The sequence below is a fragment of the Copadichromis virginalis genome, linkage group LG6, assembly GCF_057382275.1.
Source record: "Copadichromis virginalis isolate Kocher_CV1m ecotype Utaka linkage group LG6, C_Virginalis_male_GT1.1, whole genome shotgun sequence".
Lineage (NCBI taxonomy): Eukaryota > Metazoa > Chordata > Actinopteri > Cichliformes > Cichlidae > Copadichromis > Copadichromis virginalis.
In genome coordinates, this window is record NC_140623.1 from 21,332,018 (window position 1) to 21,453,913 (window position 121,896).

At 38.3% G+C, this 121,896-nt stretch overlaps 7 protein-coding genes and 1 long non-coding RNA gene across 15 annotated transcripts; 4 read left to right on the forward strand and 4 right to left on the reverse strand.

The window, feature by feature from the left end:
• Window positions 1-21,721: 21,721 nt before the first annotated feature.
• Window positions 21,722-23,946, forward strand: slc25a4 (solute carrier family 25 member 4). Its single transcript, XM_085459228.1, has 4 exons — window positions 21,722-21,939; window positions 22,601-23,087; window positions 23,172-23,312; window positions 23,429-23,946. The coding sequence occupies exons 1-4, from the start codon at window positions 21,829-21,831 to the stop codon at window positions 23,587-23,589; spliced, it is 900 nt and encodes a 299-aa protein (XP_085315354.1). The 5' UTR covers window positions 21,722-21,828; the 3' UTR covers window positions 23,590-23,946.
• A 341-nt stretch (window positions 23,947-24,287) lies between these two features.
• On the reverse strand, window positions 24,288-33,803 carry cfap97 (cilia and flagella associated protein 97). Of its 3 annotated transcripts, none has more exons than XM_085459224.1 (5): window positions 33,618-33,803; window positions 30,678-31,611; window positions 29,336-29,616; window positions 25,525-25,687; window positions 24,288-24,799 (listed from the first exon to the last, which is right to left on the reverse strand). In XM_085459224.1, exons 2-5 carry the CDS (start codon window positions 31,588-31,590, stop codon window positions 24,693-24,695), a joined length of 1,464 nt encoding a protein of 487 aa, XP_085315350.1. In that variant the 5' UTR covers window positions 31,591-31,611; window positions 33,618-33,803; the 3' UTR covers window positions 24,288-24,692. The 3 variants fall into 3 exon arrangements, with proteins under 3 accessions (XP_085315350.1, XP_085315349.1, XP_085315351.1); XM_085459223.1 differs by having other exon boundaries at window positions 24,288-24,802; window positions 33,618-33,802; XM_085459225.1 differs by lacking the exon at window positions 24,288-24,799 and adding an exon at window positions 29,114-29,186 and having other exon boundaries at window positions 25,622-25,687.
• Window positions 33,804-35,102: 1,299 nt separating this feature from the next.
• Window positions 35,103-42,075, reverse strand: ufsp2 (ufm1-specific peptidase 2). Of its 2 annotated transcripts, XM_085459226.1 has the most exons (12): window positions 41,958-42,074; window positions 41,677-41,758; window positions 40,119-40,302; window positions 39,267-39,333; window positions 38,678-38,832; window positions 38,386-38,578; window positions 37,988-38,134; window positions 37,729-37,893; window positions 37,497-37,621; window positions 37,339-37,415; window positions 36,604-36,728; window positions 35,103-36,508 (listed from the first exon to the last, which is right to left on the reverse strand). In XM_085459226.1, exons 1-12 carry the CDS (start codon window positions 41,958-41,960, stop codon window positions 36,422-36,424), a joined length of 1,410 nt encoding a protein of 469 aa, XP_085315352.1. In that variant the 5' UTR covers window positions 41,961-42,074; the 3' UTR covers window positions 35,103-36,421. The 2 variants fall into 2 exon arrangements, with proteins under 2 accessions (XP_085315352.1, XP_085315353.1); XM_085459227.1 differs by lacking the exon at window positions 35,103-36,508 and having other exon boundaries at window positions 36,664-36,728; window positions 37,339-37,411; window positions 41,958-42,075.
• An 8,146-nt stretch (window positions 42,076-50,221) lies between these two features.
• gucy1a1 (guanylate cyclase 1 soluble subunit alpha 1) lies at window positions 50,222-62,220 on the forward strand. 2 transcript variants are annotated; one of them, XM_085459229.1, is made up of 8 exons: window positions 50,222-50,694; window positions 50,967-51,034; window positions 51,808-51,896; window positions 52,002-52,717; window positions 55,716-56,201; window positions 58,004-58,147; window positions 59,748-59,902; window positions 60,545-62,220. In XM_085459229.1, exons 1-8 carry the CDS (start codon window positions 50,455-50,457, stop codon window positions 60,681-60,683), a joined length of 2,037 nt encoding a protein of 678 aa, XP_085315355.1. In that variant the 5' UTR covers window positions 50,222-50,454; the 3' UTR covers window positions 60,684-62,220. The 2 variants fall into 2 exon arrangements, with proteins under 2 accessions (XP_085315355.1, XP_085315356.1); XM_085459230.1 differs by lacking the exons at window positions 50,222-50,694; window positions 50,967-51,034 and having other exon boundaries at window positions 51,845-51,896; window positions 51,974-52,717.
• Window positions 62,221-63,813: 1,593 nt separating this feature from the next.
• gucy1b1 (guanylate cyclase 1 soluble subunit beta 1) lies at window positions 63,814-82,713 on the forward strand. The gene is made up of 13 exons (XM_085459231.1): window positions 63,814-63,944; window positions 64,272-64,345; window positions 66,787-66,887; window positions 67,009-67,127; window positions 70,438-70,635; window positions 71,708-71,938; window positions 72,102-72,218; window positions 74,342-74,475; window positions 76,191-76,388; window positions 77,550-77,787; window positions 78,447-78,587; window positions 80,958-81,112; window positions 81,306-82,713. The coding sequence occupies exons 1-13, from the start codon at window positions 63,942-63,944 to the stop codon at window positions 81,430-81,432; spliced, it is 1,836 nt and encodes a 611-aa protein (XP_085315357.1). The 5' UTR covers window positions 63,814-63,941; the 3' UTR covers window positions 81,433-82,713.
• A 2,713-nt stretch (window positions 82,714-85,426) lies between these two features.
• On the reverse strand, window positions 85,427-88,753 carry LOC146707719 (uncharacterized). The gene is made up of 4 exons (XR_014920873.1): window positions 88,074-88,753; window positions 87,240-87,392; window positions 86,783-86,873; window positions 85,427-86,177 (listed from the first exon to the last, which is right to left on the reverse strand). It is a non-coding gene; the product is annotated as an uncharacterized LOC146707719 (long non-coding RNA).
• A 4,382-nt stretch (window positions 88,754-93,135) lies between these two features.
• Window positions 93,136-94,290, forward strand: fabp2 (fatty acid binding protein 2, intestinal). Its single transcript, XM_085459237.1, has 4 exons — window positions 93,136-93,264; window positions 93,479-93,651; window positions 93,877-93,984; window positions 94,111-94,290. The coding sequence occupies exons 1-4, from the start codon at window positions 93,198-93,200 to the stop codon at window positions 94,159-94,161; spliced, it is 399 nt and encodes a 132-aa protein (XP_085315363.1). The 5' UTR covers window positions 93,136-93,197; the 3' UTR covers window positions 94,162-94,290.
• A 103-nt stretch (window positions 94,291-94,393) lies between these two features.
• On the reverse strand, window positions 94,394-121,294 carry usp53b (ubiquitin specific peptidase 53b). 4 transcript variants are annotated; one of them, XM_085459234.1, is made up of 18 exons: window positions 121,233-121,294; window positions 120,082-120,271; window positions 119,379-119,539; window positions 119,178-119,270; window positions 118,901-119,035; window positions 118,473-118,586; window positions 118,164-118,246; window positions 114,885-114,990; window positions 113,570-113,716; window positions 113,120-113,269; window positions 112,850-113,018; window positions 105,427-105,549; window positions 104,563-105,286; window positions 102,256-102,317; window positions 100,931-101,009; window positions 99,320-100,161; window positions 99,107-99,193; window positions 94,394-98,900 (listed from the first exon to the last, which is right to left on the reverse strand). In XM_085459234.1, exons 2-17 carry the CDS (start codon window positions 120,173-120,175, stop codon window positions 99,117-99,119), a joined length of 3,159 nt encoding a protein of 1,052 aa, XP_085315360.1. In that variant the 5' UTR covers window positions 120,176-120,271; window positions 121,233-121,294; the 3' UTR covers window positions 94,394-98,900; window positions 99,107-99,116. The 4 variants fall into 4 exon arrangements, with proteins under 4 accessions (XP_085315360.1, XP_085315361.1, XP_085315359.1 ...); XM_085459235.1 differs by having other exon boundaries at window positions 94,394-99,193; window positions 99,341-100,161; XM_085459233.1 differs by having other exon boundaries at window positions 94,394-99,193.
• Between the last annotated feature and the right edge of the window lie 602 nt (window positions 121,295-121,896).

Here is a 121,896-nt window from a genome sequence, read left to right on the forward strand (position 1 = left end):
TTAAAGTCTGAGAAAGAAAATGAAAATGAAATTTCATGACTCATGATTAGAGATCAGTTCATCTTAAGGGAAAAATTTTGGAAAATTTTGGAAAATGTCTTTATTCACATCCGTAAGACGAACCAGATGAAAAGATGCAAACAGCCTGCTTATTTGAGCCTTGCAATTGTTTTAGATTAACAGAGGAAAAGTATTACATGCAAATGTTAAAAAAGCCCTTGACCACCTCTAAAGTTCAGAAATGAAAACAGTGGGCTTTGGTATTGTGCCTTTTCTATTATTTCCCAGCAGTATAGTCTACAATGGATGGCTGAAACAGAGCAGCACACACTGTGTTTGGTTGTTACTACAGAACAAACACGGTGAGAATGCATAAACGCCTCAGCTGGTAGAAATGGATGAAGATCAAAAAAATAAATTTTTCAAAGGATTTCTGATCCCAGGTAAAAATGATCAAATGAATTCTGCTATAATGTGTGCGCTTTAACAATTGACTGCTCACTGGGCACAGTTTGTGCTGGAAGGACCTTGTTTTGTTGGTGTGCGTGTTTCAATTATTGTTTTGTTAAGATGTTCTTTGTCTCTGTGCTGAGCTGTTGCAGTGTCACAGTGCGAAGAATAGCTACTGCTTTGCTGCGTGTCTATGTGTGAATGCACACAAATACATGTGTCTGTGTATATGAATCTATGCACATATTAAACCTTTTTACTTGTCATGTATGGGTCCATATATGTCTGTAAATTCCATTTAAATATTGTATTTTGTCATTATATTTGTGGTGTTTATGGTGGGTTTTTTGCACCATGTGAGGGAGTATTGCCTTAATTTCATTACACTTGCACAATGGCAATAGAGCCTTGCATAATGTTTTCTTTTTCCAGGCTGGAAGCAGAAACAAGTGGGGGAGTAATTTACTGCTCTCAGCGAATAAATCTTCTCCCAATGTAAATAGCATGAACCTGTGATTTTCTTCTTTCTTTGTTTTTATAGTTCAGTTTCAGATCAAAGAGATCATGGACAGCATGATACTTTCAGAAAGAAACAGGCACTGTTTAACCCTCTTTCCCATCGTAATATCAGGCTAAAATAAGCCACTTGTATTTATTTTACAGACACAGAAAATGTGCATTTACATAACTTTTCATTTAAGAGGCCATAAACTGGTAAGGTTGGAAATTCTAAATGCTGATTCGCTCAATATGTGTCTCAAAGCTCCTGTTTGATCTTTGCACTAAAGTCAAGCTTAGCTAAGCTTCTCAGGGCACAACATCTCCTGTTGTACTGCATTTGCATTGCGTCTTTGTATGTGTGTGTGTGTGTGAGTGTGTGTGTGCTTGAAGGAGGGTTACAGTCATACTTTGGGAGTGAAGCCAAAGAAGTACCCAAGCTGTGAGAAATCCAACAGTCAGTGCTGGTTGATAATCAAAGTGCTCCAGTGGCATCGGATCTTTGCCAGCTCACCTCAGGATGGTTGTCTGATCTACAGCATGAAAAGACAGACTGGGGAGGGAGAGGGGGAGGGGTTCAGGAGGGGGGTGAAATGGGGAGACAGAAGAAGAGAGTGAGTGCGAGAAACAGAAACAGCAAGAGATAGAGAGGGAGAGAGCAAGAGCCCTAAGTCTCAGAAAAGGGGGGAAAGGGATGAAGATCATTCCCACAACAGATAGCACTATCTCACAGGGTTTAAAGGGCCCCCTTTCTGTACTCCCCCCACTCCCTACCCTCTCCCTCCCCACCCCTTCCTCACCAATAATGCCAAAACTTGGCAGCCAACACAGCACATGAGCAACAGTTTCCCATCAGAGAGAGGCAGCCATCCCACTGCCTTGGCACCAGTGATGTCTAAAGAATGACAGCCACTGTAAGACGACTGCAGACATGAATGGAGTCTGTTTTTTTTTTTTGGGGGGGGGGGGGGGGGGGGGGCACTTATCAATTGCTTTAGATTGTCTGGGAGTGATTCTGGCGAGAGGACCTTGCTGAGCTTTTAGCCAGTGTGAAAAGTGATAGGATTTGATTTGATCATGTGGGTTTTGAGGGTGTGTGTACACATATTAAATAAGTGTCATACTTCTCTATGCAAAGCGTATGTTTTGCACAAGATGGGCAAAAAAATGAGTGCAAGCAGAACAAATAAAACTTGCTATCATCCTGTCGGAGGAGGGTTTTCATAGCTGTTTCTGCCCCCTGCCAAGGGATGAGGGCTTCACCTTTTTGCACTTGGCACAACCCTCTATGTGCACACCAGCAATGCCATCAGATTATGCAAATCCATGGAGATACTCTATTCAACACTACCACCATTTAGAGCAAAGATATTTGAGCCAAAAATGAATAGAGTGATAAAGGAGGCAGTGTTTTAAAGGAGAGGGAGCAACGAAGGGTCAAAGACATCTCCGATATAAATGAAAACATAATGAAGACTGTACAAAATATCCCACTGTGCACCACAGTTTTAGTCACACCCTTGCTTTTCTTGCTGCTTTGTGTCATTCTGTTGTTTGGTAATGTTTTTCTAGTTTACAGCACAGCGCAGTTGCTGCAGTCTGAAACATATCCGGCCACATGGCTGCATGGGAATACCCCAACCTGCATGCAGCAGTACACTGCAATAGAAACAACACAACAAGCAAAAAGAAAGAAAGAAAGAAAGAAAGAAAGAAAGAAAGAAAAAGAAACAAACTTGAATCAAACTCTTTGTTATTCATGGGAGAAAAGGAGCAAGCTTGTTAAGTTGCACAATTAAGGCATCATTTGCCAAGAGAAAGTGCAGTTCTTTGTTTTTGGAGGACAAAAGGTTGAGAAAGTGCGTTTTGGATCGGTGCTGAGTGTTTCACAAGGGAGGGTTTAGTTATCTGGTGTGCCACAACAAGGGGCACTTTTGTCATGAGCACAGACAGTGTGACATTGGAAAGTGCTCAAGATAAATCAGGTAATTTTGCATGGTAGTTGGACAATGAGCACCAGTCATTCTGGTTCCTGGCAAATGTAACACTGTGGGAGTAATTTCACAAGGCGTCCAATGGAGTGGCATAATTTAAAATTTAAGGCCTTTTTGTTAAAGATTAAAGGCATTAAGTTAACAACAATAACAACATCCATAAATTATTCATATTGGAAAAATATGTTAAAGAAATCTTAACCTAAATATTTAAGGCCACAAGTATTTATAATATTATAACACACAGTTTTCTCCTGACTCCTTTATTTCTTTACTTAAACTTGATATTTGAGACTGGCATTGAAAAATATTGGAAATAAAGAAAATAAACAGTCGCATATCAGTTGAAATTAAAGTCAGTGCAAATTATATATGATAGACTCTTAAACATGTTATGGTTGTTGGTGGCATAGGGACTGGTTGGAGTCTGCAGATATACTGGGATTTCCCCATAAAAGCATCAGCTCCCACCAGTCTGGACATTATCTTCTGACCTCTGGCATACTCAAGGCATCTTTACCCACAGAATTGTCATCACTGGATCTTGTTTCTTTTTCAGACCATTCTCTGTAAACACTAGAGATAGAAAGGCAACAGCAACTCAAATAACCACTTGTTACAATTGTTACAGGGTATGCAGAAGAGCATCTCTGAATGCACAAACCATGAAGTAGCAGCTAGAGCAGCTGAAGACCACCTGGATGTCACTCCTGCAAGTTAAGAACAGAAAACTGAGGCTACTATTCACTCAGGCTCACCAAAACTGCACAAAAGAACATTTGAATAATGTTGCCTCGTCTGATGAGTCTCGATTTCTGCTGTGACATTTGAATGGTCGGGTCAGACTTGGATGCTGACCATGTCCATCCCTTTACGACCAGTGTACCTATCTTTTGGTAGCTGCTTCCAGCAGGATAACACAGCATGTCACAAAGCTCAAATCATCAACTGGATTCTTGAATATGACAGCGACCTCCACAGTCACCACATCTCAAACCAATAATCCAGCCCAAGCACTTTTGGGATATGATGAAACAGAAGATTAACATCATGGCTATCATGTCAATATGGACCAAAATCTCTGAGGAATCTTTTCAGCACCTTGTTGAATCAATGCCATATAAATAAAATACAATAAAAACAAACAAATAAACATGTTTACAAACTACATGTGAATGTGCTGGAAACAATAATAACAACACAAAGATTCAAATAACAATCTGAACATAACCACTTAAATATTTTTAAGTTTTGTGTGTTTAAATAGAGCAAAACTAGCAGTGATTTTTTTTGTACTTAAAATCAGAGATTGTCTGTAATTTAAGTAATAAACTTGTACTTTTTATTTCCTTGCTAAGCTATCGTGCTGTCTCTATTCTGAAAGTAGAGCTCAAGATCTCCAGCACCACTGGAATCCCCTTCTTGTGTTTGAAAGGGGAGATCCGTCCTTTCAGCTTCAATCACACCACAGTCGTGAGACCGTATTCACGCCTAGGGTTTCTTCGGGAAAGCCGGCAAGTTGTAACCGGTTCATTTGCCCCAGAAATCTTTCTCAAACATAACGCTTCAGTAGCATGAAGCATGAAACCTGACAGTGTGAATCAGGAGAGTGCAGCATGAGGCTCTTTGGGAATCTGAAGGGCTGTGAGAGAGTGTGATGTGGTCAGACGGTCACAGCTGAGGCACCTGACAAACTTGACGCCTCAGTCGACTCTTTGCAGGAGCAAAAAAAAAGGGTAAATTAAACCCAGAGGTCCTAATGTGCTCCCTGTGCGCTTGGCTGGACTCATGAGGGGTGAGCATGGTATGTTTGCCCTTTTGTCCGGTAAGATGACGGCTGCTCCTCTGTATTTAGCTGCTCCTGGGGGCAAGCACAGGGCCAGCAAGAGGGGACCCCAGGGCTCGGGTCAGGCTCTGAGGTCACGATCTGAGTAACCAATCGAGAAAGAGAAAAAAAAAAAGCAGAAATGAGATTGGCAGCCAGAGAGGGTGGAAAACTTGATCTCAAGTGAGTGCATGTGTTCAAAGTGAATGAGCAAATGAATGTTCTCGTGTGAAAGTTATAGTAGGGACAGAGTGAAAGGTTTTTTTTGGGGGGGGGAGAGCTTGCTTCTGAATACACATCGCAGGGACAGACTTTAACATATTAACAAGATAAGTGTTTGTAAATGTTTTAAATAATAAACAATATTGTGAATGAAAATAATCAGAATTTAACATCTCAACATCTCACTGGTTAAAAATCAGTGGTCATCGTGGCGGCTGGGTGAAACAGTCACAGCCCCAATGACCTCACCCTGACCTTCACAGCAGGACACCCGTGTCCAACACTGGGAACATGATGCAGCACAACACGAACACCCTGCAGAACGAGAAAGACACAATAACAATAATTATTATAATATAGATATATAGAGTATGAGCGGGTGACATGCAATAAAGAACCACATTAAGACCGAGAACGGGAGCTTTGAGGACACTGTGACGACTGTGACGACTGTGACGACGACACTATTTCCACTGGAAAAAAGAAAAGAAATGTTTTCCTTCCGTAAGCGAATTTTTCACAGGATTATCTCAAAATATAATATAAAATGTCAAAATATTTTCTCAGTTAGTACGCTGAAATTCTGCAATACCTTTTTTCAGTGACATAAACAACACATGACACAGATGTCTTTTTAATTTTAACCTCACACAATATTTTTTGACTTTAAAAATAAGACAGTGACATTTTGCTTGTACCTATACTGGCGTTGAATGAATCAAAGTTAGCCAACCTATAATTTCAATCACATGTACTTTATCTCTGTTGGGATGTGTATCAGCAGCTATGCATAAACCTTTCACTGCTTCAGGGAGGCAGTAGAAGACTGCTCTGGTGTCCGTATAATATATGCTGTTATTCCCACATTTTTAACAGTAGAGCTTTTTGTTTTGCATAAAGATTGAATTTCCAGTTTATTACAAGCCACTGATGTTAAAGCTTGATGTCCACATGCGACTTCTGTGAGTTCAGCTTAATGTCAGCGCTCTGAACACCCACTGTCACTGCAGGACTCTGTTACAAAAAAGATTATTTTTATTGCGCAGAATTAATACCCATGAGGAAAACAACAAGGGCTTGAGGGGTATCTACTGCACTTAGACTTGGCAGCTCTTCCTGCCAACACTGGTGAACACTCTGCTTTCTCAAGACGAGCTGGGATTTATTCAGAGTGACAACCAAGCCGCTTGGTTTAATAGTAATACATCTTAAAGATATCAAAAATAATCATAGCAACGTTAAGGATTTATTGTAAATATATGTTACTTTTGTTTTCCAACCACTTTTTAAAATTGCCAGAAAGAAACAGAAAATTTGAATTTGAAGCTTTAAAACATGTGAAGAGACTCCCACAGCATCTCTGTAGGCGGTGCTAACACATAAAGACATATCAGTGTGAAACTTCAAATCTCGCTAAAGTTCAAATGAGTGCTGAGTTGAGATATCTGAGCTGAGAAAACAGAAAATCCAGCGGTCGAATGAAAAACAGGGGGATTAAAATAACGACAGAACAAGCCTCGGTGTGTGAGGAGAGAAAACACCCACAGATAACTTTCTGAATGGCTGCTTACGCTTCGCTCTTTAAGATAGGCGAGGAGAGAAAAAAGACTAACAAGATGCACATTTTACATTGAAAACTGTTATTGTTCCCCTCCTAATCTGGCCCACCATCTGAGAGGAAGGCTGCGCTAAAGAGCGCAGGGCTTTAATGGGAGGATGACAGCCAACTCAGTTACAGGGGAGATGAGGGGAGGAGGGGGAGATGATGGTGCTGGTGGAGGCAGGGGCCTGGTCTTTGGCTTTAAGGAGGGGATCAGTTGGGAAGTGTAGAATGGATGTTTCTTTTTCGCTATGGGGGGAACTTTGTATTTGACTGTTGTTTGTATCTGTCTTTCAGCAGCCTGATCCCCGTGGGCCAAGACAGGGAGATGCCTCTATATGTGTTTGCATGTGTGTGTGTCTATATGTGTGTGTGTGAGGCAGAGAGAGAGAGACTGATGGTGGGATCTACCCCTCTTCTTTCCTACAGCTGCAGCTCAGCGGATTAGCCGTCATCCACAAGGCAACATTACACAAGTAGCCTTTGAACAAAAGTCATGGATACTATTAATGATATGGTAATCCGTAATGGAGCTACCTCCCAGTAGTGATTATACTGACATGGGAAGAATGTCCAAGAGTCCTGGACGCAACTACCCAAACAACACTGTGGCTATTGTTGCCAGGCCTGGTCTGAGGCCTGCACCTATTTCCACTGGCATCGGCCGACGAACAATCCCTTCCTCCTACACACACACACACAGACACAAACTGCCCCCTGCTTTCTTGACACCCTTCCCTCCACCCCGACCACCCTATGAATAAAAATGAAAACCCCAAAAAATGGATGGACAGAAAGAGAGGGAGGGAAGGGGTGGGAGAGGAGGGGAGAAAAACAAAGTGTCTTGGCCAGGATCAGCCAGGGATTTCTTCCTATGTGGTTCCCACACACTGACTGAAGCTCCTCTCTTTCTCTGCCCGGTCCATCCTTTCTCCCCACGTCCCAGAGAAGACCACACAAACACTAAATGATTTCATGATTTAATCTCAGAGAGGATGCTGGAGAGGATGAGAGTTGAATCAGTGCTCCTCTTTTCATTCCTAGGGTGCTACTGTGGTGGGTGTGTTGGGGCTAAGGTGGGGGCTAGGGAGAGGCCACTGTTTGCCTGGGTAAATGTTCTCTGCAGGACAGACTGGGTCACAGCAGGCATGTTTAACCCTAAAAATTTGTTTCTTTTACCAATTACTGAGTCCTCTGTTAACTCCCACCACTAATCCACTCTGAGGTTCATCCATGTTCTAAGGTGAAAACATTCAGGAGAGCTTGGGGCGCGTAAATCAACAAGATGGATGGAAAGAAGGGGTCCAAATTAGCATATTTGCTTATTACCGTCCTGATTGTTCATTTGTTCACTTCATTAGCTTTTTATGAGATTTAATTCAAGTCACTTTTATTTATATAGCACTAAATAACAACAGCAGTCACCTAAAGGCACTTTTTATTGTAAGGTAGAGATGCTATAATAATAGAAAGACATTACAATGATTGCATGTTTCAAAAGTTTGCCCTAAAACTGCTGCATTAGTTCTGTTTTCAATACCTAGCATAGTGAAAAACAAAGGATGTTCATTTGTTATTTGTGCTCTAATTTCCCAAACGGGTTTTACAATGTACTAAACGTGAAAAAAAAATACAGCATGGAGTGTTTCGTTAAAAAAAGAGCTCATTCTGAAATGTCTTGTCAAATTCCAGAAAGGCTGGGACAAGGGTGGCAACAAAAGACTGGATCATTTGTGTAAAGCAACCAAGAGGAAGAAGATGTCAGAACTAATCGGGATAACCGGCTAACATAAAACTGCAAGAATGTGGTGATTTCAACACTGATATAAAATACATAATTCACAGCACAAAGATCCAGAGAATCCAGAGAGAAAGTCAGTGTGTGGCCTCAGGACCGCTCATGAACATTGCTGCTACTTTCAGCCTGTCAATAAAAATGGGGGTTTACATTCAGCAATATTATGTGCACCAAAAGTTGTGAAAGGATGCTGTCATCAAAGCTAAAGGAAAGTGAATAAATGATTATTGGGCGACACTCCAGAACAGTGGTTCAGTGGTTAACAATGTTGCCTCACATCAAGAAGGTTGTGGGTTTGAATCCAGCTGGAGCCTTTCTGTGGGGGGTTTGCACATTCGTATATGTGTCAGTTCTCTCCTGCTACTCTGGCTTCCTCACAAAGTCCAATGACATACATTTAGTAGGGTTAGATTAACCAGTAATTGTCCAAAGGTGTAGTGGGAAACTATACTATGATCTGAACAACCAAATATGGAATTGTACCAAAGCACGAATAAAGCTAAATCATATCTACAGGTTTTAGAGTCACATTTTACTGCCAGGTTTATTTCAGCAACACAATAACAAAGCAGCACAGCTCCAGAGTCACAGACCGAGTACTAAACTACTCCTGAAGTGCAGACCTGCCACCCACTGAATATAATCAATGCATTACAAACTGAAAAATATTTCAGAGGTGGGCCTGAAACATAGAGCAGCCCAACTGGTATATTAAAAAAGAAAGAAGAAAGATGTTACTTCTTGGTTTTCTCAGCTTCCAAAATGCTTAGAGTGCTTTTAAAAAACGATGTGATGCAACAAAGTGAAAAACATGCTACTGTCTCAACTAAAAACAAAATGAGCTTCTTTTTTTTTAATTAAACTTCTCATTTTAACTCTATCTAGGTGCAAAGTTTGATTAAATAATTTTCTACTCGGCATCCTGTCTTATAATAATTATAATAAACACATTTTTTTGTTTTTGGGTGAGGAAATTTACAGGAACTTGTTCATTAAAAGCACGTGCAAAGATGGGAGTTCAAGTTGCCTAAAGTATGACAAGACACAGAGTAAATATAAGTTAAAAGTATCTGTAATCTGTATCTCTTGAGAGGCGACATCGAAAAAATACATGTTTATACATTCGCTGTTAGGTAGCAATAGTATTTTTCAGTTATATTGCCCCTCCTTTTTTTATATGTCCCCAACGAGACTAGACAAACCTCCAGTGCCACAAGCTGAGGTGTAGCTCAGAACGTCTCCTCAATCACATCTTCTGAACCAAAGACTGAGCGGAAAAGTTTCGACTGTAAAGTGAAGACATACTTTGAAATCTCTGACAGTTTCATTGTGAAGATATTCAGTAGCAAACATTTAGTTTAATCCAAAAAATATGAGTTCTATGTAGATATTTTATATTCTAAAGACAGAAAAGAGACAGTATTATGATGATATGCAGATTTCATACTGAAAACTAGACACATATTTTCTGTTTGGAGGTTTTAAAAGTTGTTTTTGATTTTCTGGACGTCTTTCTGCTGTTTTTTTATGTCTCGTTTGTTGCATTGTTCTGTTGCTTTTGTTTGTCGATTGCTTCCTTTGTGAAAGCTTCTTGTTCTCAGATCTTTTTTAAATAAAAAAAAACATGTTTAAAAAAATAATGGCATTTCTGTCTCATTAAGGCTGGCTGACCAAATGAACTATGAATTCAATGTATAGATGCATTTATGGCAAAAAACAAAAAATATTAGATACTGATCCAGTCTCATAGCTTTAATACATAAAAATGCAGTGTTTGAATCTAAAGTGCATGAACTGTTTTGCAGAGAGACAAACTTATTATTATTTATTTCATCAATTCAATTATTCTTTTAGAAAATAACATTTCTAAATATTTATTCCAATTCATTTATTGCTCGTTTTGCATTGTTAAGTTGGTCAACATGACAAGGGTGTCTAAGCATGATGTAAATCACAAAATGTTAGAGGGATTTTGTGTTTTAAGGTTAAGCTACAGGAAGTTTGAGGCAAGTAGCATTATATTAAAAATAAATCTCCAGTTAATGTACTACCCTCCTATGTAATGGCCTCCACGTGTGTGTTTGAGCTTAACAATTTATAAACACCCTTATTATTAAAATGCATGTATTCTGTGTGTAATTAACGCATGCAACAAAATCAAGGCCTTCTTGATTGTGTCTTATTACACATTCTTATACACAATCTGAACTTAATAATGTCATGCACAACTTAACAGCATGTCTGTTTAATGATGAGGAAATTGATCTCACAGCCCATCAGTGGTGCTAGTTTCAGTCAAACCTCAAACCTCAGAGATCAGCAGAGACTGAAGAAGTCACTTGGATGAGTAACGTCCACATGACTGGACAGATGAACAGAACAACTTTCGGGGAGCATGTCTAATGTTGCTTTGTTGGAGTTCTAAAGACAAAGGTGTTTTAAACAGTTTGTTTCAAGAGGACCTAATAAATACATGCAAATTTACAAATAACATTTAAAATGCCACTTCTTAGCCATCAGTCTGCCTTCGGATCAGTGCTCTTTGTGGCAGAGTGTCCTTGCTTGACTGATATGTCAAAGTTGAGGACATGGCGGAAAGAAGAGAATGAGAATACCACACAGGCACTGACACAGGGATCAATCCGATTGGAATGATTTAGCATTTCTACGTTTTGAATAAAAATGAGTGTGCTAGACGGTGGAGGTTTGATTAGTGAGATCCCTAAGTCCCCCGAAGCCTTCAGGGCCCTTTTTCTCTTCCTTCACTGCTAGAAGAAAAGTCTTCTTTCTCTCTTTTCAAAAGTCCCTTGGTACCCCGGCTTTTTGCTCACTGTTGGTATTACAAAATCCCCATTCAAAACAACCCTTGTCACCTGTCAGCTAAGCCAGGCTAATTTGCTAGGTCTTTATCCCCAGCACATACACTCACACGTACACAGAGGCTAACTCCCTACCCCCACCTAACACCCCCACCATTAATGCACATATCCCCCTACATTTATACAGATACATAGACACAGCCACAACTGCAAATCCTAACCGCACACACACACACGCCCACCCACTCACCCATGCTCACACACTAAAACCACATGTCTGAGAGCTGTTACTAGAGCAGTTTAAAATTCATTACCCTGTTCACTTTAACAAACGTCCGCTCTGGGATGGGCTGCTTTCAGCTGTACTTTGGCGTGCTGTGGTTAGGGTCGGAGAAACAAGTCTGCTGCTCCGTGGGTCAAATCTGTTGGACACATAGGACAAATTAAGAGGAGTTAAAGAAAAAGGCAAAGAAACATTTAGCAAGACAATTTAAAAGTTATTGTCCTCACATCCCAACCATCCTAATCCAATAAAAAAAGAAAGACAGTAGTTAATAATTTTGTTTTAACAATGTATAAAATCTATTCATGTCTCAACAGGGTTTACGCAATTAAATATATTACCTGATTAAATCACTGTAATCTATTTGTTTGATGTTTTATTGACTTTTTTAGTTCATGATTCAACTAATAAGGATTTCTGAGGTTACATCAGCAAATAAGAAATCAAGAAAAAATAAATAAATAAATAATAAAACAATAAAGAAAATCACAATTTCATCTTTCCAGTGGGATGTTTGAGTTCGGTAAATCTGTATACATCACTACAGCTCAGTGTCAGTCAGGGTAAATGTGGCAAAACACTCACCTTCACTGTTAGAGCATGTATTTAATAAGGTCTGAGGCACTTTACCTAGATCAGTGGGTCACGTGCAGTAATCTGTGACAGTGTTGTAGTCGATTATTATGAAATTCGAGACAGGTGTTTCAAAAGCTGTTTCATTTTTAGTAGATTGTTACTGTTACAGCAAAGGATGCCAATACTCCTACACCACAGAAGATGGATGGATGGATGGGTGGATGGATGGATAATTGAAACAATTACTACCAGAGGACTAAAATGAACTATTTTTTAGCGTTTGTGTACTTATATGTATATATTGTACTATTCTTAGTTAGTGTATTGTCTGTCTTGTCTTAATGTTGGTTTATAATGGAGCACTGTAACAAAAAATAATTTCCCCCAGGGATCAATAAAGTATTCTGATTCTGATTCTGATTCTGATAACACTTATAAAAGGATTATGTCATTATTCATGTCCGCAAAGCTTACATATTATAATGTATTGTGTTGATAACCGGCTGATAATGAGTAAAACTACATTTACATAGCAGAACAGGATATAGGCATGTACTAGTCTTATAAATAGGCTGTAACATCTTTCAGTGTGAGTGAAATAAGTTTCTACATATGTAAAAATTCTAAAAGCATAAAGCAATGAGTTACATGAATAAACCTATTAAAACATGTTTTAATAGTGCATCAGGATAACATTTATTCTAATGAAATTTATGCTTAAAAGTCAGTTTCAGCTTTCAGGGTTTTTTTTTTTTTTTAATAATAATGCTCCTGTGTTGATAGAGTTGCTGCACAGCTGCCACAGGTTCAGTGATCATTTCCGCTGCTGAGCAGTGAAAGCTTGAGCAGCAGCTGCACAAACCCGAGCTTAAATCCTGAGTCCCAGTTTCTCTCGCAGAGAGGGAGGAAGAGCAGAGGGTATTTAACTGAAGGCCATAGAGAGATGCAAGAGTCGGGGCAGAGGGTGGTCATCCGGTCTGGTCACTTAGCCAGGGCCCAGCATGCCCCGAGCAGCCGTCGCTCATTAACCCACTGACAGGAGCTCCGGACAGCGAAGAGAAGAGCGCCACCCCACACACAAGGGTCACAGGGTCAATCTGCTCTCTCTTCGGCCATCAAATCAAGATGGATGCACAAGCAGAGACTTATCCCCCAATCAATGAATTAGCCATGCATTGTCAGGCACACGCACACACTGACAGAGGAACACACGTGAAAACAAATTGATTTACCAAAGGCTTTGAGTTGCTTTTGAACTAATCTACCTTTAAGATTTTGAAATACTCTAAAACCTGAGACAAAGACAACATGAAGACATTATCCCGGACCAAAGATGTGTGACTGGGTGCTTTGCATGAAAATGATACACTAGTGTTATAGGTGAGTATCAGAAAGCAGACGGAAGCAAACAATGTATGACAACATCTTCGCTCTCCTGGGGTGGAGCAAAAATATCTGAAAAACAAAATCACATTTCAGTTTCAAAAGTTTATTTTTGTGTCTGTCAGATTCTAATCTCTGAACATCTGTAGAGTAGCACCTTTCTGGGTGTGTGAGCACGCAAGGTCCATGTTATTTTTAATAAAGTTTACACACACACATGCACACAAAACCCTAAATAAAGATAATGGAATAAATATGAAAACAAATACACAGAACAATAAAGATTTAACAAAAATATTTAACCTGCTCAAGATAAGAATATAATTACATTTCACATAGTTGTCTTTAAGAAAGAGTTAAAATATTCTTACCTAAGAACATGATTTGATATTAAAATCCAATAAATAAATAAAAAAAATAAAAATTGTGAAGATCACTTTTATCCACTTTTTTAAAAAAAACTTGTTAATTTTAAAGAAGTACAAAAAAAAGAACAATAAGGTTAATCTACACCATAATGAAAGCATATTTGTTTCAACATACAGTACATGAGACTATCATTTGTTTAACGAAGCATCAAATTTATTTGTACAGCATTGCATTTTTTACTTGACTTATTTGAGATTTGATTTTAATTTATAATTAAACATTATTACACTCAAATAAAGACAAATATATATGCATTTTCTCAAATATATTTTCTCACAGCCTTTGAAGTAATCTCTTCTGGTCTTCTTGTTTTCTATCTGCAAATGCAGAAAGATGCCCTCTGTGCAAGAAAGTGGCCGAGCCTTTGTACAACAAATTTCCAAGACAAAACCTGTACTTTTAAGTACATCTACACAATAGAGCCTCTAAAATGTAAACTCAACAAGCTGTGCAACAAAGCCTTCCTCATTGCACACTCTGACCCGGGCAGAGATAATTTCACAGCTATAATGGCAGCACTAATTTGAAAGTAAGAGCTCTTGAGAAGGTTCAGAATCCGTCTTAAACGACCCTAAAGTTTGAAGAGGTTGTTGTCTTTCCGAGCAGCAAGACAAATGAATGAATGCCGTGCATGTGCTTCTATGAGAGGGACCATCATCTCGAGGGTTTTACAAGTATGTGACTACTCCGAACTGATTAGGTTGTCTTCACTGACCACCAGTCCAAGTGAAATACTCCTATTATGGGAAGAGATGAGTGCAACTATTTAAAATTTCCAACGCTGTGGTGCAAAGAAACCATGGCAGTGGAAGGTAAAAGAGACTTTAACGTCAAAGAAAAGAAGAGAGATTTTGTTCATTACTTTGCTTTATGCTGACGAGGTTTGCACACATTTCCTCGGCCAGATGTGTACCTGGATTACACAAGAATGACATCAATTAGCCGATGAATGTGAACGCCAGTGTGCATGAACCTCCACTAGGTTTATGCATATTAGATATTCTGATGCATGAAAACCAGAACAAAGAATGTAAAAGTGCACTTGATCATTCTTAGTAAGTAAAAAAGATCTAAAAGGAGAAGAAGACATGAATGAATGCAGTAAACCTCTTATAAAACACTCTCTCACACAGAGACACAAGCTGGGTGATCCTGTTACTGCTCATTCTGCACCACAGCCACACCAAATCCTGAAAATTTGCCAGTTTACAAATGGCAAATTTATCCAATTTAGGAAACTTAATCTATGAATCCCTGAAATTTTATCATTAAAGACCAGCGCAGAAGGTTCTTAAGTCTCTAATTTTGTATGTGAGTCATTATTAGCGCCAAATGCAATGCTTCTTATTGTTATAGTAATTTATATTTGTTTTGAGGTGCTGGGTGAAAATATGACACCTCAAACAACCCGGAATACGAATCTGGCTGGAAAAGTATAACAAGTTTGGAAAATTAACTGGGACTGTACAAAGGTTTTGGCCCTAATAGTAAAAGTAAAATGCAGTGAATCAATAAATGAACAGTTACTAAAACTGCTTTACCACATTATTAGGACAAGACAAGTAGTATAAATACATAAATTCAGCAGTTTTCTCAGGAGGATTGCTTGCAGTCCTCCTCTGGGACCAGAGGAGCATCTTTTACTACCTCACTTAGCACTTCTTCTTATTGCAGATATTTTGTATTAGTAGTTCTCATATGAGCACTTTGACCTGGTTTTAAGTGCAGCTGATAAAATGCTTTACTGGATATTTCTTCCCTGTGCTCTGTTTACAATATGTCCCTGTTATATTAACATATGTTGATCATTGTCTTACAGTCATTTTCAATATTGTACATTATATATTTATCTGTAGATTATTTACTTGACTAAGCAATTACCATTTTTCTCTTCAAGGTCAGACAATGATGAAAATAGCCATGAAAAATTCCCACAGCTCCAGGTCATGTGTCTGAATTTTTATCCTTAAGTATCCTTTAATGTCAAAAAATATTGTAGCTGTGCCATGACCACCCAGCAGTGAATCATCTTCATAGATATTTTTAATAACATATTTTTAATAACGTAATTGTTGTGCAGACATTATCATAACAAAACACCAACACACAATGAACTTGAGTGCTCAGGTTTATTTGACAGCTGCAATCATCAGACTTCGCTCTTAACTCTCATCTTTTCTTCTTCTTTCCTCAGCAACACGTCTGCTCTCATATTGTCACTCTCCCCCACTTCCTTTTCTCATGTTTTTTCCTGTCACTCAAGTGTCTGTCAATCTGAAGCCCCCACTCCTGCCCGGTCCATCCTTTAGTCCCCCACTGACTGCATGTCTCCAGGTCCTTCTGATTGGTCATGGAGATTTTTACTCCTTCGCAGCTGTGTGTGTGTGTGTGTTCATCCACCTTGCATGCTCTGCCATGGGCACTGCCCTGACTGCGGGTGTTAAATGGCAGCTGCATGATGCGCTCTCCCTCTCACCATGTCTGCATCTTTTTTTATATCCACAGACACACAGACACACACACGCATACGTGCTTTTGACATGTTTAGTCCCCAGTCAGCCCCTTTAACGTTTATGAAGAGGGGCCAACAGCCAATAATGCACCAAAGAGAAGACAGAAAGCACTTAAATAATCTCCTGAGCCCCAAAGAGCACAGTCTCTCTGTCTGCCAGGGAGAACTCATGCTGGATCTGAGGCCAGGGGATTGTGTTAAGATTGTGCCTTTAAACTCACAAAGCTCACGGGACTGAGTATTGTGAGGAAGAAAATAAACAATATGGTTTTCTCTTAAGAGGGAGCCGGGTGTTTGCTGATTCATATGTAGGAGATAGGACAAAGAATTATGAAACATCCTCCAAATGTCTGTATAATTATTGGTTTTTGTGTCGTATCCCCATGCTGCCTTAGGACCAGTTGGAGCTTAGTGCTACAGACAGTGTAGAGAAGTCAGAAAGTGTTAAGAGATGCACAGAAACTCGGTTTGGTTCGGTTCGGTTTATATGAAAGGTTTTTCTTTTTTAACCTGTGTACATGAGAGGTCAAAGTATCTTGGAAAACTAAGCGACTGTGGTTGGTGAATACTGTAAATCAAAATAACACAAACATTAATGTTTACAATGTTTTGGACGAAACACTAATACTGTCAAGGCAGCGCAGGAGGTTTGCAGCAGTTTTTGTTGCATTGTGGCAAAATTAAATTAAATCCTCCAGACAGAAGAAACCTACGCTGCTGAGTTCTGACCTTCATATGAGTGGTTTTAACCCTGTCTGACATTCATAATCTCCATTCTCATCGTGCCTCAAATAGACAATAGGGGCTCAGGGGAATTAAAAAAAAGAAAAGAAAAACATGCCTGCTTCTTAACAGATAAAATCAGTGACTGTATTAGTGTAAGAGTGGTGTGTAACGGCTCTGTGTATGCGTGTTCTCGGAGCGGTGGGAGGGGGTTAACTGTCTGACACCTGCAGCTCTTCATACTCAAAATGCAAATCCAAACTCAACCCCCACCCTGGGTGACCCCTCCCTCAATCTAAAATCCAAGGTTACTGAGCAACGACTTTTGCAAACCTAGATTAGATTTAAATAATAGCACAAAAAGAGGTTTGACAGCAGTAAAGGCAACGTTAAACTGCTTCTCTAGAATTATAATGAGATCACTTCAGATAATATTCACAGCTCATATGAAGACCTGTAGACTTTGAAAATCCTTGAAGATGACGAGTCATAAGAACATTTTTAGAAACAAAAAATCTCTCTTTGAATATTAGGTTATATTAGGTCATCCAAAACTCCCTCAGTGCACATCATCTTCAATTAACAGAAGATGACTGATGCAGTGGATCAAGATATAGTTTCATTTCAAGAATACTTTCCAAAAGTAGCCTTTAATAATCCCATTAAATGAGGCTGTCTGCTGTAACTCAGGATAAAGATGCCTTAGAAGACAATGATGTAAACTAAAAAAGCCAGGTTTGAGTCTGTGCACTTGTAACTGCAAAAACTCCAACATTTGCTCACTCAAAAGCAGGTGCAAGTCCCGGTGCCAGCCAGCATCTGCCTTACCGAAGTGCTCAAGTGAACAAGATGCTGAATCCCTAACTAGAAATAAGGTCACAGGCCTGCAGCTGAGCCTGACCTCTGACCTGGGTGGTGGGAGGGGGGGGCAAATAAAGTGGTGCATTATTTTCATTGTTGTGTGGTAAGTAAATAAGGAAAAGCACCTGTTTTACTGAGCGCACAAGTTGCACTCTGGAGGCGTTAGTGATGCTCTGGTGTGCAATTCAGCTCTCTGGTGCCACCCAGTGACTTCTTTTAATTCAAAAGTCAGCAGCAGGGAAAAGGGGAAGGACCACAACCAGGGGACCCTCCAGATAAACATTTAACACAGTTAAAAAGTTAAAGATGAAAAACATTGTTTCCCCCATTCTATAAATAAGAGCTTCAGCAAATATGGTTTTTGATAATGAACTAAATAGATAAATAATAATAATATTGTCTCCATGGTGTTAGATATACTACCATGAAGAATCTGTTTCTACGTCTAACATACACACATATACATACAGACTGAGTGTAAATGTAGGAATAATGAGTTTTGTAGTCTTACAACGGGGTTACTGATGCTATCCTGACAGGAGACGCCTTGTAGCGTCAAGTTGGCTGTGAATCTAAACAGTCAATAAGCGCCACCAAGTGGCCACAAGGTGGTAGTTAGTTATAGGCATATTCTTAGAGTGTTAACAAGAACAAAGCATTTCAGGACGGGGGGACGGCAACTCAAACATTTATCAGAAATAAAATCTGTGCAGAAACACTAACATTGGGCACGATTTTCAGAATCCTATTCCAAATTTATTATGTGAAAAGTGGAGCTGCATAAGACTTTAAATATAATTTTGTGTTAGATAGTTGCTTTGCAAAGTGGAAAAAAAACAACCTTATTTATGCTTTTAACTTCAGTAAAAGTTACAAACCTACTGAAGTATTATAATAGTGCACAAGTTGCTTCAGCAATCAGTGGTGTATATATGTCGGTGCAGTGGTTTAGGACTGTTACCTCGCAACAAGAAGGTCCTGGGTTTGAACACTGTGCGGAATTTGTATGTCCTTCTTGCTTGAACTTGTCATAAAGGCCTAGTGTAGTTTGTAAATTTTTAAATTAATGTTATTGAACTTCTGTGCAGTGAATCTGGTATTGCCCTGGCTTATTGAACAGAAAGTAAGTCTTTGGGGAAAATATGTGAATGGGGTAATTTTGGAACACTATAGAGAACATGATACTCTGGTTGGTTAACATTTGCTCGGCAACCCCTCAGTGGAACAAATCCAGGTTGGCCAGTTTACCTGTTTTCAGGTAAGTTCATATCATCTCTTATGCAACAAGAAAAAATGACCTAAAACTATATTTTTGCTTTTTGACAAGTGGTATGCATTACTTAGAGAGTTACCCTAACCACAGAGAGTTAGGGTTAGGTGGGGCCATAGAGGTGGAGCAAGATTACATCAGTGGCTCTGCAGTGAATAACCTCTCCTCCCTACTAACAAAGCTGGACAAGTGACATTTTGAAATGACTACAGGGAGTGCAGAATTATTAGGCAAGTTGTATTTTTGAGGAATAATTTCATTATTGAACAACAACCATGTTCTCAATGAACCCAAAAAACTCATTAATATCAAAGCTGAATGTTTTTGGAAGTAGTTTTTAGTTTGTTTTTAGTTTTAGCTATTTTAGGGGGATATCTGTGTGTGCAGGTGACTATTACTGTGCATAATTATTAGGCAACTCAACAAAAAACAAATATATACCCATTTCAATTATTTATTTTTTACCAGTGACGCCAATATAACATCTCCACATTCACAAATATACATTTCTGACATTCAAAAACAAATCAGCGACCAATATAGCCACCTTTCTTTGCAAGGACACTCAAAAGCCTGCCATCCATGGATTCTGTCAGTGTTTTGATCTGTTCACCATCAACATTGCGTGCAGCAGCAACCACAGCCTCCCAGACACTGTTCAGAGAGGTGCACTGTTTTCCCTCCTTGTAAATCTCACATTTGATGATGGACCACAGGTTCTCAATGGGGTTCAGATCAGGTGAACAAGGTGGCCATGTCATTAGTTTTTCTTCTTTTATACCCTTTCTTGCCAGCCACGCTGTGGAGTACTTGGACGCGTGTGATGGAGCATTGTCCTGCATGAAAATCATGTTTTTCTTGAAGGATGCAGACTTCTTCCTGTACCACTGCTTGAAGAAGGTGTCTTCCAGAAACTGGCAGTAGGACTGGGAGTTGAGCTTGACTCCATCCTCAACCCAAAAAGGCCCCACAAGCTCATCTTTGATGATACCAGCCCAAACCAGGACTCCACCTCCACCTTGCTGGCGTCTGAGTCGGACTGGAGCTCTCTGCCCTTTACCAATCCAGCCACGGGCCCATCCATCTGGCCCATCAAGACTCACTCTCATTTCATCAGTCCATAAAACCTTAGAAAAACCAGTCTTGAGATATTTCTTGGCCCAGTCTTGACGTTTCAGCTTGTGTGTCTTGTTCAGTGGTGGTCGTCTTTCAGCCTTTCTTACCTTGGCCATGTCTCTGAGTATTGCACACCTTGTGCTTTTGGGCACTCCAGTGATGTTGCAGCTCTGAAATATGGCCAAACTGGTGGCAAGTGGCATCTTGGCAGCTGCACGCTTGACTTTTCTCAGTTCATGGGCAGTTATTTTGCGCCTTGGTTTTTCCACACGCTTCTTGCGACCCTGTTGACTATTTTGAATGAAACGCTTGATTGTTCGATGATCATGCTTCAGAAGCTTTGCAATTTTGAGACTGCTGCATCCCTCTGCAAGATATCTCACTATTTTTGACTTTTCTGAGCTTGTCAAGTCCTTCTTTTGACCCATTTTGCCAAAGGAAAGGACGTTGCCTAATAATTATGCACACCTGATATAGGGTGTTGATGTCATTAGACCACACCCCTTCTCATTACAGAGATGCACATCACCTAATATGCTTAATTGGTAGTAGGCTTTCGAGCCTATACAGCTTGGAGTAAGACAACATGCATGAAGAGGATGATGTGGACAAAATACTCATTTGCCTAATAATTCTGCACTCCCTGTATTTATCATAAATGAATATGCGACAAAACTGCCAGTGTGATGATACAAAAATCATTCTAATCTTCTTCTTTTTTTCAGTAAATATGTGTTCCATCCACTTGCCCTGTCCTAGAACAGATTGTATTTAGATAGATAGATAGATAGATAGATAGATAGATAGATAGATAGATAGATAGATAGATAGATAGATAGATAGATAGAAATCTCTTTTATGTTCTTTTAGGTTTCCCGAGGCCTTAGCAACTGGAGTCATTGGATAAAAATTACACCATGAGATTTACAGATTTACAGAGTACACAGCTCTCTGTAAATGTCATACTGGGGTTGAAGTCATGATACACATTTAATACGCTATGAAATTTAATTGTTACCTTAATATTATTCTAATAAAGACAGATTTTTTTTTCAGTTTTCTGGAAACTCAATAAACCCCACAAGTGTGTGTAGACAGAATGCAAAAGCTGTTCTCCAGTCGGACTTTAGATAAAGGACTTCTCCATCATAAGGATTAGTGACATCTGACTTTTAATAATTATCAAATTACACACATTGTGTCCTTTAAACGTCCCCGGGTAGGCCGACTCTTGACTTCAGAAACATGGCGCACGAGTTGAACTTTAACCTCGGAAATTTATTCGGCCTCGTTTATCTGTTCGACCAACTGTAAATCCATCACTCAAGATTCTCGCGATAATTGCCCCGCATATATTAAGACACATGGGGGTTGCCTCGTCCACTTGGAGAAGCGTAGGGTTTCCTTGAGGATCTTGGCCACTTTTGGAAAAGTCAGAAGTCTCGGATCTCCACAAGAAACAACCAATCATGTCGGACGCGGTGACTAGTTTTATGAAAGACTTTTTGGCCGGTGGCATCGCCGCTGCCATCTCCAAAACAGCTGTCGCTCCCATTGAGAGAGTCAAGCTGTTGCTGCAGGTAAAATGACTGAACCAACTGCTGCCTCTGGCACGGTCGCATGTCTGCGTAAAGCGTGCGTAATTGTGGGGCTTCTGCGATAACTCAAACACAAAATGCAACACAAGAATTGTTTTTCAAGAAAGAAATGGCCCTTTGGACTCATTTGGTCTCGTGCGTAATGCCAGTGGGCACGTGGTCATGGATTGATGTGGAAATAGTTTTACGCGCCAAGTTACGCAGAATTCTTCTGGTGACAGTAAGGGTGGCAAGCCCTCCTAATAAGCGTTGCAGAAAAACGACCATAAGTAGCTAGTTCATCATGCTGTTTGTGCTTTTATTAAGTTAATTAATCCTTTATTATTACAGATGACCGCTGCAATAGTCAGTGAAAGTGGACTGCTAAATTTAACTTGAAGTGTGTAATCTAATACACAGTGAGGTCTCAAGTGACAGGAGTGTGCCTCTGCTGGGCCTACAACTACATGATGTCTGTCCGGAGAATATTAAACATAGTAGTCTAAGATTATGTAAATACCAAAATGATGTATTTAAAATTAAAATTTTGCTCAAATATTGCATACTATTTAGAAAAAATGGTCCCTGTCGTGTCAAGGTTTACATTTACATGGAACTATGGCACACGTGTGTCCAATACAGAACTTTTATGCTTTGTTTGCAGGTCCAGCATGCCAGCAAGCAGATCACAGCAGAAACACAGTACAAGGGAATCATTGACTGTGTGGTTAGAATCCCCAAGGAACAGGGCTTCATTTCTTTCTGGAGAGGCAACCTGGCCAATGTCATCCGTTACTTCCCAACCCAAGCCCTCAACTTCGCCTTCAAAGACAAGTACAAGAAGATCTTCCTCGGTGGCGTGGATCAAAAAAAACAATTCTGGCGTTACTTCGCTGGCAACCTGGCATCTGGTGGTGCCGCTGGTGCGACTTCGCTCTGTTTCGTGTATCCTCTCGACTTCGCCAGAACGAGGCTGGCTGCAGACATCGGCAAGGGCACAGCAGAGAGAGAGTTCACTGGTCTTGGAAACTGTATTGCCAAGATCTTCAAAACCGATGGGCTCAAGGGTCTTTACCTCGGATTCAACGTGTCAGTGCAGGGTATTATTATCTACAGAGCGGCCTACTTTGGATGCTTCGACACGGCTAAAGGTGCGCACAGCTGTTACACTAGAATGTATTAACAGTGTACATGTGCATTTTACACGTGGGTGACTTAACTTGTGCTTCTTATAGGTATGCTGCCAGATCCCAAGAACACGCACATCATCGTCAGCTGGATGATCGCCCAAACCGTCACTGCTGTAGCTGGTCTCATCTCATACCCCTTCGATACAGTCAGACGTCGTATGATGATGCAGTCTGGACGCAAAGGAGGTGAAACCATGTTCGATTCGTTTGGCCCAGTTATTGCACAGTTATTAAGCATTCATGTGAGGGCATTATGCAACATTATTCATGTCCGTTGTCTTCTTCTCTTTTTATTTCCAAAGCTGACATCATGTACAAGGGCACAATCGACTGCTGGAAGAAAATCATCAAGGACGAGGGACCAAAAGCCTTCTTCAAAGGTGCCTGGTCTAACGTGATCAGAGGCATGGGTGGTGCCTTTGTGCTGGTGCTTTACGATGAGTTCAAGAAGTTTGCATACTAAACTTTCAACCAATCCCCAAGGAAACCCTTTACTTTGTTTAAGTCTTATTTCTGGTGATACAGTGATAACAGCTTGGTGAATTTACAGTGTGGGCGTCTACAGTATGACAGCCCAGGTAAGGAGGGTGGGTGAACCAAAAGTGTATATATCCCATCTAGGACATGCCAACAGGCAGTCGTTCAGTAAAAGTCAAGCAGGTGGAGATTTTGTGATGACGCACATGATGATGTCACTTCAGGTCATGCTTCCCATGTTAGTAAGTTTGTGAAGCAAGTTGAGGAGACCCATGTGTTATGCTGTGACCACTCTGATCCTCATAAATTATTTTATTAAGAATAAAAACGTATTATTCTAACAGTCCAGTCTTTTTGATGAATGCACTGTTGTCACAGTCTTGTTGGTTTTCATATTAGATTTTCTGTTTAACTCCCCACATGGACACCAAGCCAACATACACAATGCTTCAGAAGTGAAGCAGCAAAGTGCGACTTTTCAATGTATTATTTACACCCATTTTTTTCTGCTGTCCCATCGATTGTCTTCCATGATAAAAGCTAATAAATGCATCTTCCAGCAAGAATGATTTGAACAAAACTTGCATCTTTAAAGATGCAAAACAGTACACTGTTAATTGGTGGGAAAACAGCTTTAGTTAACAGGAAACAGAATAAATATAAACAAGTAAACCTTTAAATAACTTAAAAACACAATTTTTTGTGTATCCCATTTAATCAAGCAATGTAAAAAAAAAAGGTTACATTTATAGGAACTGAAATTCAGTCATAATAAACAATAATTTGTACATTTATACCTTCAACAAAACAATATCTTCTGCTTGTGCAGCTAACTTCGGTACTGCGACACTGCTGTGGAAGCCACACATACCATATTTCAGATTCAAAGAAAATGTTTATAATGGATAAGCATGGTTACACGAAAATCACTGAAGAGTTGATTAAGCCAGATGAAAGTATGCTGAACACATTTACGTGACAAGAACCTTTGAGCTTTGTTCCTTTTTTAATATTTTGCGATGCAAAGATATCAACTGAATATGGATAACAGAAACCAGATTTTAGCAGATTAAATGTTAAACAGCGCTCTCAGCACCATGCTGCCCGCGCTACACCTGGTTTTTTTGACCTGGGTGAAGGTCTGCTGCTGGAGTCAGTGGAGGGGAGTGATGCCCTGGAGTTGACTGACCTGGGACCTGCTGAGTGGATAACAGAAACATGCTCTCTGATTACAGGCTTATCATTACAGTTTAATCATAAAATAGCACAACTTTAAAAACCATTATTACACTGCTAAGAAAATATGTACATATTTGAAATTGTATTTAAAAACAATCAGGCAAACACACACACACACACGTGTTTTATGACAGTTGGAATCTGTTATTGGTTAATTATTTCAAATGTTATTTTAACACCAGGAAGCAACAATGAAACACAAACATTAAAAAGACAAAAAGGTGTTAAGAGGAGAAACAGTTTGTCAGTTACTGAGCCATGAAATTCATTTCATAGCAGTGTTAAGAGCTGCTTTTTACAGTCTTCTCGTTCTCTTTAATCCAGTCTTTGCAACCATCTGGAGATAAATTTGCAGCCGTCAGTTTGACATGAGTGCGTACCACATGCTAATGCCTTTTTCTACCTTAATTAATGCAACACAAGCAAATAACAGCAGGCTTCTCCAAATGTCTCCCCACACACACTCCTGCAGGTGGTGTGCTCGTTGAACAAAAACACTGAGGTCTGCATGCAAAGGTTTTTTATTTATTATTAATATTCTGTAGCTGTGCTTTAATTGCAGTATGACAAACTGTAACTGGAGGAGCATATAGCATGTACTAGAAGGTACATATCTGTTATCTAAACCAAAGTACTTAAAATTAAAATTGTTGGAAAACAACCAAAGATGTAAGACACCAACCGGAGGTAGTCCTGCTGCTAGATCGATCTTTCTTTGTGGTGGACCTGCAGATGGGAAATGAAGAACCTCCCAGGTATCCGGCTTGGCGCTGATAGTCTGCCAGTTGCTCTGAGCGCCTCAGGCCAGGTGTGGGCTTCACAGACTCCAGCCTCTTCAGGAAAGCCTGAGAGGAATAGAAAGATTCTTACCTCATTAATACTCCAAAAATACTGTAAAAGTAAACTGTTCCCCCACCACTGTGGGAGGTAACTACATTTCAAACTCAAATTTTGGTACTGGACCTAAGGTACTGACAGAAAAAAATACACACAGTTTGTAATATTGTATGTGATATAGACCAATGATGCCAAATATACGTCCCATCAGGCCCACTGATGTTTAGTGTAATCAACTTGTGAAGGTTTTTGTTTGTTTTTTGTTGTTGTTTTTTTAAACATTAAGTCAGTGAGATTGTTTCTTTGAAGTGCTTAACAAAAGTATTAGACCACCACCCAATGTTAGGGTTATGCCAAAGCTGCCTGAAATTAACTACTGTATTGGCAAAATACTTTTTTTATGTTTAGGTAATGGTTAGATCAACATCAAGCTGGTGTGCAAGCTCTTTAATTAAAATAACATTTTTAAGTCTAAAATATAATAATTATTTTTCATGAACTTTTAAATTTACCATTTTACAAAAAAAGCTGAAACAAATAGTAAAGTACATGATTATTTTTTCATTAACAAGCTAAATTACCATTTGTTTGGGGTTTTTTGCAATACTCAGCAGAAAAAGTTGAATATTAGGCTTGATTCATTTCAGACTTCTTTGAGAAGTCTAGTCTGCTGTTTCTGTATTAAACATTAATTCAGTGAATTGAGCAATTTTAAGTTTTAAACAGGTTTTCGACAGATTTCTAAAATATTTGTGTTCTTTGTTTTTAGGTGGTCAAACAGTTTAAGTGCTGTATGTCCACTTTAGATGAAACCGGGGTGACACTCTTGAGCTAACCCATATGGAAAAGATATATATAAATCTTACAAAGTTTGTATCTGTCTTGTGTGAAACTTGTATGAAAAGCATATAAGTGTGAAAACAGATATAAGATCCCTTGAAAAATTATATAATGAAACTTGTATGTTTTGGATACTTACTAAAACAATGTATGAAAGTAATGCGAAAGTGGCCACTTTCATGAGTAATCACATATAAGTTTTTACTATTTCTTTTCCGTAGTTTAAACTACGCAGCACAGTTACAGTAAATATAGATAAAACAACCTGAAATGAACACCGTGCAAAAGAAATATATGGTAAGAGTTTATTTTTTTAAATATTTTTTTAAATATTACTTTTTTATTATTTGATTTGACTGGTTTGATTATATTCATTCTTGCTCTTGGCTAGAATGAATACATAAAAAAACAGCACATACACTAAGATGTATTTTAAAACAATCTACCTCTTAAAAATAAGTCACTATTTTATTAAATAAGTCAAATTTACCAGTCAACAATTTACCAACTGCTGTGCACCAGGACTTTGCGAAAGGTACACAGCAACCCCAACAAAACAGCATGAAGCAAATCAGTGTAGACAAGTGGCTAAATGTCACGCATGCACTCCCACACGCAGGGTCTGCTGTAATCTCTCAGTGAACAAAAGCTCCATATGAAGCAGTGTGATGAGGAAAAAGCTCAAGCATCACCAGACCTTCGTGCTGAAGATCAAAAGTCTTCCAGAGGGCATGAAAAGGCACTGCAGGCTTCTAAATACAGCCAGAATTACCACCTACTATATTTTTAATGTTTGCATTACAGGAGACATCTTCAATGAAAATGTACCCATTGTATTATCATTATTATTATTATTGTTATTATTAGTGTATATAATTTCTTTGAAAGAATACTATGTGTAGAGGGTAAACTAGCACTTGAAATACACAGAAGTGGTACTACTTGTGGTTGCCAGAGGTGTCTTACATGTGTGATGTGTGGGGTGTATACACTGATCACACGGGCAGATTCAATTACTAATCTCTAAGAATAGAGAAGGCGAAAACCACTCCTGACGCAGAGAGATGGGCTCAAGAGAGAGGACAGTCTGTTCTTAAAACCATAGAAACATTCTGGCTTATAGCAGCAACATTAGGGATCAATTTAAAAAATATATAATCATTATTACAGGAACACATGAGTAGAAAAGAAGTCAGGTTTTCACTTAGTAACACCAGTGCCTTGGCTGGCTACCAATAATTAATATGTCTTTACTTCCCCATCTCCTCTTTTGAAACTGTGCTGCATGTAGACATAAAAAATGTTGCCAAGATAAGTCAATATATGGGATGAGAGACTAAAGCGGCAGAGACTGAACTCTGTCAAATGTCAGTCTGCGGCACTGCTGCTGGCTGCCACCTGCTGCCATCTGTCCAAGTCTTTCCATGTACGTTTGCAGAGGTGGCACTCTTGGACTGACGCTAAACTCAAATCAAAACATCTCTATTCTTTATTCTCTCTATTCTGTTCTCTACTTAAAGTATTTATGAGGAAACTTCTTTTTTTTTTCATAAAATGTTTTCTTTATGTTTCTTCAATAGTTTACTAAAGGCAACGTAAAAAACATAAAAAAAAAGAGTAAATAATTAAAAAGTAGGATGCAATACAGTAACATGTAGACTGGTTTTCAAGGAAGTTACCAACTTGAGTAACAAGTCTAGTGGGAAAAGTCAACTTCTATAGTTACATGTTGTATTTACAGTCTCTTTAAGAATTTAAAATACAGTAAGAAAAGATTGTTTTTAGAACAGGAACCCAAAAAGACTTATTTAGACGTCCCCTAACAAAAAATAATGCCACTCTGACCCTATCTAGCAAACTAAAAGTCATTTTTATTCTATTAATTTCACACCTATAGACGTTTAGATCCAACAAGAAAAGAAATATAATTATTACATTTGAATTATGAAACCTCAAAACCAGTCCTAAGGTTTCTGTTTGGGACTTTTCTGACTTACATCTTAACTTTTGAGTGATTTACATATTATTAACCTACACGATCTCTCGCAGAGTGACAAGCCTGTTCACAGCAACATTAAATCTCTCTGCTCTTTTTGATATCCACTCATGTTAATAATTATCTTTCTTAGTTTTGAGAACTTCTGTTAGGGGTGTTGTTCTTTACAGTATTTCTCCTCAAAACCATATTGAAGAAAGTTGCTTTCAACCATAAGCATTTTGAGATATTTGAAAAACTAGATAAGAAAATACATTTTCTTATCTTTTCTAAAAATTTGTTGAAGAAAAACAAACATGAAAGCAATATAACAATGCTATTATAGCAGCTAATGCTGCTGTGCAATTGAAAGTCAATTCAAAAACATGTTACACTAGCAAAAGTTGATTGAGAGGGAAGAACAGTTAGATGTACCCCGCCTCTTGCCCTATGACAGCTGGGATAGGCCCCAGTGCCCCCGCGACCCCGAAAAGGATAAGCGGAAGAGAATGGATGGATGGATAAATATATTTATATGATTGAAAACTGGAATTTCTTTCTACAGATTATAAGTATACTGCAAGGACACAGGAGTAATTTTTTCCCCAACATTACATACTAGAATTAGTTGGGGGGGAATCATCCAATTCAATACATTAGTGGGTGAAGAGTTGTCGCCTGGTGAAACTCTTCTGTTGTTTGCAAAAGACAAAGAAACACAAAAGCAAATTAATTTCTTACTCAGTTTATCACAAATGTTTCTCTTGCTATTAAGACCGCCTATTATCAAAACAATTAAGCAAATCAAGGATTGAGTTTTGACCCAAGAAGTGAAACTTACCAGGTTCTCCCGCTCAATCCGTTGCTGTTCTCGTTGCCTGTTCACTGCACTGTGAGTGAGGCGAATTCGAGGAGAGTTACTTTTCCCGTGGCTTTTCTTCACTGGTGCGCTTCCCGATCTGGGACCCGGAGAGAGGCGAGACAGCTCGCGAAGTAGTCGCTGATTCTCTAAATCAATGCGCCGAACCTCCTCATTGCTGAAGGAGTAGTTTTTCCTGTTTCTCCCTCCAGGATAGTGGAAGACCAGTTTTCTTCCAAGCTGACTTTCTAAATTGAGAGAGCCTGAAAGGAAAAACAAACAGTTGTATCATAATTTGAGTTTCACATTTTGTGCTAGTGGTGGAAAATGTTCTGTTGTACTGATGCTCAGGTCAAACATCAGTACATCAGAACATCCTCTGCAAACAGCTAAAAACGCATCTTTTTCCAACTTGTTTTTGAGTCTTTGTTTTTTAGGTTTTAGCATTTTTGTTGTGAATTTCTCTGTATAAATAAAATTGTACTTACTTCTGCTGCTTATATAAGTTTGGGTTCTTTGATATGAAAAACTGAATTTTTGAAGAGCCATATTCTTGAGCTACATTTCTGCAACCTCCATCATGTACATTTTGAAAAGTCACAAATAAGTGAAGTGGAATCTTTTTGTGCACTTTATTTCTTCATCAGTGTTCAAAAGAGCTTGCTCTGCAATGTTAACCACACTCTGTGCAAACCCCTTCTGAGCTACATTTTGAAAAACAGCAGTATGTTGAAACTAAAAGAGAAAACCTTGAAAAAGATTTTTATGTGAAGCAGAATTCAACTAAAACTCACAAATCTTTGTGTGGACAACTGTTTTCATACACGTTACAATTACTTTGGGGAAAAAGCTGATTTACTGAACTCACGGAGGAGAAATAAACTTCTGTTTTAGAGAGAGAGAGAAGCTCATATAAAGCTTACACTACACTTACCAGCTAAAATCTTTAATGAAATGCATGTTGATGCAACAGTTCCTATTTTTCAGGTTTGGGACTGAAGTGTTTTTTTATACTTAGACTGCAATTTTAAGTGTAACAAATTTTTTATGTCATTTTCACCACATCAATGGACCTTTTTCATAGCCGCTATTCTGAAATGTGTTTGTAGGTTAATTATGGCCTTGTCCCTAGTAATGCATGCTGTCTCACTGGAATGAGTGTGGCGTAATAAAGGAAATGTTCCCATAATACCTTTAACCAATTAAACATCTATTTACACTTCTACGACATGTCAAAATGACTGCTGTGAAAAGAGGCCTAGGGCATAACTCCATGTGGGCTTAGAAATACAACTATTATAACGTAAAGCTCAACCATACTCACACTCATCCACATCCTGATCTGAGTCATCATCTTGTATGTTTCTAAGACCACTGGAGGGCACACTCTGCCGCGGCTGCTCCTCTTTATGACTTTCTTCTTCGACCTCTGTGACATTCAAGTCCAGTGACTGAAGAGGACTGGTGTCAGGTGAGGAGAGTGGGGTCACATCTGTCACTGAATCATCTGAGTCTGCCGTATGGAGAACAGGAAAATCACGAGGCCTTGCTGAGCCTACTCTGGTCCTTCTTATTCCTGGACATGAAGAAGAAGTTGCACTTGTTTTCGGGAGGGCAGGGGACTCTAAGCTGCTCTGGTGACTGCTACTGCTATAGGAGCCCTCAGAGTCTGCATCTGTGCTGGTCTCAGTCGATGAAAGAGAAGGACTCTCAGACCTGCTTGGAGGAGCTGAAGGACTTTGGTTGTGCAAATTTCTTATTACTTTTTTAGGAGATTGTTTATTTCTCCTTTTAGAGCTGGCACTGAATGGTAATGCTTCTCCTTTGGTCTCTTTTGGACTCTGAATGTAAACATCTGTATTATCTACCTCTTTGGCTTCAACCAGTAAAGCCATGAATGTTCTACTGGACCTTTTAGGTTCTAAATTGGCGCAATCTTCACTATCACTGCTTTCATTGCTGATTTTATCCGATGTAGTGGAAACGGATGATCTACTGCTCCTATTATAGGTCTCCGCTTGCTTTAGATGTTTTCTTGTCTGATCACTCCTTGATGACAGATCGCCACGATAATTCTCTCTGTGTTTTGCATGTAACTTATCATGTGCTTTTGAGATCTTCTTCTCAGCCTTCAAACCTTTCTCCACCTTATGTTCTGCATCTGTGCTGCTTTCAGCACAATCGCTGTCGAAAAACGAGTGATCCACTTCACCTTCCAGTTCACTGGGGTTGAACATGGCAATTTCCCCTCTGCACACCTGTAAGGATGTAATGTGAGATACCTAAATAGTAATTTTTTAACCCATTTATTTAACATAACAGCTAACAACTTAGCAAAACCTGCTAGAGTGACTGCTTTCAAAGACTGAAATGATTGGCCAGGTGTCCCTTTTTATGTTGGGTTGCACAGCATTTTTATCCTTTGTCCACTGTCCCACATATTGAGACAATGTTCCACATTTTATGTGGTTCTAGCTTACAAACATCCTCACAAGAAACGTGGTTTAAACAGACATGTGCAAACAAGGATCCATACTGAAATACAAAATAAAGGTTAAGAATTTTAAAGGTTTTTTGCAATATAAAACAGGTAACACTGCATAAATCCATGAAAACAAGAACAAGAACAATAGGACAGTCCAGTGAACTCAGTGAAAACACACGATGGAGAAATGTTGATATGCACAAGTTACAGAACTTGAATGCATTTCTAAAGAACTGAAGATCATCACTTCAAACTGCTGTATGATCATCAAGTGAAAGGAAATTGTGTGAGGATGTTCATTATCAACCCAGGAAACAGCAAGGCTCGAGCCTGCCATGAACTGGAAACTGTTCGATCACCAGTGCCACTGTCTACAGTGAAGAGAGTTTTACATGACCATGTACCAAATTTCCCCTTTTGAGACAATTAAAGGATTATTAGAGGGCACCAATGAAAAAAGACGCCCCTTTTACAACATCGAAACCTTCAAGTTCAACTATTATTTGCAGCTGCCCACAGGAATAAAATAAATGCCTTCTGGAGAAGAATTTTATGGTCAGATGAGACCAACACTGAGCTAGCTGGCTACAATGACAAGAGGAATGTTTGGTAGCATGAAGGTGAGGCTTTCAAACTGTAGTATCTGTCAAGTACTGTGGTGTTAGCATGATGCTCCGAGGCTGTTGTGCTGCCAGTAGTACTGCCACACTACACAAAGTGGATGGAATACTAAAGACAGAGGACTACCTCCAAATTCTTCAACTTCACCTCAAATCAGCAGCTAGAGGGTTCAAACTTGAACCATCTTGTTCCAGCAAGCTGAGCACACACTGGCTTGGATGAAGCAGGCTAACACTAAGCTTCATGAATGGCCTTCCAATTCAAAATTTGTGGACCATGCTTAAAAGCTGTGGTCTGATAAAGGAAACCAACCGGTTTGAATGAACTCTACTAACTCTGCCAAGAAGAGTGGTCAAATACACACCCAGAATTATGCCAGAAAGTTGCTGATGACTACCAAAGATGTGTGCTCCAGGCGCAACTTGCTAAGGGACAATTAACCAAATATTAGTAGGGGTGCATGTATACACTTGAGACTACATGTATACTTTTGACGATGTGTGGATTAGAGAATCCAAATTAAATTCAAACTTATGGACCCAATACTAAAGTAATTAAAGATGTAGCTGTACAATCATTCTACCCTGGAAAAAGAACAGTCCACAAAAATTAATTAAAAGCCCCAAATTACCAAGATATTCAGGCCAATGATGTGTATGTAATCCTTTGTGTCAGATACAGTAACGGTCAGTCAATAAAAGACATCTGCATAGTTTGTGCGTGTGTGTGTGTTTTTGTTGAGGTTAGATAATACATGTTATACTATCGTGTAGCTTTAGCAAGCTTTGTCACATATAAATAAAATCTTTGCCCCACATTTCGCTTGTTGGTCCCCCTAGAGTGGCCTCTTCAACACTTTTCCTCAGTGCAAAGACCGGGTTTCATTTAGCTTAAAGTGGCATAACAGCAAACTGTTGTGTAATCTATCCATCAGTGTGTAGCAAGCTCCAAAACACTAACACTATTGGTTATCTGTTTACCTACACTTTCAATCTCCATTACTACAATAATATAAAATGCGGTGGGTATAATGCTTTCACGTGTGTTTTAACCCATAAACAACACACGTTAAGCCTGGCAGTTAACTAACGTTAATAGTAACATCCAATTAGTTTAGTTTAGCTAACTTAAGCTCCAAGAATATCTTAGTTCTCTTACCCAACGAAAGAAGGCACGACACACCGTTTTCACGTTAGAATTAAGTTTCTTCTTAAGAAAGAATGTCAGGAATCTGAATAAATACAGAGCAAACCTGCAATAAAAACAAATTTAGCGTTAGCAGGCTAAAGCTGGAGTAACACGGTGCCTGGTAACTACGCAACGTCACTTCCTGGCAACGGTCGCCCTAGGAGATCTCTGCAGTAGTTAAGAGAAGCAGTCGACTCCAGCATTTTATCGCTATGAGGGTTATCAGAGTTTGATTATTTCATAAAAACAATAACAGCGAAAATTCAGCCGCTGATTTGCTAAATCCGATTATTTCAGTCAAAGTAAGTTAAACTGATCAAAAGTAAATTTATTTTTTGGTACTGAATCTAACAATAACTATTTGTGTTATATTTGAAGGTATTTGGGATAAAATTCAGTTAACATACAGTTTACAAAATGGTTTCTTATTGAGTAATATTAGGTAAACTTAATTTATATTGTATTATTTCTTTCTCATGATTTTGAGTGATAGAAAACATGCGCATTAACAAGACAAAACTGATGCAACTGATACACTGGGACAACAGAGTATATGACATATAATATACTTGAATTTGAATCACCTTTATTCCGATTTCTATCCTTTATTTATCGTTTGTTACTCTTCCTGCCCCTTGTATTTGTTTATGCGTGTCTACTTACTAAAATATGACTTAATACAATGATGTCTCTTCATGTTTTATATTTTTCACCTTTTTTTCTTGAGGTTATAAGTTTTGTTCTTTATAGACAATAAAAATTACTTTACTTCCTGCAATCTGGCCACTCAACTTACTGTCTGTTTTATGCAGAAAACAAACAAAAAGAGAGTTGCCCTGTGTTGTGTGTTTTTATCTTTGTGCACAAATTTCTAACCTACTTAAGAAACATGTCAAGAGACAGATACTGGAGACAAACAGATGGGAGGTCATTAAGTTTCTCCTGGGGATCCATTATACGACAGTAACTGCTCCCCCTAGTGCATCTCCATTACCAAGAAGAGGATTATCTGGAGGCGCGTCCCCTGAAATCACAATTTGTCATGGTTTTACTCTTAATAACATAATTAGACCAAGAAGTGACACACACTAATGAAATGCCGATGTCCTGGGACAATAGCACTCGGGGGGATCTGTTGTATAAACCTGTGACTGGTCACTGTCATATAATTTACATGCCAATGCAGGATGGGTAGAAATGAGGATTGAATAGGGGGGGTTTCTTTATTTGTCCCATACTCAGACAATGAAGGCATAAGTAACTGCAAATTTAGTATGAAAAAGATGAAAAAAGTTAATAAATCTCTGTTTTCTTTGAAAGAAAACCATCCATTTGACTGTGACACCTGGCTAATATTGGAACTTCAGTTACGAAGAAGGACCATTTTCCACAAATAACTTTTTCATTAACCATTTTTTTTTAAACACGAATACCTGCATATCCTACAAACTGAGGGTTAGTTTCAGTGAAATGTATTTTATTCATTAAAAACAGAGTTAATTTCTTTCTGTTTCAACTGTAACTTGTTTCCAAATGAATACAGAATACATATTTGTACAATGTGATGTAAGGTTTGTTCTTTAGTCGTCTTATGTAGGACTACACCAACTAATTATTTATCATATAAATAGTAATATTGTAGCACAGATTCAACAAGGTGCTGGCAACATTCCTGAGAGATTTTGGTTCATATCCTGGAAGTATTGATCAGAAGATTACACTGAGGTCATAAAAGGATGGACATGGTCAGCAGCAATGCTCCCCACACCATTACACCACCATCAGCCTGAACTATTGACATAAGGCAGGATGGAGCCATGATTTCATGCTATTTACACCAAATTCTGACCCTACCATCCAGATGTTGCAGCAGACATCAAACTCTTCAAACTTCTTTTTTCCAATTTTGGTGAGCCTGCATGAATTGTAGTTTCCTGTTCTTAATTGACAAAAGTGGCACCCAGTGTGGTCTTCTGCTGCTGCAATCCACCTGTTTCAAAGTTCAACACATAAAAGATGCTCTTCTGCATATCTTGGTTGTCAACGTAAAGCAGTTTGATCATTCTCTTCTGGCATCAGCAACATACTTTCACTCTGAGAACTGCCACTGACTGGATAATTTCTCTTTTTCAGACCGTTCTCTGTACTTGTCTGGCACTAACAATCATGGCATAAAATCACTTTAATCCCCTTTCCTCCCCATGCTGATGCTCAGTTTGAACTTAAACAGGTCGTCCTGTCCATGTCTACTTGCCAAAATACATTGAGTTGTTGCTATGCAACTTGCTGATTAGATATTTGTATTAACAAGTGGTTAAACAGGTATACCTAATAAAGTGACCAATGAGTGGTTTGCCCGTTATGGCATTTTAGCAAGGACTCCATCTTTCATGGTAGGTTCATATGTCCACCAGGAACAAAAGGCAATGAGAAAACTGTTTAACTGTTTGAAATGAAGTAAGATCAACGTATATAACTGAGCATAATTGATATAATTGATGAGCCTTTGTTATATTAAACCATGTCAAACAATGAAAGCACAGTAAACAACTATTTTCTTATTTCAGTACAAACATTACTTCCAACTGTAGCTGCAAGTTAATCATTTATGCAGGACTCAACCAAAACCAAAGCCTTTTACATACAGTAATAACACATTTTACTTCAGTTTGCAAAAGTTGACACGTGTTCATAAAGAAGGCGAGTTAGAGTGCTCCTCCATATTTCTGAACATGATTCACTGAAATGAGATCCATCTGGCAGGCTGAGGGAGCTCAGATGACCTTCGGCCTCTGAGGCAGACAAAGATTATAATACGCAGTTTGATCCCAAAAGTCAGGTCCTTTCCAGCCACACCAGCCCTGGAAATATAACAGCCACACCAAGATCAGCACAGTGTGTGGGAACCTGCTTTTCAGACTGAGAATTGCTGGCGGTGTGAATGCTTTTCCGTTACCTTGTCTGTGATAACCTGCAAGTCCTCTGCTCCAGTGTAATGAGGATCTAGGATGAGGTAGCGGATCTGCCCTGTGGTCTCACTCCAAGCCACACCCAGGATAGTGTGAGCTAAAACGCCTCCTCCTGCAACACAGAGCAAACAGCAATGTAAGTTTGAACAAGCTTTGTCTATGTTAGCTATCAACAGTACAGGCTTCTGAAAATAGTCAGCTCCCTCCTTTTCCAAATCCATAATCAATAGAATACAATAGAATACAATTCATATTTTTGGGCCAATTAGTAAAATTCTTAAGATGACTGTACGCACAAATCCTGGAAATGATAGCAGGCTCTGGTTTTCTTTGAGCTTTTGTGGTGATGTGACTTTAAAAAAAAATGTTTTAATGTTTATATGTGGTGTTTATAGTGAGTTTTATGTTGTCATGCACTGACAGCAAAATTCATGACAAATTTCCACTACTTTGTAATGGAAATGAAGTTTATTGATTATAATGAACTCCCTTCTTTACCAAATCCAAAATCAATAAGCTGCCAATTAAAACAAAACAAACAAAAAAATCCTGGGAATGATAGTGGGCTTCTGCTTCTCTTCGGGTTTTTGCGGTGAGGTAACTTTTCTATATTTGGATAATGAATTATAAAAATAAGGCTTATCATAAAAAATATCAAGAAAACAAAGTTTCTGTGAGGTCATAAAATTAATGTAACTGTAACAGTTTGAAAGTGAGCTCACCAATCATGACTGGAGTTCCTTCAGTGAGGAAGTGGTTGGCCAGTTCTCGGCCTTTGGACGCCAGCTCAGCTCCCTGACTACAGAGAAGGCAGATTAGTTGTCAGATATATTAAAATCATCCACAAACACATAATCATTCACAAGAAATGCAATCCCACCTCACAAACAGGATCTTGGAAGTGAGCCCAAGCAAATGACTCAGAACAGCCTGAACCTCAATGGATCCAATCCACTGACGTGACCCGACGAAGGATGCCTGCTTGTCTCCAACATCCACTAAAGCCTGGAAAGCAGAGAACCAGACAGCTTGGACATGTCTGATAACATTGTAAAAAAAAGAGGAAATGTGGGCATATCTTGTACTCTGATCATATTTTATAGGGCAACTACCTGCTGGATCTCCTTGTGAGTGGGCACAGGCAGCTCTACGTAACCCTGCTGCTGGAACCAAGAGCAGATAGTCTGCAGGGAGCGATAAGCACAGCCCCAGCCATTGTCATCTACACGGTCCTGCATGTAGTGGTGATAGCTGTAGATCCCCTGGACCAAATACACCTTGAGAAAAGAAAAAAAAAATCTTGCTGTGTTCATCTATTTCTGCAAATGAGCAGAATACTGTTAAGGATTTAAAATAAGTAATTAGATATACCTTTCCATTATCTAGGGTAGGGTGCGTGAGAGCCAGATGAGGGTTTCGGAGATAACCGTCTTTGTAGGGCTCATTGGGAAAGTGGTAAGCGTTGGCTCTTCTGAAGTAAGGCCTGTCATCTGGTAGCTCAAACTGCTGATGCAGCTCCTATTCAGACAAAATAAAGTTTCAAGGAAAGGTCATTCATTCTTTTTGTCCTTTCTTTAAACAAGAAAGCACAAGTTGAACTCATTGGGATTAATATGTCTATGATGATAGAAGTTCAGTCTGCGGTTCTTACTTTACTTTCCCAAAAAGTTGATTCTGTTCATCTGGACGGAGCTCTACATCCAGATGAAGTGAATCAACTTCTTGGGATTTCCTTACCTGGATGATTGAGCACATGTTAAGACACTAACCTTACGTTGTGCTACTAGCTGGCTGTCAGGCACTCCTACTGGATAAACCACAGTCACCAGTCCTTTTGGTTCTGGAAGGAGGAAGTGGACCGGTTCAGGAACAAGTAATGTCATTCCCTTCATGTTCTGAAGAGTCACTTTCTCCATCTCACACAACTGATGAGTTAGTGCCTCAATTAGCTGCTCGCAGGCACTGCAATACCAGAATAAAAAAACCCAAAAAGTAATATTACTGTAAGAGACGAGCTTTGGTTAGTGGTATGAAACCAGATGTTTTGTATAAAAGACATACTCCTTGATTGTATCGCTGCGGCCGGTGCAGACAACACAGTCTAGTGGAAGAGTCACACTCACAAAGTGGGATTTCAGAACTGTTTTGGTGAGGATGGGGGCTGAGAGGGGGCCTGGCTTTGTCACCTCCGTCATCAGACGAAGGTTTATGACACTCTGAAAGGGAATAAGAGTGAATTTATATTCACAGGTAAACGCAAACGCCATAAAGACAACTAGACATAAAAAAAACCGTTATGATGAGAGCTGAAACAATCAGCCAGTGGCATAGGTTCAAGTCGCATCTGCAGTGAACAGCAGGTTGACAAAGACAGAGCATGCCTGGCCTGTGGCAGCAGGACTGAGCCTGCTCTACTGTGTCAGCACTTTTATCATGTATTGTCACTGTGATATGGACTATTGTGACTAGACTGGATCAAAGCATCACACTGGGCTCAGGAAACAGTGCTATTTTCTCCTTTCTTTCTTTTATAAACAAAAATTGGTCAGATAATTTAAAAAAAAAAATCACTGTCAAACTGATTATAGTCTTTAATATGGCTCCATATTATTCACAGAACACAAAATATTGCTGATTATTCGATACGTACCGCCACCGAACTTTTTTTGCTTTTCTTTTTTGATGATTTTTTCCCAGAACTCTCTTGTTCGTCTGCCCTGAAATAAAAAACAAAACAACCCCCCCACCACACACACACACACTTTTCAATATAGCCCAATAAAATACAAAGAAACAGCAATGACAATAAAAGAGGTCCAGAACAATATAGGGAAACACACAAACACACATTTAAAACTATAAACCAAAACAGAGACTAAAACAGATGAGCGCAAATCAAAGTGTCAAACACATGAATGCATTTATTCCTATAAAGTTCGTAGTATGGAGTGCATAAAATGTATTACATGACCACAGATGTCTGAAATTTTACATAATATCTGAAATTTGCTGTGGGTGGCTGCAGCTCAGGGATAGTCTACTCTGAAGGTATCTGGTAGTTTGAAACCTGGCTGCTTCAGTCTGCATGCCAAAGTATCCTCGGGCAAGATACTAATACTAAATGTTCTACTTTAGCTTCGCATTTTTTATTTTTTTTACCTTCATCTATTCTGCTTTAGATTTTTTTTTTCATCGTGCCACTAAAAGATGCAGATCAATATGTCACTAAAGACTGTGTTCCTGTTGGTTAGTTGGTAGCAACAGTTTTAGTGTGTGGTAGTCGTCCTAAAATTTCAGACATTTTTTTTATAATTACATCCCAAATTATCTGTGGTCCACAACTCTGAACATCTCTCACTGTGCAACAAGGGACCACTGTTCATGAGCCACAATCAAAGATATTGTCTCAATTCTTGCATGTCAGTCAGCCTTCTTCTTACAAAATAAGATGAAGAATCTATTCAAGAGAGAAATAATGCACTGTAATAATGTCTGTACTTACTGTATCCATTGATGCATATCTTCACATAGTGTACTTGGAGTTATTTCTTCAGGTGTGGCATAAGCATCTTTGTTTGGCCATATAATAACAGGACTGTCGCTCACTGCCAGAACACAGGATTCAGATTTCACCTGGGAGCGAAGAGTCTCAAACGTTCTCGAGATGACATTTCGCACCAGCTGCTCTGTAAGAAGAAAATAGCGTTTCTCTTTAACATTCCTACAGCGTTAGGGTAATAGATTTGTATGGCTTGAGTTCTGGAATTTGCATTTGACCAGTTACTGCCACTCTGTTATAGAATTTACTGTTTCTAGTACACTAAACGGCTACACATGTATACATTTTACTTTAGTTAACTAAATATCTTCTAAATGAGGACATCCAAAGTAATGTTTGGGGGTTTTGTCTTAGAAGGCCATCATTACATCAAGCATGTATATTGAAATTATATTCCTGGTAATGTGGGTAAAGTTTGAAATAGCATTTAGTCTGACTCAATTATAGCAGGAAAAATGAATAGAAAAACTGCATTTTCTATAATCCACACGGGATCAAATATATAGATAGACCCCCACTAATATTTGGTTAAGTGTCACTTAGTGAGTTTCATCGTGGTACCCAACAACAAAATTCTGGCATAATTCTGTCTAGATATTTGACCACTCTTCTTGGCAGAATTGGTAGAGTTCATTTAAACTGGTTGGTTTCCTGGCACGGACGCAGATTTAAAGCATAATCCACAAATTTTCAATAGTCCTTCAGTTGAGCTTGAAGGTACCGATTTTGGAGCAAGGGCTTCTTTCTCAGTCTAAGCTGATGTAAAACTCTCTTCATTGTGGACAGTGACGCTAGTGTTCCAGCAGTTTCTAGTTCATAGGAAGTTTGAGCTTTGGTCGTTCCTGGGTTGTTCCTGAGCATCCTAACCAATTTCCTCTAATCTAAGGGTGATAGTTTGAGTCTTCTACCAGACCATGACAAAGTGGCGACATATGTAAATAACATGTAATTATGTACAGTTGTTTGAAGTGATGATTATGGAATCTGCAGTTGTTTAGAAGTGGCTCCATGAGACCTTCTCAGCTTGTGTAAATCTGTAATTCTCATTCTTAGATTTTCATGGAGCTCCTTTGACTTTCACAACTACAAAAAGAAACTACAATTTATTAATCAATCATGATCTCAAATGAGAAGGTAACAGGTTTTAGCCCCGTCAAGTTAAAATACATTTTAGAACCTTAATCTCCATTTATTTAAAAAAAAAAAAATGAAATGAGTGTATTTATTTATTTGAACTTCACACAGGGTTTGACTCTGTGTTTAGTAGAAAAAAACCCCCAAATAAATATGCGCACACACACAATTATTATTATTTTTAAGTCTTAAAAATGTGTGCTGTGCTCGGAAGACAGCACTTCCAAGAAATCATTAAAAGCCCCAAAATATCATGACATTCATGCGCGAGCTGAATGGATGCAAACCACTTACCACGACTGTGGATGTTTTAACTTTACGTGTGTGTACATTTAGACATATTGTTAAAAATCGTTTCTGAACACACCATCTGTGCTGTCCAGCTGACATCTGAACTCCAGCAGACCTTTGACACGAAGAACGGTCGCAGTCTCGGAGTCAACAACGACCTGATAGCACACAAAACGACAGAAGTCAGCGGCTGGTTGGGGAAATCATCTGACAACGATTGTAATTACTCTTTTAGCGTTACTGGCTAACTGCTAAGCCACGAACTGAAGAACCCACAAGATAGACTTACTCGTGGGTCTGAACACAGAGGAACACAGACACGACCTCGTTTCGATAACTTAATTTCAGCAACCTTACCATTTTGGAGTTCTCAGCCTAGCAAAGGAACTACACTGTTTATTGTCAGTTGTTTCTAAGCACTGGGGGCTGACATGTCTACTAAAGCAAAAGTTCAACGTGTCTCTGGTTGGGGCTTTCTATTGGGCCACACTGGCTCCGCCCATTTATGGTGCATTTATAGTAACTCGTAAGTTCGGGAACGTTTTCTAGATAGTTTGTCATACACGTCTTCACAATATTTCGTTTTCTTTTATCAGTTTTTTTCCCTTTTAAATTTAAAACGCCTATAAATGTATTGTATATTACCACCTATATCCTCCCGAGAACCGAGGAAAAGTGCATCTTCTAGTTGAACTTTTGTTGTGAAATGTGAATCCCCTGAGATTCACATTTACTGCATGGATTTTTGTAGTTCATCAGATAAGCAATCATATACTCAATAGTTTACAAAAAAATAATAATTAAAAAACCAACACCCAACATTAGTCTATCTACATCTGGGGTAAAATTAGCCAATAAGTAAATAAAGGCACTTATAATCCTCCTCAGTCCTCCCTTAGAGAACGCTAAATCTTGTGCTTAGTCTCTAATGCACACTTTACTCCATCTAATTAGTCTTGCTTCACTGCCCATGTTCCCCTTCTTATGCAACATTTGACACAATGTGTCAATATTCTTCTTCTTATTAATTTTGTTGAGATATTTATTTTGTATGGGTGTGTGTGACTGTGTGTGTGTGTGTGTGCAGGGGAGGAGGGTATTAAAAACAACAATAAGTGTTTTGTAACACTGTAAGTGCTCACAGTCAGACACACACAAAAAAAGGTTAAAATGTGTTTCTTGGTGCATTGCCAGTTTATCTCAGGATATTCATAAGAGCTATGTGAGTTAAGCCAGAAGTGTAAGTGTAGACAAGGCTTTTGATATTTTAAGTTGCTGTTATGCAGGCTTAAGTCATAAATTGTTCCAAACATCACTGCCAAAGCTCTTCTAGTCAAAGGCAAATAAATTAAATCAGCATCAAGGCTCGGCTTGCAGATAAATCAGATTTACACCCTCTGATTTATAAAATATAAAGGACAACTCTTCAGCCTAAGAATTATAAATTACAAGAATATCTGTAAAAAGGAGGATCTACTGAAAAAATATTCCCATTACAGACCTTTTCCACCCCATTTTAAATTGTATTAGCTATTCTTAGCTGCTATGTCAAAGTCAAATAGCACAAATACCACATGCCAGGAAGTGGGGTTGAAAATGAGGACAGTTTCAGGTCACTGATGTTTTGTCCTAACAATGCCTCTGGATAAAATCAAGTTTGTTAGGATTACTGGAAAACAGAGATGAAATGGTTCCTCTTGTACACGCATGCAAAGTCAGTTGTCTAAATCTAACAGAGTGTCAGATAAAATAAAATAAACACACCTAACAGGTGCAGTGTAGGGAAAAGGTATTTGCCCCCTAACTTATTTCAATTTCACTAGCAACACTCACGTTACTTTGGTTACTGTTGACTAAAGAAATTACTTAGTTAGAGCCTGTCTGACGGAGTGAAGTCGACTAATAGATCTCTAAAGGCAGCACATCATGACAGAAACAGCTGAGAAGCAAAATCGGTCACATCTATTGGTCTGGGAAGACTTTCAAAGCCATTGTAACTCTTTAGGATTCCAGTGAACTTATGGTGAGAGCTGAAAACTCTGCTGACCAAAAGAAACACAAAGGCTCGACTCACATTTGCCAAAAAACAATATTTTCAGGATCCCCAAGACATTTTGGAAAACAGTCTGTGCACTGACGAGACAGAGGCTGAACTTTTTGGAAGGTTTGAGTTACATGTGCATAAAATTAATAGCATTTCATAAAACGAACATCACACCGACAGTCAAACATGGTGCTGGACCTTAAACAGGCCATTTATGCTTGAAAACCTTCCAGTGTGGTCAAAATAAAACAATTCTGCAAAGAAGAGAGAAAGTAATGACTTTTTTCCACACAGAGCCAGGTAGGTTTGGATAACTTTTTTCTCTAAATGAACAAAGCATTTTGCATTTTGTAAATGTTATCTTTGTCTAATATTAAGATTTCTTTTATCTAAAACATTTATAGAATATTCAATATTTCTTCAATATATACACTAAAGTGCTGGAACACAACATTACCACAGTATTGTACTCCAAGTATCTACATTATTAAACAATTCTTTGTGCCTAAATGTGGCAATCTGCTCCAGGATGTTCCCTCTTATCAAACTGAGTCCGGCAGCAGCAGCATGCATTGTAACAGTGTGAAGTCATGACTCTTGAGTTCCCGTGGACTTAGTGTGCTGAGGAAGATTTGTGATGAGATTAACTATCTCCCTTTGTATCATAAACAGAGCATTAAGATCTTTTCAGTTATATGCTATAAATATTAGAGTGTGAGCGAGGAATGATTATATGGCAAGAACTCACATTACAAATGCACATTCATCATATGTCCATAGGCAGAGTTTATCTTTGGAGCCTTTTATTTATGTGAAAAGTGGCAGATGTGCTGGGATGTAAAAAACAAAACAAAAAACCCCAACTTCAATATATATAAAGAATTTTTGTGCAGCTGTGATGAAACATATAACTATTTTCAGGGTAGCCCATTTTGGCTTTCTAATGAGAGTTATATAAAAGCATTTCAGTATCAGCAGTGTGATTATTTTCTTGCTCCTTTTGCCGAGTGGCTGGTGATTGTAGACAAGCCATGAAGGTTCAAAGCTACATTTTTACAAAATAGAAGCGCAAATCTGTCTTGCACACCTATGTGAGCAACGACAGAGTGGAAAATTGATGTTATATGATAAAAAAACAAAACAAAACAATTGTAAAACATCCACTAGCTTCAGATTAATGTTGGAATCACTTGTACCAAATAGCCACTGAACGTAGATTAGGGAGGTTTTAATGACCACTTTGAACAAGAGGAATGATTACCGCAAGAATCTCATGTTTCAGTGCTTCTATGAGAACTTGGTAGTTATTTTAAGGCCCACTTTAAAAAAAATCCTTTAAGTAATCTTAAAGCCTCACAAGATACTTTTTTTCAAGTAATGTCAAGAAGAGAAACATCTGGATCATGTTATGCTCAGAGGTCTCACAGATGAAAGAAGTAGCTTTTGGCATCTGTGTGCTCTCTCAGAGCTGAAAGATTAATCTAGTTCATGAAAATCTTCTAATTTGTCTATATCAGGCAATGTAAGCAGTATACAGTAAATGCTTTATGTAACTATAATTACATTTTCCTGCCTGCCTTTAGATTATCCAGCCATTAAAGCCACTATTTGAGTTTCTTTCCCAAATGCCATCAGATAATGTCAGAAATAATTTGAGCATTGCAGTTTCACTCTGCTCTCAAACATTTGTCACCTGCATGGAACTAAAGTCCAAACAGTTATAAAGAATATTATATCTTATTGGCTTTCCTACAAATGTTAGGGAATGCCAGGGGTAATTAAAAACAACAAGTAGAAGAGAGCATTGCATGAAAACCTCCTTTTGCTGCAGGATATCAAATGAGCTTAGCTTCACTTGATTGGTTTCCTATTGAGGCATGAGGTCTGCACACTGGTCCTAGTCATTCCTCAACACTAAGAGGCTCACCACAGGGCACCATCTGAGGGACGAATAGAGGCAGGCAACAGACGAGGAAAAGGAAAGCATACTTTTCTGTTCCTTATGCTGCATTAAAAAAAAGTACATATATATAAATAATTTAATCACAAATATTATATTTATGGATTTCCACTTCATGCTGTGTCCCAGAAATTATGATATTTGTTTAACTTGTCAACATAATGAGGCCAATAATAAAATAAAACACAATTTATCAGTAGAATATTCCAGTATATTAGCTTATTCATTCAGTCACATAAATGGATTTCCCTTTACAGATTTCTCTATATTTATGCTTTGCCTGAATGTACTTGGATCAGCTGGATGTTATGTTTATGTCTCCAAACATGGCTGTTCCCAAAAAGGATGCTGCAGAGTGCCCTCTTGTGGACAAACTGTGTAGCATCAACTCTTATAATATGGTTGAAGGGTGTTTCTCCCATCTCTTCTTTACTCTTTAGAATTTTTCATTTATTCCCTGTTATAAATTATACTGATACATGAGCAAATAGCTAATATCTGGTGTAAATACTGGCTTACCAATAATCAGCTGGGCTTCAATATGCAGTAAGGCTGAAATGTAATTATGCTGCCTAATGGCTTTCACATTTGCTGCTATTACAGTTTGCTGATAAAATGTTTCTTATTTCCACTTCTATGACTTCAGGCTTTAACGGTGTAGCCATAGATGGAAATATTGGAGGATTTCATGCACGGAAACCAGATTCCACAGAATGGAGGAGCTGGACTTTCTTCCCTCTTTTTCCAACCTCTTCTAGGTATTTTATTTTATTCTATTAACTGATATCCTAATGACATCATAGAGCTCTGCATGAGCTCTCTCTCCACCTTCCTCAAATTTCTAGCACAGACAACCAGAAGTAGCTGTGAGATCAATCTCGGTTCAGTCCTGTGATCATTGAGAGGATGAATGAGATGTTGAAGATATCATGTCATCTCTTATTAGCACCTCTTCTTTCTCTGAATTTGGATCCTTAATCATAACAACTGCACTTAGACGGAGAACCATTTTCCACTTTCCCCTGTCGCCAAGGTGTTACTTGAGAACAAACAGAGCGAGAAACAGACCTGCCTGCTGTGTCAGTCAGCACTTCTCATTTTATCTGAAAGATGTGTTGAAACCTGGTGGTTACTCCCTCAGTGCAAACATGGCTCCTCTGAAAGAACACACTGATAAGACACAGAGTAAAACAAAGCCGAGATTAACACTGAAACTTTTCAGCCAGTCATGACAAAGATGTTTGTTCATGCCAGCGCAGCTGGTGCTCTCTCCACTGGGTCCTGGTGAGAGGCAGCAGCAGCTGTTACCTCTGAAGTAGCAGATGGGTCACTAAGACCTGGGGGGAAAGATCTGCTTCAAGATGTTGCCCTCCAACCCCATATCAGTGCTCCGAGAGGCAAATGCAAACGAGCAAGTCACTGGCTGGATAGCTGTGATAGAGGCTATATTATTAACTTAAAGTGAATTAGAAGTCGTTGCTCTGGACTTGTTGTAAAGCATGATCTTGTTTCAAGCTAAAAATGTCTGAAAAAAAAATCACACAAACGCTGCTACATGTTAAAAATATTATTCAGTTGGTCTCCATTAGAGCTGCTTTTAAGTAAATTTGCTTGTAAGGGGGGGGGGGGGGGGGGGGGAGTGTTTGAAATGTTAGCTACCTTTTGTGAGCCGGCCTTTGAATGGAGTGGTTTTACTCACCTCAAAGCAGTTTTACACAACAAGCTTTAACAACAGCAACTTTAACAAAAAGTTAATTGTCTTTCCCAAAATATCTTCATCATGAAGATGGAGGAGCTTGGGATAAAACAAACCAAAACAAAATTAGGAAATGAGCCACATCCTGAGTCTTGTGGCTCAGGAGGCTTATTCATCAGAACCCCACAACTGGGTGCAATAATTTTAAGTTAAAAGTCATTGAAAGTCTTTAGAAACTCCAAATGTAATTAAAAGATTTGGTTCTCTTTCTTAAATCATATCTATAGGGGTCGAAAGGGTCAGAAAGCCATCATTCTTAAGAAGTGTACATTACAGCACCAAGAGACCAACGCCTACAGTAGTTTTAAAGATAGTCTGCACAGTTAGGACTGTGTGGTTTCAAAATGTTTTATCTCATTCGTGAATAAATTCACGATCAATGTTTGGGTCTGTGTTAAATGACAGGTTTTGTTGTATTCATGACCAAGATTGGGTGATTTTTTTTTACGACTACAGGAGCACGTTCAGTAAAAGAAATCATTCCCACCTGTGGCCGTCAAACTCGATGGCTCCTCCCCATGACTAATCATGATTACAGACTGAAACCTGGATTATTCCACTTTCCATTTTCTTTTATATGAAGAACATAACTTTAATTAACTTCGGAGTATTGATTTAATATATTTTAATTATTTTTTTTAATAAATATTTATTCTATTTTTCTGCATTTCATATTGTGATTTTGTTTGTGTAAAATAACTAAAGTCAATTGATTTATTTTAAAAAGGCAAATAATGATATTTCTATTCATTAGCACCTTTCTGTATTGACTGGTAGTAGATGCTACAACGTTAAACAGATTGACTTTATTTGGTATTAATATTATTTAACCTTTACACAAGCATGATACTGCGATTCTTGAGATTAAGAGACACCTATACACATAGCAAAAATCCACAAAGTGCATTAAGTATACCAAATATGCAATAGATAAAGAGGAACATACTCAAATCTGTCAACTTCAGTGGCAGTAAAGCCTAAAACATCAGTAAAAGTGATTGTCCAGTGGTATTAATGGCACTGATTTGCACTGAAGCTGCTTTCAGGTTAGTTAAAATCATCTTAAAATTCATTGACTTTCACTGAATTTATTTTTATTTTTATTTATTTTATTTATTTATTTTACTGCATGGCCAGATGTAGCTAATAAGCCACTATCTGCCTGTACCACTAACTTTAGCCTTCCTTCAGAGCATCCATGCTCTTGTCATTTCAGTTAAAGTACCATGAAACTGTCACATGTAACATAACTTGCACATTTTAAATGAGTAGCTTTTTTTTTTTAAATTTCTCCCCCCCCTTAGGTTGAACTGTTAAATTAATTACTCTAGTGGGGCGCCCACCCTGGGGCCTGATGAAAGGGTTCCTCCTTTAATCTCTAACCTATAAACCTTTTGTTTTATATGGTAGCAACATCTTTGGTCTTGACCTTAAAAGAAGCTCAGGGTTATATAAGAGAGAGTCCCTGTGAGAAACAAGAAAAGTCCCATGTGACAATACTATTCATTATTTAAACTCTCGAAATTGATTTATGGTGTTGTAGTGAAATTGCTTGCTTTTCAGACCAAACATGGCCAACAAGCACGAGTTTAGCCTTGTCATAGCCAACAAAATCTATTTTTTTCCACAATTTTTTTTATAAATGATCATCTAACATGTCCAATCCTTTCTGCGCCTTTCCCCGACCTTCAGTAGAACAGACCTAATTCAACTCACACAGGGTAACATCTTCTGTGGAAATGTGATCTCATGTTGCTCAGACTTCATATATTTACAAGACTGAAGCACATTTGTGTTTTTGTAAATGTGCCACTGTTAGACAGCTGCTTCATGAAACCCTTGAGTTATCTGTGGTTGATGTAGCCTCGAGCAGAGATGAGGAGGACTCACTTGTTTTTAACATTAGTCCCTTTCAGCCAAACTGGATGCAATGGCATCAGTTAAGTTATCTGTACAGCTTTATAAAACGTGTATAGGCATGGGTGTGAGTTAAACAAGTTGGGGACCATCTTTAAATCATTGTGCTGCTCATAAAGCATGTAGAAATACTGCTTTTCATACAGTCTTCCGCTTAAATGAACTTTTGGTTCAATAGTTTGTGTAACGATTGCAAGTTGCGGCACCACAAATTGTTTAAGACTTAAGACCCTGTAAGAGTTGCAGTAGTGACATTCACTCTGTCAAAACAGATCAATCGGAAATTTACTGCCCAAAATGTAGAAATGTTTTTAAAGCACTGTTCGTGAATCAAACTTCAATTCCCTTCATGTATCTGACAAGAAAGCTTTGGAAAGTGTTCTCGGTGAGGAAAGCTTTAATGCGCTGATCCTGATCATGACTTATTTATTTATAATTTTATGTTGGATAGAAAGTTATTCAAACAATTAATTTGTCCAACAGCTGTAAGTTACAAAACGCTTAGGAAGGCTTAAGTCGTTGGTTTGAAAAGACAGGACAATTGACTGCATTGGCCTGATCTTTCTCATAATTACAGTACAGCTGATCGTTCGTACAGGAAATACTGGTGAGATTCTGGAATGAATTAAACATGTGCAGATAACATGAGTGACAAATACATTATTAGAGTAAGCCATGCGAGATTTGTAATGCCAAATAAGATAATAAATGTAAAATGAACACCTTTCAGCGCAGAGCGGGGATATAACAGAAGTGTGGTTAACCTTATACGTTACTAGTTTTATTTGATGGTTCCCTGTCGGGCTAAAGTGAAAAAATTTTTTTTGCATGCGACGAGTCGTCTGGAAATAATTTCTCATTGCTGATAGGTTGCTTGGCTACACCATCCCCACTTGCGCATGGATTGGCTTAGTGCTCTTGCCCCCCTCTAGTTCCTCATTGGCTTTTGGTAATGATAGTTCCCTGCCATCATTTGCCCATGCTGTTTTCAATAAATATTGTATGTGGTCTCTGGCTTTGGTGCTGATCATGTGAATCGTCGGGTTGAGAGGAGGAAGGTATCCCGATGAGCACATCAGATGATGGAATTTCCCCCAGAGACCACAACTGCTCGTCCACAACTGTCTCCCTCCGAAATTAGATAAGAGAGAAGCGCCAGGAGGTTACAGCCGGGAAGATGTTCTGCGCCAAGCTGAAAGAGCTGAAGATATCCGGAGAGTGTCCGTTCTCTGCCAGCGCCAAAAATAATGAGCTCGGAGACTTTGAGGAGCGCTCAACTGAGACGGCGGATTTATTGCCTGTTTCCAAGGACGTGCACGGAAAAACAGGTGAGGGTGTACCTCGAAAGAAGACAAGCAGAGCCAAAGTTAACCTGCATACACTTGGGGATAGCATCCGAAAACTGGCATGTCCCGAGGTGAGTTATAAATGCATTTCTTATTCACCTCATGTATCTTCTGCAGTGTTTTACTTAGACCTGTGAAAAAACACAACTATTACTGCATTTATCGCATCTATTTTTATTTATTTATTTATTTTTGCCTTAAAGCACAGACACCATGCCCCTGTGTCCGCTTGAGACAATGAAACAGATAAATCTTATGCTATAAATATTAGAGCCTCTGTAATTGACGTTTAAGTATTCCCAGACGCTGACCTTTAACTTGCTTTGGGCACTCTGTGATACAGTTTCAAAGGCTGCACACTGCCCTCCAACGAATGATGACACTATCAGATCACAGCAGGGACTCTGAAAGGTAACTGGTGTTTTTAATTTCAGCTGCCACCAACACATCAATAAAAACACTGCTCATCCTATCAGCTGCAGTCTGTGAATTATAGGTCTAGCCCACAACTTTCACCACAGCGTGTATTCCTCATGATAAAAATAGTGGGGGTGAGATGTGTGATTTGTTACAAAATATCTTCTGGCACTCTCACTACTAGACTGATACAAGGAGTTGTGACACAGACTCCGGCTGCTATGGATACCTGGAGAAAAAGAGAAAACCCTCCCAAATGAAGGGCACATTAGACTGCTATGGAAAATATCACATGCGCAGTGACATTAATGCGTAGTTTTCACAGTAGGGTCATGGTCTGATGAGGAGCTAAAACGATTAGTGTATTAACCAATTAGCTGAAAATTAATTTGGAACTATTTTTGGTGATGTTTTCCCTCATTTTTGATGCATGTGTACCGATTGTTACCTTGCCGCAGCCTCTCAAATGCAAGGTTTTGCAGTCTTTGTGGTCACATGTCATATATGTGGATATAGAAATATAAATATGGAAAAAAAAATCTTTGGCTGTTTGTTCAGACAAAAAAGCACATAGAAAAATGCCACCTAGGAAGTTATAGCAGACATTTTCCATTTTGTCTGGGATGTTACAGACAGATGAAAAGGAAAATCAATGGTTAAAATGATCTTGTGGACAATTCCAGCCGATGTCTGCTGTATCTCAGTGACTGTCTACTGAAAGTGTGTTTTTAATGTGTGTCTGACTTTGATATTTGTTGACTTTCCAGTCTAGCAATTTCCTGTTCACATCACCAGAGCTGTAGCAGTGAACCAGAGCATTTATTAGAGATGATGAACATTCATTCTGTCAAAACAGGTAAAGACAAATCGGAATCTTATTGGCCAAAACATGCTAATGTTTTAGGGGGGTTTTAAGCACTGATTGTGAATTAGATCCCTATCCTCTTCATGTATCTAACAGGAATCCCGATAGAAGCTTTGAAAATTGCTCTTGGTGAGGAGATTTTTAATATGTGTTACGAAGAGGACAGCCACATTTTGACGGTGGTGGGGGGAGCGCTCCACGACTTCCTCAACAGCTTCAATGTCTTGTTGAAACAGAGCAGCATGCTGCCCAACCCGGATAGACGAGATTGTGTAAACGAACCTTCGGTACTCTGCTTAGACAAAGATCCGGGCCTGCTTACTGTCTATTTCTTCAACCCTTGCACCACCACTGAGCTCTTTTTCCCAGGAGTCATCAAAGCTGCTGCCCGCCTGTTGTACAACACCACTGTGGATGTGGTGATGGACCTCCAACATGGCAGAGACACCATCTTGCAATCCAGTCCACAGCCCAGCCTCCTGTACACAGTTGTAGTTAAAGATACAAAAAATCTGAGCCCCAGTCCGTTGCGGGCTACCTCAGCTGGGACCCTTCCTACCTCTCTCTTTTCCACTATCTTCCCTTTCCATCTGATACTTGACCAGGATCTGGTTCTGGTGCAAGTAGGACACGGGCTCAGGAAAAGACTGATCAGGAAGGATGGACTCAGACGGTTTAGTACCTTCCAAGACCACTTCTCTATTGTGTCCCCCCAGATCAAATGTACCTTTCAGGGTATCCTCACTATGCTAAATGCACAGTTTATCATTCGGATAAAGCATGGAGTTGCCACCACAGATAACACAGGAAAGGTATGTTGATACATCTGTGAAATTCCTTGAAAAGTGACTAGAGAGACTAGAGAGGCTGAAAACATTTTCCCATCATCACCTACATGTTTAAGGAACTTGGGTAGAAGAGGGGGAAAATGGGCTGCTTATAAGCATCGTAGCTTATTAGTGGTGTACTTGGGTGCACTCGGCCTGAGGTAGAGATCAACATTATACCCCCAGTGGAGATCAGAAGGAAATGTCAAACCATTTTATCCATCAAAGCCACAGCCATGCTCATGCTATTTTTGTAAGGGTGCACAGCCATCAGTTGCAATGAGAGGTACTGGCGAGTAAATGTTGCATGCTATAATGAAACTTATTCAAAGATGCTTCCACTTAATACCATGTGGCACTTGTCCTCCAGTGGTAGATTTACAGCTAGTGAACAGGGTCCAATTAAAACAGGTAGAAATCAGCAAATGGGCGAGCCAGCAAGTTTCACAGTCTCTTGCATCTTGGGTCAGCAATTTGATACTTATATTCCAGTCAGCAGAGATAGCACATTAACATAACTTGAATTATCTGATACGTTAAAAAAAGGAAAAACGGCCCACTCCTATGGCTCCACAAATCAAATTTTCATGTTCATTTATTCTAACAAATATTTAATAATTTATAGTAGAGAGCAGAGGTGTGGACTCGAGTCACATGACTTGGACTCGAGTCAGACTCGAGTCATTAATTTTATGACTTTAGACTTGACTTGAAAAAATGTTCTAAGACTTGTGACTTGACTTGGACTTTTACACCAATGACCTGGGACTTGAATTGGACTTGAACCGGTTTACTTGAAAAGACTTGATATTTCACCCCAAATATAAAATTTAACACGCATATTATATAGAGATTGAAAATGTGACGTCATTCACGGGTAGAACCGCAAAGGATTCTGGGAACTCGTGGCAAGAGGTACTAGCGCGTGCAGGCTTTCAATTGAAATCAGTCACACAGCGATAAAAAGAAACACAAAAATGTCAAGAAGCTGTTGTATTATTAACTGCAATAGCCGGTCGCATGACAGCCACGGGAAGCCGACGGGTAAAGAGATCGGTTGTTATCGGATTACGACGTTTAAGAGAAATTGTTCGAGCCATGTTTCCGAAGTGACAAACAGGCGACGGATGGCCTGGATTGCAGCCATTCAAAGATCAAATATAACGTCCCAGAACACTCCAGCTCACAGGTTAGTCTGCTCCAAGCATTTACACGAAGGTCAGTCTGCTGTTGTAGTTAATACGTCATTTTCATAACATAATTAGTGATATAGGTTACAAGCAAGTCTGGCGCTGAACAGAAATTGTCGCGCTATGCTCCTTTATTTATTGTGCATAAATAGTGAATTGTCCTGACACAATATTGCGTTTCGCTTCTGTTATTATGGTACATTGACAAAAACATATACTTTTATTCACAGGATAAAACAGGTTTTTTGTATCACTAATTGCCCAGTGCGATTACAACATACAGTATTGTTGTCACTGCTACATTTCTGTGATGGGTACCAGAAATTATTTCCACTACTAATTAATTACCGTTGAGCTCAAAGGTCCTATTAATAAACGGTTAAGGAATGTGTATTTATGAAGACGATTTGTGAGACTGGTAAACTTATATGATACGTACGATGGTCTTTCGTTCTACACGGTGCGTTTCAAGGTCCTGTACCCATCCGGCGGTAAACTGTACCTGGGCTTGTTGCAGTGACCTGAAGTTACTAAACTTCATGAGTGTATGCACTCACTCCAAGAACCGTATGCTTATAAATATGCATATAAATATGAGATAGCTGACTTCATCTAACTAGCAAATGTTTTCCAGGCTACGTTGGTGATGCAGTTTTTTTTAATGTGTGTGATATTTTTGTCATGCGATTTTAAAGCCGGTCCTACAACCGCATCCAAGAATAACATGCAGCTTATCTCAGAACTGTCGGTGAAAATTATTCTTGGAGCTAGGTTTAATTGAGCTGCATTCTAAAGAGGTGCAATTTCACAATTTGTGTATATTTTCTAAGTTCACTATTTTGTCATGTGTTGAGAAAAACACAGATTTAAAAATTACATGGTCTAATATTTACATTTAGCATAACTGCAACATTATTTTTTCGTTTTTTTTTTAAAGACTCGAAAGGACTTGAAATTCAAAGTTTCAGACTTGTGACTTGACTCGGACTTTTACACCAGTGACTTGAGACTCGACTCTGACTTGCCTGACATTACTTGAGACTTGACTTGAGACTTGAGGATAAAGACTTGAGACTTACTTGAGACTTGCAAAACAATGACTTGGTCCCACCTCTGGTAGAGAGAATATAAACATGAGAAATCAAAAGCATTCAGTGTCATTGTTGCGAAAGCTGTCTGTCTATGAAAAATAAAGAATAAGCTGTCAAAAATTTTAGCTATTTTCAGACAAAATGAATGAAATCGGAAAATTGTTGAGAAGACGATGTCAGATCTCTTCAAAGGCAAACAAACAAAAACACACAAACCAAAGGCTTGCAACGGTTTTTATTTAAACAACCCACATTTTTATCTCTTGAAGTCTTGACTGTGAGACAGATTGACCAATTGACCGGCTTACATTCCCTACATAAATAAATCTTTCAGCTTTGTTTAAAACTTTGGCTGATTGCAGCTGTATGCAGCTGTCATTTTATTTTACTGGAATATTTACATCTCTTGAGGGAATTAATTGTGTATACATTTGAAAAAACTGCTTCCATGGATAAAAACACCCCCCACAGCATATATATATATATATATATATATATATATATATATATATATATATATATATATATATATATATATATATATATGTGTGTATGTATGTATGTACTTTTTTTTAAAAAGAAAAAAAGGCATCCTACAGTACAAATGCACAGAATATTTGAGCTGTAAGGATCTCATAGCTTTTAATAACAATTTTGTTAAAAATTTCTAAATGTTTCTCATCATTTTCCTTTTCCTTTTAGCACATGGACCTTAAAGGTCAGATGATTTACGTTTCAGAGTCAAACGCCATCTTGTTCTTGGGATCGCCATGCGTGGACAAGCTGGAGGAGCTGACAGGTCGCGGCCTCTATCTGTCAGACATCCCTATTCATAACGCTCTCCGTGATGTAGTCCTGGTTGGCGAGCAGGCCAAAGCACAGGATGGTTTGAAGAAGCGGTTGGGGAAGGCCAAGGCAGCCTTGGAGCATGCACATCAAGCTCTGGAGGAGGAAAAGAAGAAAACAGTGGATCTCCTCTTCTCGATCTTTCCCGGCACTGTGGCACAGCAGCTGTGGCAGGGTGAAACCGTCCAAGCCAAGAAGTTTGACCATGTTACGATGCTCTTCTCTGATATTGTGGGCTTCACGGCTGTTTGCTCAATCTGTACGCCCATGCAAGTGATCACCATGCTCAATGAGCTATACACCAGGTTTGACCACCAATGTGGAGAGCTTGATGTGTATAAGGTAGGTTAATATATATTGCTGAGCTGAGCTTTTTTTTATTTTTTTTATTTTTTACAGTGAACATTCACACATGCTTTCATGTCTACACTGCACAAATGTTGGGAAACCACTCAGGTGTTAACAATGCTGGATCATTGTCAAGCTTTCAAATTTGTTATGGAACAGTAAGTGACATGGTACAACATTAAGCAAGACTCAACATCAAGATTGAACATCCTAGGATTTTTGCAGTTTATTAGAAAGTCATTTTGCTGGCAAAAATTTCAGACTTATAGATAGGTGACTTCTTTCTTTATGAATAGCCACAACAACAATCGTTATTTTATTAATACATTTGTTGGTTCATTAATTTTTATGTAAGTACACTCGATCTTGCTAGGAATGTAAGTGTGCAAGTCAGTTGTAAGTACTCCGTTTCTGTCTTTTGTAAATCATTAAAATCCTTTTCTTAACTCCCACGTAAATTAAGGTGGACATTACCTGTGTGTCCCGCATGACCACACAGCTGTGCCTGCAGCTTGAATAACTTAGATATAATTATACACTAAAATAATATACACATACTATACACACAAAACTCATGGACAAAGAACTGCCCCTGTAACCCATTTGGTAGAAGAAGAGCCTGCTGAAGCTCTTTCTGCAACATCCCGGGCCACCAGGACAAGTATAATATACATACATTTATATATAAATATATGTGTATATATATATGAATAGGAGGTTACAAATGCATTAAATGCTTTCACAACATTTTGAACAAAGTAATACCATTTTGTGTACAAAGGACTGTAACTCAACCAGCTAGCCAAGTGTCTTGCATAGGCTGCTAATCTGCAGGGAGGCTGGATAATGTAATCAAACTGTCGTGGAAGCATAACAGAGAGAGGAGCGCGTTTGACAAATATCTCGTAAAACGCTAGGAAGTCAGAGGTTCCTTGAGGACCCTGTTTCCACTCCACATGTGTGAGCCTAAAAATAGTTTTACTTTGTTCCAGCCACATAGCAGCTGAGTGCTCTCCAGTTCAGATTTGCACAGAATAGAAGAAGAAAGGGGAAAAAAGATGGACTTTTTAATAAAGTACTACAGTATTACAGTTTAAGTTTTATTACACTTACTTGTCTTCTGCTGCACGATGGAGGCAAATTGTTGCAGACTGTTTGGTGAATATCCACTTTACATTTATCACTCTGTCTAAGGTTCGTTCCCTTCATGTCAAATGTATTCTTAACAGTTAAATATCATAGTCTCAGATTAAAAAAACACATAGGGTCCATATTTTCATGTGATCACACCAGCCACAACATCATTGACCAAGCTTCAAGAATATCACATTTATATATCAGATGAAGATAGCTCATATTGGAAGACTTACTAATGCTTTGGAAATGAAAATAAAGGACTGATGAGTAAAGTAAGGGTGGGCTACTTCTGCTACGTCTAACCCATTGTTCATGCGTCAGACCACACACATCTTTAAAGTTTAAAACTACACACCTAAACACATTCACAGCTATCACATAACTATTGCTTTAACAAAACGTGCCTGCTTACACATAGATAAACACACACGCGCGCGTACACACACACACACACACACACACACACACACTGCTACTGCTACAATATTAATATGCACCAATGTCGCGGCTCATAGCTTAAACGTGGTGTGCCACTTTAAATGCAGCAATAAAGCCCTTGACATTGAGTAGGAGAAGACATAAAAAGCTCCTGAAACAATGTATGCCGTTTTATATTTGTCTTTGTAGAAATAATTTTAACAATCTTCCGCTTTATTCAGGTGGAGACCATTGGTGATGCATACTGTGTAGCTGGTGGCTTGCACAGGGAGAGTGACACTCATGCTGTTCAAATTGCACTCATGGCTTTAAAGATGATGGAGCTTTCAAATGGAGTTATGACGCCAACGGGAGAACCAATACAGGTGAGGGCCAAGCACTAATTACTGTACAATTCTTTATTCAGTCAGATTATGTAACTTCCAACAGTGTCCGAGTGTTTTTATTTGGAGAGTTTTAAGAACAAGAAAAAGAGAACTATCACTACATTGTTGTTGTTACAAAATGTTGTTTATTATAATTTGAATATAAAGCAGATAATGATTTCACACAATAAGTAACGCTTTAATGGCTTCCTGCACTTTAAACTGTTGTCACTATTATTGGTGGCTTTCCAGTTATTGTCCTTATCTGCAGAGAACTTGGCACAATTAACGAACGATGACGTTGACAGCCACTACTGTCACTGTATCAGTGAGTCAGACAATTTTGGGGTTTTTTCAACATGAGTCTAACCTATCAAAACAAGAATGTGAATCACAAAAGCAGAGTGTAACATCTTTAATAATTAGGTGACACTATCTAATCAGAGTACAAATCATAATGTTTCACCAACATCTGACTCAGGATGATTTAATTGTGTGTCTCTGTGTCTCTCTTGACTGCTGGTTGCTCTTAGTAGCAGTTCACACAAAACTTATCTTCTGTTAAGAAATGCTGATTCACGCACTCTACAGAAGAAGTTTATGTATGAAGCTAGCTTGATTTCTATAACAGAGAAGTGTATTCAGAGTAATGTATTTCTATATAGTGTGTAAATGCATTATTAATTTAATAGCCTCACATTTCAGCTATTTGGTTGCATATTAAATTATGAAAGAATTAACTGTGAATTATTCATCCTTAACTGATTAGCTCTATTGACCTTGAACTAAAAACCTAAATAGATACATATCTTGATCGAATGGCATTGATTCAAGATTCATTCTGCATTAATTTATGTATTAAATGTCAGAAATAAAATAAGTTAAACATTACTTAATTTGTACTCTTCATAAGATGTTACAAACTGCGCAGCACATTACAGCACAGAATTTATTACACAGAAAGAATTGTATTCATAAAAGTGAACTGTCTTAGATATTTGACTAAATACTCTGATATGTAATCATGCATGTCTGATGATGATAAAACTATGTGGTGTTTTTGCCTTAAAAAGTCCTAATTGGCCTAACAGCTGTCAGAATCAGCCAAACCAAATATGTGCAAAGTCATGTCATTAACTTCCACGAATGCCAGAAATGCCATTCTGGATGTTTCCTCAGTGGTTACTTGGGAAGGTTTTCATCCCTCTGAAAACACCAAAACGTTATTCTGTAGCAAAATTATACCCATACAATATTGAGAAAATGTTATGCTGAGGAATTAGATTTTGTTTCTAATATATGAAAAATATAAAAAAAAATTAAAAAATTAAAAAATAAATAAAAAAATTATATATATATATATATATATACACACACACCAATATTTGTAAATCTCACTTTTCCCAAAATTAAAATTACATCGGTTTCTTGGCAGGTCTCTGCATTTGTTACTGTATTCAGATGTTACTTTCACCATAGGTGATGAGTATAGCAGCATGAGAATGAAGGCAGGAATGGGTGTCATCGTGCACACGACTGCGTGCATGTGTAAGGCAAGACAAGCTGAAACTTGAACTAAAACATCTCATTTTCTTCCTAGATGCGTATCGGCCTCCACACCGGTTCAGTACTTGCTGGTGTAGTTGGGGTTAAGATGCCTCGCTACTGCCTTTTTGGGAACAATGTCACATTGGCCAACAAGTTTGAATCATGCAGCCAACCTAGAAAAATCAACATCAGCCCCACAACCCACAGGTGATATAACTCTGCAACTTGGGAACAAGAAAAGTAGCTCATAGTCACATGTCACTGTCTCAAAACATATAATCTGAAAAGCTTTGCAGGTTCAAGTTAGTCCATCCCAAAAGGAGATATAATCTCCCATTGAAAATGCTACCCTTTAACTGCTTGAAGTGTCCTGTTTATCATCCAGACAGTTCTGCTGTGACTTATCTACATTGTCAGGTAACACAATGACAATTACCCCCTACAGACAGACCCACAAATAAAAAGAGCTGCTACCTAGCTGGCAGCTCTTACGGGGCCACGCTGCTACTTATAGACTTATGAAAGGTGACCACTGCCTCATTTTTATGAGACAGACTGACCAATCAGAGCAGACTAGCTATTACTGGAACTAAAGAAAAGCCTTTCAGAACAGAACAATAACTGTTCAAAGTAAACCTATTCAGGCAGAACCCCCCAAATAAAATTGCATACCTCTCTTTCTGCACAGTATAATTTGTTTCCACAAGTGGTTGTTGCAGATAACAAAAAACCCAAAGTGCTCTTGACAGGAAACTTAACATTTGGATGAGCACTGTGTTTCCTCTTGTGTCAAATAATTCGCCACGTTGTTTTGAGATCCATCTTTTATCTGTGTGCTCTTTGTCCCAGATTGCTGAAGGGTCGCCCAGAGTTCGTGTTTGTTCCCAGGAGCAGACAGGAGCTTCCGGCCAACTTTCCAGACGACATCCCTGGAGTTTGTTACTTTTTGGAGGCGTCTGTCAAAACTTCAAAACTGAATATGAAATGAAGTCATGTGACAGATCCCAAAAACGTTAGCTATGGAGTAATATAAACCTATCTAGTGAACACAGTGCAACAACCTTGTATATCTTGGTTTTGGTTGAGTTGATGTCGATGATAGTGTCTTCGAGTCAAACTCTTGCAGTTGCTTAATTACAGAGATGTCAGTTTACTGTCAAACATGAGTCTTGTCTCTGTACAATTATCCATTTGTACAGTTGTTGTAGAAACTTACTTCATCTTTCTTCCAGAATGAGTCATCTGCGCAAACTGATATGATATAAAAGTAGCTTTCATTTCTAGCTCCTGCCAGAGATATAGAAGTGCTGTCAAGAGAGGACTTTGGGACTGTTGTTCTAAGACTGTTGTCTGTAAAAAATAGTATAAAATGTATAGTAAATGCACCAAAAAGCATACAAATTTTTAAAAAGAGTCATTAAAGTTTTTAATCTTGTAAAATGTGGCTATGTTACAAAAATACATTTTTGATATGATGACCTGTAAATGTCTGACTGCCCAGACTAGGTACCTGGTAAAGCAATGTGTCCTAGAATTACATACAAATAATAAAATAAATAAATAAATAAAAATACATTCTTTAATAACATATAACACAAACAATTAAACTATATTAAGAGTTTAGGATTAAACCTTTGAACCAATGAAGCAATGCCGAGCAGATCAAGGTGCCTTATGCAAGCTCTACAGGCAGGATCATATGTTGGTTTACAAACAAATGCTTTTATTTATTTATGTTTATTTTTTAATAAAACACAACCAATAATTTCTTTCTGAGTCAGACAAAAAACATATACACTGTTTTTTAGGTGTGTTGTGTAACATAAAGCATTCCTAACTCTCAGTATCTTAACATACGTAATGTTTGTGCATACTTTTAGTCTTTTTCCACACCTCACATTTATACTATATTTATTACATGAGTTTCATCGCACTCCTTTGCTACAGAGGGAATATGACACGGCCAGAGTACAATGAATGTCACTCATAATGATGTGCTTTAACCATTATTGTAATGTAATCAAAGTGCAATAAATATTGACAAACAGTTTTAAATGAATGACTCTGTAGCACATTGCATTGTATGAATAATTGTCATCTTAAGTTATTGACATATATATGATGCAGTACATGCATTGAAAAGTAACTAGAGGCATTTACTCAATTACTTCTTTTCTGTATCATTTCAGGCACTTTTATTTTACTTGAGTGTTTTTAGTTTAAATTTCAGAGTAGAATAATTCCCTTTTTACTCCAGTACATTTATATGATAACTTCACAAAAATTAATTCCAAGGCAGAAACACACATGAGCTTCCTAAATTTGGGATTACAAAAACTATTTCTTACAATTCAGATTCATGCTCATTTAAATATTGGAATTGTGAAATTGTTGGCTAATATGTATGTTTTGTACGTTGTCTGATAGCTGATACTTATACCGCTGATTTTTGTTTATTTTTTATGTTGCTATTAATCCCTGTTGTGTAAACAAAGAAATTATTATAATAAATAACTATTAAAGTATTTCAGTGTATTATCATACTGTCTTGAAAGAGAATACATTTTGTTCTATTACTGACCAAACTGCATGTAGGCGCTGCATTGATAAATAAAAAAGAAATCCAACCAATGCCATTGGTGTCCTGCTAGTTCCAGTGTTTGGTTGATAAATCGCTGAATCACACCTTAATGAAATATAATGACTTTATCAGACCAATAGCGTATAACATTTTTAAACTTCATGTGACCAGCTACAGCATTAAAATGCTGTATGGAGAGCAACAAAAATGTTAGGTGCACATGTAAAGTGAGGATCATTTTAAAAATAAGACCATGAAAGAAATAAGATAAGATAAGATAACCTTTATTAGTCCCACACGTGGGAAATTTGTTTTGTCACAGCAGGAAGTGGACAGTGCAAAAGTTATGATGCAAAAATTAGAATACAATAAGAATAAATACAGTACACAGCTGTACAGAATAGAATAAAATAATATACTATATACAGTAGACTAAAATAGAATAAAAATATACAATAAGATAAAAATAGAATACGAATGCTATATACAACTGAGTAAAAATACAACGATGCCAGAAAAGATTATTGCACTTAGTGTTATTGCACATGTGTGGATGTGTGTGTTTGTTCAGTTAAAGTCTTTGTTGTGGAGTCTGACAGCAGTGGGGAGGAAAGACCTGCGAAATCTCTCCGTCCCACACCGTGGGTGCCGCAGTCTCCCACTGAAGGAGCTGCTCAGTGCTGTCACAGTCTGCTGCATGGGGTGGGAGACGTTGTCCAACAGGGATGACAGCTTAGCCGCCATTCTCCTGTCACTCACCACCTCCACTGGGTCCAGAGGGCATCCTAGAACAGAGCTGGCCCTTCGGATCACCCTGTTCAGTCTCTTCCTGTCCCCAGCAGAGATGCTGCCGCCCCAGCAGACCACACCATAAAAGATAGCAGAAGCCACCACAGAGTCATAGAAGGTCTTCAGGAGTGGGCCCTCCACCCCAAACGACCTGAGTCTCCGCAGCAGGTACAGCCTGCTCTGCCCTTTCCTGTCCTGAATCTGGATCTGTGTGTAGCTGCAGAAAGAATGAACACAGCCCTGATGTGTGCTAGACAGGTTAAAATACTAACACCTTTATAAAATACAGAGTTATTAGGAAGTATTTTGCTATAGGCAACACTTACTATTCTTAATCTTAATATTAATTATGTTAATATTTCGTTACTTATAGCCTTTGTTTAGTAGAAACATAAATGCATGACCTTTATTTTGAAAAAGAAAAGTAGGTCTGTTTTAAATATATTTATATATAGTTGTGGTTCCAGGTGTATCACCTGGGTACTTCTACCCTTAATATCAATAATAAAGCCTGTTACCCCGCATACTTTTTCAAAATGATGATTTTAGGTAAGTTTAAATGAAAAACTGTCAACATGTTTATCAGAATATATTATCAGGGCATTACAGCTGAACGCTCTTAGCAGAAACTATGTACGGAGAGTGCAGGTTGACCAGCATCACTTGGGCAACAGCAGCTTCTTTGCCATTGGTCAAAGTCTGCTTACGTAACGCCATTGCCGATCTGTTATTGGACAGCCTGGCTGTCAGTAAGAAGCTGACTGAAAAACGGGAGCTGGACCCAGAGACAGTCAGCATCTGTACCAAACGATGAAGATTTTGCTGGATTCTAATAATTTTGCTCAAAAATAAAGAAAACGAGAAACAGCGGACATCATGGTAAGTATTTAACATTAATATTTCCGATTGTGTTTGAATACTAATTAAATAAGTAGCATTTTCCCCCCGAAACGGTGTATTTGCGGTTGTCGTTTCCTGTTGGAATACCGCTATGTAGCGGTTTTTACAATAATATCCATGATTATCCTCATATTAAAATATATTAACGGCTGGACAGAACGTACATGAACACAAAAGGTCATAAAATGTTTAAGAATAGTTAATGTAATGAGCATATTTAAATTTATACATATATATTCTTTTAAGAAAATTGCGTTCGTTCCATGAAATATAACTCACGTTGCTCGTGTTTTTGAAATTTTACAGTATGGTTTTGTGAATCACGCCCTGGAGCTCCTCGTTTTGAGGAATTACGGTCCGGAAGTGTGGGAAGACATCAAGTGAGTTTCAGGATGTGTTTACTATTCAGCCATGTTGGTATCAAAGGTTACACTGTAGCAGCTCAGATCACAACAAGGACACAGGCCAGGCCTAATGTATACTGTACAGCCAGCCCAGCAGCATACACTGCCACAGTGTTACCAGCAGGAACAGATTAACCCGATTATGTAGGTTCACACCAAAAGTTAGTTGGTGAAGTGACAAAATGCCATTATTATTATTATTATTATTATTATTATTATTATTATTATTATTATTATTATTAATATTATTATTATTTCCCATTTTGTTTGTAATTGTAACAAGTAAATACCTGCAATAACTATGCAGTACAGACCTGAAAAAACTTGTTTGATGAAGTAACCTACTAAGAAATGCAAAAACCTATCATTCTGCTTTCAAAATCTTGCTTATGTAAAAATCTGCATAAATAATCACCAATATCAAGTACATTCAAGTACTAATTATTGTCATATTTGTCTATATTTGAATATATTTGCAACCTATAAGTGGAAATATTTAAAGTATAAATGTAATCTTACTTTTTCATAGAACTGGTTGATCTCTGGAACTATAATCATAATTGCTGTTTACTGTTTAGATTATCCACTTTATTAGTGGAGTTTAACATTTAAAAAAAGAAAAAAACTCTCTTCTCTAAATCCATCTGCCATTTCTTGCTTTAAATAAGCATTTCTTATCAGGTTCTTATATTTAGGCCTAGTAGGTTTGCTTTAATTGTAATCAAAATGTTATTAGTCACTGAATAAAATGCCTTTTTCACCAGAATGTAACTTAAGTAAATGTGTTATTTTTATTTTTATTTTTTGCAGAAAAAGCTGGCAATATCTTTTTGTGATCTTTTTACATTTTTTCAAAGAAAAACTGCAAGTACACCCCTTTGGACAAAACATGATGACTTAACAGTAGGAGAATCACTAAAGATGCAACCTGAAACATTGCTAAAGATCAGCATTAACCAGACAGTACAACTGCACAGTGTCACATCAAAAGACAGGAATCTTTATTGCACACTCTGAAATAACAACAACAATAACAACAAAATAAATAAAGATAAAAAATAAAACCAGTATAAAAATAACTATGAACTATAACTATAAAAGAGTGTACTTTTGTCATGTCTAGAAAGTGAAGATGCAAAGTAGTTCATGGAGTTGACAAACAACATTGTGATAACACTGTGAACAAACTGATAAGTGGGACCTCTAATATGACAATCTGCTGCTGTGAACATAGTGGCTTTAGATGACAAATGAAAGTGCTGTTTGCAGGTTTCTGCCAGTGAAACCTTGTTTAGGAAAGAGACGCAGTGTCTGATTTAGTGGGATTTGAAACTAAAGCATTCGAGCTGATACTGAGAGCAATATCAAGTAAGCTTATTATTATCTCATTTTAGACTGAGGTGGCATTCGAGGCAGTTGCCTCTTAATATGTTTAATATGGACACTAAAGATTGACAAGGATACAGCAGCAAAACTAACGAATCCTTTGTTTATTCATATACAGTAAAGTATAATTCAAATGTGCTCCAATTGCCAAAATCCCATAAATAAAAAATTTTACACTTTAAGAGCTTTAAGTTTAGTCAACTTTAGGTTTAGTCTTAATGAGTCCTTTCCCCAGAATAATGGCCATTTTCTTCAGCTGTTGAAATATTTGGCTTAAAGTGAAGTTTATTTTTCATCTGTAGTCTTCTATGCCCTATGCATGACCCTGTGAGCAGCAGCTGCCTTTTGTAAATGTTTTCAGAGTGGTCATTTTCCAGCCACCACAAAAAAACATGCTTCAGCGCAGCATGCTACAGCTCAGGGTTATATGTTACATCTCCAAATGTAACTCACTGTTACTCAGTGCTCAGTTTACCAGGTTCCGTCATGTGCTTTTTTAAAGGTTTTCATGAACTGAGTTATTTATATCAGAATTCTTACTTTTTCAAAGCTCGGTATGTTTTTCCAGCTGTGACACATTATGATAAAATTGTGGTTGCTGGTCAGGCCTGTAAATCATTCCTGTTTACTCAGTTAAATATTTGCAATCAGAAGCTCATTAAGCTTTCTGACAATTTTGTGAAAATTGGATTTTCTAAGATATAAATAGCAAAATGTACTCAGGAGCTTGGAGTGCATTGTATCAAAGGACCTGCAGTAGATCTAAACCTGATTAGCTATCTCTGCTTGTTCAGCAGTGCAATTCACACAAGGACTTCAAAGCAATATCAAAAGCTTTTTTTAATGTTTCCAGCTGAATATATATCATGAAAGAAGACCCAACCATTGGTGTCGAGTTGTTGGTGTAAACAGAAAAGCAATTGCAAAAAAGCCAAAGGTAGTGGTTTCCTGAACAAGTTGCCTACGAGACTGTTTACTTCTGCTGTGACATTCGCTGTAGCTTGTGAGTAACAGCTTCCCTTTGTTTTCAGGAGGGAGGCTCAGCTTGATATTGAGGGCCAGTTCCTCGTTAGAATCATATATGAGGATGGCAAAACATATGATCTTGTTGCAGCTGCAAGCAAAGTTCTCAGTAAGTAACAGCACGATTTTAAATCCCTGGAAATGAAATAAATGTAATTTGATGTAGGATACAAATGAAGCTTTAGCAGACATTTGCCCGATTTTATTAAGCTTTTTGTTTTGTTTTGCAGAAGTTGATGCGGGAGAGATCTTGCAGATGTTTGGCAAGATGTTTTTTGAATTTTGCCAGGAGTCAGGATATGACACCATCTTACGCGTGCTGGGCTCAAACGTTCGTGAATTCCTGCAGGTAGAGTCTTCCTCTTTGCCTTTACGAGCGAACTGAAGATGAGAGGAGGTTTTATTCATCACACTGAGTTTTTAGCCTGTAAAAACATTCGGATGATATTTTCTGCTGAGTTTTGGAGAGTTCTTAGGCTGGAGATTTGAGGCTTTTTAACAGAAAGCCAGACTTAACGCACTGTGGCTGTAAAGTTTGAAAGACACGAGAATTTACTGAGCACAAAAAATGTTATGTTGTATTATATCTTTTTTTTTTTTTTAGCTTAAAGGTCAGCTGGATATGTTACATCGCATAAATCAGCTTTGGGTGTCACGTGAAAACACTGGATTGTTGTAAATCGGTCGTTTCATGTTGATAAATACCGTTTGTTCGGGGAGTATTTGTAAGATTCCACTTTTGCAGTAAATTTAAAAAAATAATGTTATACTGTAAAACAAAGAAGAATTTCACACTGTGCAGCTGGATTCTGCTGCTAGAAATCAGCAAACATAAAGGCCTCAAGTTAAGTAAACACTTATAGCACAGTACTCTGCAAAAGTCTTGGGCTATCCCTCAGTTCTGTATATTTTAATAGTAAAATAGGAAACAGGTGTAGCAATTTATTGAAAGATGTGCAAACATAAATGGAAATACTGTATAAATACAACTTGAAAGTTTGTAATGCTGTGACCAGGTTTATTCTTTAACACAGCCTGAACTCTCTGAGACAACCTTTCTTTAAAAAGTAGTCTTCAGTAATAGTTATTTAGGCTTTTTGAAGGACATTCAAAACTCTTCTTTGAAAGTTGGAAGTTGGATCCATCACAGATCACTGTAGACAGTCACTGTGTAGCCCTGTTGCCACTGATTTTCAGTTCTTTCTCCCTGTTTTCATTTCTTAACAATAACTTCTTAACAGCCACCCTTCCAGTGACACTTCAGCAAACAGTAGATTGACATCTCTCAGGCCCTGTGTCAGGTCTTTACTAAATTGTTTCCTATTTCTGAGACATGGCTTTCAGATAAAGTTCAACTGCTGTAGATAATTTCTAGGTCTGCCATTTCTTCTTTTGTCCTCGACTTGTCCAGTTTTTTGAGATAACCCATTTTTCAGCTTAGCTTTCTAGCTCTTTGGGAACCCCCTTGATGGTGCAAAAATACTATTTTATGGCTGTTTTTTTATTTCTGTGGTTTTTGGTTTTTTGTTCAAAAAGCAACTTTAAAAGTAGGGCTGCAACGATCCATCAGTGTAATCAATCAAGTCGACTATAAAAATGTGTCAATGCGGAATTGTATTTTCACGTCATATCCTAATACCACCTAAATGTGTTTTTGTAACTGCAATACACTACAGGAAGCCATGGGGGCAGTATTGTCTATATTGTCTGCCAAGACTGCACTCAGTACTAACGAAGAATAACGTAGCGCGACCACTAAACAGTAGGATAAAAGAAAATGGAAGCAAAGATTTAAAAAAAAAAAGTGAACACATTTCACATAAAACAAACAAAGTTAAATGCAGACTGTGCAAAACAGAGCTTTCCTTCCACTATAGCACTACTGCAGTGCATATCAAAAATGATTGTGGGAATTTAAGCTGTTAGAAATGACTTGCTGACCAAAAACTGTTAAAAATAGGTCAATCATATCTCTCATGAAGAATATCAAGTAATTTAGAGCCAGAAATAACATCTCTAATACAAAGTAGATGCTGCAATCAGTTTTTGGCTAAGTGACTTTTATATATCTGTTATTTATCCTGGTAAAAAGTGTCATTGACATTAAAAACGTGGTTTTCAAGCGAGATCTAGCCAAGAGGACAGCTGAAATTGTTAGATATATAACATCACAGTTCTATAAACTTACTTGAAGTGGCCTGTTCACTACAGTCTATTTACTAATATAGGTAAAGATATTAGACACAAAAAACACCCAAAGTTAAGTTAGTGCATCGTGTTGATACCATGTTTATGTGAATGTTTGTACTGTGATGCTTATGTTAGCTTACCTATTGGAAACTTCTCAGGATGATGCTTGATTTTGTTTAAATACTAGTAGCACTTTAATTTGTATTATTTCATATTTTTATTTATTTTATTTTTATTCTGACAGTCCTATTGAGTAATGTTAAAAATACATTTGATTATTTTCAAATTTATATTATTTTAATTTGCTGTGGGACGAGATCACAGGGTGACATTCACAGGTGTGCAGACTAGAGCAGGTGAGCTTAGAACAGGAGGTTTGCCCAGGAAACGGAGATAAGACTTATCGACTAATCGAAGAAAAATTGGCAGATTAGTCGACTACCAAAATTATCTTTAGTTGCAGTCCTATTTGAAAGAACTTCAGAAAGCCTGAAGAACTATCAGTCAAGACCACTTTAACGATTACAAGAATGTCTGGCTGCCTGGAAGCAAAATATAAAGAAATGAGGGTTGGCTCGAGTCTTTTGCACAACACTGTTCTTTAATAAAAGGAACAATTTCTCACTGTGCCGCCGCATTCTGTTGTCAGAAATCAGCAAACTTAAGAAATGCCAGTATTCTTTTAAAAGACTTCAAAACCTCTAGAAAGAGTAGATATTTCAGTGCAACACAGTGATGCTCTAATTATAGTTTAGGCTGTGTGATGTCAGGTACTAAAAAGAAAGCAAGGTCAAAGCGAAAACAGTCGCTGGGTTATTAGATTTCCGTTTATTACAGTACGAAGGGTAACAGTGCTGTGTACAACAGCATGATAGAAGACATCATCCACGAGCTTTCCATCCCGTGTTCAGTAATTACTAAAATGTATAATCAGCTGTGACAAAATATGCTGATAATAGTACTTCTCAGTAAATTGGTGTGCTAGGATGATTATGATGTAGTGCCCTTCATTTTGCATTAAGTTTGTTAGGATTTTTTAATCATATTCATTCAGATTAAGTCGCACTCTGTGAAAGAAGCCTATTTTCACCCTGCATAGAAACGAGCCTATCCCTTCATAGTTTGTAAGACATCTGTTTGTACAGCTGGTTCTTGCATGAGGCCCGCAGTCTGCATTTTCACAAAAAACAAGTAGCACTTCAAAGGGCAGAAGCAAATCGTGATGTGGGGGAGTGCAGCTTCTTTGTGCAGGTGTATATGTGTTTTCTTTTTAGTAGTGATCACATGATGCGATAATAGTTAAAGATAACTTACTGTTGTCATATGTGGTCTAATGAGGTTTTATGATGAACACCCAGCTGAGCTTTTAATTTTTTTATTCACCTTTTAAACTTCTTCTATTTGCACAACATAGAGGTTGGTGTTACAATCGGCTGTTACATATTCTTTTCTTTGATTTGAATTTTCAGAATCTGGATGCTCTCCACGATCACCTGGGCACCATTTATCCCGGGATGAGGGCTCCCTCGTTTCGCTGCACTGATGCAGAGAAAGGAAACAATCTAATTCTTCACTATTACTCGGAGAGAGAAGGCCTGCAAGACATAGTGATTGGCATCATTAAAACCGTCGCTCAGCAAATCCACGGAACAGAGATAGAGATGAAGGTCTCCTTTGTTGCTTTTGTTACCTTTTTGTGCATCGTGAAACCTTCGACTCTTTGGCTCACTCTGTCACTGCTAATGAACGGATTTGACTTCTTCTCGCTCCCCTTTAATTTATGGTACAATATTCAAAGGCACTCTTGTGTTCCTGCATTGCATTGTGTCAGAATGTGTAAGTCTCTGTCACACAATATAAGTGGCGAGGCTGTAACGTGAAGATTAAACAACAGAAACGTCTCAAATACCCAAATGGGAACACTTTGACAGCTGCAGTTGAGTAGTGAATTTTTGGATAATGTCTGTGAGTCACAGGATATTTTTAGATCTAAGATATAGAGTCTCTAGCATAGAGACGGTGGGAATCTTCCAAGGAGTTTTATTCTTGCTCCTCATTTTTTTTAAACTTTTCTCTCACTGCGGCTGAACCAAAAATGACTGAGGGAATAGAAGAACAAGCCACATTTAAAATGTTAACTTAACCAGGCTAATCTCAGTAGCACTAAATTAAAATTTTCTAACAAACCAGCATTAAAAACTGTTAAGCTTGTTTTTTTTAATTGTAGGCCACCCAAAGCCTCAGCCTTAATCTGTACCATTCCCTGCAGCACGTTATTCCCCTCAGACGTCTACTGTGTTTAGATTGAGCTTTTCCTCTTCATTCAGTCGGTGACATTTTCTCCCAAACTTAATCATGTTATACAGACAGGATAATATCTTTCAGCAATTCTATAATGAAAGCACAGAAAATGACAGACGCTCCAAATGTGACACACAATTTCTGGAAATATTAGCCAGTGTTGCTGTGGCAACAGGGTGCAGAGACACCAGGTTGACGTCAGCATGCCTTATGCCCATAAAACCACAGGACTCTGTCATTATTACCCGCCTAATTCTATATAATAAATGCGAAATTAACATTTGTATTATTGGTATTATGTTTATGAAATGAAAATTGCAACGTTAAGGTTCAGATTTCTCTTTAAGGCCGTCATAGTGCTCTAATGATGTGCAACAAAGTTAGTCTTGCATCAGTGTCGTCAATATGTTATCAACTGATTAACTTCACGTGCTGCAGATGATCCAACCCAAAAATGAGGAGTGTGACCACATCAAATTTCTGATTGAGGAGAAGGAGTCAGAGGAAGAGGCGTTCTACGAAGATCTCGATGGCTTTGAAGAGAACGGCACGCAGGAGACTCGAATCAGCCCGTACACATTTTGCAAGGCCTTTCCATTCCACCTCATGTTTGACAAGGACCTGATGCTCACACAGTGTGGGAACGCCATATACCGAGTCCTGCCACAGGTCTGCATTCACATTCAGTTCTCCCAAACTCAGAATTTCAAGAAATTAGCAAATAATTATGTTTTAAATATTTGCTTTGTCTTTTATTATCAATAATAATGCTATAGTTTAATATAAAGAATAAATTCAACGTTACTAACATATGGATATTTTTATCATATAGCTCCAGCCGGGTACCTGTATCCTTCCTTCAGTTTTTTCTTTGGTACGTCCTCACATTGACTTCAGCTTTCACGGCATCCTTTCCCACATCAACACTGTCTTCGTTCTTCGTAGCAAGGTATGTATGAAATATGTATGTTTGCACGAGTCCGTTTGGCTAATCACTTTTCATGTATTAGTTTAGCAGAGGAAATAGATCAATAAAATACACCAAAGTCTAATTAATTAAAATGCGGTTTGAAAGAATGTGTTAACAGTGTGTTAATATTCATAAGGTCACTGATATTTTTAGAAGCGCCGTAAAATTTGATGCTGTGGAGCTCAGTGAAAAAAAATAAAGGAGAAGGAAATTGTTGCCATGCAGGGAGCAATGAGCATATAAACAAATAGAAATAATATGTAAATTCAAGAGTAAAGAGTGAGTATACCATGTCTATATTCTAAGGTTTTAGGTATCAAAACATAATTAAGATAATATGGTCCCTAGCCAGTTTTAGAGTTGGGTAAATACAACCTCAGATAAATAACATCACCTGACCTTTTACATACATTACTTATTTAACAAAAAACTAAACCAGAATGCAGAAATTGTGTGATAAAGTAAGTGTACCTGTGCTGCTTCATAGTAATTAAGAGGGTAAGTAGCAGTCAGGTGCTGATGATCAAATTCACTCGATCAATTGTTTGACAGCAAATGAGAGCATCTCTATAAAAGTAGAAGTTCTGGCTCTTTGCTGTTATGGAGCATTCAGGTGAGTGTAAACATAGTGCCCAGCAGGAAAGACATCAGAAAGGATCTCAGAGAAGCAAATGCTGTTGCTCATAACTCTGGGAAGGGTTTTCTGGTCATTTCCAAACACTCTAAAATCCATCATTTAGCAGTGAGAAAGATTATTCACAAGTGGAAAACATTCAAGACAGTTCTTCCCAGGAGTGGACTTCCCAGCTTATTCACCCTAAGGTCAGACCATGGAATGCTCAGAGAAACTGCAGAAAAAACCAAGAGCTACATCTCAAACTCTACAGGCTTCAGTTTGCATGTCTAATGTTAAAGTTCATGACAGTACAGTTAGAAAGCGACTGAATAAGTATGAGTTGTCTGGAAGGGTTGCCAAGAGAAAGCCTCTTCTCTCTAAAGAGAAATGACTTAAAGCTTAAATTTGCAAAGTTGTATCTGAACAAACCACAAGACCTCTGGAACAATGCCCATCTCCAAGTTAGGTGAAAACCAACAAAACACCCAATTCACCAACTGGCACACATGGTGGTGATGATTGGGGCTTGTTTTGTAGCCACACGATCTTGGCACCTTTGAGGCACCATTGGGTCGACCATGAACTCCTCTGTAATCCAAAGTATTCTAGAATCAAATGTGAGTCAACCTGCCCAACAGCTCAAGCTTGGCTCAAACTCAACCTCAAATGATGATCCACACCACAGCAAATCTACATCAGAATGGCTGAAAAAGAAAAGAATGAAGATGTCTAGACCCCAATCTGACTGAAATGCTATTATTGGACCTTAAGAGAGCTGTCCATAAATGAATCTAAATCTACAACGTCATTGAGTGTATGCATTTTTCACTCATTGTTTTATCTCAGTTTTTGTTAAATCAATGATGACAAAATGTAAAACCTTACAATTTATAGAAGCTATACAGTTACTATACAGTTTTACAATGCTTATGTTTATGCATAGAGCAAAGAGGGTCATGCAGCACAGTTAGAATATACCTTTGTTGATTTTCAGAATAGACAAAAAGTTGTGGGAGAAACAGAGAAAAGACTAATCTGAAAAGCTAATTTTATGAGCACAGAGGTCAGTGTGAAGTCAAATGAAAAGTCACAAGGTAAAAATAGAGCAAGAATAGAAAATAGTTTCAAATTTAAAATTTGTGTGGTTTGGTTTCTCATGGAATGGTTAATCCTTAAGTGACAAAATAATACCGCTATACTCAGATTAATTGTGACAAGACTGATCCTTGAAGCACTGCCACTCTTGGGGCATAAGCTACATGGCTACGTAAGCCCTGACAAAAAAGAGGAGTTTACTTTTTTTTTTCTTTACACAATAAAATCAAAATTAATTTAATGTAATGAGCGCTGAAAAATTTAACATTTAAAATGAAAAGCCAGATTTAAAAATAAAGTGCGAGCTAAACTGGCACCCAGTTTGGCAGCACATTTAGAGATGAACGCACTGCATCATGAAATATTCACAAGAGGGATGTAATCCTGACAGGAGGGCCTGCTGAATGTGGAGACTGTAGAGAATGAGGACGAGCTGACGGGGGTGGAGATCAGCTGTCTGAGACTGAAAGGACAGATGATTTATTTGCCAGAGGCTGAGAACATCCTTTTTCTTTGCTCACCCAGGTAAGCCATCAGTTGCAGAAGCCTTGACTGAATATGCACACCAGAAAAATGTTACTTTTACCCACAGAATGAGAATGCTCAGATTTCAGGTGAAGACATCTTGAAATCTAAAGGTTCAAGGTTTTGACTTACAGCAAAGTATAATCTATCTCTGTAAATGCAGAAATATGACAAACCAATATTTGAAATAAAGCTGATTTTTTTAAAGGAAGAGTTTTGTTCACTGTTAATTGCTCGTATGCATGAAGGTTACTAACGATGTGCTTTTCTTTCTGTGGTTTTTGTTTCCAACCAAAATATAAGAAACTAATTTCCACTTTTAAAGCTGCAATGCTACATGATAGTGTTGGAAAAAACTAAAAATTTCTGCAAATTACAGTGAGCTGAGACAAACCTTAACATTCAGCATATATAGTCTAACCATAATCTAAGACAGCTAACGTAACACAGGTGAAGTGGATGCTACTTTGAATCAGAGCTGCCGTCAGAAAGAGTCTATTACAGAGTTAATGGTGGTACTCTGTCTAAGTCCTCCAGATATTCACTGATGATATACTGTTGGACATCTGTAATAATGTTTTTCGTTGTGCATTTTGCATTTCTTATGTCCAGCTGGCGATGCTGATGCTAGATGCACGGAGACTAATTAGGTCCCCTCAAACAGCCAGAGTGTTTAAACGACAAGGTTAACTTCAGAATCTGAGAATAATGGACATACTGGTCATATGCAAACATTAAAGATTGCAAAAATCACACTCAAAGTGTCGACAATAAAAATAGATCTAACTTCAGGGGAAAAAAGAAGCTCACCAGAGTCATCAAAAACATCAGTTAACAAAAACCAAGGAGACAATTATGTGTTTTCACTGTGCTGTAAGGTCTCATGAAGTTTAACATTGCTGTATATGGTGGTTTGACATCCCTGGTCTAGATAACTACAAGGCTTATCCTTTAACAGTGTATAGTGTACAGTATTCTGTGTAAAACGTCTAAGTGAAGTTAATTAGAGCAAGAAAATGATTGATGAAAAGTAGAAGAGACATCAACAGAAGATCTGTTTTTGATTTACTTGTAATTTAGATCTGTTATAATCTCACTAATGAAAATGAGGTTATTTTTTCCATGTAGTTACACACTCTGTTAATCAAGCAATTACCCAGAATACTCAGAAGTGTTTTCCTCTTGGCCTTTTGGAAATGACAATGGGCTGGTAGATCGCCAGAGCGTGACCTACGTTATCCTCTGTAGCTCTTACGTAATCATTCAGAATTTTTTAGTAAACTGTTCGATCCAGGAGATGGCAGGGTTAAAAGGGTCTTGTCCCCTTACATTGAAGGCAGTTTGCAGCTCGTAGGATGAGTGTTTTCACTAAAGGTTGCTGCCTTGGAGGACTTTAACTGCTACTGAATGAAAACGAGATGCAACCTGACCAGAAAAGATCCGAACAGCACAGCGTCTGACCTCACCAGACAAAAAGCAGCATTTATCTGGAAACATTACAGTGCTCTCAGCCCTCACAAGAGGATGATGATTTCACTGCTCATGTCTCATTTTTTATGTCCTGTATAATTTATAACACCTCTTGATATGAACAAGAACAGCAAGACACAAATCAAATGTTTCCAGCAGCTTCACTCTGCAAAAATCTCTTATGATTTATGACTCTCACTTTTTTTGCCCTCTCTTTGTTGACCTGTTCCTACTTTTCTGGTTAGTGTTATGAACTTGGACGATCTTACACGGCGGGGACTCTACCTAAGTGACATCCCGCTGCATGACGCCACGCGCGACCTGGTGCTGCTGGGCGAGCAGTTTCGTGAGGAGTACAAACTGACCCAAGAGCTGGAAATCTTGACGGATCGCCTCCAGCACACACTCCGAGCCCTGGAGGACGAAAAGAAAAAGACAGATAGGTTTGACTGTTTTTATATTTTCATTAAAGTAGTCTTTAAGTACAGTGTGGGGTCAGATATTCATTAATTACAGGTATTATACCCACCAATTCTCAGTCAGTTTTTTGACATTATAATGTAGCTAGTATATGCAGCTTTAACCCATGTTGCCTGTCTCCCTTCATTTTTTCACTTTATTTAAACAAAAGAAAGTATTAAATGATGTCATTTACATTTTCTAGTTATGTCATTATCTGTAGGTTGTGTGTAGTATCCAAATTCACTACTATAAATCTCTAATAGCACTGTCATGATTCATTTGCTAGGAAAAAATGATAAAAAAAGATTGTTTATTATAAGTCTTGAGTAGGGAGATAAAGAGAAGCCTTAACCAGTTTTCCCTTTTAAGGGCAAACCACCGACAATACAGAAAGACACAGGTCTCAGTACAATAAAGTTGCATTAAGGATGTATGACAGCAGGGCAAGCAGGGGCTGATATTTAAGCTTCTCTTCAGTCCCTGTCAGAAAAAGGCCTGCCATTGTATTTTGTCACAGCAGTGGGTGACAGCTGGAGACGGAGAAGGGTGGAGTGTGATCTTTATTAAGAGCGCTGTAGCAGTTTATCTTCTCTTAGGAAAAGACTTTCACTCTCCCACTGGATTCCCACGTTATTATTCTGACCATTCTCTGGACTCAGATTGCCTCGGGCTCCAGACATTGATTTGAATTCATGGCTTCTCTAAATTTTAAGAGAACTGCTGCTGCACTGTTGTTGCCTTTTTAGATGCTACATCACTCTTTGTTTTTGCTTCTTTTTAACTTAGAGGTACAAGGCTGTGCATAAAATATTAACTATTTTAGATTTAAATATATGTATTCAAGCGCTGTATATATATACTATTTTTTTATGAATACATTTTAGAGTTTGCCATCTGTATGCATCATTCATCCTAAGATTATGATGCATCAAGGAAGGTATTTTGCTTTTAAGAGGCAGCCATGATCTAACCAGTTACCATAGAAACACCACCCTCCTTTCTGAAAGCAGCTTCCACAGCAAAATGACCAAAAGGTGGTGTCTGTGCAAACAAAATGCTGATGCAAAGGACGGACTTCAGCCCGGCGTCCCCAGCACCACCGTGCTCTCGCTCAGAATGTTCATTTCTCTTCTCCTTCTCAGATTGCTCTATTCTGTCCTGCCACCATCTGTTGCCAATGAGCTGCGACACAAACGCCCGGTGCCGGCAAAGCGCTATGACAACGTGACCATCCTCTTTAGTGGCATTGTCGGGTTCAATGCTTTCTGCAGCAAGCACGCCTCAGCTGAAGGAGCCATCAAGATCGTCAACCTGCTCAACGATGTTTACACACGCTTTGACATTTTGACAGACTCTCGGAAGAACCCTTATGTATACAAGGTCAGAAGCAGGAACTTTGCCATCACGTAATATTGCATACTGGTGTAAATTTGTGGTCAATAAAAAGGCCTGAAAGGAGGAAGTTTTGCTTCTACTCTGGAGGTCTGGTTCTGCAGCTGTAATGCACTAAGCTGCTGAATAATATTATGCAATTATGCATATGCAACTCAGTTGCAGAGTATTTATATCAGTTAACTTAGGGTAGTACCAACATCTAAACAGGGTGTAGTTTTACAATGGCACTGCACCATTTTATAGGCCTCGTGCAACAGATTTACTCTCCAGGCTTTCAGACAAGAATGCACTTTCAGAAGTCAAACAGACCTCTTCCATGAGATTGGCTTCAGGCACTGGGTCACCAAAAAAAGTAATATTTACTCTACAAGCTGAAGGGCTAGGTGGTCCAGGGGTTTTAACAGGGCTTAAAGAGTCCCTGAATGTCTTAAAGCTGATGTAAGTGTTTAAGTGTTTATCTCGGGGTGTTTCAGTTTATTTCTGGCTGCACAGCACATTGGAACACCCCCCACCCCCCCGTTGCGCAGTGGGAACAAATCATTCTACATGAAGCAAAAGTAAATAGAAGCAGAAAAGAAAAAAGAAGTCATGACATCACTCATGTGGAGAATAAGAAAATGTTTTGGTTTATTTTCTTTATACAGGTGGAAACAGTCGGTGATAAGTACATGACGGTTAGTGGCCTGCCCGAGCCGTGCACGCACCACGCAAAGTCGATCTGCCACCTTGCTCTCGACATGATGGAGATTGCTGGACAAGTGAAAGTGGATGATGAACCAGTGCAGGTGTGAGATGAATCTCAGGTTTCAGAATAAAACATTTCTGCATATTATACTTCATTATCTGTGTGGAATTGTATTGCAACTAAATGTGAGCTGAGCAACTTTTTATACAGTACTTTTGCTTGACCTTAAATAATACCTGTTGCTGCTGAGAAAATTAGCAGGATATATTTATTTTTCTATAGTTTTAGCTGCTTCCAACACTGATAGATTATAGGCGTGCCTGTAGAGATCTCCTCGAACACTCTTGCCCACCATGTTACAAAAATTGTGAGGTGTGTAACTGGCCTGAACCACACCAGAGCGCAGCAAAGCCGTCACTTTTGTTGTGCCTTAAGGCAGTAGTGGCGAGTGTAATCTTTAGGTCTCGCTCGCTGATTGCGATTATCAACGATGAATCATCACAAGTGAATCAAAGTGTGTTTATGATTTGATTTTAAAACAATTGGTTTTAATAAGAATAATTTCTCCCAAATTGGGAAGTTAATGCATGTGAGAGGAAAGATTTCCTGTATTAGTCCTGGTTTGATTGGGTAGCAAAGGAAAATGTGAAGGTGTAGGAAACATTACCTCCACCTGCTGAAGCTCAGTGTGGCAGTAGTATATGTCTGTCTAGTCTAAAGCCAGTTCAGATGTTGTTCAAATTTAATTGTGGTGGCAGAGAATCAACACACTCAGTCACTCACTGTGGACAGTTTACTGTGGACCTGTCAGCTCCAAGACTTTTATAGTAAACAAAAGCTAAATTAAAAACTAACACTAGATGTGGAAAAAAACTTCAAATAAAAAATAGACTTTTTAAGAAAAGAAAAAAAAAGCTAACTGAAATGAACTTTGAAAACTAAACTAAAAAGAGAATATAAAGCAAACATGCTTAGTTTGATAGTTTGGAAAAAATCTTATTATATCTTTGATGGATGTGTTTATTGAGACTTTGGATGACTATGAGACTGTAAGTCAAGTCCTTTTAAAAAATGATGTGTTTTTATTGTAACTGATTTTCTTAGATCTTGCCTCCGACACATGTCTTCCATACATGAATTAATTTAGTAAAAAGACTAAAATATATTATTATAAACTGAAAAAAAAAACACTCTGGAAACTAACTAAAACTAAACTTAATTTAAAAAAAGGTAGAAATGAAATGAAATAGAGAAATTAATTAGAAAATGCAAAACTATAATTCCATTTTTACATACAGGCTGTAACAGTTAAGAACGTAACAGTGTAGACTTTAGTGCACAGAGGATTTTTTAAAACAAATTAAATAGACCAAAAAAAGGACTAACTGGAAAATAATGTCATTGCATGTATTTCATCTTGTCTCTCTAACATGTCTGTTATATAGCTGTTGGATTATCTCTGTGTGGTGATGCGCTGACTGTCTAACTGTTCTCCTTCACATTTAATTATTTTTCAGCTTCTAAGCACTCCATCTGTTATTTTGGCACAGATGATTTTTTTGGAGCGCTGTCGGCTTTCTAATATTAGTTTGAAAATTCTCATATTAGTGCACCATATTAATGTGTCAGGCATTTACTCTATTACACTTAATATATACACATTTTTATTTTAGAATAATTATACCTGCGCATCTGGGAATGTATTTTTGTGCTGAAGTAATGAGCAATGAGAAGTTGTTGAAGTGAGTGCTGGAGATTGTTATTATATCAATGACTGTTGAGACTTAACTTTGGAAAATCGTGTCTGGTTAACAAAAGACTGTTTATTTTCAGACATGGCACTGGCTAAAGAGGGGCCTGGCTTAGTAGCAGAAACAGACTCAAATCATTTCACGATCCTGTGGCTTAAAATAGATTCTCATTTGTCCCAAACACTCCTGGCATGTTCATGCTCTGATGGCAGCAAGCGCTGAAGTGCCTATAAGATTAAGTGTAAATATTAGTCTCTTGATTGCCGGGGATTTCTTTTGGAACTGTTTACTGCAAATTTGAAACTACAAGGAAATTTTAATTTTGTGCATGGAGACACCTCAGGCAAAGTCAACCTTATATTTACCAACCACATGTCAGTCGATGGCTTTAAGAATTTGTGCCAACACAAAACTTGCAATTTATTTTTATAAAGCATAAATTATTTATTCAAGTCCTTGAGTTATAATGTACACGGGATTTAAAGTAGGAAATTTTGTTACCATAGTTATTAAGTAAATAAATAAGGTTTGTTGTGTGCTGTTTTACAAATAAATGTACAGCAGATAACTAATGATCTGTGCTGCAGAGATGTATTTAAAGTTAAGTTTGCAAATTTGAAAAGAAACAGGGATGTCTTTAGGTAACTGCAGCATTTATTTTGCTTTGGTTAAAGTGTAAACATGCGCTTCGATCACGTTTTCTTCTCTTTTCTTTTCAGATTACTATTGGGATCCACACAGGAGAGGTGGTGACCGGAGTCATTGGGCAGAGGATGCCCAGATATTGCCTTTTTGGAAATACGGTCAACCTCACAAGCCGTACAGAGACGACGGGTGAAAAAGGAAAAATAAACGTGTCTGAATATACGTACCGGTGAGCAGCAGCGTCTCCTTATTTTTCAGGATCAGTTGTACTGCTAGAATTTTTTTTATTCTTTTAACTTTTAATAAAATATCCATTAATAGACATAAAACATGAAGCATATATAAGGAAAAACAAACCTAGTTACTGTGGACGTGAGCACGGCAAGTGTGCAGCTTGTGTGATATGTAGCGTTGTATTGCAGGTGTTTGCAGTCTGCCGAGAATGCCGACCCTCAGTTTCATCTGGAGTATCGGGGCCCGGTCACCATGAAAGGAAAGAAGGAGCCAATGAAGGTGTGGTTTCTTTCCAGGAAGCCCACAGACGCTTAAGGCTCATCGAAGGATTGCATTAATGCGGTCATGTCCTGTCACATTTTGACACAGGGATGGGTTGGATCAGGTGACACATATGCAGATATTTTTATTATGATGAAACACATTTGTCTATCCGAACACCCGCCTCTCTACGTACCCATGGTCTGCCATTACATTTTATAGCTGTGTAGCGTTTCATCGAGAGGTCCGTGATACAGTATTTGGTGCAGTCAAGTTTGATACGTTTGATACATACAAAGTGGTGTATTAGACTACACACTAAAGGTTTTAATAAACAAAACAATTTCCATTTATTGATTATTTTTATTTTAGTTTCCATTTTTGTCTGCCGTGTTTGTGTAGTGTGAAGCGTGCCCAAAAAAAAGACAATTTATAGCCAAATTAAGTAATTTCAGAGTATACTTTATTTTATCATCATCATATTAAATTTTACAGGTACAGAATATATTAAATGTAAGTAAAAATTGGACTAATTAGTTTAATGAAAATGACTGTAGAGCTTACATTATTGTCCTTGTTCACCAAATGTGAGAATTTATAGTTTTACACTGAATATATTACACTGGCTTCAAGATTATTATAACAAATGAGAATTTAGATTTAGACTAGATATTATTATATATATAATACTGATGTCAAATCTGTGTCATAAAAACTACTGTGCCAACTACATTCATATACAGTTTTACATTACACAGACTTACTTGTATTTTTAAAAGCCACAAATCATAAAGCATTTGAGCCATTAGTTCTTCACATGTACCCATTACTTAATTATTAAAATACCCTTAGTATTAAAAGCACTTAACACTATTTTATATATTTATGTTACCTCTGTACACATTGCACAATCACCTCATGTCTGCTTAAATGATATTGAATGCTATTTTCAGTTCTACTGTATGTTACTGAGATAAAGCTACATATTTATTGTGTCATGTTACTTTGTATTTATTCCTTTTTTGAGAAAAGAACTGTTATTACTTTTAGAAATGAAAAAAGAAAACGTATGGTAAATTTTGCTATGTATGACACTACTTTGTGCCTCCATCACATGTTGGATTAATCTCACTTGAGTATATGTACTGTACGATTTTTCAACATATTTTCCAAATTCACTATTAATAAACTAAACACAGTGTCCTCCAAGGTTTAATGTGTGACAACACACAGGTGCCTCTTGTGTTATAAGAGTGCATTTCTGTGCTTGTAGGACATCTTGTTTTATCTGGTGTTTATTTTGGAGGTAACTAATAAATAATGTGGACAAGTGTGGATTACTTGATATCGATATTTTATTTTGTACTGCATATATTTATTTTTTTATAATCCGTCAGGAAATTCAGACTGAATCATGTAGCTGTTTAAGTATTTTATGGTCTTTATTTTTGACCAAAGGCTGAAGTATGGCACACACACGTATGTTTTTTTGAGATGCACTCCCTCTAGTGGTGTTTCAGAAGATTGCAGCCCTTTTCTGTGGTAATGGCCACATACAGTACTGTGCAAAAGTCTTGAGCCACCGCTTTTCTTTAAAATATTTTGCTTTTTGAAGGTCTTTCAACTTTTTAGATGGCTGCTTTTCACTCATTTTCAGTCCAGTCCTTGTACCTGAACATTTTCAGAGGAATACTTTTTTTTGGATTTGTCAACGCTGAGCTATGAATCATTCAAGCATAAAAAAGGCACCTAACTCAAGCGACGAACCACTGTAGTGTTCACTCATAACAGACATCTTAGCAAAGAATTAATTTTAAATTGCAACTTTAGGGATTTTATTACAAGCAGCCTTTTACAGCCAGTGTGGTAACACACTGCCATTGTAGTAAAAGCATACATGGATAGAAAAACGCACAATAGGACATTATTAGTCACGGATTAGCCTCTCCATAGTCTGGATCTCAACATTACTGAAGCAGTGAGGGATCATCTCGACAAAGAACAAAATAAAGTTGACTTTCATTCACGTTAGAAGTGTACAAACTCAGTTTTTGCCTTATATACTGCATTTCCATGTATGTTTTCATGTTTCAATAAGTCACTGCAATCACTGTTTCCCATTTTCCTATACTATAAAGGAATGGCTCAAGACATTTACACATTACTCTACCTTCAAAATCAGGTAAATTGTTTTATGTGTCTCTTGTCCTGCTTATCCATTCAGAATAAACTTTCTATTGCAGTACGATAATAAAAAAAATTGGTCAAGCCAATTTTCTTTAAATAACCAAATATGAATTTTGCTTAAAATTAGATTCTTACCTTCATATGTAAGAGGCTGATGGGGTCTTGGACGGGCAGGCAGAGAATGTGGACACCCAAGTTTGTGAATGTGATAACTCGAAAATGAAGCAATGTAGGTGTTTCAAATTGATACCACATGTATCCACTAAAAATTTCAGATGAATTCAAATCTCAATCAACTTCAAAGTCGGAGGTTAAGTTTTCTGGAAATCTTGTAAATGCAATAACTTGACATAATGTAGGATTTTGAAATTGATACCATAGGTATCAGTAGGCATCCTGTCTAAGGTGTACCCAACCTCTCATCCTAAGGTAGCTGGGATAGACTCCATCCCTCCCCTGCAACCCTGATAAGGATAAGTGGAAGAGAATGGATGGACAAATGGATGAGCTGTACCACTGGCCAAGGCAAGTATCTTTCAAATTACAGGTATTGTCCTTAAATCTAATTTAGAATGTGGCACCTTGTTCTCCTAGAAAATTTTAGAGACTGTGAAAAACAAAATAACTACTCAAAGACACATTTACCATGTTGCTTCTATGGTTGTTTTCAAGCAATGCAACAGAAGCTAATACTAGCAGCTAATGGTAAAGTCAGGGAGGGAGTAAACCTGTAGCAAAAAAGTCTGTGTAGGTTCTCAGTCTTCCAGGCCATTCCAGTCTAAGGAGACTGAAAATGTGGCAGCTGAACTTGTTTAATTTTTATTTTCAAGATGTTTTACCTCTCATCCAAGAGGTTTCTTTAGTAGCTCTTCTTCAGCTCTGTAGCTAAAGAGCCAGTTGTGTTTAATTAGATACCAGATATTGGAAAAAGGTAAACTGGATTTTCATTTCACTTTCCTGAGGTAATATAGCATTTAAATGTTTCACCCAGTGACCACAGATGTAGTAAATAGTTATAACAACTCCTTCATCAAATGGAGCACTAAGGAACTTAAACAGAGGTATCATCCGTATCAGTTCTACTATAGATTGTGATCAGCGTTAAGCACTGAAAAAAATATGTTGTTGGATTTACTTAATTCAATGGTGGACATTTGTTGCACACAGATGTTTTGCTTTGGCAGCAACTTAAACAATTGAGTTAAATTAACACAATTTATTCATGTTCAATAAACCTGTGCAATTTGTGTTGATAAAATGTGACTTAAACATGTTTTGATGAAGTAATTTGAGCTCTTGGAATATTTTAATCCTTCACAATTTTCTCACGTTATCCCAACACGATTCAATAACTTTTACCCAATACTACTTGGTCACTTAAATACTACATGTTATCTTCAAATTACATTTTGCTATTATATTCTAGTATCAAATACACAATTTTCAAATGGAGGCCTTATAACAGATTGTATTGTCCTCTTCCAAGATGGTTGCTGGCATCCACCAGTAACCTTTCAAAACAACATGTCTAATTTCACTGCAGTAGGTAAAGAATGAAACTGACATTACTCCTCTACTGAATCTATATAAATCAACAGTTAAATAATGTCAGTTCTTCCGTGTTCTCTGGAATCAATCACAGCAAAGAAATTAGACTGTTTCTTTTGAAAAATGTTGGGAAAGAACAATACAAAACATTCTATTTAAGGCCTCTGACATCAAGATTCAGTTAAACAACAATTATAACTAAACAATTTGAGGTAATGTTAGTTTCCATTAACATTAAATTAGGTTACTGAATTGGCAAACACCTTCCTATTAACACTACCCATTTTACCCCAATAACTAAAGAAATTAGCACTTGCAGGTCAAAACCTTTATTCAAGAGACGCAAAAATAACATTGATACAGTGACTGTCAAAAATTACAGCACTGATCATACTGTGACATGTTGGTTCAAAACAGCACACTTAGAAATATTCAACGTTCTTTACTTCAACTGAATGAAACTGAAAATACCATTTCACACGACCCATATGGGATATTTAGACTGTATAACTGTTCACGCTACATCTCTTCACTAGTAAAAGAAAGAAAAAATACAAAGAGAAATTTAAAAATGCTGCCAAACAGACAAACAGAACTTGTACAGAGCAAAAGGAAAAACAAACAACAACAAAAAACGGCTCGTCCTCATGGCAGTTGCAGAGTATATAAGAATGAACCCTGCGATCCGTTCCTGGAATTGAGCTTCAAAAATGCAGCAGAACAAGTGTGAGATTTAAATGTCCTCTCACCTAGAGCTGGTCACCTCACATGCATAACAGTGAGCTTCGTTGCAGGAGCAGTTTTGTCTTAGTTGTGAGCTTTTCTTGAGAGCTGAGTTGCATCCAACTCCATTACCACCCTTTGAATCACCTCAAAAGTGTAGCAGAGTTGTGATGGGTAACTCATGTTGAAGGAATAAAAAAGGTCCAAACAGCATGGCTACTGCAAAGGTCACGTTATCCAGATCTTGAAGAACAACATCAGAAAAGTCATTGCCTGGCGCATCTCTGGAGACAGATGTTCATTGTGGTTTTCTCAATCTGTGCAGTGGCCTCAGTCAAGTCCTGGTTAAACACAAAACATTTCTTTAAGATTCCTTTTTAAACTCATCTCTTTTGAATCTACCAGTTCTAATGTTAGAGTAATTTAAACCAATGCAAGCAACATAGTAAATAGCTATAGCCAAAGAGTGGCCTGCCATGCTGCCATTCATGGTCTAACAGAGTTTCTAAGAGAGGGTGAAAAACATAATAATTTCAAATGCTTTACATTAGTTTTTGTTAGAAAGACACCGGCCCATCAGAAATCCAGGTTATGTCACTCAGAAGATGTTAGAATTTAGACTTTCAGCCCCACAATTTGGTTAGCTGTTGGTCAGTTGGTCTTTTTTTTTTTTTTTTTTCAAACAAAAGCTAATGTAAATACTGGTGGGATTTTCCTTTGTTCATTAGAATGACAAATTTAAAGTTTTTTCACACTGATGTGACCCCTAATACAGGGGTGGGGGTGGGGCCTCAAGGGCCGGTGGCCAAGTTCACTACCAGGCCTCATGTGAACTTCAAATTATTAAAGAGCACTACTGGTCCTAACCAGTCCAATGAGGATCAAGTGGATAACTAAATGCATTTTTAAATGTTGCAAATCCACAATCTACTCATAAAACACTCACCATGAACTCCTGCACCAAGATGTTGCAATTGTCTTTCACACAGATGCGGAGCACTTTGATGAGGGACTCCGAGCATTAATGTCATCCTTGACTATTATAACAAAGAAAACAGAGATTTGTGAACTTTTCAGTAGCACAGAAGAAAATGATCCCAGACAAAAACTCTTGACTTTTTAAACCAGTCAACATGCAACACCAGCATCTACAAAGCAATATCAAAAGTTCCTGTTTGACATCAACTTTATGGATATATCGTTTCCAGAACATTTATTTTTTTTAAAATATAAATTTTTCTCAGTGGGCCAGTAAATGCATGACGAAAATTATGGCATCCTTTTAGTGGAATCATTACTCACAGGTAATAGTTGACTGTTTCAATGGATGTAGCATAAAAATCTTTTACTGACCTAATGCAATACATATACACTTTGTAGTTAAAGAATTTTAAAGTTCTTACTGTCATAATGGCAGCTACATCCTTTAGCTTTGTGCCCTGTTCCCCCGATCACTTTGCAAACACTTTCAGCAGACTGTCAGAGAGAAACTCAGCTCTGTCAGAAACCTTGACTGTAAAGGCATGGTTGGGATGCACTGGAATGCTGCATTTTATCTGAAATGACATAAAATTATTTTGAAATAACAGCAGGCACTGTGCTTGGTTAATCAGTAATGTTTTGTTGAATAAAAACTGTGTTTCCAGATCTTATGGGATTAAAAAAAAATCCAAAGATGTTTGTTTCTGATTTGCAACCCAACAACCCACAAGTTACAACCTCATTTCAGTTCAAGTGTGCATTAATGCGAGTCCAGTAATCACCTTTCTGGCAATGGTAAATGGCCTGTATTTATATAGCGCCTTATTAGTCCCTAAGGACCCCAAAGCGCTTTACATATCCAGTCATCTACCCATTCACACACACATTCACACACTGGTGATGGCAAGCTACATTGTAGCCACAGCCACCCTGGGGCGCACTGACAGAGGCGAGGCTGCCGGACACTGGCGCCACCGGGCCCTCTGACCACCACCAGTAGGCAACGGGTGAAGTGTCTTGCCCAAGGACACAACGACCGAGACTGTCCGAGCCGGGGCTCGAACCGGCAACCTTCCAATTACAAGGCGAACTCCTAACTCTTGAGCCACGATCGCCCCATACAGGTATAAGTTAAACCTATGGCAGATTTTGGATTTCTCAGTTGTATTAATAGGGTGAGTATGCATGCACCTAATAATTATAAAAAACCTATTATAATTAAGTTACAGAAACGAAAATAGAATATACTTTCTTACCATAACACCTTGAACCCACAATCCATCAGCTGACTCCTGGGCCCTGTGCTTCGTACGTCGCTTACTACATCCAAGATCAAATGAAACATCCAAGACCAAATCATCGCGCTAACTCTGAGCTCGCTATTCCGGTTCCCCGAACACACCTGTTGTTGACGATTAGTATAGCTGGATGAAGTAATGTGAGATCACTGGGTGGCCCAACAGGGGCTACGCATCGATAGTAGAAACATTGATCGGCAACCCTTTGATTGGTCGGCGAAAATGCCGAAGGAGCGCGCTCGGTATTTTTCGGCAGCAGAGCAAGAACTCTTGAGTGAGGGATTTCAGGAGTTTCAGAGTTTAATTAAAACGCAAGGGAACACTGCAAAGGCTGCAAAAGCAAGGAGAGAGGGCTGGCAGAAAGTTGCTGACAAATCAAACTCGTAAGTAATTCAATAATAACAATAATAATGGAGTGGATTTATATAGCGCTTTTCAAGGCACCCAAAGCGCTTTACAATGCCACTATTCATTCACTCTCACATTCACACACTGGTGGAGGCAGCTACGGTTGTAGCCACAGCTGCCCTGGGGCAGACTGACAGAAGCCAGGCTGCCATATTGCGCCATCGGCCCCTCTGGCCAACACCAGTAGGCGGTAGGGTAGATTTATCATATCACACCATATTATCCAATATTATATTACATTATATTATATTATAATATGTTATATTATATCCCCTTTCACATTAGAGCCACAACAGGACCCACTAGAACATGGGAACAAGTAAAAGTGAAATATAAGAATATTCTACAGAATGGTAATATTTATCACTTATATTGCTTTTCGTCTCTTGGAAAGAGACCCTGGAATACTCTGTTTGTTTGTTCATAACAGCAACCAAGAAAAGGGCAGAGCAAAAAAAAAGACAGGTGGTGGTCCTGCACCCCCTCGTCAACAAGTTGGTTAAGTGAATAATACCCTCACGGGAAAATCGATATCTCTCTATGAGCACACTGTCGCGCTGAGCTAAAGGATCCTGTCTGTCCCGCAATATACGCTGAATTCTGAGGACTCTCCTTATCAATCTTGCACCTTCCGCAATGGGTTGCTCGCGTAAACGGACAGGACATGGCTGCGACAGACTTCCCAAATCCACCTTCGCTTTTATAGCCGTGGTCTCTCATCTTGATTACACGAAGTAATTTACAATTACTACTCTGAAATATGAATTACATCTGTAATAATCACATACATGTAATAGAATGTTAATAGTACATTTCCCTTTTTTAGGGAATGACCTGTATGTATCTGTGTGAAATCAATAAAAGGATCAAGTGCTGCATTATCTTTAGTTACATTGATGTTATTTATTTATGGTGAAACAGTGGTGGAATATCGCTGTTGCTTTCGTATGAATGACGCGGACATACCTGCGCGGCCGCGATCTAATCCTGTTTACATAAAGTAAACCTGCTCCCCAGCAGGTTTACGCTTACGGCTCTGTTGCTATGACAGCAAGTCCCGGATGGGCTTCGGGGAACCGAACAATCCAGGATCACACGAAATCGTCAACAATCTCATCCAGCTAACTCACTTAGCGCGGTACGAAGAACAGGCCCCTGGTGAAATGCAGAATAGAGGTCGTCTCTCAATGTGCAGCAAAAAAAACAAAAACAAAAACAAAAGGACAGCAGGTGAGGGCATGAGGGGTAGGGATGTAAGCTAGCATAATGCCGCTGATGATATTAGCTAAAGCTGTTCAATGTCCAAAATCTCACTAACACCACGGTGCAGTAAATACACAATGTAACTGAAGAGTCAGTTGGCAAATCTATTCACACAGAAAACCAAATTATGTTATGAGTGCCTCGTAATTAGGTTTAATGTGATATTACGGCTCTTGTGCCAAAGACAAATTCAAATGAAAAAGCGCCAATTCTTTGACAACAGATAAAACAGCAAATAAGCTAACGGCTCTTTTTTAGCATGTTACATGGCGACACTCTAGACGTTTAACTACATTTGGCTGAAATATGGTAAATATTAATTCAAAAAATCAAGACATACCAAAAACGTAGAGTTGGCTGCTCGACTTGACTGAGATGGATGCCTTTTTTAAACCACGATCCAAAGCCCGCGAGATGAAATCACGCGTGGTTTCACGAGATTTAACGTTGCTATCTTATTGACTTACTTCACCTGAACATGATATGAACAATTTAATACACCCTTTCTGCATATCATGTAGTTTTTACACTATATAAAACATGAGGCAATTGTGTTAAAGAGAGCATATAACCCCCGTGCTGGCCTCTCTGCACTGGCTGCCTGTGTCTTTTAGAGTTAATTTTAAAATTCTTATGTTTGTTTTTAAATGTCTACACAGTCTTGCCCCGCCTTACCTCTCTGAGCTTCTTCATCCCCACATACCCTGTCGGTCTCTCAGGTCAGCTGACCAGCTGCTCCTGGAGGTACCGAGATCCAGGAGGAAGCTCAGAGGGGACAGGGCCTTCTCTATTGTGGCTCCAAAATTATGGAATAATTTGCCCATGCATGTTAGAGAGGCCCCTTCACTGTCCACTTTTAAATCACGTCTTAAAACCCACTTTTATTCCTTGGCTTTTAACCTCAGTGAGACTTAGTTTCTTTTTTAATGCAGTAGTTATTTAATTAATGATTTCACTCTTCTTTTATTTGTTTTTTATTTATATCTCATGTAATTTTATTTTACAGTTCCAATGTACAGCACTTTGTGTCAGCTGTGGTTGTTTTAAAGTGCTTTATAAATAAAGTTGATGATGATGATGATGAAATACATGCAAGATGCTTACATAAATCCAAGAGATGGCCAGTCCCTTTTTTTCAGTGAGGGGTCTGGCCTTGACAACAGTCTGGTCAGTGAGCCACTCTGGAGAATTAATAAGCTGTTAAGAGTCTTGCTCAAGTCTCTTTCACTGTTATTAAAGAGTGAGGGACAAGTGCTCTTATCTTCCGTTCCCAAATTTATCTTGCTAGGTCAAGGTCCAGCATGGAATTATCATGAGCTTGCTTGTAAACTTCTGGTAGCACAACAAATGTTAAGCAGTTAGGTCCATAAAGTTTTCGAGTAATGACCCAATGTTGAGAATTTTGCCTTCGTACACCAAAACAGTGGATTTTAAATCAAACAAGACCCTCAGTTTTAATTCCAAGGGTTTAGCATGAATTGTTTAGGAACACATAACTAATTTTTAAAAGCTCAAAGTTAATTGAACAAACAAACATCAAGATTTAAAGTTCAAGATTGTTTTTCATATTTGGATTAAAATCCTTTACAGTCAATGACTGCCTGAAGTCCGGACCATATGGACATCACCAAATGCTATGCTTACCGTCTTGAGATGCTCTGCCATGCATTTACTGCAGCCCCATTCAGTTACACCCTATTGTAAATCCTCGGTACTTACTTACATTAATGAAACCGTCTTATGATTGTTGACTTTGACAAATGCATGCGAATTTCCTAGAGGTTTTTCTGGGTTAGATATTGTAAATTTCACTTTAGTCCTCCTCCATGGTCTTCCAGGCCATTTGAGCTTGTTGCAAGTGCATTTCTCCTATTTTTTAAAAAATATATATTTCTGATATATTTATTTAGGTTTTAAGCCTAGTGATGGCCTTCTTCACCTACATTTCTTTGAACCTCATATCAATTCTGCCAGTGCAACAATAACTAAAATAAAAACTTCTTGGCAATCAATTATCCAATTATATTACATATTGATTGCCTGATTTAAAAGTCACTGTGGTAAAGTACGCAGACAAAATGACAAAAAATGTGTCACTGTCCAAAAACCTACGCACCTGACTGTACTTGAATGGATTTGAAAAAGATGGAAATTTGTTATCAGCATTTGTTTAGTATTTACTAAAATGGAGTTCACTGAATCACTAATTCAACCCTTTCAGTCTATGGTCTCATTTGTCACGTGCTTTTATGACTTATACTACAAACTGGACAAACCTCAAAGGATATAATTATGTTACAAAGAGTTTCCACCAGACTTGATCAACTATGGCTCCAACTCACCTGTGAATTTCATCACTGCGGTCTTGGTAGAAAGGTCTTTTGTCTGATAAGATGCAGTATTACTGAGGTGGAAGTGAAGGTCAGGCAAAGGTCTCTTTGACACATAGAATGACAAGAAACTGTGATGAAAGAGAAGACATGCTCTACATGTTTTATTCGTCCCATTCATCCCATTTTCTTTCTGTTAAACTTAAATATTTCAATTTTAATAGTGCAGTTAGTTGTGGGTTAGTTAATAGTTTCACAATGTTTTTGATGCCCTTTAGATTAAATTAAATTAAATTAACTTTCCGTGGTAAATTAATTATATAAAATTACTAGATGGTGGTAGACATAGTAGTGGTAGACAAGCAGAAAAAGACAGCTGTAGTGATAGATGTAGCGATACCAAAATGGTTTAAGGATGGTTTAATGACTCAAATAAAAATCTTTTTTTCTTTTGTTTTGTATAACATTAACTTTAGATGTCAAAGGTCTTGTTTATTAGCAATGGGCAATAAAGGACAAAGGTATCACATATAATCAAGTATAGTGGAAGAGAGAAATTACAACTACTACACCGATGCAGTATCTTGGATGAATGATAAGATTAAACCTGCATTAGCTACATACAGATTTGGAGGAGTGCACATGTGCAATGGATCTGTAATAATAGTAAATGGCAGGAACAGTTTTAAAGTAAAAGAAATTTCAAATATATTCCTCTTGTATCAAATAGTGCAGACTTAAATGCTGCAGTTCTGCACTGAATATGGTTAGTGGTTAAGCTGTGACCAAGACTTTTGGCAAACAGATTCAGGATGAAGTGGCCATTAAACATTCAATAGAGCACTTTGAGTGCTCTAGTAGAGTAGAGAAGCACTCTATAAGCTTGAGTCCATTTACCATTTATCTATTCATTGTCACACAGTTAGGATATTACCTTGGAAAAAAAAACATGAACTTTAAACGGCCACATCAGCAATCAGATAGATGATGAGATAAGAGGGTGTGTGATTTAAAAGGAGCGGCAGAGTTTGAAAAGGGCACTCCTTGTTGCAGAGTCCTCCAGCTCACCCTCACCGCCACCATGACTTTCAACGGCACCTGGAAAGTTACTCAAAATGAGAACTATGACAAATTCATGGAAAAAATGGGTGAGTGCTAGAGCTGTCTTGATAAGCTGCTTCTGAATCTTCATTTTTTCTTAAATAAAGAATACTGATGTATTAATGTCTAAATATAATCTTTGCACCAAACTGATAGTCATGCACATTTTTTTGTGACTGCATTATAAGTGATTAGCCTTTAGACGGGTAAAACTTCCTGACATTGCTCAATCTATTGTGACCTTATTGTGTCTATCCACAGGAGTTAACATGGTGAAGAGGAAGCTGGCTGCTCACGACAACCTCAAGATTACCATCACACAGGAGGGAGACAAGTTTAACGTCAAGGAGAGCAGCGCTTTCCGCAACATCGAAATTGAATTTACCCTCGGAGTCACCTTTGAGTACGCCCTTGCAGATGGAACAGAACTATCAGTAAGTTAAAGTGGCTCCTAGTTTCACTCACTTTAGACTTTCAACTTTTGAGTCCCTGTTACTAAGTCAACAATCCATACATCAAGCCTTGACTTTGCCCTCTGTTCAATACCGCAACTATAAAAGTGTCAAACAGCCTAGTCAGCCTTTGGACTTCTGCACAATATCCCCTCCTTGCCTGTTCTCTATTTCATTAATTTCCTCATCGTTGGTTTCAACTCTCAGGGTGCGTGGACCTTGGAGGGAGACGTGTTGAAGGGAATTTTCAAGAGAAAGGACAACGGAAAAGACCTGACGACAACCAGAATTGTTCAAGGAGATGAACTCATACAGGCAAGGCAGAGTTCCTACAAACGTATAAAAATAGAGATTATACATTCAGAAATATAAATTTTCATCCCGGCATAAAAAAATGTGAAGTTAAATAACAACTGTATTTGATTAATCTTTCTTCAACAGAGCTACACCTACGAAGGTGTGGATGCAAAGAGGATTTTCAAGAGGAGTTAGACCAAATCCATCTAAAGAACCGAATTGAAATATTTTCAGGGTTACATACAGTTTTGTGCCAAGTCATCAACAACATGTAACTCATCATATTTTAATAGCTGTATTAATAAAGTCACAACTGCCTATTAATTTGTGTGCTTGTTTCCTCTGCTTTTCATCAAATAATATTCTGTGGAAGCTCATGCAAAGTTAAACACACACACACACAAACACACGGTCAAGTGGCTAATTTAGTGGTGATACAATAATTGAAACTTTATTCAACAATGAATAAAAATAAATATATATTATCTACAAAAATATAAAGTGTAGACAGGTTTCACATGTTTCTTTAAACTGACATGAAGCATTTACTGTAATGTCAATAAATCAACTCAGCAGACCAAATGCACAGGACCAAAACCAAGCAGACGGCAGGATTCAGGGAGGCATCCCGAGGCTACTTATCAGGCATCGTCATCTTATAACTTCTTATAACTGATAAGATCAGTGACATGATAAGATCATGCAGAAAGCTTTCTTTTGTTTTGTGGTTTTACAGCGTAATTAGGTTGCTCCACTGTACGGGTAGCCCGAAATAAAAGAAACAGATCGATGCAATGCCAACTGTGACTTTAAGTGACACAGGAGAAAACCAGTCTCATCAAGCAGGCCTCGAGAGCAAATTCAAACTTTAACTGAAGACTACAAACTGTGAATGCAAGACATAATCGTATTTGCACAATTGGATTAAGTACTGTTAGTTTAACAGAGGGAATAGTTTTTGAACTGCTGAGTTTGCTGCCTGCAGCTGTGATTGTTACATCGAAGCCTGAAGGAGCCACTAAGAACCCCAATCCAACCTATAAATAACATTTTCACATACAGGAGTGTCAAATACGTCACCGGTAGCATTGCCTGCTCCAAATTTAATCGCAACATCGTCTATTTCCCTTCATTCATCATTTTTATTCTCTAAATGTGGTTCACCAACAAAGAACAAAACAACAACAAAAAATGAATTCACTGAAAGTGTCAAGGCACTGTTGATACAACTGAAGACACAATGTTCAGAATGTAAAATTAAACTTGTGAGGAAAAGAGAAGTTTTTTAAGATGAAGGAAAAAAAAACAAACCCACAATCATTATGAAGAAAAAACACTTCACATGTGAATCAACGTTAAGGTAATCTGGTCATTATTCGTGGACTGAGCTTCAGTTTATCGGTAATTTAGTTATTTAGTTACTTTTTCCATTAAATATATAGGAAGTCTTAAAAATAGCAGGGATTTATAATTACTACAGCACAATCAAGTTGTTTAAAGGCAGTCTAGTGTATATCATCGTGTACTGTATCAGTGAGCGATAGACTGGACTGCCTGTGAAGTCCAAGTCTTGTTTTTCTTATATTTAAACAGTGTAAGTAAACCATGACAAATACAAGTAGAAACACCCAAAAAAACGAAATGACCAACACAAATTTCAAATGTCTGTCGGGTCAAACACGGCATACATACACAGCTAAATGTGTTCAGTAGGAGTAAATACCTGGACAAAGGTTGATGTGATAAAAATGTAAGGTGAAAAAAAATATGTGTATATGGCATGATGGTTATAAAGAGACTTGGCAATCTAGTGAGTTGAAAAAAATATATATATATTGAGATTTGAAAAATGTGCATATAAAAAAAAAAGGATCTAAAAACACCAAAACCTGCTCTTAAAGTAATTATTTTTTAAAGTGAATGCATAGTATGCCTCTGACAGTTTGTTTTCCAACACATTGTTTGCATTATACATTTAGATTCAAAAATGTAAGCATAACATAATATTATGTATTCTAGTGTGAGCAAGAGAACATTCAAGTGTTTAAAAGGTTACAAATTGCTATTTGATGACTTTGTTTTATTACAATTGAATAAAATCAAACAGAATGTTATGTTTGCTGGAGTCAGTCCAGGATTATCATGCTCATGCTCAGGCTGTACAAACAGCTAGTATGACTCTGTAAAGGCCACATGCAGGTTTCAGAATATTAGTCTTACTATGAACAAGGATACTTGTGTGTTATGTTAAGTAGTATGGTTAATAGTAGGGGTGCAACGATATTCGTATCGATATTGAACCGTTCGATACAGTGCTTTCGGTTCGGTACGCATATGTATCGAACAATACAACATTTGTAATTTATTTTATCAACTTTCCTTCCGACGATGCTGTCTGTGTTGAGCGCTCAGTGAATCTGCGTTCGACTACTCCGCCTAGGCTGCACTGTCGAGCGCAGATCCACTGAGCGCTCAACACAGACAGCATCGTCAGAAGGAAGAGCGCAGGGCAAGCTAGCGAGACAGAAGTTAAGCTCTCCTTGCAACATGGACCTCCCCCACCCTCATTCAGATCTGGCGTTTGGAATTATTTTGGTTTTCATAGACGTATGACCCTGAAGGTAAGCGAGTCATGGACTAAAGTAAAACAGTATGTTGAATGTGCCATGCAATGCTCAATTACATGGGTGGGAGCTAGTGTGTTAGCGCAGTTAGCTCGTTAACGTGTTGGCTGTCTAGCCCCACACACGGGGTGATCGGCGGTAGCTCGTTAACGGAGATTTGCCGTGTTGTGGCGTTAAGGTCATTTCAACGAGATTAACCTGAAAGCACTAGTGGGAACACAACGAATATGACTGCACATTTACGCCGACATCATCCTAGTGCAAAGACAAAAACAACAAGCATGCTACTAACTTTAGCCGAGTCATTTAGACAGCTGTTAGCACATGATTCTCCTTATGCTGCTGAGAATATAGCCCAGAAGAAGCGGATAGTATAGCTTTTATTTTGGAAAGAGACATTTCTCTGTAATAAACTCTCTTTTCCAAAGATGAGTGATTCCTCAATCAGATACAGGGCTTGCAATATCGCTAGCCCGACGTCCTGGAGCTAGCGATTTTTTTCAGTCGGGCTACCAAACTCTATCTCTGCCCTGCCCGTCGGGCTATTGTAGGAAGGAAAAATATATGTCAATGCTTTTGCATTCTTTCAGAAATGTAGCTGGGTAATTATGTCATTGGCATCGGTGAGCCACTGTCAATATGTGACATATTGAAATCGCGTTTGAATTTGCGCTTGTTTTTTTGCTTTCACTTTGCAATCGTGCGAACTGTGTATAGAGAGCGACAGCACTGATCTGTGAGTGATGAAAATTTGCGCACCAATTCCTCTGACATCGTCTTATTAATCGTTAGCTTACTATGCAAACATGACAAGTGAAATCTCCCACAGCAAGCTTAAACATGTGAGAGGTTGATTGCGCAGAGAATCGCTGAGCTTATGTGAGTGCGTGTGTAAAAGCAGCAGGATATATATATTTTAGTTCTGCTAAGCCAAATAAGACAGGTCAGGGTGAAGAAGTGACAGCCAAAGAAAAGCTTACCACAAAACGGAGAAGTTATGACAAATCAGACTATAAGGCAAAAAGAAAGTGCAGCTTTATGGTTTCATGGACAAAATAATTTCTGTGGCTGCGATATGACGAGCTAAATAACCAGGGCTGCACATAAGTGGTCCGCAGGTGCGCATTCGCTGTCAAAATAAAAAACACGCACAAGGGTTAGGGTTAAATTTAAAAACTGTACTTTTGAGTTAAAATATAAATTTATAATTTTAATAAATGAAAAATTAAAAAGGCATGAACATTTTTTTTGTATCGAAAAAATATCGAACCGTGACACCAAAGTATCGAACCGAACCGAACCGTGAATTTTGTGTATCGTTGCACCCCTAGTTAATAGTTATGTCAGTTATATCATTATTATGAAAATACCTGGAAATACAGACCTGCATTTAAATCTGCCTACTTTAAGAGGAAGACTGGGGAAAAATGGTTTTGACATCACTGGGAATTACAAAAAAAGGTTACAAGAATCAGCACTGAAGACAAGAAAACACAAAAAGGTTGCACGACTGTGTATGGCGGTTACTAAATAGCCTGAAGGCTGCCCTGTGACATTGCCAATAAAACCAACCAATAAAACAAGTTACACTTTTTTTTCTCAAGGATGACATAAAATTGACCTTTACTGGGGGTGGTTTTCTCAAGTAAATGAACAATCGATCATCTTTTCCAGTACACTTTTTTTCTTTTTTTTACATCAAAAGACTGACTGGTATGGGGCAGCCCACAGTCATTCATTAACAGAATAATGTTGTAAAATAACTGATAACTGATAACACTTAGAACACCTCAGTAAATAAATAAGAGTCACTGTTACGGTGTCTGTCCTCTGGTGACCTAAAGCCTCCAAAATGTGCATAAAACTCGTAAGGTGCTCAGAAATCATGAATACTTTTCCGATCTTACTCCTTTGACAGGGGTAATTAGATTAACTGCCTTTAACCTGCTATCGATGAGGCCAACCTTTGATGTTATTATGTTGTGTAGAATGACATCATAATCAGATAATGTATCTTTAGCATATCTTTTCATGATAGCATGCTCTTATTTGTGATCACACTCAATTCTTTTACCATACAGACCACAGCACATCATCTGTGATTCACCTTAATCTCTTTTGCCTTACCCTAAATATATTTGTATAGTTTAATTTCTGCAGCACTAGTGCACAAATAAAATATGTGCACTAAAATACAAATATTTTAAAACAGACATACGGTGATAAAAAAGAACGATCTAACCCTAAAAAAACTTCTTAGTGCAAACTGAAAACAGGGTTTTGTTGAAACGAAATCTTCGTGCAGCAACGCTACAAAACAAATGAAGATACACGTGAACGTTGATAATCCGTCAAGTCATACACAACAGCATTTAGAAATAGGTTTTATTTATGTGACAGGCTTGCATAAATAAGTTCGTCTCGGTTTGGAGGTGCCGTGGCTTCCTGACATATTTCCATTCTGTAAACTCTTTGGCATCCAGTTAATACTGCCCATCCATGTAAACAAAACTTACCAAGTTACACTCATAAAAAACCACGTTCATCCAGTCCTTTGGCTGTCACTGGGTTCCATTTTGCAGTGGGTTTATTGCTATTATGGCCTGTGAAGGAAAAAAAAAAGAGTTTCCTTTAAAAAAAACCCTTGTTTTTACAACAGTCACGTGTCACTGACACAGCAACAAAGAAAACAATACGATATTGTCATTTTGTCCTTTCCAGTAACTTACTGGTTTTGTTTGGAGGCTTACTTGTTTCCGGTCTGGCTTTTGGCACATCTTGTGAATGTGTATCACTGTTATCTCTCCGCTCACTTGCAACCGTTGTCCGTGGCACCGTGGCAGAGAGGACAAGAGGCCTCTGGTTGTGGTACTTGAGACGGTATGTTTCCGTCATGCAGTTATCCACATTGAAGTATGTTGTCAGAGAAACCTCTTGAGCAGGCACTGCCTGTTCCATCCTGCATCCAGCTGCTCTTTCCTCGCTTTCACACGATGATGGGGTACTCCTTTCTGGGTCAGACCCTGACTTGGAGCTTGCATCTGAGAAGGTTCGGAGGCCCGACATGTCGGGCTTTCTGTGAGGACTGACGTAAGATGTAGACGAAAGACGAGGACTTGATGGAAAAGGTTCTTGGAGCATCCTGGGACGAAACACTGGGTGGCCTGTTTCCCCTTGGTGAGGAGTCCGTTGGCTGGGTCGAAGGTGAGGCAACCCTGTTGTACCAAGCTGACGCTGGCTGTTCAGTTGAAGAGGTTCTGCCGTCACATTGCTGGGAGGGTGGTATGGCAGGCTTATATGGGGACACTGAGAATCAGAGGCTGTGGCCTCGCTGTTACTGGAGAGGTAAGTGCTTTCTCTATCCTCTGGCTCAGAGAGAGCAAGATCATCAGAGCTGTTCCATTCTGAGCTGCTGGTTTTTGTAATGTGCCTCAGGTTTGTACTTTCTCCAGTGTGCCCTCTACAGTTTGTCATCTCCTGCTGCTCACTCTGCCTGCTGTCCGAGCCAGACGAGATCCTCTCAGAAGACCCTGCTTTTCTGGAGGTACTAGACGTGTACTTTGATTTCCGTCTACAGAAAAAGAGGAAATTAATTAAGATGTAAAAACTTAAAATTCATGTATATTGTCTTAAAGCATTTTGCTATATATTATTGCTATATTACATTTCAGTGTAATAACTTGGATTTATGCAAAACAACACATTTTGGGGTGCAAACTGAAGCAGCGCAAGTTTCCGACAACTTTTCAAACATCCAAGATCTACAACTTGCTGGCTGGCCTAATCACCGTAATCCAAACTACTCTGACATGTCACATGTATTTTTTTAAAGATATATTATACAACTGTACTTTTTCTCAGGTATCACTGATTTTCAATGAATGAAATGTCCAGAAATGTTCAGGAAGGAAGCTCAGCATCTGGTCTGGTTTGCTTTTTTTGTCAGCTGAAGTTTGGGGAGGAGAAACTAAAGTTTCCATGACAGCAGTGCTGCAAAAATCTCTTCTAGTAGTTATGCACACATCTATTTTTGATGTGGAGGGCATTGATTGTAGGAACATAACAAGTTTCCAGAGGTAAACTGAGTTTTAGAATCACAGTGTTGACTTTCTGGCTCCATCCTTTAGGTCTCCTCTTCCATTTCATTTAGCTCTCTGTCTGTGTTCTCAGTTTATACTAATTATGCGATTTGTTAATTTATCCAATATGACCCATTACACACTATAACCACAGTGCAAGTCATCCCTATATATACAGGTGGATTAAGTCCATCAACTTGAACTATTTTTTAAAAACTAAAGCCATTTTTATGTAATTCAAGAGAAACAACAAGAAACAACCTCGAACATGGACTGCTCTTTTGATGTGAATGTGAAACTTGATCATGGTTCTTTCCCTGAGGTTTGGGTTGATGTTTGCCTATAAAACAAAACAAAACAAAAAAACAGGATCAAAACAAAGCAGTAAACTGAATAAAACAGGAAACATCCAAAAAAGATAAATCCATCTTTTTATAAGGTTTATTATTACTATTATTACACAAGAAGAGCAAAACAAATAGTAAGACATGGAAAATCACAGGCTAATCAAAAGTCTAAACTAAGAAGGCAGCTGGGAGAAAATCATCTGTCTGACATCAAGGCTGTTGCCCTCTCAGGACACAAGGTGGCAGCAGCAGCAAGTTAATCTCACAAGACTTTCACACAGCTGGATGAATCAGTCAGCAAGCTCCCTCCATGCACCAGCGCAGCAAGAGGCAGTGTGGTGCTGAATTCCTTCCCTTTAAAAATAGATGTGTTATTTTTTTCTTCGCTGTTGCCCTGGAGAGGTCCATGCAAGGATAAAAGCTCTAGCTGTTGGTTGGAAACACTGGCTCTGAATGCACATAGCCTTGATTAAGTATTGAGTGCAGCACACTCCTAAGTACAGCATGCAACAGAAAGATATTTATGACAATGCCGGCAGCCACGTCCAGCTGTGCTATCTGAACAAGCTTTGTGGGATTATCATCAGATTAATGCCTGTGCAGGACTGACTGGGTGAAGAGGTTAAATAAGCCAGTCCAAACTCAACATAGCCTATACAAGACAGGTTGAAGAAGATAGAACTTTATTAATCCCTCGGGTGGGTTCCTCTGGGAAATTCGGTTAAAGAAAGAAAGAAAGAAAGAAAGAAAGATGAACTTTTGAAAGATCTAATCTAAGTTTCTTTTTTCCTTGTAAATCTTTTCATGTAAGTATTGCAAATATTTTAAAACATATAACTGAGACCAAAGTCCTGTTTCAAACGTCACATTATATTACTTTAATTTTTTTTTTTTTACATGTTATCCTTTTTTTGCTTCTTTTATGGCAAAATCTACATTTAAAACATCCACATCGTGTTTTTAAAGCAGATATGACTTTGTTTGTGGAGGGATAATTACATCCACCCACAACGTATGTTTCCATGCATACCTGTTATATAAAGTGGACTTGTTACATAGAATAAGGCTGTTACATACAAGTACATGCATGTTAACATTTTACCAAAAACTGAAAATTACTAATAGCAGGTTACAATTACGCACTGCGCTGTGGTTACTTCACACACTACATTTATTACCAGCTAATTATTTTACTGTGCCACAAAAACCTCAGGAAGCCTATAAAATCGTGGAACTTACCATTGTGTGGAGGTGAGGACATTATACTAGATTTTGCATCGCCTCCTTTTTGGTGCTGCTGGCTGAAAATAAAAGACAGCAACTGAGTGTGTTTCCAAGTTTAATACAGAGCCAGCATAAAAAAAACCCTGAAGCATCAAACTTTTACTCTTTTTCTGGCAATAAATACTGCACATCAATCCAGATAATACCAGTAGTATGGCAGCACCAAAGACATATTCAAGGTCTACTGAGACTCTAATGACTAGAATTGACTTTAGATGGAATTGACTGTATAACAGTTGTTTTGAATCTTGTCTAGTTGACCCAATATATTGTCGAGCCTGTAAAAACGTATGATTGCTTTTAATTCTTACATTACATTCAAACTTTCATGTAGTTCTCTAGCTATACCATATATTGTTCAACAAAATGACAAAAATGTGCATAAAAAGGCTGAAAACAGTAGTAGTCCATGGTACTCTTTCATTTAAAGTATTTTTATTTTCAAAAGACATCTAAGGTAAATAACCAACCACTGAAAATATCTATCGTTATTACCAAGTTAAAACTGATTATTAATTGCTACATTCCTTCAGACCATTACAAAAATAATGCTTTGATGAGTACCATCATCAATAACATTCATGATATTTCAAGGATACCTTTGTAATATGATAGTGACTAAATGCAGTACTCAATAGGCTGTAAAAAAAATGCAGTTTTTATTAAATAATTATTATTCCTAAAGGTGCTTATTATATTATGAATCCTCCCTAAAATGTACCTGTGTGTATCGGTACTCTCTGTTTATAAACCATACTCACTGACAAAGACTTACAAACTGCAAATTGAACAATTATGGAGAAATTTTATTAAATTTTTCATAATATTAATTTATAAAAAACAGATGATTTCCTACCTTAAATACCTTTTACTCAATATAATTACATACTTAAATACAAGTATTTTAATAGTTTGCTTTTACTTGCATGAGGCACGTTCATATTTTAATATCTCCGTGTACAGACTGCAAATTTAGAGAGCATTTACACATGCATTTCTTTTTAAACTTTAAAGTCCTTTTTAACCATTCAATTTTGGGTTGAATGTGACCTTTAAACAATCAATATTCATGTCAAATAAAGTCATTAACTGATGGGTGATTTGGAGCCTTGGTGAACACAAACAAATTTAGGACCAAATTCTCACAGTGTGACTGCTTCTCCACACACACACAAAACAACCAATCAAAACATACTGAGTAATGAAAAGTGCCATCTGAACAAGATTTAGACTGAAAACCACTCAAATATGGCTTTCAGTGATTAATAATTCCTTGTTAAATATACAGCCAAAACTGTTTTATAGCTTCCAGGTCTGCTTATGTATTGTAGATATATGTGCATTTCTGTGTCTGCTGCTGGCGTCCTCCACACACTCACCCTTTAAAGTGTACATGGGAATAGAGTATTAAAATAAACCTCCCTTTTTTAGCTTCTGGGAAACTTTTATAAATATAAAATGTCAGAGAATAAAAAAATAATGGAAAAATATCCTGTGTCCTATCAAAGGTTTTTAAGGTGTTTTGTCCACAACACAAAACGTGACCAGTGGATAAGTGGAAAAAATTAGCAAGTGGCAGAATATATCCAGCTCTCTTAAAATAACCATAGTCGCAAAAGGAAAACAAGAGTGCGCGTGACTATGAAACTAAAATGTGCAGAGCAGCATTTTTAAAACACATAAGCTAAAAAGATGGACAACACAAGTTTGTTTGTTTTTTTCTGTTTACATTGTAACGCAAATAGAAATGCTAGTTATTGTCATTGACAAGAACTTGACATATTCTCAACATGTTTATTAATGAAGGTTTTTATCCATAGTGTATTAATGCCATGGTAACGAGCTGAATCAAGAAGAAATTGTCTTCTTAGATTCACACATAGTACACATTTCACAGTGCAGGATGAGTCATAAACCTCTTTTGGTTTTCCAGGAAAAGATAGGCCTTAAAATACATTTTGAACATATACAAAACTATTTTTTGTCATTGTTAACACAGGCTTATTGGTGCTTTTAGAAAAAGATATCTGAAAATGTGATTTCTGGGCCAAAGTGTTCTGGGTCATCAAAATGTCCTTTTGTCACATGTACTATTTTAATGAGAAAATTCATAACAAAAGATTCACTTAAATCTTACTCTATTTCTAGAGATCTTATGATGTTGCCTATTAAATAAACTATTTATGAACACAGCATGCTGGCGATTTGCCGCAGGTAAAATTAAAATGACAGTATCTGTCATAGTCATCAGCTGAGTCTTACCTTTGCAGCGGTACCTCCGCTGTTGATCTCTGGTCTTTAACAGCAAAGCCATCGACCCCAGGAGAATCAGGATTGGTGGAGCCACTGCTGAGTCTATCACTGCTCTCATAGCCAGACTCTGTCCTTTGAATGGTCCAGGTATCACTACGTAGAAGAGTCTTTGGGCCCCCCTTTAGTTTGCTGCCCCTCTGGTAATTTGCTCGGCTTTCTGACTCTACAGAGCTGTGGCTCTCAGTCTCAAGCCGCTGCTCGTCCTCATAAATTGTCATTAAACATTTCTGTTTCCGATCCTCTCTGGTTCGGACATATTCCCGCTCGCGATCTCGGTTTTGTTCTGGGTGCACCCTCTCGTGTGATGGAGGCTTACTACACCGCGGGCTGTCATGTTGCTGCTGACGCCGCTGCTCTAGTTCATTCAATACCGTGTCCACATTTAACACCTCCCGAATAGGTCTCCAAGTACACTTAGACTTATTGCGACTTCCTCCACTCCCACCTTTTTCCCATTGGTCATGGGTGCCATCCTGGTCATTGTGACCTGGGAAATTATTAGTTTTCCGACTATGTCCACCACTCTGTGCACTAAAGGACTGTCCATGTGGCTCCTGAGATCCTCTGCTTGAATGGTTTGACGGCTTCTCATTACGTGGATAGCTTTTTGATTTTTCCACAGGAGGCCCTGGACCATTCTCTGGTGGAGATGAAGGTCTTGCATGCGTCATATCTAAGAACAGTGAACACAGATTATTTGCAGAATATCGCATGTAGAGCCCATGCAGTCTGCAAATTTGTCTTTCTCCTCCCAGATTTACACTGCTACCCTTATAACTAGAGAACATGTGCTATATGCACACAGCCCTCTACCTTTGTTTTGTGATGGTTCAGTTCTTCGATGACCTCTGTCTTTTTTTGATGTTTCACCTGGCCTCTGCAAATTCTCCATGAAAGTTTCCTGAAATTTGTTAGGACTGCCAAGAGGATGTTTTACTGTTGGGGAAAATAAATTAATCAAATGACAGGACTGTGGTTTCTCTACAACACAGAAATTATACTGTTTTTGACAAAGAATTTGGAATATTTCTGGCTCTCGAACAACTAAATGAGTGCTAAATATTTACTTTGAGCCATAAACTACCTTTAGCAGGGTTAGTTCCCATGGCCCAAATTTAAGAAAAGAAAGAAAGAAAGAAATAACAAGTAAAATGAAAAACTCTAAAGATTTGTATATATTTTAACTCAAGACTACAGTCTATACAAAAGACATTATTGTGCTTTTGACCAACATTATGTATGACGTAACCACAACTCTCCAGCATCACAAATATTTTGGCAAAGAGACAATAAGAGCACACACTCAAATGTGCATTCTAACTTTGAGTAATGTACTCTATCTTTTTATTTCTGCCAGGACGCTGGGGATGTAGCCAGTGGCCAGTGACTACAGATGTTTCTCATTTGACATCATGGTCACATTGATCGAACGTCCATATTGGTTGTAAAACAACCACCGACAGCGGGAGAAAAGTGTAAATCCCGGAACTGGTTAGCAAGTGGTTTCTGGATTTTGTCGGCTATTACTAGGTGAAACTGGTCGCAAGAGAGTGCTGCTTGTCAGTGGTTTGATTGTTACCAAATGGCTACAGTCGCCTGTGGAAAATGTCTGCATTGTCTGCAAGCACTCACAATCTACTAATCTACTGCAGTCTACATGTTCCAGAAGATGCAACATTGATTTTGAAAGCAAATGTTTCAATACAGCTCGAAGAGTAGCCGGGGAACATCTGCCGGTGTGTCAGTGTGCTCAATGCAAACTATGGGTAACCAAAGCAATCTTAAAGAGGTTTTTGCCAATTACTCAGGAAATACACATGGTTGCTAGGACCAGTTTTTAGGCCTGCATGATTTAGCCCTCTAGGCTATTCACTTAATCTATGATCGTCATCATGACTGTCACATGTCCAAAGTGGGCAGACAAGTCAACATGACGTAGTTAGCAGTCATGAATCTCACAAAACCTCAATATCATTTTTTGATCCATAAGATGTGAAATCCTGTGCAAACACTTATTCAACAGCAATTGGAAACTTTGTCTGGTTAAGTAAAAACTGGTTGCCTTGTGGTCTTGTTACACCCTGAATCTCATGATAAGACAGCAGTGTTAATCTGTTTGCAAAATTAGTGGCTGTAAATTCATCCATGGGCTATGATTCACTCTTAGAGTGACTCCTTTTGCATTTTTTCCTGTGCCATATACTTATAAGAATTAGTTATGAATCAAGTAAACGGTATTGCATGAGAAAATGTTAGAAGGGCTACTTTCATTATTAAATCATAGTCCATATAAAGTACACAGTAGATGCACCATTCTGCCGTTGCTTCTTGCCAACGGGGAAAGAGACAAAACAAGGAACATATGCTGCATCATTAACTTTGGTAAAATACACAATTGCTGCCATGGCTGCCCACCCTGTGGTGTTTCTTTGCCTTTTGTAGCAAACGGGTCACTGTGAGAAACAGTGCTGATGTGAACTGTGAACATCTGGCTTTTTAATGAGCATGATCACCTTCCACTGTCTTTTACTTTTGTAACTCAGCTCTTCTCTTAGTTACTTTGCTTTTTGCAGCACTGTCTCTTTCTTTGTATGTGTACTGAGCTTTAAGCAGAGGTTTCATTTTTACTTTTTAAAAAGTAAAAACGGAGAAGCTGCATTCAGCTTTTATGCTCCTTATATCTGGAACAAACTCCCAGAAAGCCTCAGATCAGCTGAAACACTCAGTTTATTTAAATCCAGGTTGAAGACTCACCTATTCTCAGCTGCATTTGAATAAAGCACCAAATCCACACTTTTAAGCTTAAACTTCAAAACTTACATTTTAACTACTGATTTTATCTATTGCTCTGATTTTATCTGTTTTGATTTTACATACTGTTTTGTTTGTTTGTTATTTAGTTTGTTTGTTTGTTTGCTTGTTTTAATCAATTTTAAATCATGCTTTTTATTTGTTTTTGTTTCTAATGTCTCTGTAAAGCACTTTGAACCACCTTGTTGTTGAATAGTGCTATACAAATAAACTTGCCTTGCCTTGCCTTGCCTTTTATTATAAGATCTACATTAAAACATAATACAATTATTACACTACAAATATTTATATGGCAGTGAAGGAAATATTGTGAGGATTATCTGAAACATGAGGTGAAATATTGCATAATGCTGTGTGTATGCAAAGCTGGATGTTACAAAAGTGGTGAGTAAGAGCAGTGAGTAAACTGTCATATACTGTTCATGCAGCCCAATGTTGGCATTGAAGGACATCGACTGTTCCAAGCATACTAAACAGTATATGCAGCAAAGTGCTGTTTAATTTAATAAAGCAAATTTTATCTTGTGTCTTGAAATGATAGAGCAAATTTGTAACGAAAGCATTAAACCACAAAACATTTCTTGGTTTGCTGCTTTAGTTTGAATGAGCATAAAGTACTGTACAGGACTGAAAACTCACTCCTAAAAACTGCACATCAAATTAACAGGACAACAGGCAAAATATGATTACATTCAATGAAAGGATAATAAATAAAAAACTGAGCCATCTGAGTGTGAAGCAAATGCATCAACGACTTACTTTGAATGTCATAAAAACAAAAATCCTGTCCCATGCCAAAGTATCTGGGCTCCACATTAAAGCAAAACAATCCATCTAAACAGGAAAGGTGCCATTGCCAAAACCCCAAGCTTAGAAATTAATGGAGGCAAATGTCAGAAATGTCCAGGGGAGGAGTGAGAACTGTGGAGCAGGGGCATGAGTGCGTTTGGCCACAGGAGCGGGGATTAGGGAGCAAGGCGTGGGTGGTAATCTGCGTGCAACAGAGGCATCATCCTCATGTCAAGTTCAAGCCAGCACATAGAGGACAATCTTTCCGCCTGAGGTTTAACGGCATCACCCTGACGGAAACCATAACTGTAATTTGTGATTGACTGAAATCACCACTGTCATACTATTGTCATACTGTTAAATTTTACCTGATGATACTTTCACAAAGACAATTCAAATGCTGAAACAGACTGGGCTTTTTGGAAAAGAAATTACTAGACAAATTGGAATGGATCAGCATTCTGATCCCTATCATGCTCTCTTATGTCGCAGCTTCATTTCACTTTAAGTTCCCGGACAAGCCAAGGATAATCTCTGTGATTGCAGCCTGGTGGACACTAAACCCTATTGTTGCACAAAACTCATTGTGTAAGTGTAAGGTTTGCTTAGATAAATCATACGCACACAGTAAAAAACACACAGTACTTTTTTAATCTAAGCTAACAGAGAGAGCACACTGCATCTTACTCTGAAAAGAACACTGAGCCCAACATTATGTAACTAAAGCAAAATTCAAAGAAACAAAATTCCTTTAGCTGGCTAAAATTATTATGTATTACTATGTCAGAGGATTATTTTACTCCTTGCTGTATGTCCAGGTAGCTTTTAGAACGCTAATGTTAGCTGTCTGTTAGCAAGCTACTGCAGTTACCGTAGTTAAGGCATTTGTAAACGTAATAACATGAATCATTGTTTTTTTTTAAATAATCCAGGGTCCACTATTATAGAGTTACATATGTGTTACCTTACTTTAAAAAAAATAGCCTCACACTGGCATTTGAATATCACTGATAAAATACAAGATGCTAAAATATACACAGATCACATCAAGTGTCAGGATCCCACAATTTTTCTATTCTTTCTCCTCTTGTTTATACAAAAAAAACTGTGCATCCCACTCCACAGCATGTATTAGGCACTTATTACATTAATCAGATAGAGTTGATATGGAGGCATCTTTACACAATCAGAAGTCAGAGCCATGAATTGTTGTCTCCTGTGTGAGTGGGAATTAACTTCACTCTATGCTATATGAGAGAACATTTGAGTTTGTGAATGTGTGCGCACATGTGTGAAATTTCACATACCCCATTTTATAGTGTGAAGAATCAGTTAAGACTCATCCAGATATTAGCTGCCTAATATTACCTCATTCTTTTCACACTAGTGTTTCAGTAAAACCACCATTCCTTTTTGGAAAGTTTGTATGTCCAATCTGAAGTCACAAAAAGTTTTATGGTCATTTATCATGAATCTCCTGTGCTTTACTAGATTGAGATCTGGTGACTGTGGAGGCCATTTGAGTATAGTGAACTTAATTTACTGTTCAAGAAGCCAGTTTTCAGTGATTTGAGCTTTGGGACATGGAATGTAGCGGAGGTAGCCATAAGAGGATGGGTACAGTGATGGGTACATTTGGTGCTAAGGGGTCCAAAAAGTGTGCCACATAATATCCCCTACACTATTACACCACCACAATGATGGTTCACTGCTTTCATGTCATTTACATCAAATTCTGAGCCTACCATCTGAATGTTGCAGCCAAAATCAAGACTCGTTAGATCAGGCAAAATGTCCAATTTTGGTGAGCCTGCGCAAACTGAACCCTTGAGCTCCTGTTCTTAGATTTTTAGATACTTTTCTGCCTTGGATGAAATTTGTGATTATTTCATCGACTAATGTCTTCCTGTTAGCTTGAAACAGTCCTCTGACCTCTGATATCAACAGGGCAATTTGTCCCACAGAAGTGCTGCTCACTGTGAATTTTCTTTTATTTGTCTTTTTATGTAAACAGCAGTTTTGCACTTGAGGAAGTAAAACATAAACATTTAATGCTTTGAATAATTACAGGTAGTAATCAGGACTTAACTGTAGATTATCCCTAATCTGACTCGGGGTAGGCCATTATTTAATCTCATGGATTTATTGACAGTATTTGCCAACAATCCAATAATCATTAATACATTATTTACTTTCTCAAGTTAGTAAATGCAGGATAACTGATTTTTGGCATTAATGTATAACCAAACGATCTTGATGTAGAAAAATGAAGGAATGAACAGAAAGTAGGTCTATACTATTCAAACCATAAATACAAGCATTTCTGAGGCAGAGTTGAACATGTTTAGAGTGGGAAAATATAGTTCACAGTAAAAAGACATCACACCTGATATATATTGTGGATTATCGCCTTTATATATATGTGTGTATATATTAAATATACGCATATATATATATATATATATATATATATATATATGAGAAGTTATCTTTTGTCTCATCCTGGACTGTGGTGCTGACACTCACCAGTCCCCGGCCCCCTTCCTTCCGCTTAGCGTACAGCCTCAGGGTGCTGGACTTGGGGTGAAACCCTCCATACATGGTAAGGAGCTTTCTTGTCTTTATGTGAGTGGCTTCTATCTCCTCCTTTGGCCAACTTATTATACCAGCTGGGTACCTGATAACGGGGAGGGCGTACGTGTTGATAGCCCGGATCTTGTTCTTACAGTTCAGCTGACTCCACAGGACTTGCCTGACCCTCTGCAGGTACTTGGTGGTTGCAGCTTTCCTAGCTGCCTCTTCATGGTTCCCATTCGCCTGCGGGATCCCCAGGTACTTGTAACTGTTTTGCGCCTCTGGTATTCTTGCCAATTCCTTTCTGTGTCCCGCTCATGTATTGACCCATGTGCCTGTTCATCTTAGCCGATATGATGCCTGACAGGAGCTTCCATGTAGTACTGAGGCAGGTTATTGGTCGGTAGTTGGAGGGGACCGGTCCCTTCTTGGGGTCCTTGGGGATCAGGACCGTCCGACCTTCGGTTAGCCATTCTCTCTCGTCAACTAGCAGCTGGTTCATTTGTGCTGCCAGACGCTCGTGGAGTGCAGTCAGCTTCTTCAGCCAGTAGGCGTGAACCATGTTGTGGCCTGGTCCAACTCTTCATACTAGAGACCCTTGCTTGGATGTCTGCCACTGTGATGGTTACTGGACCCTGTTCAGGGAGGTTGCTATGGTCTGCCCTCAGATCCACTAGCCACTGAGCATTGCCGTTATGGGTTGCGTCCTTCTCCCATATGCTCTTCCAGTATTGCTCCGTCTCCAGCCTTGGTGGTGCTGTTCTCTTATTGTTCCCTTGCCACTGAGAGTACACCTTTGCTGGTTCTGTGGAGAAAAGCTGGTTTATTCTCCTGCCTTCTATCTCTCTGGTGTACCTCCTCAAGCGGCTGGCCAAGGCTGTGAGTCTTTGCTTGGCAGTTTCCAAGGCCTCAGGTATGGACAGCTTGCTGTATTTTTTATGCACCTTCTTTGTCGCACCTTTCTCCAACTCAGTTAGTTGGCTAACCTCCCTCCGTACTACTTTGATCTTGCCCTCTAGCCTCCTTCTCCATGGAGGGTACTGCTCCTTGTGGCTGTTCAACTTATAGACAAGCATCTCACTGATCACTGCTGCCGTATTGTAGATCAGCTTATGATGGCCCCAACTGACTGAGTGCTCAGTGAATACCTCAGGCAGCAAAAACCCAAGAAAGAGGAGGGAGACGAGGAACCATCATGGAAGGACAGGCCCCTGCACGGTATGTACCACCGGCAGATAGAGGAGGTGGCTGATATCCAGAAATCCTACCAGTGGTTGGACAAAGCTGGACTGAAAGACAGCACAGAGGCACTAATCATGGCAGCACAAGAACAAGCTCTGAGTACAAGATCCATTGAGGCTGGGGTCTATCACACCAAGCAAGACCCCAGGTGCAGGCTGTGTAAAGATGCCCCAGAGACAATCCACCACATAACATCAGGGTGCAAGATGCTAGCAGGCAAGGCATACATGGAACGCCATAACCAAGTGACCGGCATAGTGTACAGGAACATCTGTGCCGAGTATGGCCTGGAAGTCCCGAGGTCAAAATGGGAGATGCCCCCAAGGGTGGTGGAGAATGACCGAGCTAAGATCTTATGGGACTTCCAGATACAGACGGACAAAATGGTGGTGGCTAACCAACCGGACATAGTGGTGGTAGACAAACAGAAGAAGACGGCCGTAGTGATCGATGTAGCGGTTCCGAATGACAGCAATATCAGGAAGAAGGAACACGAGAAGCTGGAGAAATACCAAGGGCTCAGAGAAGAGCTCGAGAGGATGTGGAGGGTGAAGGTAACGGTGGTCCCCGTGGTAATCGGAGCACTAGGTGCGGTGACTCCCAAGCTAGGCGAGTGGCTCCAGCAGATCCCGGGAACAACATCGGAGATCTCTGTCCAGAAGAGCACAGTCCTGGGAACAGCTAAGATACTGCGCAGGACCCTCAAGCTCCCAGGCCTCTGGTAGAGGACCCGAGCTTGAAGCATAAACCGCCTGCAGGGGTGAGCTGGGTGTTTTGTTTTGTTTTTTGAGAAGTTATAATAAGTGGAAGGCTGTCTTACCGTTCATGTCACCGTTTACTTGGGCTTTGTAGCGGGGACACATGGTGGTCTGCCTTGGTGCATCTTCATTAGATACAGGACTGCCCTCGGGGTTGGTGTAAAATAAAAGAAGCGGCTGGAAATGTCCTCTAATACATTTAGAAGCAACATCTTTCCATTTGGACCCAATCTGAAAAAAAGGTGAAAATAACTGAGTTAGAGCATGTAACACAGTAGTAGGTAATACACTTTTGAAAAGGGGTAAGGCGGATTAATGGCAGACATCCTAACCTCTTTCACAGTAGCATCGTCGAAAAACATCCACTTTGAAGATTTGGTGTGATAGGCAAAAGCTGAGTAATGTTTACTCGCAAAACAGATCATCCCCACCAGATGTAGCTCACTCCGTTTAGCATTTTCATCAGTGACTCGGTTGAAAAGCTGAAAGAGATCAAATTGAAGTTTGATGGTTTTGTGCCAGATTCTAAATCCTATGAAAATATCAGTTATTTGTGTGACTTCCGTGGCCAGTTTAAAGATTACAGCATGCTGACCTTCATATATATGATATTAAATGATAAAATTGACAAATATCTTTCGATATGTACATTTGTAACAAGTCTTTTAACACACTGGACAAAAGTGCAAAAAGTACAATGTTTTTTATCTATAATAATCTAATGGAATTCCATTTGTTATCAGGTTACTGGTGACTCAATTCAGCCTTTCACTTGGTCTTACCCCACACAGGTTCAAACGGGGGCTAAGGGACTTAATAACATCATCTGTAAGATCAGACTGCTCGGCGTCCCATACAAATCCAATCGTCACAATCTCTGGACAGTTCATTAGGACGCGACGGATCTTGATGCTCTGACCACAGTTACTCTGCATAACAAATAATGCATTTAAGGATAAAAACAACTGGGCATAGCAATTTTTAATTGTCCAGTAAAGTCCAGTAAAACTATATAATCTTTCTATTTGAAAAAAAAAATTATGTTTGCCTTTAAGTTATGCAGTAATGGGAAATGTGCCTTTCTAATGGGCTACTAGTTTAGGCAAATATGCTGTCTTTTCTAACTCTGAGAAAAACCCACTCTGTTGGATGTTTTGTAATTAGTTTTTTAGTGATAAAGTTGTTTATAAAACACTTTACCGAATTTGCAAAATACTTTAAAACAACAACCAATAAAAACAAAGAAGCAGACACTGGTAAGGAAAATGGCAAAGTTCTTCACTCAAAGTAATAAAGGCATTAAATAAACAAGACAACAATGAATAAACAAGACGCACAATAAAACAATGAAATGACCGTGTGTAAATAAAACACTTACAATGTGGTTGAAAGTTTTGAATTGTTTTACAATTTGATTGAGGCTAGCTGTTCTGCTTATATAACTCTCACTGAACCAATCTCACTGTTGGAAACACAGATTAAAAAAAAGCAAACGTGAACTTTTCTTACTAACTTCTTTTAAGCAAATTTCCCCAAATGTCAGAGTCATAGGTTGTGTCTTTTTGAGGTATAAACAAAAAGATGAAATAAACTGAAAGGAAATTAAAGTGACTTAAATATCATCATCAGAATATTGCAAAGGCATAAAGCAGCCAGAGAGCATGGGAAGAGTACGGGTTTAAGGGAACACAGCACTGTGCCTTAACTGATGCACACTGAAAAGAAGACAGCGGTAGCAAATACAGATGAGAGAAAAACAGTGGATAAGCCCTTACCGCTATTTATATCCTAACACTAGTCTGGCATCGTCTCCTTCCGGTCGCTTCAAGTGCAGTGTCGCAGCAGAAAGCACAGAGTGTACTCTGCACAGTTGCAACAGTCATTTTTGTGTCCATTTTAAAGTATCATACTAACTGTTAAACTGAATGCCTAAATTATTCATTTATAGCTGCGTCAAACAAATCAGCATTTGCTAAAGGTTAAATTCAGACAGATGTTCTTACTAAATAGCAAAACAGGGAAAAGGTAGTGAGCCACCGATTTTCTAAGAAATATTACCAGAGGAAAAGGAAAAGTGACAGCAAATATGGAACATACCGGGCAGCTTCGGAGGTCACCTGTGTTGTTTGCTGCCTGCAGCAACTCTCCAAACATGTCTGACCTTAGCCGCTCGCTCTTCCCCAACATGCGATCAACCTGTTGGCTGGGTGCAAAAACAGAAAATGCATCAACTAATATTTTGTTCCCATTCGATGTGTAACATTAAAAAAAAGTGTGAATCAGAAAATATAATCCAAACAATAAATCTGATATAAATTTAAGCGGATAATAATAATAATTTATGCTATTTATTATTGAGGTTGTGCATTTTTATTATTTTTTGTCTTTGTAAGGTAGAGTGTGCAAAGCCCAGGAAACACCTACTGATAAAATCCAATAATAATAACAGACTACAGCTAAAAATCCCCGCTGGACACCTTTAAAGAAATATAAAAACACTTTTCCATTAAAAAACTGTGCAAACTGTGCAATTATTTAGCAGGTAACAAAGCATCTAATACATCTCTGAAAGAGTAATTGACTCTGCAAACAATTCAAAAATTCACAAATCCTGCATGAATGTACACACATCTCATACTTACATAGAGTAGAAAGAGAATGTAAAAATATCTTTCCATTAAACTGTTTATGAAGGTGTTTTGTTTTTTAACACACAAAGTGAAGGTTAAATATACAAAGGAAATCACAATAGCAACCATAGTAGGTGACACTGGACTGGACTGGAAAATGTTGAGGTCGTTACGATATTGGAATTTCAAACTTCATAGCAATAGCCAGCAAAATACTGGATACCACTTTTTTACCATTAAAAAGAAATACAAAATTAATCAATGACAACACTATTCTTAGGTTGTCTGAAACAGGACAAAAATATATGAGGATAAAAATTACAGATATTTTAAGACTTTCGTTGGTAGTGCAAAAAAGGAAAAAACATATTTTTAAATTGTCTGAAGTAGTGCTGTGCTTCAGGTGACGGCACTATATACTGCTGATCAGGGGGGCTTTGTAAGGTAGGCTGCCAATGTTTCTATGTAACTGATGTAGACTTCTCTCAGTTTCAAATTGTGATTTTTTGTCAAATTCGTTTTTAGTGTTATCCTGATAATTAAGGTTGCCTATTAATAATAAACATAGGCAGGACTGATAAGGTTCGCTTCCTCGCTCCCACATGAATATTGCTGTTTTATCTTTAACCACAGCCGCTAGCTGCTGCCTTAGTGGTTACTGGGGGATTGCTAATAGTTAAACAGCTAACATTAATGTGTACGTTGGTTAAGTTAACAGTTATGATAACTGTTTAATATTTAATGTTGTTGAAATGGGAGCTTCACCAACCTCTGAAAGTGAGTAAAGCAAATATGGATCAAGACATATTCAGTTTTGTTATCATTAGTATATTAGTACTGATTTTAGACAAGATCAGTCACTACTAAACATTTTTTATCTTTATGGTACAACAGTTTGTAGTGGCCAGCATTAGAGTTGTGGCCACTAGGTGTATATATTCATTCACTAGGTGTATATAATTAGCAGGGTGTTATTTAGCATCCATTTTGGGGTTCTTAAGAAACAAAAAGATTAACACAGAAAATTTCAAACAGGGATAAACTGATTGTAAAAATTCTTGGGCAATGTTTGAAATTTAGCTAATATCAAGTTAATGCAGATGTCGATATCTATACGTTTTTATGCACTTATTCCCCCATTGGTGGAAAAGAAGCAAATTCATTTTCTAAACCACTATTACTTTAATAAATAACAATTTTAAGCCATTCAGCTTTTCACCTCACTATCTTTTAAAATTAATGTGGCAATATGAGTGAGCAAAGCTGTTCAACCTTTATTGCTATATGTCTTCTATCCATCACGTTTTGTTCCATAATGATTTAAAAGCACAAAAACATTTATAATCTATTAATTTCAATTTAATAACGCTAGCTTGGAAATAAATGAATCCAAATGGTAAATGGCCTGCATTTGTATAGCGCTTTACTCAGTCCCTAAGGACCCCAAAGCGCTTTACACTACATTCAGTCATTCACCCATTCACACACAGGCAATGGCAAGCTACATTGTAGCCACAGCTGCCCTGGGGCGCACTGACAGAGGCGAGGTTGCCGGACACTGGCGCCATCGGGCCCTCTGACCACCACCAGTAGGCAAACATGGGGTTAGTATCTTGCCCAAGGATATTTGGCATGCAGCCAGGAGGCAGCCTGGGATCGAACCACCGACCTTCTGATTAGTGGCTGACCTGCTCTGCCACCTGAGCTACAGCCAAGTCTAGTCTAGTCTAGTCTTGGAGCATAGCTGAGCCACTGTGTGAGAGCTGAGCAGCGAAAGGAAATTAAGTGAGGAGCCGGCTCTTGCTCAATGGGAGTCGACTCTTCTGATTCACTACAAAGCACTCTCTAAGCACGGCTCTTAGAGCTGATACTTTTGCGCGTGACACGTTATCAAACGTTACGTTGTGTGTCATGGATACTGTTGACTCCAAATCTCCCGAGAGACCAACACAAGACCGAGACCAAAGTACGTCAAGACCAAGACAAGACCAAGACAAGACCAGTCCAAGACCACGTTAAAGTGGTCTCGAGACCGGTCTCAAGACCAGTTTTGAGACATCCAACTCTAGCAAAGACACTATTATTGATTTCTCACATCATTAAGATTGTGTGAAAAATTGATGGAAATTTGTTTCTGCCACTGAAATGCTTCTTTTTGGCTGTCAAAGTCAAACTTTTTGGTTATTGTCTTTAAATTTCAACTTAATAATTTGAAATTATGGTTAGGTCTGAGACTCACTAATTCAAAATATTGAAAACATATGAAAAAAAATACGTTTCAATTTAGAGATAATACGCTGGATCTCCAAAAGTTGATTCTGTTCATCTGGACATAGCGTTTTGTGGGAGAAACGTTTTGTCACTCATCCAAGTGACTTCTTCAGTCTCAGCTGACTGCAGGTTTCCACAATCTTATAAACAGTACATTTGCATAATGACTGAAACCAGCCCACTGAAGGATAATAATACGCTGGAATTTCTTTTTTGTCAGGTGCAGGTGAAAAAAGTCAGAAACAATCTTGCACATATTTGAACTAAAAATTGTGACTACAATAAACCACAATAGACCTGCTGATAATAACCAGCCTTGGATTTGTAATGTGATGACTTGATTAAAACTAGTAACCACCATAGTTATTTTAGCATTGGTAGTATTTTGACATTTAAATTGGGTTTACTGCTTTGGCCTGATTTTTTTAATTTTTAATCAACCAATATCAATATTTTTTATCAATCGAGTACTTACCATAAAGCAGTAGTGGAGACATAATGTACTAATTCTGTGAATGGGTGTGGGTCTGAAGATGCACCACAACAGCGACACACGAACTGCAAAACAAAGGCTGTGCATTATTCTACTGTTTCAAGTTTACAGTCTAGCGTGTTAGATGCATATTTCTAACAAGCAACCAGCTATATGACTCTTTTTATTATTTCAATTTATTAATTGAAAAAACTGACCAACTTAAAATTATGCCCTTCTTTTGCACAAGACAACGCTATTGTGTAGTTTTTTTTTTAATAACACATAGTGGTTTTTTACAAGATTACTCACTTGTTCATAAAGCATCATTGCAAACTTCTGATGGGTGATGCAGGATTTGGATGAGCATGAATCAGTCGCCGTGTCTGAAACTATGTGTAAATGAATTCGCTCCAAGATGTTCTCCTATTATGTGTGAGAGGAGATACAGAGGCAACGATCAAAACAAAGAACACAGCACAGGTGCGTAATTGTAAACACAAAAGTTGACGCAGTAAATGAGAACCACTGAGTAACACTTCACGTAAGCGTGTATTTAATACTCCTCAAAAACGTAACTATGGTGATCATGTACCAACATTTGTGCAGTCTTTTAATGTTCCTATTTCTTCTTTCTTTTCTTCAGTAACACAGTAATACTCTGTAACACTCAGTTAGTGTGGAAAGGCGAGCTGAAGATTATTTTTGATTGTAAAGCAAAAGGCACGGTGTCAACATACAAAGCACTCAGCAGCATCATCCATCAGCCCAAGCTGGAAGCGTTGCTCATCCTTAAAAGTTTCAGCAAGGGCGTTACGCAAGCTGTCGGAGGGAAGCACCCGCTCTCTGCTCTGCTGAAACTGGCTGAATATACTCTGAAAAAGACATAATTAGTTGCATAATTAATTATTAGTTTGCGATGCAGATATTGCATGTATGATCAGACAAGAATTTAATCCTGGACAAAACTAATTTAAAAAAAAGAAGAATGACTTAATGAATTAACACTAAATGTACCTTTAAAGCGCAAAAAATGCAGGCATCACCGAGACAAAAGTGACCTGAGAGCTGCCTCAGACTTCTCCTGAAAATGTCCAGCTGCCAAAGCACCTGCGGGGGTCCAATCAACCACACACATGTGTTCACACAAGGACATAATCTAAAAAAGAGTGTTAGAGTTACCCAGAAATCTAAACCTATTTAAAACATGGTGCACACCTGAACAGCGCTGTTTAAGAAGCAGCTATTCTGGCCGGGCTCATTCAGCAGGCCTTTGGTGAGTGCGAGGGACAGCATGCTCCCAGGCTGGTAGGATTTCTTCAGGCCTCCTCCAGGTTTTTTGAACATCTTCACCCATGCCATGGAATTATTGCCTGCAGCTAAAGGAAAAGAATAACTTTTTAAATGAGAACTTCCCAAAGTTATTCTCTCTACACAAATCAACTTTTGACTTACTTTTTGTTCTTATTACCAAGTAATGATGCAACTCTAAGCCATACTTTTTAATAGGTAATCAGTAATTAACAAAATACTAGATCAATTTAGCACCATACACATTCTTATCTCCTTATACTTTGTTCATCTGCCTTTGTCCCATGTACTTATAGTTGGTGCTCAGTAGGTTTAAATATAGTATATTATAATAGATATTTTATTTTATTGTATTTTTTGGTGGTGGTGTTATAAATGAAACTTTGAAAAAGAAACAACTAGTGTCAACTCAAAACACACCACCACCCAGATTTCTGTCCATTTAAATGCAGTTGCAGCTAAACTCCAGTATACCTATAGCAATAATATTTATTGCATACTGTAATGGAGGCCCTGCTTGAAAATTCTGTTGATCTTGGATACAGTGTTCATTACATCACTAATGCAAATGACTGATTTGGTCAGACGCCAGATGAATCCTGTGAACTACCTTCTCCAGAGTTGGGGGGAGACTTGCTGCAGTTGGACATGTTGGGATGAGGGAGATAGTGAGTTGGTCTGGCCATGGGCTCCAACCATTTCATCCCCACGCACCTCCTGAGCGGTTTGTGGAAAGCATTGTCAGCCACAAGGCAGCCTCAGCCATGTGCTGCCCAACATTGAATGCTACTGGACAAAGTCTGAGGACCGAGGAGGGGGGGAAAAAGGTGTAATATTTTAAATACTGAGAAAATATTTTATTATGGAATTCTCAAAAACTATGATTGTTTTTAATCTTAAACACGAAATAAAATACAGATATAAGATAAAATAAACAACAATCCAAAGACACTTTCTTGTATCTTACTTATATGATCCGACTTTACTCCTTTCATGTCTCTGGAATAGCTTAATTTCTTATGAATATAGTATGAAATTACAATGAATGGCTACAGAAGGAAAGTAGTAAATAACTCCGTGGTTGTACATTTTAAAAAGACATAACATTTAATTTTAAAGATACATCCATACATGCATAAAAAAAATCAAAACACAAATAAATGAATCGTGACTTGTGCAAGATCCCTCATTTGCATGTCTATACACAGGCGAATAAGTTATTATTTTAAATAGTATATTATTGGTAAATGCTATTGTAAAAGTGACATAGCCAATATGAAATACATGCTGAAACAACGTTGATTTCAGGACATTAATTTCATCCTGAAGTCAATGTTGGTAACATCAACAGTGTCATCATATATTCTAACGTTTCAGTGGCCACATGTGTTTATTGCAACCCTCTCTGACACCATGTGATGCCTGTATAGGCCTATACGTGTACATAAGCGCCCATCTTTGCTGTCGGGTTCATGAAGAGGGCATACATCCTCCTTTATTGAACGGGATTTGTTGACCTGATCCTTGGTCCTGTGTTTCCCTGCGATAACAACCTACCGACCCTACACCCACCACCCCAATAAATAAATAAATAAATAAAGCTTCGACGTTCCCACAGTAGGAGACACGTTGCCAGTGTTACACAGCCTTACGCTGTAGATTTTACTGTATATGGGAGCAGCTCCCGGTCTGCCACTGTATTATAAATATGCCGCAACTTGCATTCATGCAGTGGGAAAACAAGCGCTCTTCTACACTCACCTTAAAGAGGAGTCGGATATCGGATAGTTGTCTCTCCTCTCCGCTGAAGGCGCAGAGCGGTCCAGCTGTCAACGCAAAAAAAAAAAAAAAAAAAAAAAAAAAAACAACAACAATCCACGATTGGTCGGTGAATCCTGCAAATAAAACTGCCCAGAAATGACTGCAGATAGGTCCACGTAACGCACTCTCTGTGCAGCATTCCCAACCCCTCCGACACGCACACGAGCGGCAGCCCGAGCCCCTGCTTCCCTGCTTGATAGCGCACTCAACGCAGGACAGTGTTATTTCACTGGAATTAGTCCCCCCGCCTTTTTTTTTTTTTTTGTAAAACGGGGCCGATGATGGCCTGTACCAGAATGTCCGACGCGGATTAGTGATGTTTTGAGACTTGAGAGGTCAAACTCCGCCCCTAGTGTAGCCTCAAGTGCACTGCTGCTGTATTGCAATCTTCAATCCCTGCATGGCAAACTGTGTGCTGGCGGAAGGTCAGACTTCCAACTTGTCATGATGATGATGAGAGAAGACATCACATGACTGCACTGGTTTCATAATCATGCAGCACTGTGGGGACTAACCCCTGCCTGCGCTGTGCAGCACAGGCTCTCATTCAAATAAATTAAAAAAAAAAAAGAGTAGCATGTCTTTGCTGCGTTTTATGCCTTTG

What these genes read in the sequence shown, in the direction of transcription:
- gucy1b1 (XM_085459231.1), top strand. An exon ending in GAACAGAGATAGAGATGAAG is followed by an intron (nt 70,636 to 71,707) that starts GTCTCCTTTGTT and finishes CACGTGCTGCAG; the next exon opens with ATGATCCAACCCAAAAATGA. An exon ending in GTGTCTGAATATACGTACCG is followed by an intron (nt 81,113 to 81,305) that starts GTGAGCAGCAGC and finishes GTTGTATTGCAG; the next exon opens with GTGTTTGCAGTCTGCCGAGA.
- usp53b (XM_085459234.1), bottom strand. Translation starts at nt 120,175, where the DNA reads ATGAAATGGTTGGAGCCCATGGCCAGACCAACTCACTATCTCCCTCAT. An exon ending in TCTTAAACAGCGCTGTTCAG is followed by an intron (nt 119,271 to 119,378) that starts GTGTGCACCATG and finishes GGACCCCCGCAG; the next exon opens with GTGCTTTGGCAGCTGGACAT. An exon ending in ACGATGCTACTGTGAAAGAG is followed by an intron (nt 113,019 to 113,119) that starts GTTAGGATGTCT and finishes CCTTTTTTTCAG; the next exon opens with ATTGGGTCCAAATGGAAAGA.
- cfap97 (XM_085459223.1), bottom strand. Translation starts at nt 31,590, where the DNA reads ATGTTCAACCCCAGTGAACTGGAAGGTGAAGTGGATCACTCGTTTTTC. An exon ending in GGATTGAGCGGGAGAACCTG is followed by an intron (nt 25,688 to 29,335) that starts GTAAGTTTCACT and finishes TATTCCTCTCAG; the next exon opens with GCTTTCCTGAAGAGGCTGGA. An exon ending in TAGCAGCAGGACTACCTCCG is followed by an intron (nt 24,803 to 25,524) that starts GTTGGTGTCTTA and finishes TTATCCACTCAG; the next exon opens with CAGGTCCCAGGTCAGTCAAC.
- gucy1a1 (XM_085459229.1), top strand. Translation starts at nt 50,455, where the DNA reads ATGTTCTGCGCCAAGCTGAAAGAGCTGAAGATATCCGGAGAGTGTCCG. An exon ending in CCACAGATAACACAGGAAAG is followed by an intron (nt 52,718 to 55,715) that starts GTATGTTGATAC and finishes TTTTCCTTTTAG; the next exon opens with CACATGGACCTTAAAGGTCA. An exon ending in CAACGGGAGAACCAATACAG is followed by an intron (nt 58,148 to 59,747) that starts GTGAGGGCCAAG and finishes TTTTCTTCCTAG; the next exon opens with ATGCGTATCGGCCTCCACAC.
- ufsp2 (XM_085459226.1), bottom strand. An exon ending in TCAGCTGGACAGCACAGATG is followed by an intron (nt 40,303 to 41,676) that starts GTGTGTTCAGAA and finishes TTCTTCTTACAG; the next exon opens with AGCAGCTGGTGCGAAATGTC. An exon ending in GATATGCATCAATGGATACA is followed by an intron (nt 39,334 to 40,118) that starts GTAAGTACAGAC and finishes TTTTTATTTCAG; the next exon opens with GGCAGACGAACAAGAGAGTT.
- fabp2 (XM_085459237.1), top strand. Translation starts at nt 93,198, where the DNA reads ATGACTTTCAACGGCACCTGGAAAGTTACTCAAAATGAGAACTATGAC. An exon ending in CAAATTCATGGAAAAAATGG is followed by an intron (nt 93,265 to 93,478) that starts GTGAGTGCTAGA and finishes GTCTATCCACAG; the next exon opens with GAGTTAACATGGTGAAGAGG. An exon ending in CAGATGGAACAGAACTATCA is followed by an intron (nt 93,652 to 93,876) that starts GTAAGTTAAAGT and finishes TTCAACTCTCAG; the next exon opens with GGTGCGTGGACCTTGGAGGG.
- slc25a4 (XM_085459228.1), top strand. Translation starts at nt 21,829, where the DNA reads ATGTCGGACGCGGTGACTAGTTTTATGAAAGACTTTTTGGCCGGTGGC. An exon ending in GAGTCAAGCTGTTGCTGCAG is followed by an intron (nt 21,940 to 22,600) that starts GTAAAATGACTG and finishes CTTTGTTTGCAG; the next exon opens with GTCCAGCATGCCAGCAAGCA. An exon ending in GCAGTCTGGACGCAAAGGAG is followed by an intron (nt 23,313 to 23,428) that starts GTGAAACCATGT and finishes TTATTTCCAAAG; the next exon opens with CTGACATCATGTACAAGGGC.